At 36.7% G+C, this 144,179-nt stretch overlaps 2 protein-coding genes across 2 annotated transcripts; one reads left to right on the forward strand and one right to left on the reverse strand.

Moving 5' to 3' along the window:
* The first annotated feature begins 12,509 nt into the window (after positions 1 to 12,509).
* Positions 12,510 to 55,062, forward strand: LOC121374917 (helicase with zinc finger domain 2-like). Its single transcript, XM_041502053.1, is given in 16 exon segments — positions 12,510 to 12,613; positions 13,125 to 13,295; positions 17,464 to 17,500; positions 20,413 to 20,537; positions 23,944 to 24,078; positions 27,858 to 27,921; positions 28,792 to 30,653; positions 30,656 to 32,511; positions 33,073 to 33,176; positions 33,887 to 34,033; positions 36,383 to 36,520; positions 37,721 to 38,421; positions 39,329 to 39,547; positions 40,080 to 40,263; positions 43,731 to 43,898; positions 49,249 to 55,062. Coding segments are annotated over 16 exon segments (6,123 nt in total). The 5' UTR covers positions 12,510 to 12,541; the 3' UTR covers positions 49,389 to 55,062.
* Positions 55,063 to 58,562: 3,500 nt separating this feature from the next.
* LOC121374415 lies at positions 58,563 to 118,699 on the reverse strand. Its single transcript, XM_041501516.1, has 39 exons — positions 118,579 to 118,699; positions 117,845 to 117,980; positions 117,442 to 117,561; positions 116,084 to 116,307; positions 114,996 to 115,105; positions 113,455 to 113,703; positions 112,900 to 113,082; positions 111,483 to 112,583; positions 110,728 to 110,900; positions 109,293 to 109,367; positions 107,824 to 108,041; positions 105,389 to 105,560; positions 104,463 to 104,688; positions 103,623 to 103,747; positions 101,419 to 101,639; positions 99,361 to 99,519; positions 98,393 to 98,623; positions 95,340 to 96,880; positions 94,914 to 95,003; positions 93,986 to 94,394; positions 90,177 to 91,156; positions 88,513 to 88,582; positions 87,775 to 87,904; positions 87,051 to 87,172; positions 85,902 to 86,013; positions 85,518 to 85,651; positions 82,106 to 82,265; positions 81,514 to 81,622; positions 80,607 to 80,751; positions 79,650 to 79,742; positions 79,315 to 79,397; positions 78,758 to 78,898; positions 77,840 to 78,059; positions 70,399 to 71,164; positions 69,398 to 69,541; positions 68,512 to 68,631; positions 66,165 to 66,287; positions 65,576 to 65,775; positions 58,563 to 62,813 (listed from the first exon to the last, which is right to left on the reverse strand). The coding sequence occupies exons 1-39, from the start codon at positions 118,660 to 118,662 to the stop codon at positions 62,619 to 62,621; spliced, it is 9,894 nt and encodes a 3,297-aa protein (XP_041357450.1). The 5' UTR covers positions 118,663 to 118,699; the 3' UTR covers positions 58,563 to 62,618.
* Positions 118,700 to 144,179: the final 25,480 nt, after the last annotated feature.

Below are 144,179 nucleotides of genomic sequence, written 5' to 3' on the forward strand. Positions count from 1 at the left end.
AGGGATATTTTTCACCTAGACCCTAGTTTCAACCTGTAAAAATGGATGCTAAGTTTGGTTAATTTACAAACCTGTAACAAATTTGGATACAACAGAGTGAATACCAAACCCCACTGTAGCAATGAAATACCAAACCGGTACCTGAGAACCATATAAATGCACTGTAATACAGATCAGTTCATAAAGATTACAAAACATTAAAAAGTGACAGATCCTACTTTTCAAACACAACCTGTACAACATATTTTTCACTATTGGAGCCATTTTTGATAATTGAATTAAAACATTACTTAGATTCCATTGTTTAGATTATCCATTTCCATATATCTGTTCAAAGTGTGTTTGGTTATCGTGGTGTTTGTAATACCATGAACTGCATTTTTGAAATTTAAAAAAATGCATGTCCCTATGAGAAGTAATGGTTATGGGCTATTTCTCGTTCCAGCCAGTGCACCACGAATGGTATATTTTTCAGTTCAACTTGTTTTTGTGCTTATATCCAATTAAGGTTCAAGAACGCTGTCCTGGGCACACACCTCGGCTATCTGGGCAGTCTTTTCAGGACAGTGGGTTAGTTGTTAGTGAGAGAAAAGAGGGTGTAGTGGCCTTACACCTACCCATTGAGTTGATAAAACATGTTCTGGGTTGGAGCCAGTACTGAGTGGTGAACTCTGTACCTACCAGCCTTATGTCCAATGGAAGGAAATGTTTTATTTAACGATGCACTCAACACATTTTATGATTATATGGCATTGGACATATGGTTACGGACCACACAGATATTGAGGGAGGAAACCCACTGTCGCCACTTTATGGGCTACTCTTTTCGATTAGCAGCAAAGGATCTTTTATATGCACCATCCCACAGACAGAATAACACATACCACAACCTTTGATATACCAGTCGTGGTGCATTGGCTGGAGCAAGAAATAGCCCAATGGGTCCACCAACGGGAATCGATCCTAGACTGACCACGCATCAAGCGAACGCTTTACCACTGGGCTACGTCCCGCCCAAATATGTCTGATGGCTTAACACAATGCCATCGTGGTATGTGCTATTCTGTGTATAAAAGATCCCTTGTAGTGGGTTTCCTCTCTAATTAAGATTATGTGTCAAAATTACCAAATGTTTGACATCCAGTAGACAATAATTAATAAATCAATTAGCTCTAGTGGTGTCGTTAAACTTGTTTTACTCTATTGTATTTCTATGCAAATGTGTTACCAGTTGTAGATTAACCAAACTTAGGGTCCATTTTCACAATTTGAAACTATAGAGACAATGACTTTAAAATATGTTAGTTATAAAAACATAATGTAACCTGATTAAAACATAATAACAGTAATGTGACAGTGTCACGAAACCATTATTCATTTCATGAATTTAGTTTGGATGTGTGGCAGGTTTTGATCAAATCTAGTTCAGTACAGGCCACCTGTATACTTATCTTCATGCATGAATGGATACTATAAATGGATACATGTAAAAATACTGTTGGCTGTTTTAAAGTTACAATCTTATCTCACCATACTATAATGTCATTTACTAAATGCAAACAATACTATTGTTTCAATACACTTGTGTGTTATTACTATCAGTGGTTATCATAAGCTGCCTTAATACAACATACATGTTTATTGCTATCAGTGGCGGATTCAGAAAATCCATTGGGGGGGGGGGGGGGGCAGTGATATGAGGTGGAATGTCAAGGGAACTTTGGGGGAGTTTTGGAGGGGGATAATAAAAAAATATTAAAATTATAACTAACTCGAAATTTAGGGAGGGGGGCCCGGGCCCCTGGGCCCCCCTAGATCTGCCTCTGGCTATATTTGTAATTCAAAACAGTTGGATACGGTGGTGCAATGTCTTGGAGTGTCGTAAATGAAGAATAATAAAAAACATTATGTAACCTACACTACTGAAGAAAGGCTTACAATGGCATCCAAAAAAGTAAATGATTTTAAACGTTTAACTTTATGTGCTTGAGATTTTCACTTTAACATAATTGTAAACCACAGGATTTTAAATCTTGGAACTGTTACATAATTCTACAATTTTGACAATATGCTACAATATGTGGAATCCTGTGACTTGTAATTGCGCATTTTCTTTAAAGAGACTGCCCTGAGGGTGGTTCCATTCACTGTATGTATGAAAAAATATATATTACAAATTAAAATTATCAATGACTGCTACAAACATGAGCACATGACCACACAAACTACATACATTGTTATTTTAAACAAGAAAATGTATCTAATATGTAATTTAAGTTGCCTAACAGACCAAGGACAGTCCCTTTAAGTGCAGTAACAACTAGATAGGTATATCTATTGTGTAAATGTCATAAAATGTTTTTAACTATAACTTCCATACAATGTTTAGCTTTTTAAAATATGAAAGTCTTCAATATTTTTGTCCACAAAGTTCCAATATAAAACATTGTTTGATGAAAACTACAAAATCTGGGGTTTTTTTTATGCCCACAATAACATAATTCAATTTGTAATGCTGAGATTGACATGGTGACTCTAAATTCATCTTAATGTTTGCCATCATCTTTCTCCCTTTCTTGGTCACCATTTTAACACTTTATATTAATTTTCATTTGTTTTCTTTGGCAATAAAATCTCATTAAGAACAAAATTGCCATAGCTGGCTGCAATGTTAGTTTAAGAATAAAAATAAAACATTGTCTTGAAAACTCTTAACAAACATCCCTCTTCCATAACATTTTGTAACATACATGTATATGATACATAGTCAGTTCCCATTTTACAAAAGCAAATGCTTATCTATCAAAGTACAAGCATTTTTTTAGGATTATATCATGCATACTTTTCTAACCTAATTTGGGGGTGCTAAATCCAAAAAAAAAATATGTTGGGCATCTGAGAAATTGTGTTTATGGGGTCAAAATGACAAAAACAAAATGGTAGTATAAAAATACATTGTATCTAAGTATAAGAGTGTCACGAACCATGTGTTTATCTATTTTTGTGCGATCATTTCTTTAGGATTGTATCCGACATACTTTTCTAACCAAATTTAAATATGCTGAATCCAAAAACATGTGTTGGCCATTTTAAAATAATGCTTATATAGTCAAAATTACAAAAACAAAAATACGCTTTTATATTTGGATACAACATACTTTTTGACAATAATAATTTTGAAGACACTAATATTATGACATCCTCCCCCCCCCCCCACATAATTTTTCAGATGGACAACATATTTATTTGTATTCAGCAAACTTATATTAGAATTAAAACCCCCAAAACATCTATGTTTTCAAATGATTTAGATACAAATGTATTTACAGATATTGAAATAAAAGATGAGTGTTTAATTTTTTTTTATGGAGAATGAATTTACTATCTCGGAAAGGGAATTATGTTTTTTTTTAATGTGGGCCTATTTTGAATAGTTAAAAATAAAAAATAAATAATGTATGCCTAAATCTACAGGTTAACAGGTTTTTGGAAGAAGTTATGTCTGTACCTACCATGTACAGGCGCAGATCTAACATTCTAGTGGGCGAGGTGTGTGTGTGTGTGTGTGTGTGTGGTAATATTAATGTAATGAGGATTGATTGGTTAACATAAGTTTGGATTTGTAGGTGATAAAAATATTGATGCCTTGAAGCTAAAATCAGAGGATTGATATTTTTTAAATCTTTATTTTGAATAGGCCTGGAGGGGCTAGGGCAGTGTTCTAGCTAGCAATAAGAAGAGGGGCGCTGCGCCCTGCCCCCGTTTTGTGCCGCCCTGCCGTGTTTGTTGCCGCACCGCCCCTGATTATCGCCGCCCTGGCCTAATTCATTGTCAAACAAAAATAAAAAATCTTGCTTTCCTCTCAAAGCGTGTACAGTGTTGTTACGAGTCTGAATTCCCAACTGAAAAATGTTTGACAATACATTGTTTAGCCACAGTTGTGAAAGCCGACAGCAGTAACGTGGTATGGTGTTTTTTTCTATTGTTAGTCAATATGACTGCAGACGAGCTGACAGGCAGTCTTACAAAGCTTGAATGCGAAGTAATCCTCACACCGTCACGCACATAACCACACACCACCTAGCAAACACCTAGTTGAAAGCAGACCATCATGATAAATTCGACAGAATGTCAAATGTGAAATTTGTTTTGATAAGTAAATTTTTTAAAGTAATTTTTGTCTTTGCAAATACCCAGACCAAGATACATATAGTTTTAACTGATGTCAGTAGTCCTTATCAATGACATATTGATTGCATCTTTATAATATGGCACAGAGTAAACTAGCAACACTGATTATTTGGTCTATGTAGGCATAACTGTGTTTTGTTAAAAGCATGTCTGCAATAGCTATTTAATGAAATCTATCTAGACCTTGACATGCAATAATAGCCGTTTTTAAATGCAGTGAGCAACTTATTACAAATATATCCTTATGTCGATGTTTTAATTTGTTTGTTCTTTTATTTCTTTATTTCTTCTTCTTTTTTTTTAATCATTCTCTTTTTTTCATTTTTTCATTTCTTTTAATTATTTCATTTATTTATTTTAAATTACATTTGGGCATGATATTAAATGGTATAAATACTATATATAATAGAAAAAAGAATATGATTTTTTAGGTGATCCAACCTTTTGTAAAACATTTTAATAGTTAAAGTTTGATTTTATTTAACGACACCACTAGAGCATATTGATTTATCAATAATCAGCTATTGGATGTCAAAAATTTAGTAATTTAGAAATTTAGTCTTAGAGAAAAACCCGCTACTTTGTTCCATTAGTAGCAAGGGATCGTTTATATACACCATCCCACAGACAGGATAGCACATACCACTGCACATACCAGTCATGTTGCACTGGCTGGAACGAGATTTTTAATAGTGTCTATATTTAGTACATTAGTACAATAATATTGCATTATTGATTGTCCCCCTCCCTCCAAAAATGTTTTGTAAATTAAATCCAACATAGATATTCCTACATATATGATATTTATGAATGTAAAATATTCGATCATACCCAGCACTTGCCTCAAAAATATGATTTTTTGCATTAACAATGCCCTACAATTAAATTAGTGCCCTGCCCCATCAAAATCCTAGCTAGAACACTGGGCTAGGGTATGTGTTGCCCCCCCCCCCCCCCCCCCCCATTGAAAGGCAATCTAAATACAAGAACATAGCCCAGCTCATAATTCTCCATTTTATTACTATTTTAGTACAACGAGAGTTGATTATAGACGATGTATATTGTTTTATAACAATTATATATCTACATGTTTATGTTTCGAGGACTTGTTTATATTCAACATCCTAAACTGGATCAGCAAAATTATGAAATCATGCCAGACCTGGCAATAACATGACAAAAATTTGCCTCCATTAGATATCCATTTTTGGAAGACCATTCCTCTAAATATAATATTAAAAACACACCTTTTAGTACCAGAATGTTGAGAGTGGTTGCTTTTCAATACTGTTATTTCATATGTTATGGTATTTTCAAGGGAAATTCAATTATTCTGAAAAAAGGTCGTTACTGAGAATAAACAGAAATGCTTTAGACAATTAATTTGTAAAGTGTATAATCTGATGGTAGACAGCAAAGACAAAGTACGAAATGTTCTACCTGGAAGATTGAAAGATGCAAAATGTGGTGTTCACAGATGAGCCGGCTTGTGTGATGGCATTACCTTACAAAGCAAGCTTACATGTACCACTCCAGACCTTCCATTGGTGGATGGACTGTCACAGATGAATAGCCGGCTTGTGTGATGGCATTACCTTACAAAGCAAGCTTACATGTACCACTCCAGACCTTCCATTGGTGGATGGACTGTCACAGATGAGCCGGCTTGTGTGATGGCATTACCTTACAAAGCAAGCTTACATGTACCACTCCAGACCTTCCATTGGTGGATGGACTGTCACAGATGAGCCGGCTTGTGTGATGGCATTACCTTACAAAGCAAGCTTACATGTACCACTCCAGACCTTCCATTGGTGGATGGACTGTCACAGATGAGCCGGCTTGTGTGATGGCATTACCTTACAAAGCAAGCTTACATGTACCACTCCAGACCTTCCATTGGTGGATGGACTGTCACAGATGAGCCGGCTTGTGTGATGGCATTACCTTACAAAGCAAGCTTACATGTACCACTCCAGACCTTCCATTGGTGGATGGACTCTCACAGATGAGCCGGCTTGTGTGATGGCATTACCTTACAAAGCAAGCTTACATGTACCACTCCAGACCTTCCATTGGTGGATGGACTGTCACAGATGAGCCGGCTTGTGTGATGGCATTACCTTACAAAGCAAGCTTACATGTACCACTCCAGACCTTCCATTGGTGGATGGACTCTCACAGATGAGCCGGCTTGTGTGATGGCATTACCTTACAAAGCAAGCTTACATGTACCACTCCAGACCTTCCATTGGTGGATGGACTCTCACAGATGAGCCGGCTTGTGTGATGGCATTACCTTACAAAGCAAGCTTACATGTACCACTCCAGACCTTCCATTGGTGGATGGACTGTCACAGATGAGCCGGCTTGTGTGATGGCATTACCTTACAAAGCAAGCTTACATGTACCACTCCAGACCTTCCATTGGTGGATGGACTGTCACAGATGAGCCGGCTTGTGTGATGGCATTACCTTACAAAGCAAGCTTACATGTACCACTCCAGACCTTCCATTGGTGGATGGACTCTCACAGATGAGCCGGCTTGTGTGATGGCATTACCTTACAAAGCAAGCTTACATGTACCACTCCAGACCTTCCATTGGTGGATGGACTGTCACAGATGAGCCGGCTTGTGTGATGGCATTACCTTACAAAGCAAGCTTACATGTACCACTCCAGACCTTCCATTGGTGGATGGACTGTCACAGATGAGCCGGCTTGTGTGATGGCATTACCTTACAAAGCAAGCTTACATGTACCACTCCAGACCTTCCATTGGTGGATGGACTGTCACAGATGAGCCGGCTTGTGTGATGGCATTACCTTACAAAGCAAGCTTACATGTACCACTCCAGACCTTCCATTGGTGGATGGACTCTCACAGATGAGCCGGCTTGTGTGATGGCATTACCTTACAAAGCAAGCTTACATGTACCACTCCAGACCTTCCATTGGTGGATGGACTGTCACAGATGAGCCGGCTTGTGTGATGGCATTACCTTACAAAGCAAGCTTACATGTACCACTCCAGACCTTCCATTGGTGGATGGACTGTCACAGATGAGCCGGCTTGTGTGATGGCATTACCTTACAAAGCAAGCTTACATGTACCACTCCAGACCTTCCATTGGTGGATGGACTCTCACAGATGAGCCGGCTTGTGTGATGGCATTACCTTACAAAGCAAGCTTACATGTACCACTCCAGACCTTCCATTGGTGGATGGACTGTCACAGATGAGCCGGCTTGTGTGATGGCATTACCTTACAAAGCAAGCTTACATGTACCACTCCAGACCTTCCATTGGTGGATGGACTGTCACAGATGAGCCGGCTTGTGTGATGGCATTACCTTACAAAGCAAGCTTACATGTACCACTCCAGACCTTCCATTGGTGGATGGACTGTCACAGATGAGCCGGCTTGTGTGATGGCATTACCTTACAAAGCAAGCTTACATGTACCACTCCAGACCTTCCATTGGTGGATGGACTGTCACAGATGAGCCGGCTTGTGTGATGGCATTACCTTACAAAGCAAGCTTACATGTACCACTCCAGACCTTCCATTGGTGGATGGACTCTCACAGATGAGCCGGCTTGTGTGATGGCATTACCTTACAAAGCAAGCTTACATGTACCACTCCAGACCTTCCATTGGTGGATGGACTGTCACAGATGAGCCGGCTTGTGTGATGGCATTACCTTACAAAGCAAGCTTACATGTACCACTCCAGACCTTCCATTGGTGGATGGACTCTCACAGATGAGCCGGCTTGTGTGATGGCATTACCTTACAAAGCAAGCTTACATGTACCACTCCAGACCTTCCATTGGTGGATGGACTGTCACAGATGAGCCGGCTTGTGTGATGGCATTACCTTACAAAGCAAGCTTACATGTACCACTCCAGACCTTCCATTGGTGGATGGACTGTCACAGATGAGCCGGCTTGTGTGATGGCATTACCTTACAAAGCAAGCTTACATGTACCACTCCAGACCTTCCATTGGTGGATGGACTGTCACAGATGAGCCGGCTTGTGTGATGGCATTACCTTACAAAGCAAGCTTACATGTACCACTCCAGACCTTCCATTGGTGGATGGACTCTCACAGATGAGCCGGCTTGTGTGATGGCATTACCTTACAAAGCAAGCTTACATGTACCACTCCAGACCTTCCATTGGTGGATGGACTGTCACAGATGAGCCGGCTTGTGTGATGGCATTACCTTACAAAGCAAGCTTACATGTACCACTCCAGACCTTCCATTGGTGGATGGACTCTCACAGATGAGCCGGCTTGTGTGATGGCATTACCTTACAAAGCAAGCTTACATGTACCACTCCAGACCTTCCATTGGTGGATGGACTGTCACAGATGAGCCGGCTTGTGTGATGGCATTACCTTACAAAGCAAGCTTACATGTACCACTCCAGACCTTCCATTGGTGGATGGACTCTCACAGATGAGCCGGCTTGTGTGATGGCATTACCTTACAAAGCAAGCTTACATGTACCACTCCAGACCTTCCATTGGTGGATGGACTGTCACAGATGAGCCGGCTTGTGTGATGGCATTACCTTACAAAGCAAGCTTACATGTACCACTCCAGACCTTCCATTGGTGGATGGACTCTCACAGATGAGCCGGCTTGTGTGATGGCATTACCTTACAAAGCAAGCTTACATGTACCACTCCAGACCTTCCATTGGTGGATGGACTGTCACAGATGAGCCGGCTTGTGTGATGGCATTACCTTACAAAGCAAGCTTACATGTACCACTCCAGACCTTCCATTGGTGGATGGACTGTCACAGATGAGCCGGCTTGTGTGATGGCATTACCTTACAAAGCAAGCTTACATGTACCACTCCAGACCTTCCATTGGTGGATGGACTGTCACAGATGAGCCGGCTTGTGTGATGGCATTACCTTACAAAGCAAGCTTACATGTACCACTCCAGACCTTCCATTGGTGGATGGACTCTCACAGATGAGCCGGCTTGTGTGATGGCATTACCTTACAAAGCAAGCTTACATGTACCACTCCAGACCTTCCATTGGTGGATGGACTCTCACAGATGAGCCGGCTTGTGTGATGGCATTACCTTACAAAGCAAGCTTACATGTACCACTCCAGACCTTCCATTGGTGGATGGACTCTTATGGATGAATAACCTAACAATGCCATCTGATTTGACTTCCAGTTTGTGTTAATATAGTAGGAAGGCTGCTGCTGTTGTTAAATAACTCTTTTACTAAATACCCATACATGTGAAAAGACTCTAAGCATCATATTTGATGTAATAAATCAAATATATAGTAATGTATTATTAAACAGACTATTGTTTTGGATGATACCTTTCCACCCATTGCAAATACTTATGATATGGTGGCCATCTTGAATATTACCACATATATATGTTGAACTCATTTGTATGGCATGCTGCGATACATTCTTGCATTTATGGCAGCAAATTATGCCCTTGATAAGACTTGGACAGTCGTAGTGCACTGGCTGGAACAAGAAATAACCCAATGGACCCATTGACGGGGATCGATCCCAGACTGACTGTGCATCAAGCGAACGCTTTTCCACTGGGCTACGTCTTGCCCCTTATTAACATATTATAATGCCCTATTTATACCATTCACATATTAGACGTAGTAAAACATTAGCCTAAGTTCATGAAGTACAGTGTTTCGGATCAATGAATCTCCGGACTACTGAACCTTCGGACTATTGAACTTCGGACTATTGAACCCTTGGACTATTGAACTTTTGGACCATTGAAACTTCGGACAATTGAACCTCTGGACTACTGAACCTTTGGACTATTGAACCTTCGGACTATTGAACTTTCAGACCATTGAACCTTCAGACTATAGAGCGGTCCCCAGTGAATGGTTAAGTCGTCTCAAAACGTTTACTATTTATAATGAAGTCCTGGACAGATTTTAATTTGCAGGTATTTTCTTCGTTAATAATAATAAAATGTTACAATTGAGATAAAAATAATTTAGACAAGTGGGTATTACGAGCCACATGGTAAATAGGACAATAGCACAATGAGCGCAATTGAGACTAATTGATTCATGTAGTACTGATCAAAAAGGTTTGTTAAGATGTCATGTTAAAAACTTCCACAGTATTATGATTTGTATTGTTTCAAAAATCAGTGTGCTCTAGTGGTGTCACTAAACAAACCAAACTTTGTATTATTTCAGATTTGGTTACTATAAAGAATCGGTGATGGCATCCACGACATCAGAACAGGTCTGTATATGATATTTTTATCACTTTGACACAAACTATTAAAGAGCTTTTTTGCCCAAAGGGCAGTGTGTCATAGGATTACTTCTCCTGGGTAGATACTTCATTTAGTAAGGTTTATTTTTAAATAGCTAGCATTAGATAAAAACTGTAGTGAGCCAGTTTTCTTATTTATGGCTATATAGTGATAATTCAGTTATATACCAAAATATTGATAATAAGTAAGATGGGATAACTCTGTCGCTGGTTGAATAATGTACCATTTGGGATATTTTCAAATTGTTAGTTCATTTAATACATGTACATTGTAGTTTGACTGTCCATGTAAGTTTTTAACACTGGTTATTTTAAATGCCTTTCTGTTAATAGTTATTTTTTATGATCAAACTGTATGTGCATGGGTCCATTAATGTTTTTATTTTTTTTAACAGATATGTATTATTATGGAACCTTTGAAAAGTTTTCTTGATGATGCTGTGGGGAAAATCAGAACCGGAGACTTTGATGACATTGCCATTGAGGAATATGGGCATTCCCTGTCTTATTATCTCCACCTCTCTGATTATCTGTCAATGAAAACAGAACATCAGTTCATTGTTCACATGGATGAAGTTGTTCGACAGTTGATTCAAGAGGTAATAAATAAGTCAGGAAAAATATTATTTATATATATATAGTTATAGTTATAGTAATGATGTTTTATATATATATAACCGATCTTCACACCTTCAGGAATACTAGTACCCATTCAGTCCCGACATCTGTACTGTGTATCAATTAAGAAAGTATGACTCTGAGCAGTCTACGCTTGACATTTGTAGATTCACTTACTATGACAATACACTGCATGAAGTAGCAATTGAATAATTAAATGAAAAAGAAAACGGTTAATTTAATACATTCCATTTGCATTATTTCTGAAGAAGACGACATGTCAAAAGTTGATTTATAGTCAACTGTGAAATACACATCCGTTGATTAGCAGTACAGACGGTAAAACAAGAAACAACAACAAATGTTTTAAAGACTATATATGTGGCAACCTGTACTCAGCAGCCACCTGTCTTAAGCGGCCACTTTTATCTACTCCCTTGTGTGACCGCTTAAGACAGGTTTGACTGTATATATATATATATATATATAGACCTGCAATAAAATACCATTACTTTAACTTGCTGTGGTTCTTGGGTGTTTGTATATCTAAATATAGTACAGTTTATGATGACATATATTTGTATGGTCATCATAGTTGGGGTTTTGAGAATTTTTTATGAAATAGGGGATAATACCATTTTGTTTAATTGTTAACTAAACGATTTTAACACAAAATCCAAAAATATATATATTTTTTGTGTTAATCTGTTTTTCTGAGCACAATAAAATATTGTTTTTAAAATGCCCACATAAAATGTAGATATTAAAAAATGCATTTCAAGTTATTTATGTGACTTTGGTACAGTCTAGGTCCCAGTCCTGAAGTATATTTAGTATTTACAATATAAATTGTTACAGTTGGAAATCAGTAAAAATAGGTCATGCCTTTGGAACAACCAGTTAGGCCTATGCATTGAGAATATTTTTATGTGTTTACATTTTGTTCTTTGACTTGTTGTTGGTTTGTCTTTTAATGAACTATTAAGTAGTATTTAAATTGGTAATCAAGACCTTTTTGGGGAAAATAATCCTGTCGGGATTAGTGATGTCTGTCTGCATATTTATTTGTCTATGACTTTTTTGTTTCAGAATGAGAGCTATGCCTGTTCAGCCCTCCTGTTAGTATACAAAGGTTGGTGCTAAACTGTATGTTGTATGTTTACTTTAGCAGGGGATAATATTCAAAATCTTGGTCAACCAGAGTCTCAATACATGATTAAAATCTGTTTATGGAGTGCACTACAAAACAATTTTACAGACTGATTTTAAAACTGACAGTACCAATTCATTATGAGATGCTCTGTATTATTTAAATTGTAACAGAAATTAATATACAATATTATGCAATTGTAATTTTATTTTCAGCAATGTCTGAAATGCGAATAGCAACAGCTTTTTCACAAAGAGGCAACATTATGGTCCCACAATGTAATTCTGAATGTCAGAAACTGACATCTTTTCTGTCTTTGAATATCAAACAAAAACAGGTAAATATGGTCAAATAGGTTGTGCAAATTTCATATACATGTAGTTCAGTATCTGTTTAAATATTTCTTGTAATTCCAAAGTTCAGTTTGGGTATATATTTTCTTAATGGAACAGATAAGATACATGTAGCTGTGTTTTTTATTTAAAATATATTCAGTATTCCTGTAAGCTGCCATATAAATATTGCACCAAATGAGTTAAGTTTGCAATATTGAATATACAGATTAATTCATTAATGGTTGAATACTTTAAAAAAATATGTGAGATGTGAAAAATAATTTTAATGGCAAAGGTTAAATCTCCTTTGCAAACAATATTGCTGAAATTAAAAAATATTAAAAGAACTAACATAGCAATTACCAAATCTTGATCAAGAAATGTTGTTCTGTGTAGAAAGGCTAATCATATTTTATGCTTTAATTAGGATTTGAGTTCTCTATTACAGGGCAATATTTTATAAATTGGATAATAATATAATTAACTTGGGGTTGGGGTTTCTTTTCTTTTTAGATGAACATAGGTCAGGTGTTCAAAGACTTAACAATGTTAGCAAGGAAACACATTGATGTGAAACCAGCTTTTTGTTTCATCTTGACCACAGATCTCTGTCATCTGTCACAGTTTAATCCTTCTTCACTCCGAGAACTGCTTCTTCTACAGGCGAGAAGTGCACTAAATGGAGTGAGTTTTTAACTCTGCTATGATGGTCGTCAGCAGAGCTTTTCTAATAACAATTTCTCTGGCATCCATCCGTCCACCTGTCAACTTTTTCTTTGAAGTCTATCTTCTACAATTTCAATTAAATTGTTCTAAAACTTGGTTCAATAATCCTCTGGTGCACTATCAACAAACTTTGGAGATTTAGAATTTGGAGATTTAGAATTTTTATTAAATTTTAAATAGAAAATGTGAGTCTATCTTCTTGTAGAGTTTTAATGGGATAGTTCTGAAACTTGGTACTATGATTCTCTAAACTTAACTCATGGATATTTTAAGGTGGTGTTTACAAATTAATGAATTATCTACTACTGACAAAATTTAAAATTAAATAGCAGAGCTCTGTAGGCTAATAGGCCTGTTATTAGAAAATAACAATAAGAAATCATTCAGCTACTCTTTCCATGTATCTTACTACAATATGTTTAATGATAAATAACTTCTAGTAATTCAGCTTTATTAAAATTATTGTGTTGGAGTGATTAAAAAGGGCAAATTATCACAATGTTTTTGGTGTTGATATTATCAGTGTTATTAATTTTAATAGTGTGATTATATATTAACTTTCCTACAGTTTTTGAATCAACTTGTTTATAATATTAGAGGGGGTGATAAATGCATTGATTTTTTAGATAATGAAATATCAAAACCAAACCACCATCACTGTGTTCAGATTAAAAATACCTTTCCAATTGAGGTATTACATTTGATGATAGCTTTAGTTTTGACCCCTCCTAGAATAGTTTTAGAGGTCAAAGTGCCAAGTCACAATTAGCAAATATGTCACAAACATCACATTTTGTTTCATAAAATATTTAGTTTTGAGCCTATATAATACATTAAGGTACCAAAATACTAATCTTACTATCACTGGCTCCAGGCCTGCAGAAATGAACTTGACAGGACGCCAGAAGGACAAGACCAAAAAAAAAAAGACCCAAAAAAAAGAAAAAGAAGTAGCCCACACTGCGATAATAATTTTATTTGAACCTTTTGGTAATCAAAGAAAAATCCAAATTGTGTCTCCAATGCAAATTAATTGCTATTTCAACTGATAAATTCTTCAAAAATAAGAATAGTTTGGAAATCCTTGTTTCTATAGGGTGTATACTACCAAATCAAATCCCATAGACGACAATAGTAACATATGTGGTTAAAACTCCTACCTGCAATGTATCAATCGATATAAACGCCACAGATATAAATACTACCACCACTCACCCTTAAAGTGAATCAGAAAAAAGTGGGTATCAAGCTGCTCATTTCTGAGATAACGGGTAGCGTCTATGACTATACTAGTTCCGCACACAATTTGAGTATGTTTTTTTTACAGGTACCCCATACATGTTCCAAGCACAAGGCTACTTCACACAGTGGTACTAGATGAAATAAAATTGAATACATTTTTAGTCCAGATGAAACTAATTTTTTTACAAGCAACACACTCACATTTATAACCAATCACAAGACTTGTGGTCTTCACTTCTCTATTAAAAGTTTGGTGCATCTCGAACTTTGACCCAGCCAGAAGTTATTTGGTTTAGTACTACCTATAGCAGTCATTACTGAAATAGAGTGATGAAAATCCATAAATGATAAATGAGCTGTTTGACCCATCAGTTAACTTCTAGTTATATGTACTGACGAATAGAGTTTAAACTTAATCAATATGTTTTTTCTTAAAGCTTTTATGAAATGTGTAATAATTAGTCTTAAAGTTCTAGTCTCTAGAATATTTTACACCAGCTTCGGTGGTGTCGTGGTTAAGCCATCGGACATAAGGCTGGTAGGTACTGGGTTCGCAGCCCCTTGCCAACTCCCACCCAGAGGGAGTTTTAAAGTGTAAGACCACTATACCTACTTCTCTCTCACTAACCTACTGTCCTGAACAGACAACTCAGATAGCTGAGGTGTGTGCCCAGGACAGCATGCTTGAACCTTAATTGGATATAAGCACGAAAATAATTGAAAGTAATGAAATTAATGAATGAAAAATATTTCTAATATTTAAGTATTTAGATAATCATCAACTTTTGTTTTCTTCCTCTTGTGTGCAATTCTTCTATTTCTTTGAGATGTTACTTACAATTCAAACACTCTGAACATGAAATAGATATAGTGTGGTAAGGTTTTACAAGGGAATGTGCCTTGCAAGTTCTCATGTACTGTTTGAAGGAAAGTTGGAAAATGTTGTTGCTTTCTGTATCTTATTTCAGGAAAATACTTCTGTCTCTCAATGTGTATAATATACAAACTTTCATTTTTGAAATATCCTGGAGAGTGAAAAAATCATCTTCTTAAAAAAATTGGTCTTAGAGATGAAAGGCAGGGGGGGGGGGGGGGGGGGAGAATCATTTATTTCCAAAACAAATAAATTAATTTTCTCACAAATTATTATAAAGAAATGGGCTGCATTAGTTTTACAAAAGTAAATATTCTAAAAATATTTCCTTGTAGCTATATCACATATATATTATATTTAAATTCTGATTATATTCAGTTTAAAAAAATAGATTTGAGGTTTGTTTCAACAAAGGGCAGAAATTGAATTGACAGGCAATTGTGCTCATGCCCCTGAAACATGAATGTGTATAAAGTCTGCAGGTATTACAAATAACTTTTTTTAAACCAATTTGTGTTAAAATTGTCAACGACTTGCGACAAAACAGGAAAGGTATATAACATTGTTCTAAAGTCTTCGTTAGAAAAGAGAAGTGATTCTGATTTTGCAGTTATGCTTGAATCATTCTGACTTACAGACTATCATTATATTCAATATTATTCAGATATAAAAAAAATCTTTTGTTTTGTTTAACAACACCACTAGAACACATTTCTCATTAGTAGCAATATATTGTTTATATGCACTTTCCCACAAACAGAATAACACATACCATGGCATTTGTCTATACAAGTCGTGGTAACTCATTAAAGCATATCCAAGTAATAACAAACATTTGTCTATACAAGTCGTGCTAACTCATTAAAGCATATCCAAGTAATAACAAACATTTTATAATAAGATGTTAACACATTTATGACCCATTTTCTAATTACGAATTGTTATAAACTTACATTTGACCTTGGGAGGGGTAAAAAAAAGAAGATGCTAAATGCTTATTTTATAGCTCTTTGGAAAGGTATTCGAAAGCATAACATGATAGGAATGGTTTCATATTGAATTTCAAAAATAATATTTCACCATCCCCCTCTAATTAATAATATGTGCAAGATGTGTACTGATTAAACATCGTGGATGCATATTCCATTTGTAGCCATTATAATTGCAAAATAAATGTATTATTTAGTCTCAAAGTAGCAGTTATGGATAACAGTTTGGGAAATAATAGGGAATTAATTAACTTTCTGACTACTGGATTAATTATTGACAAAAACCATGTTGAGGAGGCACACATTTATAACTTTTACTCAAAGATTTAAACTTAAATATTTTTATAAATACATAAAATAATGTTCATTATGAATCGTTAAGTACAAATGTATTATTTTGGGGGGTTTATTATTTGTATGATATTTTAGATTGGTTAATGTTGATTAAAATTTGGAAACAAATCCAGTATTTATGGCCATTATTACCAATAACTGTTTTACTGAACAGAATTCTTTTTGGAAACAAACTACAATTCATATCCATATATTTCTTGATTTTCGTTGTTGGTAAAATGTTCAAATGTCTTATCAAATTAGCTGTCACAATCAGCCATCAACTCCTGCAAATGACCAGAATGTTCCGCAACTGTTGTAAAGCAAAAATATTCGCCAAAAATCACTTTTTCAACTCAAAATTCCACAGTATGTTTCATGCAAAAACAAAAATCTAAAGTGACCATTATCATGATTAGTCTCAATTAGTGTTGGTCTGTTAGTATTTTGGTCAGTGTCATGTGCAAAATAACAGGAAATATTGTGTGCAGGTACTGTATGCAGTATACAGTATACAGTATACAGTGTGTCGGCTTGTGTGACTGTGGTCAGAAGATTAAATAAAAGCATGCATGTACAAGTATTATCCAATATAAGTTGTTAATCCATAAACAAAAAAAACAAAACTATGTTCCTGTCCATGTAAAATTATTAAATACAGTTATTCCTAATGTTTCTTTTATTGCAGAAATCTTTTGATCTTGCAATGAAGCTTTGTAAACATGGTAAGTGCCATTATTTGTGTTAAAAATAATATATATCATTTATAATGTATTTTATCATAACATCTAAAAGTAGATTTTTGTGCATTTCAAAGTTGTGGTGCCTGAATTAAAGTAATTATTATTGGCAGTTGTAATACTATTTCAACAGTGTATCAAAACATGTTTTTCATATAACAGTATATAAATGCTAAATTTTAAAAATAATAACTTGATATTACTTTAATAGTTTGGTATTATTACATTATTAACTTAATTCCTTCATTGTAACAAGAAAATATGAATACAACCTAAAAATTGTGCGATCATTTCATTCATGCATTACTGAAGCAAGTCTAAGCTTAATTTTACGTAATCTATCTTTCCTTAGTGCATTAACTTTAGGACATAATTTACATGCAAAATGAAATGAATTACTTGAAATTTTAGCAATTTTTTATTCTCAGAGGCATGGAATAGGTATGGAATTAAACATAGCAATTTTAAAATAAGCATTCAAGACATTCTCAAATCCTGTTGAGATACATCATGAAAATGCAGCTCTGTGACAAATATGAAGCACATGACAGAACATTATATCTGTTGGTAATACATTTATAGGGTCTAAATTGAACCAGTAAAAAGTTTGTAGTACATTGAAATTTGAGGGGGTCGCCATCTTGAAATTATGCAAATTAACCATGTTCCCGGCGTCAGATTTTGGGAGACTTTTTTTCTGCAATAACTGATGACCCATGGATAACATTAAAACCAAAAAACCTTTTGTATAAATTTGTTTGGGGTCAAACCGTATATTGACCCGACTATTATACATAAATAGGATATTAAGATACAATTTTGTGGGCATGAATATTTGTGAATTCAAAGTACAGATATACAGAAACTAGGAGAATATATATAGGTTGAAACTTAATTGAAAGAAAGAAAGAAATGTTTTATTTAACGACGCACTCAACACATTTTATTTACGGTTATATTGCATCAGACATATGGTCAAGGACCACACAGATTTTGAGAGGAAACCCACTGTCGCCACATAGGCTACTCTTACAACAGGCAACAAGGGATCTTTTATTTGTGCTTCCCACAGGCAGGATAGCACAAACCATGGCCTTTGTTGAACCAGTTATGGATCACTGGTCGGTGCAAGTGGTTTACACCTACCCATTGAGCCTTGCGGAGCACTCACTCAGGGTTTGGAGTCGGTGAAACTTAATTGAATGCTTATAAATGTTTTTGAATTCTATCCAGTCAACCTTTCTGCTTCAACATTGTACTGATGTTTAAATGATCCCAAGGCAAAAGCTTTTATTGTATAATTTCAATTTGTACTAATATTACAAAATGACAAAACTGTCAACCCCCACCCCAAAAAACAAAAACAATACCAATAAAATGTGAATAAAACAGTGTATTTATTGTAATTCAACATAGAAATTTTTCAGTATGTTTCTACATTTTAAAACCTGATTTGGAAATAAAAATACTATTGACATATTTTTCACCAAGCACAGTCAAAGAATTATATGATTGTTTACTCTTTATTTTGTGAAATAAACTTAAAATTAAATGTTGCAAAAGAAAAGTTAATTAAACAATGGGACCACAATGAATTCATGGATGGTGGCAGGTTATTGATTTCAATTGATTTGTGAGTTAAGGGGAATACTGCAGGATTCTTAACTCAACCTGCCTCACCTGGCACCAAGCTTCATATATGCACAGTGCTTTAGTTTGTAAAACATCAAACTGCTAACTTGACTTTAATTATTGGATTGTTATTTGTTAATAGGGCATGAGGTACCTCATAGGTGTACAGGTTCCTATTTTTGTAGGGGGGCAAGCTGGGTTTTGCCCGAATTAAACAAAAATGCCCGAATCTGGATAAAAACATTTATTCATATTAGCATACTACTAAGCAGCTATATAGGGTTGCAAACAAATAACTATGTATTTTTACATGGATTACAATTGAGTTTGAGGGTAGAATAATTGAAATACATTGTAAAAAAATCTCAGGTTAGCACATTTTGCCTGAATATCTCTGTAATTTTTGCTTGAATTTCAAGTTTTGCTTCAGCCCCCTGTCTCGCATGCTTATGAGGTATCTGTAATAATGCAAGTCTTACAGCTAACTCAAACATGTGTACATACTGCATTAGGTGTCTGTGTTATTAATAATGAAATCAACAGAGGTGATATTCGTGGCAATAAGGGGCTCCTTCATGATTGATATACATGTAGGTCTGATAGTCTGGTTTTCAGAGGTACATTTCACACTAAACAACCACTGGGACTGAATTATTCGTTCACTGTTCGGTTTAGAGGGCTTTCCAGTTTATGGGGGTTTTAAGATGCATAAAGCACGGGACTGTGAAAGACATCTGGTTTTGAGAGAATTCTGTTTTACTTGGGGTCCAGTTTTAGGGGTTTCAATGTATTAGCTTTTCTCATATTGGTATACTAGAGCTTCAAAAGATTACATTTTTTCAACCACATTTCTTGCTTTAAGAGCTTCCTGTACATTATTTTCAAATTACTATATAGTTTACTCATCACCAGTAGACATCTCTACAAGCCACAGATAGAGTAAAACAATTTTAAAGCACGTTTTGTGTAAATATGGTTAATGATAGATAGGCAGGTATTGTAAAGTTAGCACATGCTATATAAATATTCAGGAAAGGAAAACTTATATTTTACTGGGTTCACCAGACATTACGGAGCTCAAATGCAAGATCACTAATTAATATTAAAAAAAGAATATAAAATTAAGTTAAAATATGAGCCTTTACTTTGTAAAAAAAATTCAACAAAATTGCAAACACAACCGTAGCTCTTTAATAGTCCTAAATGTTCTTATGCGAAGCAAAAGAAAAGAAGTGGGCTGTGCAAGGCCACATTTAATGTTTCAGCTGAAGAAAACATATTTGATTATGAAAACAGTGAAGGATTCCTGATTTGGGCAGAAGCTCTAGAACTGACAGGAAATATCATGGCTGCCTTTGAAAAAGCACAACTGGCTAAAACACATTCTCAGGTAATAATGCGTTTGTCTTTTATCATTGAATGTCTGTTTATTAGTGAATTCTACACAATTTACAATACTGTTTTTATTTGCACATATTTTGAGATTAGTTATTTATTTATTTATTTATATATGACTTTAAAAAAATGTGTATAGCTGTTATACATTTAGACATCTTTATGTATTTCTTATTCTATCTAAACATTGGAAACAAACTAGTATATGTCAGGGTTGAAAATTAGCAGTCGCCCGGTCGCACGTGGCGACCTTTATTGGCTAAGGGCGATTAAGAATTTTACAAAGGTAGTCCATTGGGCGACCATTGATTTCAGTGTCTGGCGAGTATGGTACTAGTTAAAAAAAGAAAGACACTTATGTGGAATCAAATGTGACAAAACACACGGCCTCTATGTTGGCACAAACTACAGATCTGGCAGCAGAAGACATAGAACATGTTCAATATTTTGACAGCGCCAACATAATGAATAAAGATAAAAATCATATTAAAACATATTAATGTATTTAAGAACTGACCGCAATAATGTTTTGGTTCATGCAAGTATGAACGGAAAAAACAATGTGCACACTGTATGATCCCGCGTAGCGGGTCATAGAAAAGTGTGCACATCGTTTTTTCGGTTCATACTTGCATGAACCAAAATATAATTGCGGTCAAATCTTATAATTAAATTTATATGCATACTTTAACAATACATAACTGAATTTATTTTGTTTAGCTTTAAATACGCCTGTAGTATTGTTTGTGTAAACTTCATTGATACTTATGTCGCGTAAGAATGCAAACGTTCATTCACTATTATTTGAATCAGGTGATTTTTTGTAAATGACGTCATTTCCTCTAGCTGCTGTGCATTTTTACGGATCATTTAGTTATATTGGAAGGAATTGTCCTATTCATGTTTAGTTTATATTTTATGAAAGCGAATGAAGGGAGCGTGTCTAATATTTATGTTGTCGGTGGAACCATTTAATTTTCGCCAACAGCTGTTGAACATTGCTTACAAGTAAGTTACAGGCGTAAAGTTTCCTACATGATTTCTTTGGCCAGCGACCGAGTCTCATGTCATGATTAGCGAAAAGGTTTTTTTGTTGTGTTGGGTTTTTTTAATCAATGCGTATAGATTCATATGTCTACTCTGCTATAGCATTTTTCCTCAATTTATCGTATACATTTTTTGTAGCTTTCACGTGTATTTTCTTCAAAATATCTAAATGTGATTGCCAGAATAATGCGGCTTGTTGCAAAAAAAATAGTGTGAGTCAGTGGGGGGGAAGGGGGGGGGGGTAGTAGCCGTGGCTTAATTTTTTGGGGTTCATCGAGATATGAACGAAAAAAAGTAAGCACCTCTGGACCAATCAGATTGCTGTAAAGTGTATAGATGCAAAGAAAATTTAATTATTTAGTTTTAAACCCATAACATCTCAAATAACATTTTATAGGGGGTAAAAGTGCAGTGTAAATTAAAACAAAAATTCTTTACAAATTACCATCAAATTGCATAGGTTAGCTCTCTTTTTTATGATAAAAGTTTTAAGGCAATTGATGGAACATCCAAGGTAACCTGAATAACACAACAGTAATACATGATCAGGTCCGTATCTCTGCACAAAGCAGAGTCAAATGGGCATTTGTGTAAAACAGAGGATGATTCCATGGATCTATCTAGAACAGCCACTCCCGAGGAAATAATTTGCTGGGAATTTCACCCGTCTTGCATCACCACAAAGTTTATTCCATCCATCTTGCACCATCTGTTTCTACTGCATTATTTTTTACCCTGTATTGAAAATGAGATTTAATATGTTTAATTTAATGGTACTTCGTAAAAAAATATGTTTATTTATACTGGATTTCTTTTTCTATTTTTCTTTTTAAATTTTTGAGTTGGTATGGGTTTAAAATTTAATAACATGTTCTTTTTTAATTAATTTTTACTTTATTCATTATGAAGTTAAACGTCAATTCATCGGTTGTGTTTAACGCAAACAGTTATTATTCAACAAAAAGCACTGTAATTTTAATTTTAGCTGTGCAGTTAAATTCCAATGTGAAAATTGGAGGGCTAGTTAAATTTGAGAAGGGCCAGTAAGATTTTTCTTCAACTGGCCCTGCTGGCGACCATGGTTTTCATGTTAATTTTCAACCCTGATATGTTACTGCCCGAGTGGATTTGTTTGCTGGCTGTGGGAGAAAACAAAAGACAATTGAACAGCTGAATGGAGTTCCTACCTAATTTGCATAAATACAGAGAGAAATTAAATAATAACTCAATTAAATTAACTCTGAATGTTTTTTATATGCCCATCTATGATGGGTCGTATTATGGTATGGCATTGTCCGTCCGTCTGTTAACTTTTTAATGTCCGGACCATATCTTGCATACAGATGCATACAGAACCATCAAACCTCAAATGTAGGAACAACATGGGATGGCAGTGTGTCGCATACTATTACTAGGTTACTGTGACCTACTTTTCAAAGTCTACTGCACATAACACTAAATCCTTGTCCGGACTATATCTTGCATACAGATTCATACATGACCATCAAACCTCAAATGTAGGAACAACATGGGATGGCAGTGTGTCGCATACTATTACTAGGTTACTGTGACCTACTTTTCAAGGTCTACTGCACATAACACTAAATCCTTGTCCGGACTATATCTTGTATATTGATGCATACAGGACCATCAAGCCTCACATTTAGGAATAACTTGGGATGGCGATGTATCGCATTCTATTACTAGGTCACAGTGACCTACTTTTCACGGTCTACTGCACATAATAGTAAATCTTTATCTTACATACAGATCCATACAGGACCATCAAATCTCACATGTAGGAACAACTTGGGATGTCTACTGCACATAACACTAAATCCTTGTCCGGACTATATCTTGCATATTGATGCATACAGGACCATCAAATCTCATGTGTAGGAATAACTTGGGATGTTGGTGTGTCACATACTATTAATAAGTCACTGTGACCTACTTTTCACAGTCCACTGCACATAACAGTAAATCCTTGTCCGGACCATATCTTGCATACAGATTCATACATGACCATCAAACCTCACATGTAGGAACAACTTGAAATGGTGGTTGGCCCAAAACAAACTGTTCATCCATTCTTTGCAAAAATTTCACATAATTAGAATTGAATCATACCCGTAACATATTCATTAATATAGATATGGTTTTTCCATCAAAGTCCTGATGTGTGTATCATGTACCTCACTGATACCCTTGTTCTATATGTAATTGATTATAACTTTACCTAAAAATAATAATAAAATAATTATTTTGATAAAAGTTATATTGGATTGTCCCATTTGGTTGTACTAAAATTAGTCAATATGTCACACATAGTTAATACTTTGTTTATATCACAGAATGAGGCTGAACGACGGAGATCACAGGCATATTGTGATACACTCCAGGATAAAGTAAAAGGATTGGCATCATCCACAGCATCAAACCAGGTGGATAAGTCTTGGCTGGTAGGAACAAATGCTTTCAGTATCAAGGTACAGTAAACAATAATGCACATTTAACTATTTGCATTGTGAAAGAGGTTTGGCTTGAAGATTCTATAAGAGAAAACAGCAGTATAACCAAAGTGTAGTTGTTCATTTATTGGGTTTAACCCAGCACAGTTGTTAACTCAGTGGGTTTAACCCAGCAGTTGTTAACTCAGTGGGTTTAACCCAGCACAGTTGTTAACTCAGTGGGTTTAACCCAGCACAGTTGTTAACTCAGTGGGTTTAACCCAGCACAGTTGTTAACTCAGTGGGTTTAACCCAGAATAATTGTTAACTCAGTGGGTTTAACCCAGCACAGTTGTTAACTCAGTGGGTTTAACCCAGCACAGTTGTTAGCTCAGTGGGTTTAACCCAGCACAGTTGTTAACTCAGTGGGTTTAACCCAGAACAGTTGTTAACTCAGTGGGTTTAACCCAGCACGGTTGTTAACTCAGTGGGTTTAACCGAGCACAGTTGTTATCTCAGTGGGTTAACCCAGCAGTTGTTAACTCAGTGGGTTTAACCCAGCACAGTTGTTAACTCAGTGGGTTTAACCCAGCAGTTGTTAACTCAGTGGGTTTAACCAAGCAGTTGTTAACTCAGTGGGTTTAACCGAGCACAGTTGTTAACTCAGTGGGTTTAACCCAGTAGTTGTTAACTCAGTGGGTTTAACCCAGCAGTTGTTAACTCAGTGGGTGTAACCCAGCACAGTTGTTAACTCAGTGGGTTTAACCCAGCCCACTGAGTTAACAACTGTGCTGGGTTAAACCCACTGAGCTAACAACTGTGCTGGGTTAAACCCACTGAGCTAACAACTGTGCAGGGTTAAACCCACTGAGCTAACAACTGTGCTGGGTTACACCCACTGAGTTAACAACTGCTGGGTTAAACCCACTGAGTTAACAACTGTGCTGGGTTAAACCCACAGACCTAACAACTGTGCTGAGTTAGTTCATTTATTGGGTTTAACCCAGCACAGTTGTTAACTCAGTGGGTTTAACCCAGCACAGTTGTTAACTCAGTGGGTTTAACCCAGCAGTTGTTAACTCAGTGGGTTTAACCCAGCACAGTTGTTAACTCAGTGGGTTTAACCCAGCACAGTTGTTAACTCAGTGGGTTTAACCCAGCCCACTGAGTTAACAACTGTGCTGGGTTAAACCCACTGAGCTAACAACTGTGCTGGGTTAAACCCACTGAGCTAACAACTGTGCTGGGTTAAACCCACTGAGCTAACAACTGTGCTGGGTTACACCCACTGAGTTAACAACTGCTGGGTTAAACCCACTGAGTTAACAACTGTGCTGGGTTAAACCCACAGACCTAACAACTGTGCTGAGTTAGTTCATTTATTGGGTTTAACCCAGCACAGTTGTTAACTCAATGGGTTTAACCCAGCACAGTTGTTAACTCAGTGGGTTTAACCCAGCAGTTGTTAACTCAGTGGGTTTAACCCAGCACAGTTGTTAACTCAGTGGGTTTAACCAAGCACAGTTGTTAACTCAGTGGGTTTAACCCAGCACAGTTGTTAACTCAGTGGGTTTAACCCAGCACAGTTGTTAGGTCCGTGGGTTTAACCCAGCACAGTTGTTAACTCAGTGGGTTTAACCCATCAGTTGTTAACTCAGTGGGTGTAACCCAGCACAGTTGTTAGCTCAGTGGGTTTAACCCAGCACAGTTGTTAGCTCAGTGGGTTTAACCCAGCACAGTTGTTAGCTCAGTGGGTTTAACCCAGCACAGTTGTTAGCTCAGTGGGTTTAACCGAGCACAGTTGTTAACTCAGTGAGTTTAACCGAGCACAGTTGTTAACTCAGTGGGTTTAACCCAGCACAGTTGTTAACTCAGTGAGTTTAACCCAGCACAGTTGTTAACTCAGTGTGTTTAACCCAGCACAGTTGTTAACTCAGTGGGTTTAACCCAGCACAGTTGTTAGCTTAGTGAGTTTGTTTCAATACGTTTGTTAGAAAGTCACAGACCATGTGACTGGAACATGATTTGATGCGCAGTACTCTGTGGCATATTGACCAATCAGAGGTATTGGAGTCAGATTATTTTTACTCTTAGAACTCTGTATGAAGGCACACACTGGCCTACTTGACAACTTGTTACACATTTATGATGCTGTTTAAAATTATGGTTTTTTAGATTATCTTTATTATGGCATCACACGTTTCGAATAAAATTCTTAGTGATGACAGATTTTGTCAGAGTTTGTATATTTTTTATCAACAACATTGGGACTGTTCTAGATCAATAACGTAACGCTGACTTGACATAGATGTCTGAGCTGTAGTGGATGGTCAAATGATGTGTTACAAAATGTTGAGAGAGGGAGACTGGTTGAGTCATTGTTTAATTAAAAATTTCACATGAATGTCAATGCTCCAACCAACACTATCAACTGAACTAATTGTAGGCCTATGTTTAATGAGTTATTGAAAAAAAACATATTATGAAGGATCTAATTCAGTCGAAAATGCACTCCTGAGATGCTTGGGTTGTAGTTCTAATTGAACCACCTCCTCAGAACCAGTGGGGTTTTCCCATCCCAACTATCCTAGTCATGTTCATTGTACATAATAATGAAATTCAAGACAAGTTAATTCCTAATTTCCTATATATGTTTAGCTACACGTTCATCAGGTATCTATAATTGTGTGCATCAAATTATTCAAATAGTACATATTGTAATTAAAAAATTAAATTATCTGCATCAGTGTATGTCATAATTATATTTCTATAGTACTGCTCATGAAATTTTAAATAACTCTATTCCTGAAAGGGAAAAGAAGTCAGACTACATTAATGAACCTGCAAGCATAAAATTAGAGAAAACATTATTGGTTTATTGGTTAATTTTTGTGACATCCTCTACATTTACATGTACCAATTACTTCATAAATTAATAATGCTTGGTTTTCACTCGCCTTAGCATTTTGATGAGTGCAATTTTTTCACTTGCCAAAGCATTTTGAGGTGTGCAATTTTTCCCTTGCCATGGTTTTTCAAAGACCAAGGACTGGTTTAGAGACGTTAAGTTCTGTACTGGTTTTATAAAAAGGGACCCTGTAAAACATCTGGTTTTGAAGGAATTCTGGTTTACAGAGGGTCTGGTCTTGAGAGGTGTCACTGTATATGATAGTGATGATACTGAAACACACTGGTAATCTTAAATTATTTAATGTCGCACCGTATTAACTGATCCTTAGTTTGACTTCAGTACTCTGCTACAAAAAGATAACCTTTCAGTAGCTGAACCAGTTAAAGTATAAAACACATTTTAATAATGATTTCAATATTAATTAACGAACAAGAACAAAGATATTTTAGAAAGTGATTTTTCCTATTGTAGAATAACATTGACAAATTGGTCAGTAATGCATAGAAGCAGCATAGACAATATTTCAATTTTTTACTTATTAATCATAAATAATAGCTTTCAAACAACTAACAAAATATGACTATACTCATAACTAATTAACTTGGTGATCAAACACAGATATCAAACAACAATCAGTAATCATAAAAAGCAGTACTCAGGATTTCTGGTAATATGTCAATATTTGGATAAAATTTCATTGCCGTTCCATCAACCAATGCCCGTCTCATGGAGAAAACAGGCAGATTAAATAGGTTTTAGAGTTTGGCTTTTTGAGCCCCAAAAAGCTACAATGTCTTATAGTGTTATGTAATGTGATTTAGTGTGAGTAATGTGCATTATCCTTCAATTACTCTGAGTTAAAATAAAAGTAGGATATTATAATTATGTACTTGTTATATTCTTTCAGAGAGAGCAAGAAAAGGCTACGGCTGTTAAAGATTCTCATATTCCCAAAAAGAAACGTTCAAAGCGTAAGTTTAATTTTTAATATATTAGTGGATCCCAAACTTTTCGTAAAATTATATTTTAGGTTTTGTCTATTTGTTTTTCATAACATACAGGGCTTAAGCTTGTGATTACTAAATACAAATTGAATTTGGCAAATAGATTACATAATTAGTTCAACAAATGGTTAATTAAAAAAAAATAACTTGAAGAATAAGCTTTTTAATACAGTTTGTTTAGCTAAACCAAATTGAATTTGATCCGATACACAGAACTAATCAACTATTGCCAACAGTAAGAGAGTATAGTAAATGGTTACAAAAGCTGCTTAATAATGCCAGAAATAACCAATGAACACTCTTCTAAGTAGTCGGCACAAGTCCACACATAAAGCTGAAATGGCACAAATGGCCACAAAAGATGAGCACCTATAGCAATTGAAGAGAAGGACTGGAATGTGGAGGTGGACAGCAAAAAAAGAAGTTTAAAAATATGGGCTGCCAGAAGAAAACAAAATGGAATTCAAAGTAGAAAAAGGAAAGGGACCAGTGAGATTAAATAAAAAATAAAGAAACCAATTTGTATACATAATTCCAAACAATATTCACCAATATGCCATATATGCCAAACGTATACATTTTCCCCCAAACTATTTGAAATATATACAAAGTGTAGGATTGCCTGGTATTTTTTTTTTTTTTTATTAGTTTTCATACTTCAGCACTGATTTAAAGAAAACTCAAACTCTTTTTGGCTTTTTGCTCAATCAGTACTTAGTACATTTTAAAATACTTGCATTATACATTATACATGTTGTAAATGTAGAATATTAAAAATGACTTGTCTAAAATGTAAACTATAAACCACTGTATATATTTCTGTGTTTTTTTTTTCAGCAAAAAGGAAAAGAACTGTTTCCAGCTGCACTACATCTTCAAATTCAAATAACAATAGTAACCATGTAGGACAGATTGCTAATTTAAACACAAGGGCATCAGAACAGAATAACAAGTCTAGTCATTCATCAGACATATCTTCTGTGGATTCCTTGCAAACTCAAAGCCAGGGACCCCAGTTTGATGAGGAAGAACGTCTTGATGTAGCATCATTAGAGTTTCCAGATTATGACAACTGGGATTGTTCGGATGAAGAGGAGATGAGAATGGACAGTGAACTAGACGATCCTGTGTACACAGATGACTCGGAATCTGATGATGATTTCAACATCATGGCTCAGTGTGAAAGTGAAAATCCTGACCAAACATGGTTTGAAGAAAGCAAGGAAATCTTTGAAAATGGAATTAATAATGAAAATAATCCTAGATTTTGTATTGGATCGGGAATGAATTTAAGTGAAAAAGATGTAGCTAAATTTTTTAACAGTCGTAATCAAGATCCTAGGCGAAAACCATTCTACAGAGATTTTATACAAAATGAATATCTTCACCAACTTCTGAAAAGTGAGCCAAATAGATATAAGAGATGCAGAATTGAGATAGAGTCTGCACAAAAAGCCATCTGCAAAATTCTAGGCTCAGCTGGAGTTGAGACTAATATTGAAATTGCTGGAAGATCAAAATGTGGCCAATGTTTCAACAATGATGAAGTTGCAGTAGAAATTCTCTTTCGTCCAAAAAAACCCTACAAGCATAAAAGTTCATCTGTAAAAACAGATTCTAAAACATATGGTGAAGTAGTGGGAGTTTTAAATAGCAATTTCTTCAGGAACAGTAAATACCCTATTCTTGCATGTACAAGTAATGAAATTGATGGTTGGCTAATGCGTCCTCTGTGCAAAAGTATTCCTAAGATACATGTTATCAATACAGTGACCAGAAACAAAACACCAAATTTGACAAGATACAGAACTGACATATATGAACTTGTTGGATCCAAGTTGAAATACAAGGGGAAGTTTGATGCTAATCCTACATTACGAGGACAGTATGTGTTTATTGTTGTTTACTTGGGCTGGGGAAATAAGTATGTTTACCCTCTGGGAGCAGTGCTGGGAGTTCTACAGTGTGGCAAAGATTTCAATAGCAGTCTGAAGATTTTAGAAATGCAGTACAAAGTTCCATCCTTGTTCCCTAATGATACTGTTTCACAAATTAAAACCATTTTGGATCAAGGTGACAAATTTGATGCTACTGGAAGAGAAGATAAAACAAATGATTTGGTGTTCACCATTGACCCTCCACAGTCCAAGGACCTTGATGATGCACTGAGTATCTCTAAACAAAACAATAATTACATTGTTGGTGTACACATCGCTGATGTTGCTTCAGTTGTGAAGAAGGATGATGCTGTTGACAAAGAAGCAAGAAAAAGAGCTGTAAGTTTCTATGTTCAAAACAAACGTACTCACAACATGCTACCAGAACCACTGAGTCAAGACATATGCAGTCTGGTACCAGATATAAAACGTCCTGCGTTGTCAGTTTTTTTAACCTTTAATCCAAATGGAAAACTTGTGAAAACTATTGTGAAAAAGACAGTCATCAAATCTACCAGAAAATTCTCTTATGAAGAAGTTCAAAACATTATTGACAATGAACCAAACACTGAATCTTCACAGCTTAAAAGCAGCATAATTGCCTTAAATAATCTTGCACAAAAGATTCGTGAAGAACGACTGAAAGATGCCAGGTTTAGCGTGCCATTTGAAGATGTTCGTTTTTGTGATATGGAAGAGAAAGGTAACTGTGATGAAGCTCATGCACTTGTTGAGGAATTTATGATTAAAACAAATGCTGCTGTTGCAAAATTTTGAAAGAACGATTTTCAAAATATCTGCCACTTCGTTGCCAAACAGCCCCAGCAACTGAAGATGTATATGCTTGGTTAAAGAAAGAAAGCAGAATTGTTGATGTACTAGTTCATCTACAAGGTAAAAAGGTTCTTCCAAACATGGTAATTTCAGCTTCAGAGGGTATACACAAATGTGCTGCAGAAAGAACCGAGTTCATCCCAATTCAGAGTGACATCTGGAAGTCAATATTGGAAAGTCTGGAAAAGAGCAGATTTAACGAGGCTGAGAAGATGATTTGTACAGACGAGATCCACCCTCTACAGAATGTGGGGTGGATTCACTGGATAAAGCTTCTTGATATAGCAGAATACAGATGTTCTGGTGTGATTAGTGACACTAAGGCAAATCACTTCTCACTTGACATTCAGCCATACATTCACTTTACTTCTCCTATCAGAAGGTATGTGGACCTTGTGTCTCATCGCCTAGTGCATGCCATATTGTCTGGTGATGCTTGTCCATACACAGTTGATGACATACAACAAATATGTGATGATGTCAATGAAGCCACATCACGGCAGAAGGCATTTGATCGCAGTTGTAAAGTGTTGGCAAAGACTGAAAAGATGGGTAAGAGTTCAGTGGTTTTCCATGCCATTGTTGATGTTGTTACCGAAAATGGATTGGAATTGTTATTGCCAGGACTGCGCTCTGTTCCATCCAAATGCAGAGAGATTAGATTTTGTTTGCTTGACTTAAGCAAGAAGCCTGAAATGACAAAGGACACTGAAACTAATAAAGACAATGTCATTTGTCAGTGGAGAAAACGCTTGTATGATACCACAGGATGTCCAAATCAAGCTCTTTTTAACAGACTTCATATTCATCAGCCAGACGAGTGTGTTGTGGTGGATCCGAATCAACATACAGTTCTGGTTCGGTTTCAAGACTGGGCAAATATATTAAATGGAATTTTTACCAAAAATATATCAGCAGTTCAGAAAACAGTGAGACCTCTTCTCCCAACAGGAGCAGCCAACCCACGTTCCTATAGTAGAGTGGTTGACTTCATAACATCTGAAACAGGACAAGGAACTATCAAGAATCACCAGAGCAAATTTAAACGGAGTTTTATACCAGGCCAAGTTGTCAAAGTTCAGCTGGGTGCGTCACCTAACAATGGTCTTTTATTGCCAAAGATTGAACTAGTTCACATTACACAAAATCTGAGTCTTTGTCACACACACTTAGATGATCCTGTGGGCATTTTAAGTAAATATGCTACACGTTCTGTTAAACAGCATTTCCACTCCATTGATGAGTACAAAAAGGCATGGCTGCCTGTAATCGAAATGGAGGCAGCAGTGTCAGCTGCATCTGGTGAGCTAACGCCCATCATTAACAATGTTCACTTTACCCTGAAGCCTGAATCTGTTTCAGACAAAACATTCTACACAGGATCATTTCAACTCCCAGTAAGCTTTTGTGATGAAAGGAATATTGAATTTAGGGGAGTACCTGTTAGACATCTTCCAGAAGATAAAGACATCCACAAGTCAACTTTGAAAGCATGTGATCTGAGGGGACTTGGAAGCAATGACTACTTGTGCATTCGGTGTTTTGTTCCTGGACCACCAGGGAGTGGATGTAGAGATGTGGAAAATGGTATGACATGGATAGGACATGGTCAGATTGTCAGAGCAGTACTTAATGAAAAGCAAACTTATAGGAGTGACTTGGAAAATGACAAAGTGATAGTCACATTTGTACTGAATGACAACAGTACACCCCCACCTGCAAGTCTCACATTAAAAAGAAAGATCAAAGGAACTGCTGAAATCATCTATAAGAAAGAGGTAGATAGGTAAGAAACCAATTAAAACCTTCAGGTAGGTGCATTGTTGATTGGGTAAAAACATTTGCTGAAAACAACACAAAATAAACTAAAATTGTCATTATGGCAGCAGTAATTTCTATTTTATTTTCAATTATTAATAACAAAAATCTGACCTATTGATAAAAACATCTCTATAAGTACATTTGACTGCATTTGGTACTGAAAATGCTATGATACTGAAATGCATCTACAATGAATGTTTATCTCAATGCATAAGAAGGAAAATTTGAATTTAATTAAAATTATATTTCTTCTACACTTGCTTTGGGGTGAACATCTATAGATACATCTATGAGTAACACTGAATATGTTTGTGATATATGAGATATTTAATTTTTGAGAAATTCTTTTTATAAGAGTATAGATTACTTTAAATTCGTGAATTCTTATACACGTTAAAATTGAAACTGGGATGAAAAAACACCATTCTAGGTAATAAATATGTTCAGTATTTTAGTCTGAAACAATAAGTGTGAACCTTATTATAATAGCTGCACAAATATAATGAGAATAATTATTTTTAATCAGACGGACACAGAATGCCATTCAAAGCCTGAAGAAAACAAAGGATTCAGAACCAACAGGCAGTCTGGCTAGAGCTATAGTCTTGGGAGGACAATTACCTTGTTTGTGTAAGTACTACATCACATTCTCTTCTAGTTACTCTTTTTCTCTTTTTAATAATCAGCATAAATAGTTTATGGTAAGTCCAGCATAAACACACTTTAGTTTACATTTGTATTACTGTTGTAGTTATAAACAGGTAGTGAGTGTTAGCTGGAGAAACATTTGCAGCGATCTATGTTTAGGTAAACTTTTAAAGGCATTAACAAACCAACAAAAAAAACACCCAAAAAACAACAAAACAAACCTAGATGTCCAGATACGGTATTCCAAAGTACACTAACATTCATTATATAGATTTTTATGGTACTTTGAAGTTGGGAAAGAGGTGCACATCAATCAACAGCACCCTCCCCCTAGATCCACACCTGTGATAAAATATTTTTAGCACCTATTTAATTTTTACCACCTTGGTAATAAATGCCATTCTTAAATTAATAATTCACTAAGTCTAATATTAAATGATAGCCTGAACTTCAATTTTAACTGATTGTGAAGAAAAACAAAACTGTTATAAAAGTCATAAAGAGAACAATAATCTTACTATTCATTTTGAACTTGGGAATTTCCATGTCCTCGTAAGTTGATCTGTTGAGTTGGTTATAAGCTGTACAATAAGTAAGTAAATATGGCTAGCATTTCATTTTAATGTTTAGAATATTCTGCATGCATTCTCTATTTTATTATGCATTCCACTTTGTTCTCTTTTTTTTCATAGCCAGAGAACGTTTAAAGATAGCAAAAGAGCTGGACAAGGAAGTTACTGGTGATAAGTATTCCCCAATGCCTAAGAATAATACAAAACAGTATGAAGCAATAGAGAATGCTTTGAAAAAAAGCTTTTCTCTTATACAAGGACCACCAGGTAACTGACACTTTAAAAACATATGATTACCTGTGTAACATTTCTTTGACAATCACAAGAGATTATTTTTATAACAACTTCTGTATGAAGAATCAATGAATATGATTCTGTGCCCAAGTCTTACAGCAAAGATCATAGAATTGCATAAAATAAAAGAAGACAGTGTGACACAAAATATCGATTTAAACAATATTTATTTCTGTTTATATTAACAGATGGCAATAGCCACAAAATATCATTTTAAAAGCATGAGGTTTGCAAAAGGATTTTTGAATCTGAATGATTGAAAATCAGAAACATGACAGTGAATGTGTGGATTTCAGTCGATTAAGAATGGTCATAGTCCATGTGGCAGGTGGGAGAAAAAATGTCATTGTGTAATGTAGAACATTTTTAATTAATTATACAGCTGTCCAGTTTCCTTCCATTTTAAAAAATCTTTCAACTGAGAGATTTTTTAACAAATTAAAATATATTTTAATTAACTATGTTTTTAGCTCTAGTTCAAGAGGTTTAATTAACTACTGTAAACCATGAATATAAATCATCATATTATTGCATTGGGACAGGGGCACACTAAAATACTAGGCCTCCCATACCTCCTATATTTCCTATATTTTTTATAGGATCCTATAAAACTCCTATATTGAGATTCATTTCCTATATTTGACTTAATTGCTTTGCCAAAATGCCGATGAATAAAATATGTTGCAGAGTTATATTCGCAGTGAAAGCCTGTCAGAAATTCAGTAGATGCTTTGAATGTGGCAATCAAGATCCTGCTCACCTAATGAGGTGAGGAGGATGTATTACTGATACAAGATGCACCAACTTTCAAAGTATCCTGGATATCGTCATGGACTGCTGGCAAGCTTGGTATATATTTGTTGAAGTAGTAGATGGTATCTTGTGTACATACGCAAGGTAAGAACATACCATTAGTAATGTAAATGTTTTTAGAAATCCGTGTAAAATGCCTATAATCATGATAATCGGTCCAAATTTTCCTATAAAACTCCTATATTTGACCTCAAAATTCCTATAAAAGTCCTATATTTTGGTATGCAAATTCCTATATTTCCTATATTTTAATATGTACAAGTGGCTGGGAGGCCTGATTTAATACATATTTTTATTAATGTGATTGGCAAATGCAACTTTTATAGATCACACTGGAAAACAAAAAATGATGAGATGTCACATAATTTACTTTAGTTTTAGCTCACACCAAATAAATGACAGCAACTGGCATTAGTTTTGACAGTTAAACCAGTGGACATATGTGTTAGTTGTATTTATTGTATGTTCGTCATATGCCGTTTATTGTATGTTCCTGATATGCCGTTGTGTAACGGCCTGAGCATAATAAAGTTCTGTTCTGTTCTGTCGGTAGTAATATTTTTAGCTCTGCTTTGATGTTCATTCCAGTTTGTCCAGTGTCCATTTAGTTTATCAACTTTTTTTCTGAAGAAATTTAACATTGAACATTTTATAGTCTATGTTCTCTTACAAGTTTTGATTGGATTGATCTGAAACATAGTACAATTATTCTCTGGTATAGTGTCCACAAACCACTAGAGAGATATTTTGAAAAATTATAATTTTAATTTTTTTATTACATTATAAAAAGTTATATAAAATTAAAGCATTGAACATTTTAAAGTCTGTCTTCTAGTTCTCATTAGATAATTCTGGAACTCATAACATTGATTATTGGAACAGTCTTTACAAACTTAACAGAAAGATATTTTACACATTTTTAATTAGTGAATTTTTATTGAAATTAAAATTGAATTTTTTTTTCTTCACATTTTTCAAATTCTGTCTTTTTACATTTTTATTTAAGGTTATATCACATCAAACATGTTTAAAGACCACACAGATAATATGAGAAGAAACCTTTTGTCATCATTCAATGAGCTACTATTTCCAGTTGTCAACAACAACTTTTGTGGTCCAACGGGCTCCCCTCCGCCTGTTACTGACCCCGGTCGGGCTGTTGGTGCTCTCTTGCACCCTCTCCCACCCACCCCAACACTTTCCTGTCCTACACAGAGGAGCTGGCTGTGGCCGGCACCTGAGCTTGCTCTGAATGTGCACATTAAACCCTTTGACCTGACCTGACCAATGGGCTGGCCATGGAGGATCATTCCTACATTGATAAGCACTTTACCACTGGGCTATGACCCATCCACCATTTTTAATTAGTGTTCCAAATTAACCTGTGATACATAAGTCTACCACACCAAATACATTCAGGAGGTAGAGTGGCAGCTAATAATTGAGAAGCATCTTTTAGGGTAAGCAGTCCGGAAATTATGCGGACTTCACTTCTTGCATTTATTGCAGGTACAGGCAAGACATACACTGGTATTAAGCTGATCTATCTGTTCAATGAGATCAATGCTAAAGTCCGATCTGAAGGAGGAAAGAAGTGTCAAGTTCTGTTCTGTGGACCTTCAAACAAGTCTGTAGACATGGTTGCAAGTAAGCCTGTTAGTGAATTAAAACTAAGCAGGATATTCAACATGACATTAAAAACTTATCTGTCAAAGATGCACAGCAGGGGCTGACAGCAAAAAAAAAAAAACCCCAAAAAGTAAGAATTTGTAATGTCGGTAATATACATATACCTTCAACTATGGTACATGCTGATAAAACATTACAACCATATACATATAATTTAATTTATTGGTAGAAAAAAGATGATTTTATTGGAAAATCTATAGAAAGAAACCAACAGGTTAAATATCTGATATGAGTTATGGTGTATATGGTTTGCAGTGCTGGAACTTAAGAATTTGTCACTCACTGCAATTTTTTAACAAAAAAATCATGACTGAAAGGTTATTTTGTTGTATTTAGACATATTTCAAATGTACAAATGTCAAATACTGGCAGATAATGTACACCAGATATATAGTTATAATACATCTTGTCATCCTTAAGAAGCTTTGCTGATCGCAGTACTTTTTATCCAGTGGGACAAAAGTGCCATCAGTGATGGTCAAGACCTATGGCAGTTGATATCTCAACAATGGCAGTTGCCATCAGTGATGGTCAAGACCTATGGCAATTGATATCTCAACAATGGCAGTTGCCATCAATGCTGTGTTATGTTTGAGCCCTGTTTATTTGTTACTTATACCAAGCATTCTTGGGGAAACCACGGTTTATGCCAAGTGAAAGCTCAGTACGGTACAATTGTTATATTCTCATAAATATAAATGTTACTCATAAATAAGTTTATTTTGTTTAACGACACCACTAGAGCACATTAATTAATTAACCATTGGCTATTGGATGTCAAACATTTGGTAATTCTGACATGTAGTCATCAGAGGAAACTCATAATTTTTCCTAATGCAACAAGGGATCTTTTATAAGCACGTTCCCACAGACCGGAAAGCACATACCATGGCCTTTGGCCAGTTGTGGTGTACTGATTGGAACGAGAAAAACCCTAATCAGTTGAATGGATCCACCAAGGTGGTTCGATCCTGTGACGTGTGCACCTCAAGCAAGCACTCTACTGACTGAGCTAAATCTCGCCCCATACTCATAAAGAAAGATTGCAATCTAGAAAGGTGCTGGGGGAGGGAGGATTCTTAAGTACATTTTGGTCTATATAGCTAGGGTTGTTTCCTAAAAATATTAACATCCAAAATCATCATGCATTTTTTCCAGGGTATTTGCAGTATCGTCTTTCAACATCATGTCCCAATCTCATACGGATGTATGGAAGCAACATAGTCAGTCAGGATTACCCAGTTCCCAAACGAGATCTAATCTCGAGACGCAGCATGCATGATCTGAAGTCAGACTCAGAACTTCGGGGCATCACTCTTCATCACGTTATCCGTGAAAGAGGTGATTATGCTGATGAGATTAAAAAGTTTGATGTCCTCTTTGCATTAATGTTAAAGGAAAATAAGACAAATGAAGACAAAGCACAAATAAATAAATATATTCAAAATGTTCAGCAGAAGCAGAAGAAATCAGAAGAAAGGCAGATTGATCCTGATAAAGCTATCCACAGCATCACCAAAAAGTATATAAAACTGGTAAGCAGTGCTTATGCTGAAGAACTTGAAAAGTGTGAAGTCATTCTGTGCACATGCTCTGTAGGAGGAAATCCGAAAATTGTAAAGGCCACAAACATCTACCAGTGCATCATTGATGAAGCTGCCATGTGTCCTGAACCCCTGGCAATGGTTCCGATTATCGCCACGGATGCTAAACAGGTTGTGTTGATTGGAGATCACAAACAACTGCGACCAATCATCCAGTGTTCTGAGGCTGCTGAACTGGGAATGGAGCAGTCACTGTTTGAAAGATATTCTTTAAAGGAGTCAATTTTGACTTTTCTAGACACTCAGTACAGAATGGTAAGATTCCTTGATACAATAACTCCTCCATTCCAGTACTCGTATAACGAACCAGAAAGGACCATCATAGTTAGTTTGTTATAGCAGTAATTCATTGTACACATTTGTACAAGTTGGCCATTAATGTATAGGGAGATAAAATGGGACTTTACGATCATTTCGTTCTATGCAGTAGTTCATTCTAAGCATGTTTGTTATAAGTGTACTTTACTGTATATTATGTAGTTCACTTAATCTGATGAAATAAACAAATCAGCATAAATTTTCTATTTCATAATACTGTATGGTACTGAATATTTTTTTAATATATCAATCAATAAATTTTAAGACATGAAAGTTGGTGAAAAGACATAATATATGTAGGTGTTGCCCAATGTAGGCCCCCTACTTAAACGGAGTTGGTAATTGATACTGTCTCCGATCCACCACATTCTTGGCTGTTAATATGGTTTAGGCCTAATAGTATGATTTATCCTGCAACCACCATTTCTTTTGACACAATATGATGAAGGATAAAGCAAAGTCATATCCTGTTACTAGCAGGATGTGGCCTTTGACATCACTCATGTGACATCATACGCATAGCTACATTACAAAATCACTCATTTGGCCTTTAGGTCATCATATAATGTGACTCAAATAACAGAAATAGTACCTTTCCCCTTTAATTTTTATGGTCTGCAGGATAAAGATAATGACTAGTTAATGACATCGGATATCTGTTTTATCCTGTTCAGAGCCTCACAGAATTTCCCATTCTTACCTTCACAGGATAAAGCAGATATCTGACGTCATTAATTAATTATTCTCTATATAAATATATTAAATAATAAGTGTGATTTATTACTGTAAAGGCCACGTTGGCACAAAATATTATTTATAAGTAACCAAAAACATTTCTTTTCAGCATCCAGAAATATGTAAATTCCCATCAACTCAGTTCTATGAAGGTAAACTGAAAACAGGACGGAAATTCCGAGAAGAAGAATTCCCTTTGAGACTTTGGCCGAATAGCAGGATTCCTCATGTATTCTGCCATGTGGAAGGGTTGGAGGAAATGCTCACAGTCAGCACCGAAGAGGGCAATGAAGCATCCAGGTCCAACATGGCTGAAGTTGATAAAGTGGTTTGTAACCATGGATATTTGTTACTCCATTTCGTTTAATGATTGTAAATACATCTGTTAATTCTGGAGTATCACCAGGGGAAACACCCACCCATTCATTTTTATTTGCTTATTAGTACATGTACAACATGTCAATGAATGTAGTTCCATGACCTGATTAATCTTCATTTCATTTGCAAAGTTATCAGATTCTGAAAGTATGTGATCTGAAAATGTTTACATATTGTTATTTTACTGAATAAGTTCAATAACCTACCTATTTTATTAACAACATTTTGTTTGAACTGCTAAATAAATAAACTTGAGTTGAAACAACACACCCTTGAGTGTTATTACATACATACATGTAGAATGTATACCACTAAAAGTTGGGTGCACCTTGAACTCTGGCCCACTTAGATACTATTTGGTGTATGGCTATCTGTAAGAGCATATGTTAATGTCATTGTCATTGCCTTTAATATATCGGCTAAAATGCACACACACACACACACAATATTACAGTACATAATCATATATTTACATTTTACAGGTCCAGGTTTACCGATGGCTTATAGAGAGAGGGCATGTGGGTTCTAAACAAATTGTTGTTTTGTCTCAGTACAACTCACAAGTTTTTGTTTTGAAAAAAAACCTAACAGAATACAAGGTCTCTAGCAGAAATCCAGAACGACACTACATGAAGTTAAATGTCAGTACAATAGTGTCCAGTCAAGGTAATATTTTAATTGTTATCTGTAGCATGTCCGACAAAACCTAAGGATTTCACTATTTGAGCCGTTTTTGATAATTCAGGCTTGGTACTTAAAACGAAATATTAAATTAACCATCGCTTGATTTTTTGCGCCACTCCCCTAGTGGCACCAGCGATTAAACTCTTACAACCCTTTGGCCTCACTCTTCAAGTGACGCTGGTTTAGGAAGTTATAATAACTTCCTAAACAACTAGTAGGCTGCCAGGATTGGACTGAACTGCAGTTGGACATGGTGGGGGGTGGGGGTGATGGGATGCCAGGAGTTAGGGCATTCTTTGGGGCTATATGCGTAGGCGGTTCGGCCTTAGGTTTGGTGTAGGGCCGGCCTCCCCTCCCTCCCGACCCTCACTCGTCATACCAATGTTTAAAATATGACTGGCAGCCCCTTTCCTCTTAACCTCCCATGGGCTTAATGAATATTGTTTAAGAATTATTATTAATTTTAGACCAGCCCATCTAAATTTGCGCCGAAAATATATTATATTAATAATTTATATAGATTAGAAATGTTGATATTTTCCTTTAAGGTCGCAGCCAAAACTTTTTAACCCCAATTTTCCCCTTTTTATACTTTTGGTGTTAATATTCAAAATTTCCCCTATTTGTTAGGTTATCCCTGTCCCGAGTCAGACCCCCGATCCTATCGGAGGCCGGACTCGGGATAGGCGTGTTCGAAACCCTAGTGGTATATGGACACGTTAAACAAGTTACTAAGCTAAGCTAAGGATTTCACTATTTGAGCCGTTTTTGATAATTCAGATCAGATATATATTATATTTTTGTTTTGTTTCGATTATCCATTTCCATACATCCAAATTATTTCTGGTCATCATCCTCAGGTTTCTAATATCTTGAAATGCATTTTCCATATTTTTAAATACTGTAAACTGGATTAATATTATTGTGACATGTTTTTTCCGCAAATATGCACCTTAGCAAATGATGCAAAATTAATATGCACACGTTTTTTCCCCAATTTACAGTATGCACATACCTCTGAGAAGTCACGGTGATGGAGAGGAGCTCTAGTCTACTGTTTAAGGGTTTTCCCCCATTTCAATGTCACAGAATTTTGTTTCACTCTATTGTAACTTCATCCAAATGTATTACAAGTTTGTTGATTAATATTAACCAAACTTAATGTCCTTTAAGACATAAAAAGGAAGAGAATATTTGTAGCATTGTAAACTACAGCTATTTGGTATGAAACCAGGTATGTGGGCAAGAAATTGTTGTAGGTGGTCTAGACTGTGGCAAGTGAAAAATTTATTTTTTAAAAAGGTACGTTTTTTTTCTTACATTTGGTCAAGAGAGTTAGAGGAAACCTGATGTCACCAGGCTGCTCCTACACAGAAAGCAGCATGTAGACAGGCAGTACATACCATAACCATTGATATACCTGCTGTGGGGTACTGGTAGGAGGAAAAACCAGTCCATTTTGATGTTGAAAAAAATATTGCATATACAGAACCATGTACCAGTTGTATTTAGACGTCTGGGTCTGTACCTGTAATGAGTTATCAATATATATTAATGAGATCGTATGTTTAGATACATTTACTTCTATAAACACTGACAATAAATATCAGAAATCCACATTGATTAATAAATACTTTTCCTGTTGTTTATTAGAAAAAATTAAAAGAGTAATTGTGTATCTGCCAGTCTGGCACTGTAAAAACATGTTGTTACCAGATCTGTAGTTTGCGCCAGCACAGACACGGTGTGTTTTGTCACATTTGATTCAGTGCATTTTATTTCTGACTGGTACCATACTCACCAGACCCAGACCCAGATCCGGTGTGTTTTGGGCCTTACTTGCTTATAATATTTTTCCACTTGCCCATCCAAAAGATTTGCTTGTTTAAGTGAATAAATTAATAATACTAGTATAATATATTATGTGTAATTATTATAATAATACATTATATCAGCTTAATATATAAGTATTATATTATATTCTATGTATCTGTATCTTGCAAACATTCTAACACAGGCAGTCCGAGTGCTGTAGAATATACAAATGCATGAAAAGAATATTATTTATTGACAAATGAATTGCCTTGTATCCAACCACTACTTGTTTAACAACTGGGTATAATACCCCTGCTTCTCACGTCTAAGCTATGACTGTGTATAGTGACAAACTACAAAAATATGTGTGTTTGTGTGTGTGGATGTTTGTAGATGGTATTTTTTAAAGTGGTTTTTTTATTACCTTTTTATATTTTATTATTAATTATTTGTTTTTGTAAAATAAAAGTATGAGAGCTGACACTTTTCCAAATACTTTTTTTTTCCTTTCTTTAAATTCATCCCAACTCCCACCAATTTTGTGATTTGTGTTTATTTTATTCAGCCATGTAGTTACTGTTGCTGATTTCAGCTTCTTGCTAAATGTCTGTTGTTGGTTTCAGCTTCTTGGTGCTGGCGACACATTTTTATTACAATCGTTCCATTTACATCATTACACTGGTTTGTGTATATTGTGTAATCAAATTAAATTTCGTTGTATTTAAAATCGAGTGAATGGGAAATTAATATTTTATAAATAATTAAAGCTATTTTATTGAGAATTTTTGTTTTACGGGTAAGTGAGACCTTGCCTACCATTTGCCCGACCGTCAAATTCCTTGTCCTGGGCTTCGCACAATGGCATTTTTAAACCTCTATAAACAAAGGAAGGAAATGTTTTATTTAATGACACACTCAACATATTTTATTTACAGTATCCCACTGTTGCCAATTCATGGGCTACTCTTTTCGATAAGCAGCAAGGGATCTTTTATATGCACCATCCCATAGACAGGATAGTACATACCACGGCGTTTGCTACACCAGTTGTGGAGCACTGGCTGGAATGAGAAATAGCCCAATGGGCCCACCAACAGGAATTGATCCTAGATCGATTGCGCATCAAGCGAGCACTGTGCCAATGAGCTATGTCCCTCCCCTTCCTGTAAACGAGTGCAATAAATAACACAAGACAACAACTGGGCTGATTCAGCCAAACCAAGCAGAAATATGTCTGCTAGACTGGTTTATGCACTTCACGATAAACAAATTGGCCACATCGGGATCCAATCAAATAGTCTGTCAATATTAGCGAAACGTTAGTTGGTTGAACTTGGGGCTGGCATGTGATTTTGTATTTATTGAATACCACCGTTGTATATTATGATTAACAAAAGTTTAATTAAGTAGCACAACTTACTTTGTCTGGAATGTTAGTTGAATTTTGTGGAATTAATAGAACGCTTAACCTTCTGGCTATAGGGACATGACATCATTTTGAGATTTTGTATTACACATATTCAATAAAATATTTGTTTTATTGCAGTCAGAACGGTCTTTATTACTGTAGTAAGATTAAATGGGTATGTAATAAATATTGTTATACCCACTGTGCTTTTTTTTCACTCTGATAGGAAGTGAGTCTGATTATGTGATCTTCAGTACTGTACGATCTCTGCCATCATACAAGATAGAACCGGCTCCAACACTTGGATGGTGCAGACAGAACCTGGGATTCATCACGGACGCCAATCAGATCAACGTGGCTCTGACACGAGCTCGTAAAGGACTCATTATCATTGGTAAGATGACAATTATAACATTTCACTCATTATCATTGGTAAGATGACAGTTATAACATTTTACTCATTATCATTGGTAAGATGTCAGTTATAATATTATACTCATTATCATTAGTAAGATGTCAGTTATAACATTATACTCATTATCATTGGTAAGATGTCAGTTATAACATTATACTCATTATCATTGGTAAGATGTCAGTTATAACATTATACTCATTATCATTGGTAAGATATAACATTATACTCATTATCATTGGTAAGATGTCAGTTATAACATTATACTCATAATCATTGGTAAGATGTTGGTTATAACATTATCATCCGTAAAATAACATTATACTCATTATCATTGGTAAGATATAACATTATACTCATTATCATTGGTAAGATATCAGTTATAATATACTCTTCAAAAAAAGAAACGCAAAAGGGTACAAATGTTTCCTACCGGTTCATGCTTTGTGAATATAAGGTCATTGCATGTCCCAAACACATTCCCACGGTTACATTCGATAAAACGCAGCTACTGTACAATAAAGTTCCAAAATGTGAATATTCGCAAAAACGCAGCCACGTGCAAACCATGTCACCACTGCACGTGCGTTGTCTGCACGTGCAACATGAACACCGACAGTATAAAAGTGCAGGGTGTTCGCTTGCCTGGCCTCTGTATCTGGCCGACAGTTGACAATCCAGGACATGCCACGTCTCAGTGAACCGCAGAGAAACAATGCCATCGGCCGACTAGACGCAGGCGAATCCAGAACGGCCGTTGCCAGGGCATTCCATGTGTCCCCAAGCACCATCTCCAGACTGTGGGACCGTTACCAGCAACATGGATCAACACGTGACCTCCCTAGATCCAGTCGACCACGGGTCACTACCCCCGGGCAGGACCGCTACATCTTCGGGAACGATTGACTACTGCCACCTCCACAGCCGCAGCAATACCAGGTTTGCGCAGGATATCCGACCAGACCGTACGGAACCGCCTATGTGAGGTAGGAATTCGTGCCAGACGTCCAGTTCGAGGTGTCATCTTAACACCACAACACCGTCGACTCCGACTGCAGTGGTGCCAGATTCATCGACAATGGCCTCAACTGCGATGGAGACAGGTGTGGTTCAGTGACGAGTCCCGATTTCTGCTCCGACGTCATGATGGAAGATGTCGCGTGTATAGGCGTCGTGGTGAACGTTATGCGGCAAACTGCGTGCAGGAAGTGGACAGATTCGGCGGGGGTAGTGTCATGGTGTGGGCAGCCATCTCACACACTGGCAGAACTGACCTGGTCCACGTGCAGGGCAACCTGAATGCACAGGGCTACATTGACCAGATCCTCCGGCCACACATCGTTCCAGTTATGGCCAACGCCAACGCAGTGTTCCAACATGACAACGCCAGGCCTCACACAGCACGTCTCACAACGGCTTTCCTACAGAACAACAACATTAATGTCCTTCCTTGGCCATCGACATCACCGGATTTGAACCCAATTGAGCATCTATGGGACGAGTTGGACCGACGCCTCCGACAGCGACAACCACAGCCCCAGACCCTGCCCGAGCTGGCAGCAGCCTTGCAGGCCGAGTGGGCCACCATCCCCCGGGACGTCATCCGTACTCTGGTTGCTTCAATGGGCAGGCGGTGCCAGGCAGTTGTCAACACACGCGGAGGCCACACCCGGTATTGACTCCAGATGACCTTGACCTTGGTGGTGTGTCCTATCACTTACTCACAATGGACTAGAGTGAATTGTGAACAATCCTGCAACATTTGGTAATTATCGGACTCACCATTCAATAATTAAATCAATTCTCCAAATGTTACGACAATGTGGTTTTGCGTTTCTTCTTTTGAAGAGTATATTATACTAATTATTATTGGTAAGATGTCAGTTATAACATACTCATTATCATTGGTAAGATGTCAGTTATAACATTATACTCATTATCATTGGTAAGATGTCTGTTATAACATTATACTCATTATCATTGGTAAGATGTAACATTATACTCATTATCATTGGTAATATGACAGTTATAACATTTTACTCATTATCATTGGTAAGATGTCAGTTATAACATTATACTCATTATCATTGGTAAGATGTCAGTTATAACATTATACTCATTATCATTGGTAAGATGTAACATTATACTCATTATCATTGGTAATATGACAGTTATAACATTATACTCATTATCATTGGTAAGATATAAAATTATACTCATTATCATTGGTAATATGACAGTTATAACATTTTACTCATTATCATTGGTAAGATGTCAGTTATAACATTATACTCATTATCATTGGTAAGATGTCAGTTATAACATTATGCTCATTATCATTGGTAAGATATAACATTATACTCATTATCATTGGTAAGATATAACATTATACTCATTATCATTGGTAAGATGTCAGTTATAACATTATACTCATTATCATTGGTAAGATATAACATTATACTCATTATCATTGGTAAGATGTCAGTTATAACATTATACTCATTATCATTCGTAAGATGTCAGCTATAACATTATCATCTGTAAAATGACATTTATAACATTACATTCATTATTATTGGTAAGATGTCAGTTATAACATAATCATTATCACTGGTAAGATGACAGTTATAACATTATACTCATTATCATCAGTAAGATATCAGTTTTAACATTATACTCATTATCATTGGTAAGATGTCGGTAATAACATCATACTCATGATCATTGGTAAGATGTCGGTTATAACATTATACTCATGATGATCGGTAAGATGTCAGTTATAACATTATACTCATTATTACTGGCAAGATATAACACACTCATTATCATTGGTAAGATGACAGTTATAACATACTCATTATCATTGGTAAATGTCAGTTATAACATTATATTCATTATCATCGGTAAGATGTTAACTATAACATTATACTCATTATCATCGGTAAGATGACAGTTATAACATTATACTCATTATCATTGGTAAGATATAACATTATACTCATTATCATTGGTAAGATGTCAGTTATAACATTATACTCATTATCATTGGTAAGATGTCAGTTATAACATTATCATCTGTAAAATGACATTTATAACATTATATTCATTATTACTGGTAAGATGTCAGTTATAACATTATAATCATTATCACTGGTAAGATGACAGTTATAACATTATACTCATTATCATTGGTAAATGTCAGTTATAACATTAAACTCATTATCATCGGTAAGATGTCAGTTATAACATTATACTCATTATCATCGGTAAGATGACGGCTATAACATTACACTCACTATCATCGGTAAGATGTCAGCTATAACATTACACTCACTATCATCGGTAAGATGTCAGCTATAACATTACACTCACTATCATCGGTAAGATGTCTGCTATAACATTATACTCACTATCATTGGTAAGATGTCTGCTATAACATTATACTCATTATCATTGGTAAAATGTCTGTTATAACATTATACTCATTATCATTGGTAAGATGTCAACTATAACATCATACTCATTATCATTGGTAAGATGTTGGTAAGATGTCTGTTATAACATTATACTCATTATCATTGGTAAGATGTCTGTTATAACATTATACTCATTATCATTGGTAAGATGTCAGTTATAACATTATACTCATTATCATTGGTAAGATGTCAGTTATAACATTACACTCATTATCATTGGTAAGATGTCAGTTATAACATTACACTCATTATCATTGGTAAGATGTCTGTTATAACATTACACTCATTATCATTGGTAAGATGTCTGTTATAACATTACACTCATTATCATTGGTAAGATGTCGGTTAGGGCAATAACCCCAGTATTCGACCACTTAAGAAAGAAAGGATTATAACATATTCATTTTATTGTCATTTGGTAATATTTGTTTTTCTTCGTAAATACTTACTGGCAATGCTATTCACTGAATAGACCCATGTTTTGTTCATGTGGTATACACCGACTAGAGTAAGTTTAAGTGTCGCAAGGAACAGTATGCAGTATTCGACCAGCTGACCCAGTATTCAACCACTTTCTAATTAACTAATAAAACTAAACTTTGAAGTTTATTTTATAGTAAATACAGCATATATCAAACAACTGAATCCAAAAGGTGTTGATTTTAAGAACTGTAACACATATTCATGCATTTACGCAAGCACAATTACTTTCTGGTGAACAGTCTCTTTGGTCCTATCTCAATTTACAAATAATGACATTAGACTGAAAATAAAAGAAAAGATAATTGTGCAAGTCCTGACAAACAGCACCAAAATACATAAAATTAGTAAATTTGTGGTACTGGGGATTTTATTTTGGGAATGTATCTTCAAGCTTTTCTATTGGTCGAATACTGGGGCAACCCTCTCTATCATATGCCATTATTTGATCACGTGGTCACGTGATTGAAATTATAATGACTGAGGTCACATTGCATTTGATTATAAATATTAAGATTAAACACATTTTCAAAGATTTCAAATGGATCAAAAGTATTGTTCACGGTGTAATAGCATGCTATAAAAATGGCCGACGTTCATATTACCACGATAGTCGATGAATATATACTTATGTTCATTCACATGGTTATCGTCTGCTATTGCATTTCCAGAAGAAAGAATGTTCACCCTGTCGCGTATGTTCAAAATACGTTGGGAAAATCTATATTCTATTCAGTTTAAAGGAGTATGGTAATTAAATAAATACACTGGTCGAATATTGGGGTCACTGCCCTATAACATTATACTCATTATCATTGGTAAGATGTCGGTTACAACATAACATTATACTCATTATCATCCGTAAGATGTCAGTTATAACATTATACTCATTATCATCGGTAAGATGACAGTTATAACATTATTCATAAAATGATTCTCCAATATAAATATATAACAATATATACAATGCTTACTTTAAATAATACTTACTGTTCATTACTTATATTTATTAAATAATACAATACTTAATTTAAATAATGTTTACTGTTCATTACTAATACCCTTCAATGTAAATCATTTCTGATGTTCGGAAAGGACTTATCACTAATAAGATGTCAATTACAACATTGAAAACTGACTTGGTTATAAACTCATTGATTTAATTTAAAAACATGACAGTTTATTTTAGGTCTAAACCTTAAACCAAGTCTTTGTAGTTAAGCACAATTATTGCAGCTACAAAAGACACGTACAAAAAAAGTTAGCAACCAAAATATTTAGTAGACATGTATTGTAAAACATTTTTAAACGAAACATTTTCTTAAATAATGTTCTATATTATGGGTTTTATATTGTAATGTTTTGTATATTTGCAGGCAATAAAAATCTGTTGGAAGTTGATGAAGTCTGGAGAAATTTGCTGAGATCATATGAAAGAGAAGGATGTCTCACAGATTCAAGATGTTTCCCAAACATTCCACGACCAAGACCAAGAAATTTTTTGCCAGTAGACTAGTTTGTGTCATAAAGACTTGTTATAATGAACACTGTCTGCTTCAAAGGACAACTGGATGTGAGTTCACATTATTCAAAAGTTCTGCACAAATGGCAATTGAAAGTGACGTCATATTATTCAAAAGTTCTGTGCAAGAGGACAATTGAAAGCGATGTCACATTATTCAAAAGTTTTGTGCAAAAGGACAACTGAAAGTGACATCACAGTATTTTGAGAATGTTAACCCAAATACTAATTGTGCAGAGTAAACTCATTACAAAACTGGCACCATAATAAAATGTGGATAACAGGTATTTACAAACTACCTGGCATGTGCAAAAATAAAGGATATCTATTGGTAATGCAATAGCCACTATTATTGTATTTCATGATGAGTATTTTACTTACAATTTAGTATTTATTTATAAATTGTATTGTTCAATCATTTATTCAGCTGATGTCCAGTTTGTATTGCTAAAAGGCACTAATATTTATTTATTTAATTTTATATTGTAAATCGTTAATAGTTTTTCATTTTTTCTTTTCTTTTCCCCCTTTTTTTGTAACACTTTTTGCTAATCTTCTTAATGTCTTGGGACCAATGAAATTTAGGTTATTGGTATAGCTAAAATACCAATTTGAAAGACACATGTTGTTCAAGTTGCTGAATTTGTTTTAAAAAACAAAATGTTATTGAATATGTTCTCAACATTATTTTATTAGATTATAATCATGAAACTTTAAACACTATAGTCATGGTGTTCTTGTAATAGAAAATGGATCAGTATAAAGCATGAAGAATTTGGTCACATATCAAATGTGTTTGATGCTTTTTTTGTATATGACTCTGCCATCTTGTGTAAAAAAAATTATAATTCAGTATTCCTGTATTTAGTAGTAAATGTATCTCTTTTCATGATTTCCATATTCTTTAACTGACTCTTTATCAGTTGTCATTACAAGAAAAAGTGTACAACAAAATTATGTACCAACTATAATCTCACTGTCCTAACCAAAACTGCAACATTGTTATGTGCCTTAGTCACACACAGTTTGATACTAGATTATTCTGTGCCTGAGTCACACAGGTTTATACTAGATCACAATGTGCCTAAGTCACACAAAGTCCATTTTATACGACCAGTAGATCATACTATGTCTTCAGTGGTACGCTGTTTTATACTAGATTATACTGTGCCTAAGTCATACAATGTCTGTTTTATACGACCGGTAGATCATACTATGTCTTCAGTGGTATGCTGTTTTATACTAGATTATACTGTGCCTAAGTCACACAATGTCTGTTTTATACGACCGGTAGATCATACTATGTCTTCAGTGGTACGCTGTTTTATACTAGATTATACTGTGCCTAAGTCACACAATGTCTGTTTTATACGACCGGTAGATCATACTATGTCTTCAGTGGTATGCTGTTTTATACTAGATTATACTGTGCCTAAGTCACACAATGTCTGTTTTATACGACCGGTAGATCATACTATGTCTTCAGTTGTACGCTGTTTTATACTAGATTATACTGTGCCTAAGTCATACAATGTCTGTTTTATACTGCACCTCAAATCACACAATGTCTATTTTATAAATACTACATCATAATTATTATGCCTTAAATCACACATCGGCTTTAACCTACATGTACTACTAGATTGTAATTATTGTACTTCTCTAATATGAATAGGTGTTTAGCTAACATATTTTACCTTATCCGTGTTAAGACTATAGTCTGTGAAGGAAATAATGAACAAAATTATGTTGTTGTTTTTTCAATTATATTTATGTATAAATTGTGATTGTGGGATAAATATAAATGTATATATATATTATATATCACATCAGGCCCTTGGTAATGGGGGGGTGGGGGCACGTGCCATTATATAAATAAATTATGGCTTTTCCCCCTACTACAAGCTGTGATTCCATCTCTAGACAGTGTGCCCCCGACCCACTCCACTCCAGGGGGCTGCACATATATTTATTTATTTATTTTATAATATGCATTCGTGTTTTTGCTTGTTATGGTTATAGTCCACAAGAAAATGATTGTAAAATCTTTTAATATAATATATATTACATGTATTTATATATTTGAATATATTTGTTTTTAATGCCTGTGACATTTTGTTAAAAACTTTGTTTAATTTTTAAAATTTTATATTCACACAGATGGAAAGAAAGAAATGTTTTATTTAATGACACATTTTATTTACGGTTATATGGCGTCAGTCACACAGATGGTTTAACTTATGTTACCTTGTTTTTGTAATACCCGGTAACTCTTTTGCATGCTACTCATGACTTCTGGTAATTTTTGTACATTGTGAGATGTAGGGCCTCCACGAGTCCAACATATCGGACTCGAGTACTCAAGGGTCAAATTCGACCCGGACCCGAGTACCCGACACTTACACAAATTGATGATGAGACTAAGGAATAAAGTAAAATTATCATTATGCATTTTAAAGCTACCATCCCTGGTTTCAATCATATAAAATCAAGCCCGAAGTTCAAATACAAGCATAACTACACTTTTAATTTACTGAACATGTATGCCAAATCATGCCACTGTATTGCATTCCACACAATCGACTTGTTTTCCATCCATCCATTTCTCATAGCCCTATAATGTAACCAAGAGAAAGCACATGTGAACAGATTCGAGTCTTGCTAGACTCTGCCCGTGCCGGAGTACTCGTGGGGACCCTAGTGAGATGTATATATTATAATATACTCAACAAAATTAATTAAGGAATAGATATTTTTGGCATTTGTAGTGTTTGTGCTTGTACCCAATTACGGTTCAAGCATGCTGTTCTGGGCACACACCTCAGTTATTTGGACTGTCTGTCCAGGACAGAAGGTTAGAGAGAAATCGGTGTAGTGGCCTTCAATCTACCCACTAAGAATTTAAACTTGCTCTGGGTGGGAGCCGGTACCAGGAGGCAAACCGAGTTCCTACTACCAGCCTTATGTCCGATGGCTTAACCACTACACCACTGAGGCCTTTTTTTATACATGGTCAAAAGAAAATATAGCTTTTACTGTTGCAGGGTGTCTTAAACATAATGATTTAAACAACGATTTAAAGCACAAAAAAAGACAAGTATTAGACAACCAATGTGTAATGAGACCTAACCTAATGCTATTTTGGTTGTTTTCATAAATGCATGAAAAATCCACCATGTGTAAAATGTTTGCTTTTTATCATGGATCATATTTTACTGAAACAATGTTCAGAAGTCATCTCTGATTAAGACTTATTGTGTTGAGTATAACAATAGAAAACAACTCTGTGATCATCGTTATACAAGTATACTGCTATTTATATACGACCAAATATGTGATGCTCAACAAATTACTGTGATAAGTGAATCCATTCCAGTTAATATCTTTGTGATTACATGTATTTTTAATATTAACCAATCTTTATTTTTAATTTTATATTTTTTCACATGAATGTCTTTTATGTTGTTATACATGTATGCTATCTTATTTTTATTTATACTTATAAAATAGTTATTTGGAATAAGAAATAATGAATACATTTTTAATTTTTATAATATTTATGAGATGTATTCATTAACACAAATGGCTATTGTGTATAAGTATGTTTTCTTGATTGTAAGGGTTTTATTTACCAAAGGAAAACAATGAACAAGTTTATGATTGTTATTATATACTCAACTTCTTCATTGAAAATGCACCAGTTAGATTTTAATTGTGAAAGGGATATGAAAAAACCCAAACACATTTAACTGATTTTGTATATCTGACTGAATTCTCGTAGGCAACAGGTAACCTAAAACTATTAATTAAGGGTTAAGGTTACTGTGTGTTTTAAAGCAACCTTACACATGATGCCAATAACAACTATATATTTATTTGGTGGTGTGTTTTCAATGGAGATAGATGTTTTATATTGGCGTGTATATGCTGTCTTGTTTTTATGTATCAAAATTATTATTACTACTGTTCATGTCTTCTGGTTTTTTATATACATATATAATAGAAGTAACTACCAGTACTAGCATAACCAAAATTGTTATTAACTAAACATTCTCAGCCATTCAGAATTGAAAAAAAAGAGGAAGATATCTATGGTTTTCAGAATACTAATAAATCCATAATTTGCATTTATTACTAATAGTAATACCAGTATTTACACAGGTACTTTTGAAGATGTGGGATGTGGGGAAAATTGTTATATTTGGATGTTAAATTCTCAAGGCAATTTCTTAACATCTTGAGAACAAAATAGCTGTTAAGATTACAATTGCTGGCCTGTTTTTCAGGGTTTTTTTTTATATACCAGTAGCTGGACGATTGTATAGTTTTCAAGTGGGATGGGGGTATACTCCCTCCAGTTCCCACAGACCTGTATGATCATCAGTTTAATTTTGTTTTCTCAATTTGTTTTTAATACAACATAATAATAATAATAATAATAATGTATGATATTGTATAAAATTAGCAGGTAGAAGAATTAGTTTGTTTTGCACCTATAACTACACAAAGTACCTGTATATTAAAACAATATTTATCTATGCTTGTTTACTCTATAATCTGAGTGGTAGATACATATACAGGGTTTAAGCTGAACATAAAAACTAAGGCTATTTTAAGAACTGTATTTACATTATTTTCAAGTTAGTTTTTTGGCAATTTGTAAAGGAATATATTTGTTAAATTCAACTTTATTCACATTTGGTAAATAACACCTTAAACCCTGCATGTACTTTTCTTCTTCTTTTTTTTATTACTTGGTAAGCAAATTGTTACATGCACATAATAAATGACATTCCAATCATTTTGGAAACAAATTGTAAGAAAATATTCATAGTTGACAATTATAGAATTTTATACAAATAATAAAGAAATACACCGCTTTGTGTTTTTATGGCAAATACTAGAGCTGCAACGAACACACCAAGTGGTGAATACGTATTGAATACAATACTTCTCACGAATATGGGGTCTTGAATAAATATAAATAAATATTCACGAATACCAATAATTACAGTGAATCTAGCAATACTGTACTACTGGTTTGCTGAATGAAGCAACCCACCAGTGAACAAAAGTAAAAAATAGTATTTAAATAGTAGGATGTGGTTATCATTATACTTTGGAATGTTAAACGTTAAACATTAAATAATTAAATGTCAGTTATAAAAACAAAATTATAATAAAAAAATTAACAAGACACAAAAACAAAACAGACATGTAAACACGGTCTAGAAGAAAAAAGGCTCATCTGCTGTGCTGAACACCCTCTATAAAACAGAAAATGATTTTTTGACAAATTTCACTTTCAATAAAATCATCCCCAACCCCCTCTTCCGCGAAAAAAAGCGCATATTGCCGACGTATAAGACACAGCAATGATGAATTGTTTAACATTATTATTACTATCTGCTGTGTATACTATCGGCGTATCGCATGTCACTTTATTTCTTACATTGTTAATAATAATTAACTACATTATATAGAGGATGTACCAGTTTTCGTTATCGAAAACATCACTTGACTGATGTAATTTGGCCATCATATGTTGGTTAATGGATAGTAAACTGCTTGAAATACATCTGTGTTTACATACAGCTTGCAAACTGTTGTCTTTCTAAATTTATATAATAATGATAATAATAAAGATTAAATGACAACAACAAAAAAACCAACAAATATATTTGGTTCTTTGGATACTGAATAATTAATACATATCGTGGATAGCCTGTATTCGGTGTACCAAATATGTGAGTGAATCGTTGCAGCTCTATCAAATAAGATTTTTGTATGAAAATGGTATTTTCATGCCTTTTCAATAGTTGGCAAGTTTGGTTACTCACAGTGGTCCTTGAACACTGAATCTGAAGTAAAATTTACAGTCTTTCTTGTACATATGAAATACTCACGTGCATATTTTAATTATTTCTGTATGGTTAAATCAATCTTAAATATTGTTTTAAATTTATCTGTTACATTTTTCAATGTTAAATAATGTTATAAATGTATCTGTTACATTTATCAATCTTAAATATTGTTATAAATGTATCTGTTACATTTTTAAATCTAATTTTGAATCATGCAATGCTGCTTAATTCATCATTTATGATGTCCCCAAACTACTGAAAATTAATCAAACCAGGTGTGAAAATACTGGACACAAATTTTCATTACTTATTTCACTTAATATTATGTCAACAGAGAACAAGCATTATCATTTCACTTTAAAAAAACAAATACCAGTTTGTATATAAAATAGCTGCCTTCAGATATGGGCTTTATCCTGCTCAAGGGGCTGATCTAACTCAGTCGGTAGAGTGCTTGCCTTAGGTGCTCGTGTTGCAGGATCCAACCCAACTCGGTGGACACATTCTCTGTTATGTTTGTTTCTGTCCCAACCTGTGCCCCATGACTGATATATCAAAGGCTGTGGTATGTGATGTCCTGTCTGCATAAAAAAAGATTCCTTACTGTTAATGAAAAAATGTAGCAGGTTTTCTCTGAAGACTACGTGTAAGAATTACCAGATGTTTGACATCCAATAGCCGATGATTAATAAATTAATGTGTTCAAGTGGTGTTGTTAAACACCACAAAATTTAACTTTTTATCCTTCTCAAGCCAAACAATGACTGTCTTGTGGCATTTGCCACTGTAACTTTCTCAGGACAAAGCCAATATCTTAAGGCTGTAACCAGTTATTAGTCCCCTACCGGTCCAACTGGAGGGGACTATAGGTTTCATCTCCACCCTTCTGTCCGTCTGTCTGTCCCACATATAGTTTTCTGGATGGTTTTTTCACAATGCCTTGAGATATGCAGTTGACATTTTGTGTATAGCTTTATCATGTAGTTACAGATAAAGTTTGACTAATGAAGATTTACCCATTTTTTTACAGAGTTATGGCCCTATAAGTTAGGATATGGAAATTTGTTGGGCCCAGTTGGGTATCTTGTTTTTTCTAAAAACTGGTTACGGTTTTAGTAGTATATGTAGGTCATATCTTAGTTTTATTAGATTAAAAAAATAATTTGAAAATAAAAACTATTTGGCTGCATTGGTTGGTTAAAAAATAAATTCTAAAGGATTGTGCTTGAACAGACTGAAACAAGGGAGTAGGATGAGGTACAGAACAGAAGCCTGTTTAAAAAAAAAAAATATATATATATAAAAGTGTTTTCTTCCTTTTTAAAAATTATAAATGATTATACCACTAATGCATATTGTTTAATGACTACTGGATTGCAAACATTTGGTAATTCTAAGTTTTCAGATAAAGCATTTTTGAATCGGCAGCAAAGCATATTTTATATGTATTTTGGACCCTGGTTTGATTGGAACAAATTTATTTTTTTAAATGCTTTTATATTCATTATAGTTTACTATGTGATAATAGATTTGTATTGTGACACAACTTTTTAATTCTATTTTTGATTTGAGTGTTTTTAATAAAACGTGAAAGGTATACAATTGTTTGATTTGCTTCTTCTTCTTTTTCAAGTTTAACACTAACTTTCAGCTGGTATTGTGTAAACAGCAGTTATTGATCAGTATTAATATTTTTTTTGAAGTGAATAGTAGGTTGTTTTGGGAATTGGTTGAAATTTCATCATCGATTATTAGCACCAACCGATCAACTTTCGATTATACAATTGTGAATTTGTTCAAGATATTATGATCCTATTCCTAAATATGAAGTTTCATAAAAACTGAAAGAGAAAGTAGCTAGAGTGATGACAAAGTATTTCTATTTGGAAATCGTGACCTTGACAGGTGAAACGCGAACTTCTTCAAGATGCCGTAATCGTATTCTTATATATCAAGTTTCAAAAAAATCAGATGAGAAATGAAGTCGTAGTCAGTAGTAACTGACCTTCAGTGCAGAGATAAAGATGTCTCCGAGACCTTTGTCACAGAGAGGCGAAACAGTAACTCGTTCAAGGTATAATTATTCCTATATAACAAGTTTCATGAAAATCGGTGACGTTGTGTCATGAACTTACACCATTTGCATCATCTGAACTGAAGGAACAACTACATTTTCCCACACAACTGATATTGGATTTTATAATCGATCATTAGAACATCGCTAAAACTTTGAGATGCAATCTGAGCAATGCTAATAGCCATAACACACATTATTATGGTCAAATGAAGGCATCATTTACTACATGAAACCAATGAAAACTATCAGTTTCATTTCTCAAATCTGATTCGATGCCCATGGCTTTAAAAACATTTTACCACAAAATTGTGAATTTTCAGTCTTATTACAAAAACATCTCATTAAGCCAAGTTAAAAATTTAAAAGAGTCTTGACTTGTATGTACTGAAATTAAAATATCTATTTTACATTGTGAAATGTTTTAGGGGAGGAAAGGGATGTTTGTCAAGTGTTATGTAGCACTTTCAAAATATATCTTTACATAATAATATTAAATGGAAATTATTTACATTCTGATTGGAAATAAAAAACGACATGACCTTTGGGGAATGGTGCAGATTATTGGAGTCGAGAAACAGACATGATAAAACCTGACTATGTTCATAAGGAAACAATTATATTTTTAATAAAGCTAGCATGTACGCACATGCAAAACAGGGGCCTAATTCACTGAACTATCGCAACTTTGCGATCTCTAAGTGCAATGCTAAATGACTTACAAAGAGGATGCTAAGAGAGCTTTGTGAATTAGGCCCCTGTTCTCTTCTGCTTTATACAGCTGCCTCAAATATAATTATTTTGTTTAGATGAAGAAATATTTGAAATAATTTTCTAGAAATAATAATCAGGGGCCTAATCCACTAAACTCTCGCAACTTTGCATTCTCGCAGTGCAATGCTAAAAGACTTACAAAGAGGATGCTAAGAGACCTTTGTGAATTAGGCTCCAGGCCTCTGAAAATTGCGAGAGCGATAATTTTGTTTGCATAAGTATAGTTTTGTGTAAGCCATTTTTCGTTACACATTGAATTTATGACATCATTTACATGTTCATGATGGGTTACCTAAAAATTAAATGGGTTTCCTGAATTTTTTTTTGTATAACCCATAAATGGTTTATGCAAATGTTCAATTCTCAGAGGCCTACAAAAGATTCTGCTGAACCAAATATTGTTATTGCTATTGTTAACGAACCAGGAGCAACTACTTTATCACAAATAACAGAACCGATATGAAACAGTTTATTAGTACGAACTATGTATATGCCATGAATAATGATATCACAGATAACTCACCTTCTTTATTAACATTTAAAAATAAATACTAAATTATAAAAATACATATAACTATACTCTCCTTTTTTTTTACATTTAAAAATACTAAATTATAAAAGTACATATTTGATTGAAAATGGCAACAATTCAAATATTAAAGCAATCCACTGGCTCACACCATCAGACTTGAACAATGTCAGAGATATTTTCACTTTTTAATAGACATAAAATGTTTTAAAATGAAGTAAAATTACATAAAATAGAGGAATAAAAATTAACCTGTTTTTGGGTGGGGTGAAATGAGATGTGGTATCATAAGATTTAAAATATCAAGTGCAGGTCAATCTCTTGTGTATCTATTATTCAATATCAATCAGGTATGTAAAAAAAAAGAGAGAACAGATTAGACATTGATATCTCCACCTTTGTGCACAATGATGGATGTGAAAGCCAACAATTGATGATCACTGTAACAAAACAAACATTATTTATAATCGGAGATGACAGTTTTCTGATTTATCTTAAATTCTGAATTTTTAATTGTCTGTACATTCATTCCGGGTTTTCCACTGTCTGTTGAAAATGTTCCATACTGTCTTTCCAAAACATACAATATGGTTTTTTTTTAATAAAGGCCAACATTCTAGACCATTGTGCATCTCTAACCCTAAAGCCAAGTTCTGTACCCAACCACCAATATTAACTTTCATCTCTGATAACAAATACAATGCTTTGAATTAAACTGTCAGTTCTGAATTAATAACATACAATAAAAAATATACTTACACAGTTCTTCCAAAAATATATGTCAAAGTTGTAATACATGTAATTGTAAAACATATAACTAAAACTATAAATCAAATAAATACATGCAGTTGTAATACATAGCAAATATATATTTGACTTTAATATTGAAATTATATGGTTAAGAAATCATGAAATGAAGTCTAATCTAGTGAAACCTCTGAAAACCGGACTTTCTGTAATCCAGAATCCCTCGAAGCTGGTTGTTTTTCATGGACTCTAGTTATACAGACTAAATATTCAGTTCCAAAACATTTTAAGGACTGAATATTTAGTACTGCTCAAGTTATTGGCCTTCAGTAAAAATACACATCTTGGCATGACATCAATCAGAAGCAGTGGACCAGATGAGACACACAAACTTCATACAGGATGGATGAAGAGGCATAAAATATTTTATTACCCACATGGTTAAAAATATCTGGGTACATATCAAAGTGAAACATCCGAATTGAATGCCAAATGGGACATAACACTTAGTGACGCACTACAACTACAGGAATGTCAACCAAACGAGTTGAGTGATACAAGTTAAGATCGATTATGGGTAATAAATATGATATTAAACTTGCCACAATTTCGTATCATGTCCCTCATGAAATAATTTTCATTGCCATTCACTAAAGCTTGTGACAACTGAACATTATTTCACTCGGGACATAAACATAATACGAAATGGAAGCTCATTTAATATCCTATAAACATTTAACAAGAGATCAGCACCTATTATTTAAAAGTAAGGCCTAAACAAATGGTGATGGCTCAGAAACAAGTCAAATATATTTGAGAAGAGGCAGAATGTGTTTCATGGATAAACATGTGGGTTGATGAGATAAAGATAGGGTTGATTTAGAAATAAGTAAGCACTTGAGATAACGATTGATAGAATCAACAACTATTTTGCCCAATGGCCATTCAACTCTGCATAATGCAGAGATCTGGCCCAGACCATGTACTAAGGTTTTGTCATTCAGATTTACAAAGTAGAATTAAAAAAAAAAACCAAACTATGTAGGAATAGTAATTTAAAAATAAAAGCTGAACTTTAAAAAGATGAAAACTATATTATTCAGCTTTTACAATCAGATCCAGTCTGTTTTGTGAAAACACTTTTTACAAAAAGTAAAGATAAATTTATATTTGACAAGAGCAATTATTCCTAGGCTGCAAATCACATAAATTGTGTACAACACTCCCTCCTAACAGTTTTGTCAAATACGTCTACCAGTACATGTATTAATCATGATACATAATTTTAAACTGGTCAGTAACAATAACAATAAACAAATGCCACTTTCCAACACAATTTCTATTTTAATTACTATATAAATTACTCATTTAAATCCACTTAATAGATTTGTCAATAATACTCTACAACAAAGAAATGTTAATCATTAAAACATTTACATTAAAAAAGGTTTAACCCATATTTGCACCCAATAATTATTTCATAAAACATTAAGTTTTTCAATGTCACATGTTAGACCCAAGTAAGACACAAGAAGATTAAAATGCCATCATCAACGTGCTCTAGGATTGATATATAAAATGGCCCAAGACTACTTAGCATTTGTCATCAAAAGTGTCTACCTGAATGAAATAAAATGTCTGTAAAGATATTTATCTACATCTATTCTACTAAATGGGCACATTTTCAAGACCACACCAAAGCTTGAACGTAACAATGTGCTACCTGTAGCAATGTTTTTAAAATATTGTCATGGGTGAAACAGTCCATTAACAGCAATTTTGAGCCTGCCTATGGCAGTTTTTTCCTCAGAATAACTTTTGCAGCAAATCAACATCACTGAAAGGTTATTTAACTGTATTTCGACATTTCAAAAGCACTAATGTTAAATACTAGCAGATAAAATACAAAGCTAGCTCTGGCACTCGCCAAATTCGCCAACTGCGAATTTAAAAAACAATTGCCGAATTTTATTTTAATTCGGCAAAATAATTTCATATAATAATTAACATCTTGTTACAAAATAAAACTGGGTTTCTGCTATTTTTTAAGTTTAATGGATAATTTAGAAAAAAATTCTGTGGACCCAGAGGTAGCCCCGATATACACTAGGTATATACAGTTTGCGATTGTTGAGGAGCTTTACTGACGGCAGACATGTTTAACCAGTGGCAGGAAAGTGCCATCGGTGACGCTTCCGACCTACGGTAATTTATATCTCAACGAGCCCTGCCATATTTATACCACATTAAAGTTAATTCATCTTAAACGACATCCATCCAACCAGTATCTTGTTTTTGTCAAGAAGTTTTATATCCCTGGGTGATGTGTTTTGTCAATGTACAACAATATATACTGATGGAAAGAAATAAAGGAGCACACAGATAGCAACAAGAAACAATGACTGCATCAAAAATCAATTAATATTGTCAGAAGTTGACTGGAAACATATAGGCAGCTCATTCAACACTACAGACATTCAATCCCACATTACAACTTGGTATTATTACCCTAGTAGTGAATTAAATTTGGTCTACAATTCGATGTGTTCCCTTATTTCTTTTTATCAGTATATATGGACCAACTTTAACAGAATAAATATTTAATGACACCCCAGCATGAAAAATATATTGGGGTGTCTATCAAAGTCGAGTATACGAATGAATGGCTGAATTAAACAATCATTCCCCAATTTTAGTATTACCTTATCAGGTGTTTCATCTGGGGAGATTCAAGGGGCCCGAAGATAGGCTGCTTCCCAAAAGAAACCAGCAATGAAAATTTCCAATTTCTATGCTAAAAATTTCCAATAAATATATTTAATGTCTATAATATTTATATGTCTGTTGTAACAAATTATTTTAACAGTGGTGTACTGCATCATTACTTGTGCTAATATTTCCAACCCCATCAGACATGGGACCATGGCAAAACATCCTGGATAAATCACTGGGTGGGAACAAACCCATTTTCTTCCTCTTCTTACCCCACAGTTGTCTGCCTTGACACTTCAGCGATCCCGGCCATGTCAGATGGGTAGTCATTACCTTGAAACAAATCTTAGCTATAAAATATATTAGTTCATTAAAAAAAACAAAAAAAAACCCTTTCTGGTGATGATGCTTATGCTTCTATTAGAACAACACTTATATATACTTAAATTATCAAAGTCGAAGGTGCAGGACCAAAGACCTTGTTCAAATGTATCTAATCTTCATCACTCCTTGTTCTAATGTATCTAATCCACATCAGCTATTATCTGGTCAACAGCATCCCAGTCAATAACGCTGAGTACACTGCCGCTGTCAATAGATGCAGCATCAGCAATGTTTGCAATTTCATCAACGTCCACAGATGCGGTGTAGTCATCACCCATTACGTAGTCGAAGTAGTCAGACACACCTTCAGACATCTGGTAGTCCACAGATCCAACCTGGGAAACAAAATGTTTCATTATAGTTCCAGACATACAAGATGGGGGGGGGGGGGGGGGGTCAGAGGGGTTCAGGGGGGTCAACTCTATACTGGAGCAAATCTTTGTATTCGGGCAAAAACAATGAACACTTTGGGGCAAAATGAGCTGATCTAAAAACTTTTCAACATATATTTCCATCATTCTACTCACAATGTTAGATGTCATACATGTAAAATTGCATAGTGATTTGTTTGGAACTCTAGTAATGCAATTATGAATAAACGCCAGATTTTGGCATTTTTGTTTATTTTAGGCAAAAATTGGTCTTTCAATTATATATATGGAATGGAATACTGGATAGTACCAGTGTTTCAGTTATATATATTGAATGGAATACTCACTGGGTAGTACCAGTGTTTCAGTTATGTATGTGGAATGGAATACTCACTGGGTAATACCAGTGTTTCAGTTATACAGATAGAATGGAATACTGGGTAGTACCAGTGTTTCAGTTATATATATGGAATGGAATACTCACTGGGTAGTACCAGTGTTTCAGTTATACAGATAGAATGGAATACTGGGTAGTACCAGTGTTTCAGTTATATATATATGGAATGGAATACTCACTGGGTAGTACCAGTGTTTCAGTTATACAGATAGAATGGAATACTGGGTAGTACCAGTGTTTCAGTTATATATATGGAATGGAATACTGGGTAGTACCAGTGTTTCAGTTATATATATGGAATGGAATACTCATTGGATAGTACCAGTGTTTCAGTTATATATATATAATGGAATACTCACTGGATAGTACCAGTGTTTCAGTTATATATATATAATGGAATACTCACTGGATAGTACCAGTGTTTCAGTTATATACATGTAATGGAATACTGGGTAGTACCAGTGTTTCAGTTGTATATATGGAATGGAATACTCACTGGGTAGTACCAGTGTTTGAGTTATATATATGGAATGGAATACTGGGTAGTACCAGTATTTCAGTTATATATATGGAATGGAATACTGGGTAGTACCAGTGTTTCAGTTGTATGTATGGAATGGAATACTCACTTGGTAGTACCAGTGTTTCAGTTATATATATGGAATGGAATACTGGGTAGTACCAGTGTTTCAGTTATATATATGGAATGGAATACTCACTGGGTAGTACCAGTGTTTCAGTTATATATATGGAATGGAATACGGGTAGTACCAGTGTTTCAGTTATATATATGGAATGGAATACTCACTGGGTAGTACCAGTGTTTCAGTTATATATATGGAATGGAATACTCACTGGGTAGTACCAGTGTTTCAGTTATATATACTCTTCAAAAGAAGAAACGCAAAACCACATTGTCGTAACATTTGGAGAATTGATTTAATTATTGAATGGTGAGTCCGATAATTACCAAATGTTGCAGGATTGTTCACAATTCACTCTAGTCCATTGTGAGTAAGTGATAGGACACACCACCAAGGTCAAGGTCATCTGGAGTCAATACCGGGTGTGGCCTCCGCGTGTGTTGACAACTGCCTGGCACCGCCTGCCCATTGAAGCAACCAGAGTACGGATGACATCCCGGGGGATGGTGGCCCACTCGGCCTGCAAGGCTGCTGCCAGCTCGGGCAGGGTCTGGGGCTGTGGTTGTCGCTGTCGGAGGCGTCGGTCCAACTCGTCCCATAGATGCTCAATTGGGTTCAAATCCGGTGATATCGATGGCCAAGGAAGGACATTAATGTTGTTGTTCTGTAGGAAAGCCGTTGTGAGACGTGCTGTGTGAGGCCTGGCGTTGTCATGTTGGAACACTGCGTTGGCACACTATGACACTACCCCCGCCGAATCTGTCCACTTCCTGCACGCAGTTTGCCGCATAACGTTCACCACGACGCCTATACACGCGACATCTTCCATCATGACGTCGGAGCAGAAATCGGGACTCGTCACTGAACCACACCTGTCTCCATCGCAGTTGAGGCCATTGTCGATGAATCTGGCACCACTGCAGTCGGAGTCGACGGTGTTGTGGTGTTAAGATGACACCTCGAACTGGACGTCTGGCACGAATTCCTACCTCACGTAGGCGGTTCTGTACGGTCTGGTCGCATAACCTGCGCAAACCTGGTATTGCTGCGGCTGTGGAGGTGGCAGTAGTCAATCGTTCCCGAAGGTGGCGTACCCGGATGTAGCGGTCCTGCCCGGGGGTAGTGACCCGTGGTCGACCGGATCTAGGGAGGTCACGTGTTGATCCATGTTGCTGGTAACGGTCCCACAGTCTGGAGATGGTGCTTGGGGACACATGGAATGCCCTGGCAACGGCCGTTCTGGATTCGCCTGCGTCTAGTCGGCCGATGGCATTGTTTCTCTGCGGTTCACTGAGACGTGGCATGTCCTGGATTGTCAACTGTCGGCCAGACACAGAGGCCAGGCAAGCGAACACCCTGCACTTTTATACTGTCGGTGTTCATGTTGCACGTGCAGACAACGCACGTGCAGTGGTGATATGGTTTGCACGTGGCTGCGTTTTTGCGAATATTCACATTTTGGAACTTTATTGTACAGTAGCTGCGTTTTATCGAATGTAACCGTGGGAATGTGTTTGGGATATGCAATGACCTTATATTCACAAAGCATGAACCGGTAGGAAACATAAAATCGGAGTTATAACCCATTTGTACCCTTTTGCGTTTCTTTTTTTGAAGAGTATATATGGAATGGAATACTGGGTAGTACCAGTGTTTCAGTTATACAAATGGAATGGAATACTCACTGGGTAGTACATGGAGCTAGCATCATCACCATATATCAGCTCTTTGACGTAATCATCGACCGTCCAGTCACTGAGTTCCGACTTGACATCCCAGCCCTCGTCAATGTCCTCCTGCATTGTGCGGTAAGGATCACTGTAAGGGCGAGACCGGGTGGTGCCCCGCCCACGAGGCAGCACTGTCTTTCGACCCTGAGATCTTTCTGCAATGTCAAGAAGTAATACATTTTACAAATTATTTTACACATGTGGATTTGTTTAAAAAAAAATAAAAATTACATTTATTACATTCTATTTCTGATAATTCATTGCTTTCTTCAAATGATGACCATGACTTATGCACTCAAAAGGTCACTGCATCCCCACCACCACCGAAAGTGGCCAAAATATGAGTCCCTTCCCATTACAAGTTGTATTAATAACAGCTGTGCCTTACCAGTAGCTGGTGTCTTCCGTCTTCTGACTCATAAACATGGGTACTATGAATTAAACATTTGAAAAAAACCTAACAAGTATTAAAATGAATTAACACTGCAGACCGATAGAAAAAAAACAATATGGAATTTTGTAAGAAGCAATAGCCAAAACTTACCTGTTCGGTATAATTCTTTTGGTGGTTGAAGTGCCCGTAACTGTTCCGAATATGTTTTAGGTTTGTGAATAGGCTTTCTGGCTTTCAACACTGTACGAGGCTGGATAGTAACTGTCTTGCTACCTTTAAAAGTGAAAAGAACAAAGCAATGCTTATTTACCAACAAATGTTTGGAAAGTGATGTACTTTTGATTACTTTCGGTTTTCACTAGAGTTGTTGTCCCTAGCTAATTCTAATCAATATTTCTTGCTGCACATTTGAGAAACTTGTTTCTGTATATTATTTAGCCATGGCCACCAGGCATGGCATTTTATGTCTTGACAGAGAAATATGTGTAATTTTCTAGGTCTAACAATGATAGAGCACATTTACATTCAGGGTGCGTATGCAGCCTTGAAATCCTTGAAAGTGCTGGAATTTAACCTCCTCCCATTCAAGGCCTTAAAAGTGCTGGAATTTAACCTCCTCCCATTCAAGGCCTTAAAAGTGCTGGAATTTTTTCTCTGTGCTTGAAAATCTTTGAAAACTGACACTACCACATGATTTTTTCTTCTTCTATTATTCCAAAGAACTATAAGACAACAACAAACAACCACGATTGGCCCCAAAAGCAGCCAAATTGCAAAGGCAGCAATGTGGCCCTCACAACCTGCCACCCCCTGTATAGATGAACTGTGCCACTCCTCGCATGGGCTATCCACAAATGGAAGTGTTCATGTAGCTGGCAGGGGGTGGAGGGTTTTAAACTTGTTTATATACCTAGGCGGAACATGTGGTATTTTATACATCCTGTGCACATGTGCAAGGCGATTCATTTTAGCATGGATCTAGTGGATCTCTATTTTACGCTCAAAATAATAATTACAAAGACATGGGAAAATGCTGCTTTCAGCGGCTTTGGTAAAAGAGGCCCAAGTTCACCTGCTGGCTTGCGCCTGTTAAAGATCCTTACAAAGCGCACTGCAATGTGCACGTGACTTTGATGGGGAAGTCAGCAGAAAATCAAGACATAATGATGAACAGTAATAGCATTCAGCACGTTTGATTTTATAGATGGCTACCTGATGGTAAATATGTGTGTAGAAATAAAATGTATGTTCTTGAAAATATATACATAAATGGCCTTGAAAAACCTTTTTTACACCCTTAAAAGTCCTGGAAAAAGCCTTAAATTTTATCCTGACAAAGGTGTATGCACCCTGTACATTACTATGTATCGTCATCTAATCATTTCATTTCAACTTATTTTCATGCTTATATCTAATTAAGGTTCAAGCACGCTGTCCTGGGCACACACCTCAGCTATCTGGGCTTTCTGTCCAGGACAGTGGGTTAGTGGTTAGTGAGAGAGAAGAGGGTGTAGTGGCCTTACACCCGTAAGAACTCCCTGTACCTACCAGCCTGTAGTCGGATGGCTTAACCACTGCACAACCGAGGCCAGTCTCGTTTAATCAATAAATTTACTGCTAACATGCATGCATGCTCAGTGGCTGATGTGCATGCTCAGTGTTGTGACATCAATTTGTTAATTACTGTGATGTTCACATAAATAGTAATATAAAGTACAAAACAGTTATTACATAATTACTGTTTGTTTGAAGTGAACATTCCAATGGTTAGTAGGAATGGTTAGTTAAGTCATTTTTGTACCCTCCCGAAACATGTAGTATACACTTATAAAAGCATATCATGCGAACTAAAGTAATCAGACCAGTCTAGTACTAGTATTAGCAGATGAATATGCAGAAAATTATACAGGGGTGTGACTAGACTGTGGTGTGTGAATTTTCTAAGGGGTTCAGGATAGGCTCATGTTGTGCATTGTGTTGTGTTGTGTTGCGTTGCGTTGTGCATGTGTGTGCATGTGCAGTGTGCATGGCATTTGTGTGCGCGTGTGGCATTTGTGTGTGTGCAGTGTACATGTGGGGTGCGTATACAGTGTGCGTGTGTGCAGTGTGCATACGTAGACCCCTGAAAAGTGCGTAGACCCCTGAAAAGTGCGTAGACCTCTGAAAAGTGCAGACGTAACTGGGATACACTATCTATTGTTTGGAAGATTTGTCTATCAATTATGTGTTGCTTATCATGTACATGTGGGTGCACAAAGATAAATCTTAAAAAAAAAAAAATCCAAATACATATTTTACAACTTGTTCAAAAAGTGCTCCATAAACAAAGATGTTGTCATGTCAACGAACTGAGATAGCACAATTTTATTTATAAATTCATCAAAATTATATGGTTATAGGATGGTTTTCGATACATTAACATTTTTAATGAACATAAAAACAATAATCATGTCAAATATTTTCTATGAAAAAAATAAAAGTGCAAAGAAAATTTCACCTTTAAACTTTTTAACAGCTCCAGCATTGAGTTTCTGTAACTGTTCTACATAGGTCTGTGGTTTGTGCGGTGGGCCTTTCGGACGTCGGCTGGCCACAGAACGCACTGAGGGTGTCCGAGCTAAAACACAATACAATTCTTTTGGAAGAGAAAACTAAAGTAAAACAAATTATGATGATGAATGTGACACTTGTAATATATATGTACTAAATATTGATGGGAATATATAATAAATTCAACTACAAACCACTGTGTCTAAATGTCTAATCTAAAACCCAGTGGTAACGATATGTGACAGTGTCTATTTGTGTAATTAGTATTACCTGTACTCAATAAATTAATATTTGTTTATTTCATGTACATTGAGGTTACAACCAGTATTGAATACAATGTTTAAAACTGAAGCATCGATTTGTTTTTGAAAAATTAGGGTTGCTAATAAAAACACTCTTTAAATCTCTTAAATACAAAATAACCCCACTCCATTTTTGTTGCAAGTACACAATGTTAATATTATCAACAGTGAGACATTATTTAGTGTAACCCCGTTGGTGGGCCCATTGGGCTATTTCTCATTCCAGCCAGTGCACCACGACTGGCATATCAAAGGCTGTGGTATGTACTACCCTGTCTGTGGGATGGTGCATATAAAAGATCCCTTGCTGCTAATCAAAAAGAGTAGCCCATGAAGTGGCCACAGCGGGTTTCCTCTCTCAATATCTGTGTGGTCCTTAACCATATGTCTGATGCCATATAACCGTAAATAAAATGTGTTGAGTGTGTTTAGTGTAAAGAACCCGTGATCCAACAGTCTGAATTTTGGAATAGGAAATTAAGTTGTTAATCCTATGACTGAGCTACATTGCCTTCCTTCTATATAACAAACCTGATGCCGAGAGGTGCTGATGAGGGATGATTGGGGTGGAATACTTTTGTCGTGGTTTCATCTCTTGAAGACGTTCTGTGTATGTTTTCACTCTGCGTGGAGACACATTTATCACTTTGGAAGAACTGGGTATGTGCTTGGATCCTGTAACAAAAACCCAGACAGTTTTAACTGACAAAGTACTCCAGTCTCTTTGAAAGAACTGGGTATGTGCTTGGATCTTGTAATAAAAACCCCAGATAGTTTTAACTGACAAAGTATTTTAGTCCCTTTGGAAGAATTGGGTATACATGTGCTTAGATCCTGTAAAAATACACCCAGATAGTTTTAACTGACCAAGTACTTTAGTCCCTTTGGAAGAACTGGGTATGTGCTTAGATCCTGTAAGAAAATGGACAGTTCTGACTGCCAATGGACTTTAATCACTTTGGAAGAATTGGGTATGCTCTTGGATCCTGTCAGAAAATGGATAGTTCTATCTGAATAAGGTCTTAAATCCCTTTGGAAGAACTGGGTATTTGCTTGGATCCTGTAAGAGAACAGATAGTGCTGACTGACAAAGTTTAATACCTGGTGTTTCTTAATGTTCTGATTGTTTAATGTTACCTCATTTTGAAGGTCCATCTCTTCGTCAGTTTACTAGATACCGTACACAGTAATTAGATAAAGTATTTAAAAGCTGATTGCAATGAATAAAAAATATACTGTTCTCTATATGATATCTACCCACCTCACTTTCACATGCTTAATCCACTTCTCTTATTACATTATGAGTTTTATTGTATTAAATACATGTTAACTGCACTGATTAGAGTTATTTCCATCAATGTGTACACGAGATTGGAAGTACCAGAATGTGATAACAACCGCAACTTGGCAAGTATGATGACATTCTTCACTTGGAAGTATTATACTGAACACTGTTAAGTGTTTGAACACTGTAGGCTACAGATCAAATAGTTATACACTATCACTGTGATGTTAAACACTTCATCACTCACCATACAACCTCATCTTTTCTTCCACAGTGGAGTCACGGGCCGTTGTCTGTCTACTCTGGCTGATATTCTGCTCAAAGTCGGTTGGACCTGGCATGGGGATTCGATCAGGTTTCAATTCAGCTACTTTTCTTGTGACCTCAGGCCTTTGCAATCGCACAAGCTGTTTAAACGACTTTGGCTTATAGGGTTTGATGTCTGCCTGTTGTTCAGGTTCTGGACGTGAAACTTGTTTTTGAGGTTCTCGATACGACAGCTGTTCCCGTTCCATCTGTTCCACAGCATAAGCATAATCAAGCAGCTCTGTACTGGATCCCATAGTCAGATCAGCCTCCATGCTGTCCACACGAGCAGGTATGTCTAGTTCTCTTGATGGACTGATGGACCTCTTCAGAATGCCTCGCCGCGGCTTCTGGACATCATCCTTAACAGTTCTTGTCCTATCTACCATCTGTTTGGTCGACACTGTAGGTCCCTTTCTGGCAATAGTTGGTTTTAAGATTTTATGAGCAGCAGCATCAGTGGGTGCTCTTCGAGACTGCACTGGTAACATTTTTACCGATGCTGATCTCTGTGTCAGCTTTGGTGAAGTCTTTGTAAGAGTTTCTTTTCGTGGTGATGGTGGCAGGTCCGGTTTTTCAACAATCAAACTGCCCACCAAAAGTTCGGCTTCCTGCATGCGACGCATCATGTTTTGTCGTTTCTGTTTCTCGCGCATTTCTTCACGATCTTTGCGTGTTTCCAGGAGAGCTTCACTTCCAAGAGTACCCTGAACAAAAATGGTAAAATATTAATATCTACATTAATTTGCAAAAACATACCTACATGGTTTCTGCTTAACATATAGCAAACAATAATTTTATAAGATATGAAGCTAACCCACAGAAAACCTCTGAAATCTATAGTTCACATAGCTGGTTTTGATTACAAATGAAACCAGTATTTGCATCTACCTGCAATAATAATAATCTAGTGCATCACGTTTACATTTTTTTAATGCTGAAAAACTTTCAATATAAAACCTTTCTTTGAAAATTACTGTGTTTGAAGAAAATTTTGGAATTTAATATTTTAAACCATTTATAAAAAGTGGATAACAAATTTATTATGTACAAAAAAACTATGCTGCAGGAATATCCTGTCAATAACATTAAAGAACAACTGTTCTGTTTTGCATTAATCTTCTGATTACGGGATACATTTTGGACAAAAATCATGTTTAGGGGGTACAATTTTATAACTTTTAAACACATTTTCACAAAAAAAAATCATAAATCTATAAAATAATATTCATATGTGAATTTGTAAGTATTATTTTCGTGGATTTTTCAAATTTTTCTGATATATTACATCAGTTAATGTTGATTAAAATTAAGATTTTAAAAATAAAATCACGTTTACTTATTTACATTTGTGACCAGATGTTCAGTATCTATGGCTATTATTACCAATAACTGTTTTTTGCTGACAAGAACACTCGCTGAAATGGAGAAAACTTGAGTGTTTTCTCTTTTATAGATACATTACCTGTCCTCAAACAAGTGCACCTCCCCCCCACGCAAGTGGTCTGGTCCGAACATCCCAACAGCCAATGGGATGGCCTAAATTCTTCTACTGCATACTGCTCTCTAGTTCCGGTCACATGACTGTAACTTCCTTCTTTTTCCCTGAGCACATCGCACGGAGAACAGGAAGCGGGGAGGCCCGGGCGGGATGAATCTTGAGGACAGGTAATGTATCTATAAAAGAGAAAACACTCAAGTTTTCTCCATTTCTATAGACATTACCTGTCCTCAAACAAGTGCAGCATTCAACAGATGGTGGTGGGTGCCGAGATCCGTAGATGCTTGTGAAAACTCCCCAACCGGAAACAGGCTGACTAGTGGAAGAATAAGGCCAACCTTGGTAAGCCCTCATCCTAGGGATGCCCGTCACAGACCAATGCAGGTGATGTTAGTAACAACAACCAGAATGGTGGCATCCGTCAGCAGTGGCAGGTACGGCTCCTAGAACACATGGACCAGGAGACGGAAGCCACATCTCATGCTGGTTCTGACAGGGTGGGAAGACGTAGCCACCAGGGATGCAGGTGTTAGGTAACCCTCACGTATTGAAGTGTTATAGTTTTTCAATAACAAGCGACAACCTAATGAGGTGCATCCGTCAGAACATTGAACAAAACAAGACCCCCGAGTGTTTTCTGTCTAGTACACCAAAGATCTGTTAGTCCAATAACGACAACCAATAACCACATGCAGTGCAGGGTAAAGGTTATCGAGACAAAAGTTCCGGCACCAGTACGTGAACTGTGCAAAAGAACAAAAGTCTAAGCAATCCTCATCTGTCGATTCGATGGACATCTCGGTATGCAGCCCAGAATCAGACAGACATCAACGGCGACGAGGACGGCTTGTATTCAACAGAGTCTGTGCAGCAACAACCGGACCCAGATGATGGAACCCCTCAACGTCTTCTGTGGAGACATCCCTCAGATAATAGTTGGCGAAGATGGAGTCCGTAGCCCAGAACCAACCAGTGATAATGTGCTGAATGGGTGTGTTGCAGTGCAGGGACATCGTGGCAGCCAAGGCACGGATTTCATGCGGATTAGAAGCAGACGGAGCAGGTAAACCCTCCTTCTGATAGGCGGTCAGGATAGAAGACCGGATCCAGGTGGTCACCGTGTTCTTGGTAAGATCCCTCAACCGACTCTGGTTACAGGAAAGGAAAAGTCTTTTGCGATGTTGTCGAAAAGATCTGGTCGTCTCGATGTACTGGTGCAGGGCTCTGACAGGGCACAACGCCAAGTCCTCAACGTCCGCCGGACCAACAATAGAGGAGAGGGCCTGCACAACATACGAACGAGGCGCTTGGTCTGGTAACTGATTCTTTGCAACAAAGTTCATGAGTAACCCCAAGTCGACTGCACGCCGATCTCGGTGAAAAACGTACCAAGTCTACATCAAGAGCATGGAGTTCTGAGACACGGACAGCCGTGGCAAAACCGAGTAAAAACACCGTCTTCCGCGTCAAGTCTTGCAGGGAAGAGGATTCGATCGGCATATAAGGTGCGGTCGATAATGCTCGTAACACCAGATTCAGGTCCCATCTTGGTGGCCGAAACCGGTGTACTTGATCTTCAAGGCGAAACCCTTTGATCATCTTATGGATCTCAGGAATACCCGATAACTTCGTTCCAGTAGTGACATCACGAACAGTAGCGATGACCGAAACGTACCCAGCGATGGTAGACCCCTTCAATCGTAAAGTGGTCCGCAGATACAGCAAAAAAACCCAGCAAGACGAGGTATTTGAATCGTCTGAGGGTTGAGTTCTTTTGCCGGACACACCATCGGTGAAGACAAAGCCATCTGACGTTGTAAGCCGCAGTAGTAGATGATCTGTGCGCTTTCAAAATGGCCGCCGTAGACTGTGAAGAAAAACCTTTCTTCCTCAAACTCCACGCGTGCAGTTGGACAACTGCGGATGTGGATGGTATAGTCTTGACGTGGGATGCAGCAACAGATGATCCCAGTCTGGCAGCGATAAAGGATGTGGATCGGCAAGACGTATTAGATCTGGATACCACATCCTGGATGGCCACATCGGAGCAATGAGTAACAGGCGACAATGGTACAGCTGAAACCTCTGAAGCACCCTTGGAAGGAGGATTGGTGGAGGAAAAGCGTATGCGTCCATCTGTTCCCAGTTTATGGCCAATGCGTCGAGATCCAGAGCTTCGGGATCTGGCACCGGAGACACGTAAACCCTCAGCTGATGGTTGAATCGTGTGGCGAAAGGATCGATGTTTGATGTGCAAAGTCTGTCGCACACCAATCGAAACGCTTCGGGATGGAGCATCCATTCCGTCGGATGTGGAGACAACGGCCGAGACAGTGTGTCGACTAGTACATTGGAAACCCCTGGAATATGGCGAGCCCGAAGTTACAACGGAATCTCGTCAACCAGCTTGTAGAGACGATAAGTCAACTGCAGCAGACTGCTGGAGTGGGTTCCGCCCCGACGGTTGATATAAGCCACTGCGGTGGTACTGTCTGTGGCTACCATGAGAGAGGCGCCTGACGGCATCTCTCGCCAATGAAGGATGACGTAACTGCCAACATCTCCAACAGGCTGATGTGTAGATCGGCTTCATCTGTAAACCACAGCCACCAACAGGGACTGGACTGCAAGGCGACTGGTAACCGGATCAGCAAATCTGCGTTATTATACTGAAAGCATGGATTCAGAAACAGACTGGATACCGCGACCTCTAAGCGTCAAATGTTGCGCCAACGTCAAAATTACTCTTGCAATGATACATCATGAAACAGTAATAGAGTGATTCAGGAATCAAGCGACCCCGTGATACAGGCAAGAGCCAAGACAGCGTAGCAACTCGCTACGCTACATGCCCGATATACCTGGAAGTGAAGCAACGCAAAACAACAACCGGCTAAAATCCACGGTCGTCACACCACCCGGTGCGAAACAGCAGCAGAGACCATCTAGACAGCATCGGTCACGAACTCTGGCGGTAACAACAGTGAACGTCAGTGAGTTGATAAGCCGCAATGATCCCCGTACCACGCGATGGCAACTGGATAACTTCCGGAACCAGCGGAAGTAGCGACTGTCTTGCATCGCCACCGGATATAGAGAACGAGCTGCCGAATGTCGCTGAACCTTCCTCGAACATCGGTGCACGGGATCTCAACACAAGTGACCGGACCAGTAGACTGTCTTCGTCACCAACCCGGAACGCTTGTAACGTCGAACCCCTTCACAGCAAAGAGACATATGTAGACCTCAGGTCTGCCAAGATTACCGGCTTGTGCTGAAAGTCGAGAATGGATCGCTTCAGGCAAGTCGGTTGACGATAGTGTGCAATCGTAGTGCACATTGACGTCACGGAAGATATAAGGTAGACCAACATCAAAGTCGACGGCTGGAACAAGGCATATCCTCTGGCATCCTGCACATGAGGAGTTATGGTCGCCATGTACATGTACGCTGAACTGAAGCCATTGACAGGACGTGCCAATATGTAAGTTCCAGGAAGACGTCTGGTCCCGCCGGAAACAGCGTCATCCAAAGCCGGCGCCACACCGTTGAAGGATAGATCGAAGACGGGAGACAATCAGTCACAGCCATGTGGGTCACTGCGTCCGGATCTTCTATAACGGAAGGTGCCGACGCATCATCTGGAAATCAGTCAGTAACCTGGCACAGGCACTTCGATCCAATGTACTGGCTGCAATCAGAAACACGGACCGTGGACGGTCCCGTCAGGAGCCGGTGTAACCCTAGACGCTGCACCACTTCGATCGATCACGGGACCACTTCGATCGATCACGGGACGAGGGTACCGAACGGTGAGCCGATGACGCAGCAATCTTCCAGTTCGTTACAGGGCTCCGTCTGCTTGCTGGAACAACGATCCGCAAGGGCCGGTTACTGGTAGCCGTGTAAACCGACGGGGGCCTGTGGCAGCCAACGATCAAATGCCAACATCTGCCGGTGGAACCTCCGTGGCGATCATCGAAACCGGACCCTTCTTGGCTGAAACAGGTGGATGGGCCAGCGGTGGTAGCATATCAAATATGACAGCCAGACAATCCCTCAGTGACAGGTGGTCCGCCGCATCCAGATCTTCCAGCACCGCAAGAACCGATACATCATCAGAAAGTCACGTAGCACCCGTGAACAAGCCAGTCGCTCTGGTCATGGCCCGATGGAGATACCGGAAAACCGGACCGTGGGCGGTCCCGCGGATGACCACATCGTCGTTGGATGTGGCAAGGACGGCAACATGTCGTAGACAGCCGCCAAGCAATCCCTCATAGTCATATGGTCCGCCGAGTCGGGTTCTTCAATGACAGATGCCGCAGGCGCTTCATCACCAAGTCTCGTAGAACTCGAGCACTGGTCAATCGATGTACCGTAATGGTTAACCGGACCGTAGATGGTACCGTCTAGCCCTAGGAGGCCTTGGAAGCCACATCAATTGAAGGTTGGCGCTGACGATCTGTGGAACCCGTAGGGAGCCATACAGGTCATGTGGAACGGCTACGGTCCCGGCTCCGATGCGCCGAAGAGGACTTCCCCGCCGAAGATCGGTGAGCCTTGGAATCCGTGGAGCGTCTATCTGAATGAACCGGCTTCTTAGAGGGCTGCGTAGAGACCGCAGGCCTGTCATCCGAAGTCTTAGGTATCGGTGGAGCTGAAGAAGCCGCACCCCCTGAAGAGGGGACTGGAACCGGACCTGACCCCGAACCCGCCGGTTTGGGTAAGGTCGCCATTGACGCCATTGTTTCTTCCAGCATGGTCGGTAGAATTGAACGTAACACTTCCGCCACGGAGTCAGCAATCGAAGGCGAAGATTCCACCTTCTTGGTCCTCGAAGATTCCACCTTCTTGGTCCTCGCTGACACCACCTTCAGGTAAGCCGCGAACTCGACATCAGACAAGCCCGCACAAAGGTCGCATCTAGAAGTGAAGCCACACGAACACGACAACCTGGACATAAGTCGTGTGGGTCGCCGCCGGCACTAACTTCTTGCAGCGTAACACGCTCGAACTAGTCGCCTGAACATTATCAGATATGATAATAGTAATTTTTCAATCTGTGAAAAGAAAGAAAAACCAACCATAACACAAATACAAAGTCGGTAAATAAAGACGCCATTTTGCAAATGGCGTCTTACACGACAACGGGCGATATAACAACATTTCATGTAATTAACACTTGGCAAGTCAAGCGAAATACGCGAAAGACATACGAAAGCTAACGAAAATTCGGGTGAAAAACATTTCACCCAAACACAAAGCCAGTCAACACAGACGCCATTTTGCAAATGGCGTCCAACACGACAACCGGCAATATAAACAACATTTCATGTAATTAAACGCTTGGAAAGTCAAGCGAATACGCGAAAAGAACATACGAAAGCTAATGAAAACGAAGGTGAAAAACATTTCACCCAAACACGAATACAAAACCAAAGGTCTTATAAAAAAGTTGACTCCAACAGAGCCAAGCAAAAGGACGTCCAGACCCTTTAGCGAAGAGAAAAAGAAGGAAGTTACAGTCATGTGACCGGAACTAGAGAGCAGTATGCAGTAGAAGAATTTAGGCCATCCCATTGGCTGTTGGGATGTTCGGACCAGACCACTTGCGTGGGGGGGAGGTGCACTTGTTTGAGGACAGGTAATGTCTATAGAAAACCATTTTTTGAACTAAAAATTCCCAGGTATTTTTCACATGAAAAAAATAAAAATAATAAAGCAGCCATTATCATGATTAGTCTCGATCAGTGTTATTCCCTTATTATTTCCGGTCAGTGCTGTGTGCAAAATGGCAGGAAATATGTGCATGGACTGTATGCGGTATACAGTGTGTCGGCTTTCATCAAGTCAGGCAGTAGTGAGAAGGTTAACTAACCAGCTCTGCCTCTCTGCTAGGTTTGTACGGCTTCACTTCACGTTCACGCAGGTCTGCTCGGTGTTTCTTGTAAGCTTCCTGCCTCTCCTGTCGTTTCTCCTCCATCCACTCACGAATCTCCTCACGCCACTCGGAGTCGTGCTTGTCTGATTTAAGCTCAGTTTGGCTGACAATGTTTTTCAGTTTCTCCATACTCACTCGCAGATTGTCATCTGATGGCCTATAACATACAGAACAATGTAAGTAAACCCAGTTAAACACATGAATTATGTAAATCAATATCTTATTATCATTATATTTTAACTTGATTTTTGTTCTTAATATTCAAATACGGTCCAACCTCACTATTCAGGACAGTATGTCAATGATTAAAAAAAAAAAAAAAAGGAATATATGGTTAAGAACAACACAAATAACGATAGATGAAACCCACTGCTGCCACTCCATGCATTACTATTTTCGATTAGCAGCAAGGAACCATTTATATTCATATATGCCAAGGCCTTTGTTCACTAGTTGTGGAGCACTGACTGGAACGAGAAATGGATGGGCCTTATATCTCCCCATTGAGGCCTTTAAACTCTGGGTTAAAACCTATACCTGGATTAGAACTTTAACAGATATGGATCTGAGGTCGGTCATAGATCTTTTTGTACCTAACTACAGAGTATTAAGTTGTGTGGAGACCACAAACGTATAAATTAATTTTTTAGTTAAACAATGTTTCTTTCTTATGTGACTGAGTTTGCTCGCCAGTTATAGTATGGTTTAGTCTACATTAGTAGATCCATAAAATGCAGTGTAATCTACATTTGTAGATCTTAATTTACATTGTAACCTACAGTAATGTTTAATTCCAGCAAATAACGTCAGTACAAGTGTGAGAAAGTACTAGCCACTATAACTGTTAGTACATACTGTTTCCTGGCTTGCTTAGCGAGCCTGTCTGCCTCCCTTGGGGAAAGTCCAGCCTCCTCCAGGTCAATGCCTCCTTCTGCAATTATCTCCCCTATAATGTCGCTAATTCCACTCAACCCTGATATGCGACTTATCTCAGGACTGAAAAATCAAATGGTTGATAAGTTATCAAAAACATTTTATAAACTTTACATTTCATTCATTCAAATTATAACAACAACATTGATAAAAGTAAAGTGAAGTTTGATTTGTTTAACAATGCCAATAGAGCACAATGATTTATTAATTGTCGGCTATTGAATGTCAAATATTTCGTAATTTTTTGTATGTAGTCTAAAAGAGAAAACCTGCTATATTTTTTCATTAGTAGCAAGGGATCTTTTATATGCACCATCCCAAACAGGATAGCACATACCATGGCCTTTGATATACCAGTTGTGGTGCACTAGATGGTGGATACAATATTTTTATGACATACGCAGATATTCAAATACATTTTTGACACGACACTCCACAAATGGTGACATCAATTTTATATTAAAAAATAAGCTACCAACCTTATTTCTGCAGACTTGGACATTCTTGAAGCAACTTGAGCCCTTATCTTTGGTGATCTTGAAGATACCTTCGGACTTGGAATCTTATAATAAATAATTCAAGTGAGACAAAATTAAAATATATATACACTAACAGATTAAACACTAATAGACTAAAAGCTTAATCTGTTATCAACAAAAACAATTATAAGACCTTTAAATTATTAACCTAGCAATAATGAAAACACCAAACAAAATATTAACTTCAAGTTAGAAGAAAGATAGAATTTCCCATAGGAATCGGTGGTTATAGTTAATATGAAGGTGTTTGAGTATTAAACAAGTGTATCTTATACCACATCTTGAGCTTCTATGTCCTCATCTTGCATTTCTGTGCTCCGAACTTGTGGATCTATGGCTTCTCCAATTCTCTCAATGGTATTCACAAGCTGTGAAAGACAAAACAATTTAGTGTGTAGGGACTAGTACCATTTTGTATTATTACTACTTTAAAAAAAGTTAAACCATATTGTAAACTTCTTCAAGAAAACTGCCTAAAATATATTTTACTAACTTCTAACATTGAAAAGGTATTAATTTTCCCATCGCCTTGACAAATAAACATCTTTTCTAGCAACGTAACAAAGGTAGAACCAAGTAACTATGGGTCTTGGTCTCAACATGGTTAACATCATCTACTGAAGATCCAGTTAAATTTTAATTGGTGACCACAATAATTACATATCAAAAACATCAATATTAACATACAGGCAAAACAAAAACATTATTATAGTCCATCAAATAGGTTTCCATGAAAAACATATTGTGAACTTTTAGCTTGGTTATTAACTAAAAACTAATTAACTAAAATATAGAAGCCATTTGCAGTGAACAAGTGAAGCTATGTGCTGCCTATTTTAAAGTCATTGACCCTTGTTTCAAATGAAAATGGACATTAAGTTTGATTAATCTACAAACCTGTAACACATATAAAGTTACAATAGAGTGAAACAAGAGGTTATGACATTGAAACGGGGAAATACCCTAAAATAGACTAGAGCTAGTCTCCATAACCATTACTTCTCAGAGGTATGTGCATATTTAAAAATACGAAAAATGCATTTTGTAGTACTAGAAACACCAGGATGACCAGAAACACTTGGGATGTACGGAAATGGATAATCTAAACAATAAAATGTAAGTAATGTCCGATTTCAATTATCAAAAATGGCTCTAGTAGTGAAAAATATGCCATAGTATTTAAAAAATAGTCTGTCACTTCAAAAGCAGGCAAGTCTGAAATGTAAATATACCAGCTTAGTGTTTTGGAAATCTGATTCAATGTTCTGTGACATTCTGTCGATGGCCTCCATTTGATGATTCATTTCACAGAGACGTTTGATCATCGCCATTTTCGATTCCCGACATACTTCACGTGGCATAACGGCAACAGAAACCCTAGATGAAAACAAAACAAAACAAAAATCTTAATTTGTCAATATAAACAAATTTTATTGTTTATGATGCTTTAATACTATTAATGTTAAACATAGAATTTCTCTTAACTAATATGAAGTGCATAGACCTTCTTCAATCTTTTTGACTGTTATGAGTTTTATAACACAACTGAAAATTGGAAAACAAAAAATTTGGATTGTTGTTTCTTTTCATGAATACTTAACCGGACATCAAACTATTCCAACAGCCAATGGGATGGTTCATAATCTTCTTGAAAAGAAAGAGAGACCCATTTTGCTATGCATAAATCAGTTTCCACAAACTTCTATTCAAAATCTTTTAACTCAATTTTGACTTTGTAAGTAAAACATTTCTCAGCAAATATTTGAAATAATCAATAGTTTGTCCGAGGTTTAAGTTTTGTTAATGACACCACTGGAGCACATTGATTTATTAATTATTGGCTATTGGATGTCAAACATTTGGTTATTTTGACACATAATAATAATAAAATCTTTATTTACAGAAGTTAGCTCAATTAGTTCTACACTATTCTCCCCTGAGGTCTTCTTACTATTCTTAGTCTTAGCGAGGAAACCCACAACATTTTTTCATTAGTAGCAAGGGATCCTTTATATGCACCATCCCACAAACAGGAGAGCACATCCCACAACATTTGATATGCCAGTCGTGGTACATTGGCCGTAACAAGATACAATGCAGTATCACATCACCCCAATGAAACAAGCAGTGTCAATTTACCCAGTCTCCCGTCCGCGTGCGTGTGTTTCAAACATCCTCACTGTCACTGAATCGTATGTCGGACGTCTCCTCGGCTCCAGCTCGGTTCTCAGGCTCTCTTCAAAGACATCTTTGTAAAAATTACAAGATGATGAGTAAATACGAGTCAAAATATTTTTAGGATTTTGTTTCTTCAAAAAGAAGCCAAACATCAAATTAAAAGAAAGAAAAATCAGCCAATATCTTTATCCTCATCATGAATAAATGTGCGAAAAGTCTATGTGGGTATGTGTTTGTTTGTTTGTTTAAACTTAAAGGATTTGCTTTACATGAAATTCATGTATTAGGATGGGTATTTTGTCAGATGCTTTGCAACACTTACATGCTTATTGGGAATATAAAATAAAATAGATTTAAACCGTACAGCTCAGTTCATAATTTTATTATAAAGTTAACCTTTAAAACACTCACAAGAATTACATTTCTCAGGTTTATCATAAGATAAAAAAATGTTTCAATAATACATAGTTTTTTTTTAAAGACTTTAATATTAATTCCGTACAATTAATATTTACTTATATAAATTATGTTGACAAAATACGCCACTGCTTACCCATGTCTTCTCTAGCTTTTCTAGCCTGAGAAAGTGTAAGTGATGTTCCTTTCAGTGTAGCATCAGCTTGGATGGTATCTTCACTTGGTTTTTCTGCAATATCTTTCAGTACAGTTGATGCACGAATGTCAACAACATTAAGATACGACCTTCCACGACCCTGGATTGCAAAAAAAATATAAAGATCCTATTAAAATCTGTTATACTGAACATGATTCTATTAACACAATGACTTCAGTGTGAGAATATATTTTGTTTATGAAGGAAAGAAGGAAATGGTTTATTTAACGATGCACTCAACACATTTTATTTACGGTTATATGGCGTCAGAATATTTTGTTTATGATGCAACAAATCTGTAACAAACATAAGGAACAACTGAGAACAAAGAACCTACAACTTTAAGTATAAATAACGTATATTGCTGTGTATTAGCCGACTTTTTAATACTAAAATTATCAAGTCAAAGGCTGGGGTCGGCTTATCTAAGGAGTCAACATTTTATTGGAAATGTAAAGTTAGAATAGTGACGTCACGGCTCGACTCGATCTATTGTCATTATTGTGCTCTGCATTTCCGCTTTCATAAAGGTTTAATATTGCATTTTAACACAAGCTATTACAAATAAAAGATATTAAAATTGTATATATATGTTCATCTTTAATAAATGTTGGTGTTTAAAAGTTATTTAGTAATATTTATCTGTTTAAACAACAATAAATGGTGACCGATCAAAACAATTTCGGAAAACTTCGCAGGTCAAGTGTCATTACAAAACTGCTTACTAAACCGGTGAACACGTTAATTGTTCCAGCTTCATTTGTTTTGTTTGTCGGCTTGGGATTAATCGACACGGGTGGTTGGGTATGGTAGGGTATAGCCGACTAGTAATGAAAAGACCGATTAGCACAATCAACAATGCAAACAGTCACTGTGTTTTTAACGTGTGGCTGCAATCAAGAATGTAAGAGAATAAAACAAATGACTGAAAGGTAAGTGCTTAATACTAACTGCAATAACAACAGTAATAAATTTGAAAGTCGTTTCATGTTAAAGGGTCGCATGCTATCAAAATATAATCAAAAGATTAAAAATGAGTTCACATAAAAAAAAGCATTAAAACCCCAGCCGTCAAATAAATATTTACTACGACCAACAAATTGCATACGAGTACAACATGAGTTCCAAGAGAAAACGATGTGCATACGATGCTAGCTTCAAATTACGTGTAATTGAGTTTGCTGAAAATTCGAATAATTGTGCAGCAGCAAGACAGTTTGATGTTAATGAGCGACAAGTTCGTAATTGGAGAAAGGAGAAAACCGTTCTTGCCGATATGCCAAAAACAAAGAAGGCCAGACGACATTCGGTGTCCCCAAACTTAGCACTAGAGGAACTGTTGGAGCCCTGGGTTTCGGAGCAACGTCAGGCTGGCCACATCGTGACACGAGTTATGATTCGTCAACGCGCGTTATACCTTTGCAAGATGAGGAAAGATTTGGGAATAGAATCAACATTCAAGGCGACTGCAAACTGGTGTTCAGGTTTTATGGAAAGGAACAATCTTGTTCTACGCCAGCGTACCCACATCGCACAAAAACTACCTGACGAAGTAGATAAGAAAATCCTGTCATTTCAACAGTTTGTTTTGAAGGAAAGAAAACGATTCGAGTTTCCAGTTGCACAGATTGGCAATATGGACGAAACACCGATGAATTTCGACATGCCAGGAAACCGAACGATCGACACGAAGGGCACACACTCGGTACAAGTGAAAACCTGTGGAGCAGAGAAACAACACTTCACGGTAGTACTGGCCTGTATGGCGGATGGGACAAAATTAAAGCCCATGGTGATCTTTAAGAGAAAGACATTTCCAAAGGATAAATTTCCAAAGGGCATTATTATTGCGGTACAGGAAAAAGGGTGGATGAACGAGTCACTGGTGTTACAGTGGTTAGATGACGTGTGGATGGCCCGGTCCGGAGGTGCACGAGGCTGTCAGTCATTCCTGGTGTGGGATATGTTCCGTGCACACCTGTGCGAAGCCGTGAAAAAGAAATTGAAGGCGTTGAAAGTGAGGCAATGTGTCATTCCTGGAGGCTGTACATCCTTGTTACAGCCACTTGACGTTAGCCTGAACAAGCCATTCAAAGCAAACGTGAGGAAGGAGTGGAATGACTGGATGGTTAACGGCGAGCAGAGTTACACCAAAAACGGAAGCAGACGGCGAGCACATTTACCGGTTGTGGTTCAGTGGGTAAAAGATGCGTTGGAAAAGATCCCTAGCGACATGATCGTCAGGAGCTTTCTAAAGACAGGAATCGCCAACAGCATGGACGGCACCGAAGATGACAGTTTATTCAACGACATGTGCGCAGACACCACCGTACGATCACTCCCAGAAGCAGAAGTGATCGAGAATGTTCGAGAAAATCAGCTGAATGATTTTTACGACGACACTGCAGACCAGGCTGTGTGGGACATTATCGAGGCCGATGATTCTGACAACGAGTTCAGCGGATTCACTGCTGACGATCTTCCCGAGTGAATGAACAGTGAATAAACCGTGTGGATTGTGCTACTTTGTAACATTAAATGAATTAGAAATGGACATAAAGTTTTAAAATGTAACCTATAAATGTTTACTGACATAAAGTATGTAAAAATAAATCCCTGGTTGTTGTTATTACTACTACTATTATTATTATTATTTCTGTTTAGGTATATTTCGCTATCTTGGTACTTATATTTTACAAGAAATAAATTAACCGGACACCGTTTCTATAAATAGAAATCGGCTACTGCTTCCGGATACGTTTGCTGTGACAAATGACGTTTGAAAGCAGATGTACTTTGTCATTTTGTAGACCACACAGACATCTGACTTGGTTAGTTTTATATAGGGGGGTCGGCTTATATACAAGGTCTATAATTTTACAGCCGATTTGGAGGGTGAAACTAGGGGGGTGGCTAATGCATGGAGTCGGCTAATACACAGCGATATACGGTAGAAATAAAATGATCTATAAAACCAGTTTATTGTATATTAACAACAATGCCAATGGTGTCCTTCATGCTTGTGCATACAATATAAATAGCATATTCAATTACTATTTTGTATTGTTTGTTATGGTTAAATATAATACATATGCACTTAGTATGTACATAGTACTGTTATATGCTTAAGCAAATGCAACTTTTAATTATTAATATATTTATTAGTGTAATTCTCGATTCAGAATATTTTGGAATTTGAGCTTCGAATTTCCAGCTAGAATGTATTTATAACATGATGACAGAAAAAACCAAATCCTGGATATACTGAATCCCTCTATAAACTGGATAACGGTTGAGGTCACAAGGTGATCAGATCATAAAGTTTAATTTAGCCAAATGAACGCTATTTAACCTTTTCCTTGACCTCCATTCCCTGTTCTTCTGGCTGGTCTCCAAACTTGAGTCCCAAGAAGATGTCTGGTGGGAGGACCCCCCCTTGGCGTGTCCGGTTGTACTCTATCAGCGCTTCCTGAATCGGGTCTGTACCTGCAGACATTAAAAAAGAAAGGAAAGGAATATTTTTTTAATGGCACCCAAACATGTGTTTAACACTACAGTCATTCAGTGTTATGATTATTTTGACACTTGGTTCGACAGAAAGAGAGGAAACCTTTTGCTGCCACATAAGTTACTCCAACCAATAATGCAGCGGGGGGATGTTTTATATACATTTTCCAAAGGATGGACTGTTATAAACCATTAATTTTGTAGAGTTTCACAAACTATCAAGTCTTACCTGTATCTTTAGTAATAGAGGTGGCAGCCTCTGCTGTCCTCACAACTTCCATAGCTGGGTCCGTTGCCATACTACTGTCAATCAGCTCTTGTGTCATCGTGGAAAAGTCCACCTGTACAAGATACAGAATATATAAAGTGTGTAACTGAGGCTAAATCTTCAACAATTCAATTACTTATAAATAAAGTGAGAAATTTATTTCATTGTTATAAATGAATGGCAATATCTAAACAAACAGAAAGTGCATTCAAGATTCATTAACAAAAAAACATAAATAATTATCAGTCTTTACATTCTCCTAAATGTTTCTTTTTTGTGCTTGTTATGAACAATTGTTAGTCTGAGATACCATCTATACACAAGTTCGTTTCTGGTTTCATCATCGTTATTAACAAGAATAAAGTGACTTCTAAAATGCTTCCTAAAGGGAATATTTGACCGTTTGTGCATCTAGATGACCATTCAAAAGTTATTTCTATGCATGTTCAGGGTACAAATGTTGACGATATTCGTTATAATACAACATGTTATAATAACTGCCATTTTGTTTTGTAATTTCAGCTTATCAATCTGCTCTATCTAGTCAGTGTTCAAGATTAAAAATTTTGGGCAGTATCCCAGTTGGATACTAACATTTAAAAATCTGGTATCCCACCTGAGAATTTAGTATTATATGGTATCCCGGTGGGATAGTGGGTTCTTGAAGTCTGGTATACAAAATTAAAGTCTGGTATCCCCGGGATATCGGGATACCGTCAATCTCGAACACTGATCTAGTCATCCCCATATATAATTCCTTGAACTTTTCTTATACTGTGGTTGTTTTCTACAAGGTACAAATGAAAATACTAATGCAATTTCCAATATCTAACATCAGTGTCATAATACCATAATGATGCATGGTATTGTGGTCTATTAGAGTGCGCCGTGCGGCCCAATACCTCTGACTTCAGCACTCGAGGTTTCTGTTAAGGTTACCTCGCCCTTAGTCCATATCAGACTCTAGCCTCTACCCACTGACCAGTCCAGCTTGGGTGTCCCTAACAGAAGCCAAAGCTCCTACTGGCATAGCTCTCTGGGTCACTGAGACATACAAGCCCCCTCACCATGTCAAGGAATGAACTATGAAGGGGATAACATCAGTGATACCTTCTTCCGTCTTCTTTTCTGCTGCTGTTTCAGCTTCATAGCCAGCTGGTACTGGAACTTGGCGTCGGTGTCATCATTAATCCCCAGTTCTTTACCCAACTCTAAGTAGGCTTCAAATGCTCCTACACAAAACAGAAGAACAGCATTGCAAATGTCTTGGACCTCTATGCTACGTTACAGCATGTGTGCTCATGATGTGCCTGTTCTATAACAGGCCTGCCTGCCCATTACATGCATATTAATATAACTTGTTTTAATTTTACTGTATTTGGTTATTTTGATTAGTATGGGCTGAGATTCAAGGAACAATTGTATATTTCTATCTACAGATAATTTATAATGCATTATGAAGTGCTGTGTAAATTCAGGTATATTTTAGTAAGCGATTGATGTTGGTTTGAAACAGGTGTCAAAATGGAAATAATTTAGTGATTTTCAGAAATTTGAAGCTTTCTTGTTTTTTAATTATTGAAAAATTTGTGATTTGGAAGAAACTTTGATAATTTTATCATTTCATGAATACATAACCTGATCTCTCACCAAGTGCACCCTCCACCCATGAGCACCCCTACCTCATTAACTGGATAAAACTAGCTTGATTAGCCAAATAAAATTTGTTTTGGTCAATCTATACAAAATGTTTCAACTGGGTAACACAGTAACTGACAGGACAAATCACGAAGGAGACAACCTGTCCAGGTGATTATAATGTGGCTGTTCTTACCAGGTCTCATTGCGTATCCATCATTTAGTTTTTCATTTGCTGTTTCAGCTGATTCTTCATACTCATTTTCTTCTTGTTCTTTTTCGGTTTCATACTCCTGACTTTCTTCTTCTTCGTGTACTGAACTTATCTGAACAAAATGGCACATCAAAATATCTTAAGTTGGTACTGATATTTGCTTAAACTAGAGAAAAAGGAAATGAAAATGACAAATAAAAGATACACTTTTTTTAAACCGACGGTCACAACTTACTCCCAGTATTTTTAACTTTCCAGTAGTAAAACGGTTGATATTTCTATATTATAGGTTAATTACAAAGGAAAGGAAAGGAAATGTTTTATTTAACAACGTACTCAACACATTTTATTTACAGTTATATGGCATCGGACATATGGTTAAGGACCACAGATATTGAGGGAGGAAACCCGCTGTCGCCACTTCATGGGCTACTCTTTTCGATTAGCAGCAAGGAATCTTTTATATGCACCACCCCATAGACAGGATAGCACCTACCACGGCCTTTGATGTACCAGTTGTGGTGCACGGGCTGGAGCGAGAAATAGGTTATTTATAACTAAAAAAATGCTTGAAGCACTGATTTTAAATAGCACATGAGAAATGATAAATGGTTAAAATGTTGATGTGAAACACTACTGTGTGAAAGTCAGTAGAGGCAAATTAGTAGAGTCAGGATGAGTGATCTATGCGTCATCCAAACTCTGTATACTGAAGTTTACCTGAGGACTTTGAGGCGTCTGTGATCGTGTTGGAGACATTCTTTGTGTTCTTCTCGGAGATTGAGATCGACTGAAAATATTATATATAACATGGTTACTTGTTAATATAGTAACTGTTATGAATATATATCAAATACAAATGGGTTTATAAATGTAGAAGTGTTGGTATAAAGTGCTCCTACTGGCAGTAGCTAGTGGGAATTTCCCTATTAGCTCAGTTGGTAGAGCACTGGACCCTTGCACTGAGAGTCCGTGGTTCGAATCTCCTCAGTGGAGGTTGATTTTTCTGTTACATTTGGAGCCGACGTAGGGACTGTGTGTGTTCTTGACACAAGAATACAATTATAACCCAGTCAGGACCCAACAGTTCAACTGCCCATGGCCCACAGCTCCGGGACGTAGCTTCACTTGAGGGGGAAGTATGTAGTAGTGTTGGTATAAAGTGCTCCTACTGGCAGTAGCTAGTGGGAATTTCCCTATTAGCTCAGTTGGTAGAGCACTGGACTCTCGCACTGAGAGTCCATGGTTCGAATCCCCTCAGTGGAGGTTGATTTTTCTGTTACATAAAGTAATAAAATGCTCCTATTTGACTAACTACTAGGCTAACTTTGACCAAGTATGACTGAGTATCAGTTGGACTGAGGAAAACAAAGATGTCTGTATTCTCCCATCGCCCATCCCTAGCCATGCAAGACAGACCTATTCCATGACGTAAATTACACTCTCGGTGATCGAAATTTCAACCCTGAGACCCAGCAAGCCTCATCCTGGGTAGAAATTTCCACTACCTCGGGTGTACTTTTTCCATCCCACTTGACCGCATATGATGGAGTCTATTAATATAGTATTGGGAATCTGATGAAATTTTGTGACTAATCATCACTTTTGATCAATGCTTGATGAACTTAATCAGAACATCATCACTGGAATAAACAGTTATAACCAATAGGTTTTTAGTCTTGATGCAATAAAGTGTCAATGCAATAAAATAAATACTGCATATTGATATTAATACAAGCGTAAACAGTGAATTGTAACTTACAGATGAAATAAAATTAGAAAATTTGTTTCCAATTTTCATTATTAATTTAGGTTATGACTCAGGGTTGCATAGCATTGTTGTTGTGCTAGTACAATAAGTTGAATAAGACTATAAATAATGTTAGACGAGACACAAATTTCTAGTTCAATCAACCAACAGAAAGGTGCTAGAAAAACTGTCTATCACACGTTCCCTAAACGGTAATCTGCCCTTATCATTGGTTAGTTGGTCTTGTCATTTAGGAGGTAGATGGCCATTGCTACCTGTTCATTGTATCGTTCCCTAATCAAAGGTAGTATGTGACGTCACGTAATATGCAACACTGCATGCATACCTTCTAGTGAATATATAACAACTTTGAGCAGTCTTAACATCACGGTACAAAAATAAAATGCAGTGAATTTTATACTAATTATAGTAAAATTGTAAGTATGATTGAACAAGAAAATATTTTTGGCACGAGCCCTTTTGCAGATGGTTTTTTTTACACTCATCTCAAAAAGATCAATCCTTGAAGCTCACTAAAGCTCACTAAAGCTTGCTCCAAAGATTGATTTTCATGAGACTTGTGTCAGAAAAACAATCTACAAAAGGACTTGTGCCAAAAACTATTAGTCAATACCTTCTTTTTTCCTCATAATCTTCCCTGACTTTCTGGGTCTTGAGATCCACCCTCAGAAGTTGTTCCCCGAACCGCTGAGCATCCAGTTCGGTGTGATCATGTACAAGATGTTTGTGAAAATCTTGTAAATGCTTTTGCTTTTCCATCTCTTGCTTGTGAATTTCTTCTTCATGAGCCAAAACAGCACTAGGATCAACAAAGCGTCCAAACGAGGGTTGAATAACATTCATAAACTGTGTATCTGGTCTTGAAATTCTTAACAGTGGGATCCCAAATGGCCCAGATGGTATTGGATGTGATGGCATAGGAACTAGCGGCACATCACCAGCCGGACGTTGATGAGTAAGCACAGACTCTTGTGGTGCTGGAAATAGCGGGAAATGTTCTTCTGCTGGATTGTGGAAACTGTGGAACAGATTGCTGTGTGGGTATCCTCCATCCAGTCTCAACAGAGGCATCTTAGTGAAGCTAGACCCATAAGCTGGAGGCATGCTGTCCTCTGACCAAGCCTGAAGTGGAACTCTTGGTAAATGCAGATCCTCACTGCTGGTGTCTTTCTCTGCTGGAATTCGTAGAAACTTTGGAATGCGATCAGGTTCATACAGAGGAATGTCTCTCTCCTGGCTAAATGCAGGATAAACATTTGGATATCTTTCACTTCCTCTCAAAGCTGAGATATCAAGTGGTAATGATGAAAGATTTTCCTTGTTTTGAAGATATGCATTTCTGCCCCTGTGAGATAAATCCTGAAGTGACTGGAATTGGTGAGGTTCATCAACTCTCTGTTGAAGATTTTTCAATTCTTTCAGGATTCCTCTAACCTGGCTGCCTCTCCCTGCACCTCTCGATCTAGATGAGTGTAACTCTTCCACGTGTAAAGTTTTGTCCCCGTCCTTTATTCCTGTCCGACTTCCTATTGATGTCTCTTGGTCTGGATCATCAATGGCTCCCATCATTGCCATCAGACTTTTATGCTGAACCTGAAATAATAAAAACTCAATTTTTATATCAGAAATACATAACTCCAAGTAACTACAATATTTATATTATTCGAAGTTACGGGACAGCAGCTATTGCAAAAAGCTTGACACAAATCAAATAAAATGTTTGATGAATATTAGAATATTACAAAATTTAAATAAAATCATTCTGTCAAATTTCAGACCAATAAAACACAGTTTAATTAGTTATACACACAACACACCATGACATAAAAATTACGAATAAAAACCAATTCATGTGAAGTAGACTCAAATATATGCATATTCATAACTGGGGTTGGGGGACGTACTTCTTTTGGGGAAGCTGTGCCCATTCCACATATGGTCCAAAACATTTACTTTTTTGTTGTACTATACAGGGCATAAAATTTGGCACAAACAATTTTGTTGTTTGTTTGTCGGTTATGCAAAACCAATATCAACATAAACGATGGATCATTCATGCAAAAGCTGTATTCATTCGTTATAAAATGTATTAAAAAAAATCACTGTTTTTGGAAGAAAATAAGCTGTTTGGAAATTAAAGAGACTGTCGTGAGTTTCAACCATAGCAAGAGTTCCGTCTCCCCCTTCCCCAACAAAATAATCATGTATCCTGCTTTTTTCTTGATTTTTTAAAAAGTATCTTACCTTAAACATGTTTTAAATGTAAAATACTACACGCATAAAATCATTCAGGATTTCCTATGACTTAATTATTTCAAATTTCGTTTAGCGGGTGGAAGAAGGTACACAATTTGGCACGAACGATTTTATCGTTCGTCTGTAGGTTATGCAAAACCAATTGAATATCAACATAGACGAATCATTTGTGCAAAAGCTGTAATCACTCATCAGAAAATTCAAACAAACGTGTGTCAATGTTTTGAAAAACTGCGTGCACTGGGAAATCTCTGACCTTAATGTACGTCATATATGCTTGATGGTAATGTTCTAACCAGCTTTTTCTCCATCATTCAACGTGTCCAGTTATTTCCTTCATGACACCGTCTACTTTCATTATAAAATGCTATCTGCGTTAGCACACCATCGACAATTTTTACAATTTACAAAAGTTTGCTGAAATTCTCAGTTCTGACATCACGATATTCAGTGTTTGAAGTACGTCACAGAACCTTTATGGGTAGTTTCTTAAAATATTATATTATATACTGCTACCGTTAGATTGATTTAGTTTAAAACCCATTTTGCCTGTCACAAGCATATGTACCTTGTATTACGAACATGCACCGCGGTGCACAAGATCTCGTGCCAAAGTATATTTTCGTATTTATGATAGGAGAAAAGCTACGAAAATCGATCATCTTAGATTCTAGTTAAAATATTGTTGCCCATTAACCTTTTCTTTTGTATCTGAACTACCGAAGAAAATCGTTTGTGTAAACACTAAAACCACACAAACGACATATTGGTTGTCTGAAAAATTCAAATTTTATGCCCTAACTGTATATACAGTCAAACTTCGTTAACTCGAAGTTGAAGGGGACGACGAAATAGTTCGAGTTTCAGGGAGTTCGAGTGTTCGAAATTCGTACAGCAGACCTCAAAGTGAAACTGCATTGCAGTATTATCATTTCGTTGATATCGGATGTTAGCACATTTCTTCTGTGTATATGATAAAACTAAGTCAATATTAACAGAAACGAGATAAATCCGATCAATTTGACGTACATCTCTATGTACTTTTATTGTATTAATTGACAGTAAAGTAAAAAAAAAAACCCGAAAACTGAAAGCACATACTTACATATAACCGGAAGTAAGCGATAAATTAAAGTTGATATATTTTTCAAATGTCAAAACAAGGCGGAACGTAACGTTGTAATAAATTAAAATACTGAATGTCGATTAGCACTAAGTACGTTTGTTTACCAAATAAAAAATACACAATATAAATAGCAAAATTATTGTAAATCACAAAAATCATTTTAAAAACCCTCACTAACATAGCGAGACATAACATAACAAATCAAAACGCTGTATGCCAAATAGCACTAGGTTATGTACTTTTTTTTTTTAACATATAAAACATTCACAACAGTACAAAATAATGTATAGCCCTCAAATCACAAAGTACAAAGAGCAGAACTATCGTTTAAGAGAAAAAACAAACAGCGTTAATTGTTATTACAACAGTTCTTTGAAGATTACAAGACTATCCGTACTTTGTGTAATGAGGCCCGCTGCCGTGTACAAACACCGACAACCCCATGCAGGCATGTAGGATCATTTCATTCCGCATAGTCGGCGATCTATTATTCTGTAATTACCGCGTGTATCATCGATAGACGAGACCAGTCGGCTTGGGTGACAATTAATTTTTCTTTAAAGTAAAAGGCTCAGTCACTCCACAAACTTCGAGTTTTGGAAGTGCAATATCCCTTATTTTTTTATGGTGGGACTACAAAATTACTTTGAGATAAGAGTTTTTCGAATGTTCGAAGTTTGAGTGTTCGAAGTCTGTTATTACTAGTTTGTATAGCAGTTCGGCCGGGACCGCCGTTTCACTTCGAGAGATCGACGTTTACGAAAGATCGAAGTTTGAGTTATCGAAGGTCGACTGTATATTTAATTTTTAAAATGTGTTTGTGCCTCCCACCCCTACTTCACATATTGTTGCTATGGCCCAAACAATATCTAAGAATAATACTGAATCATTCTGTGCATCTGAGATCTGTCTTCACAGTTAAATACACAATGATATGATGGGACAAGTGTATACAAGTAGCAAACAGATGAACAAGCTTAATGCTATATGCCCCTTGGACCTGTATGTGGTAGTTGAAATGGTCTAAGATAGATGCATACCTCCATTATTCTTCTCATCTCAGTCCTCACTATGTTCTGAAGCTGATGAGCTAAGTCACCCGTACCAGACACTTGTTGTGCTGTGGTCAGCTGTGATCGACCTCGGTGCGGACTTGATGGACTGCGTCCTGTGTGAGGACTTGGAGATCTACTTGGAGAGTGGCGAGGACTTGATGGATTGCGCCCTGTGTGAGGACTTGGAGATCGACTCTGAGAGCGATGTGCACTCAAAGAAGCTTGATGATTCAAGCTTCCTTTCAGTGATGACGATTTTCTAAGTTTATCTACTGGAGACCTGCTAGAAAACAGTCTGGAGCCGTGTCGTCTGTCAGGAGATTCTCCATGTTGTAAAAGTGTACGTCTTAACATGGACTGAGAGATACTTTCCTGTCTGTTGGGGCTTCCAGTTCTGTAAACACAATAAATGAAAACTTATGAATAACTTACGACAATATTTAGTACAAACTGTATAGATTTGCATAAAAACTGACAATTATTGTTGATTTTGTATCACATTTATTCTGTGGGTTTTTTTTTATATATTTATTAATTTCTACTTTTTTAGCGAACTCTGCTACTAGAATGTATGTGAATTAAGTATATGCCATATTTCTTAGTGAGAAATTAGTACAAATTATTTTATCAATATATTTAATACTGGAACTTAACTCAATGTAGTGGAGTGGATCATGGTTTTGTCAATGTAAAATAATACAATCTGACATAATCAAACAAGTAAATAACTGGCAATATTTTAATAGCATTACAATATGTAATTTTTACAGCCAATAATAAAGAAGTAAAAATTAATGCACACATAAAACAAATTATAATTAAAAAAAAGATAAAAAGATTTAAAAATAAAATAATAAAAATTAAAAAAAAAAAAAAAAAACTAATATTCTTTTTAAAACCTGTATTTATTTACCTTTTTAAGGATTGGTAGGTAGCACGAAGCTCTGCATTTAAATCTTCAGTGTCCAAAGAACTCACTTCAAGAGAACTACTATCTTCAGGCCTAAAACAAATACAGTGTGCATGTAAGGCCATAAAACAACTTCAATGTGTGGATTTCACATATTAAGTATATCATCCACTTTTTGTATTGTTCACAGAAAAAAAAAATTTAGTCACATTAAGGGAAATTATATACCAAAAAAAAAAAAAAAAAAAAAAAAAAAAAAAACCAAAAAACTTATGTTAAAAATATTCATACATATATATAACTTTTGCATAAAACCCAGACTTTACAAATTAACTGTAATGCACTAAAAATGAAAACATATGGTCTCAGAAAACACAAAGACTTTAATACATGTGATTTATGCATTAAATTAAATTATTTTTTATTTACCCATTCAGCAGCTGTTTATAAGCTGTCTGCACACTTTGTTCTTCGAGTAAATCGGATCTGTTCAGCACTGAACCACTGTCTGGACTGCCACCTTTGCTACTCTGTTGAGGAGAAAGGCTCCTTGACCTCTGCAGGGATGATCTCAATGGCGTCTGCCTTTGTTTGGAAATGGATGACCGAGATCTCAATGAATCATTTGGACTGCCAGTTTTTGTGCGGTCAATGTGTTTAATTCTTTTCTTCTGCAATCTGTTGTCCAGTGGGTTCGGATGTGGCGGACAGACTGGCATCAACCTGTTTGGGTTGTACTTGTGTTCTAACAGCCACACAGACAGGAGAATCAGTTGAGCGGGAATGGAGATCTTAATCCTTGGCCTGAACTCAAACTTCTGCTCTCTGGATCCCATTCCCAGAGAGTGAAGTTTTTTATTCCAAGCCTCCAGCCACTCGAGACGTTTTGCCAAGGGCATGTACTTCCTTCCAAAGTTGACGTTCAAACTCCACCCATGGTGTTCCGGATGTTCTGGTTGTTTGTACAGAGCCTCTTCAGAGTGAGAGAACCGTGCTGCAAGCTCGCTCAAATTCTGCTGACTGCCCTTCACTCGATTTCTCTCACTGACACTGACATAATCCACCAGGTCATCAGAGCTATTCTCACCGGCGATATTTGTAACACTTCTACTACGAAACAATCCCTCGGCTTTCATCAGGTCCTCTTTGGAATGATCTGCAAACAGATGTCTCGGACATTCTTTGCGGAGGTTCTGGATGTCCTCTCTCCTTTGTACATTGTGTGTCCTGTCCTGGGATGATTTCAGCACAACAAGTGAATGCTTCTTCTCCGCACTGCCAGAAGATTTTTCTGCAAATGCAGACAACTGAAGTGAAGAAATCTCATCAACCCAAGGAGCCAACAGTGGATAATTTTTAACACTTAGTTGCTGTGGTTCATTTTCAAGCAAACGTGCAAAACATACTGAAGCAAAGGTGTCGAGAAACTCAAAATAAAAAAGTCTTGTCTCAAATGGTCTGGAACCGATGTTCAGTTTGCTCTGAGAATGATTATCACTTGGATCGAAGACAAATTCACTGTAACTGCCAAAACATTTGCTTTTCTTCTTCAAAACTTTGCCCATAATTTGACTCTGTTTGTGAAAATACACAGACAGTGATTTCCCTCTCGGAGAAGCATCGAAGAATGTGACCGATTTACGTCCATCATTAGCATCATCTTCGGCACATTCTTTAGCCGATTTGCCGTCATCCTCAGGTTTGACAATAACCATCTGCCAGTCAAAGAGAATCTTATCCAGTTTCTCCTGAACCTCTGCATCCAGGTTTTCCATGTCGTAAAAAAATTCAGCAAGGATGTCTGCAACATCTTCCCGCTGAGGCAACTCCATAAGAAGTGACAAGACGATCTTGTATATGCTCCCTTCATCTGGCAGGAATCGGCTGAAGGCCAGAAGGTTGACGGCCCACTGCAGGTTGGTGAAGCATTCCTTCATCCACTTCTCATGCTCAGTCCGCTCCCAGTCAGTCTGTAATAATACACATATATATTACCCATATGGTTAAAATATCTTGGTTCCTATCAAAGTGTTACGCCACACTAGAAAGTCAAGTTGGATGTAAACTTCGACATCACATGATGACGTCATTGATTGACAACTACAGTCTGACTTGAAAGTCAACCAAATGTTTTGAGAAATGAAAATTATTTCACTTGACACATAAACATGATAAACTAGGATGTAAAGTGGAACGTAAACTTCGACATCACACGATGACCTCATTGACTGAGCACTACAATCTTACTCGAATGTCAACCAAATTTTGTGAAAAATGAAAATGATTTCAATGTGATACCCTTTAAAAACAAGAATTTCACTGAATTAAATGTCTCGCCTACCAAAAACTACTTTGATGCACTGTGATGAAGACTTATAGGTGCAACTATAAACCAAGTTTTATCAGTTAAAACTGGCCTCGGTGGTGTAGTGGTTATGCCATCGGACTTCTGGCTGGTAGGTACTGGGTTAGTATCCCACCTGAGGCAATGGGGGATTTTTCATGCCAGTACTGGCTCCAATCCAGAGTGAGTGCATCGCTAGGCTCAATGGGTAGGTGTAAGGCCACATACACAGTTTCACCCACTTCACTGGTGCGCTTATGGGTGTGTCTCCAGAGTATATGACCCCACATGGGGGATGATTACCCGGCATGCACTGCAGATTCCGTGTACCCCGGGCTCGGGTGATACCGAGATAGCTCAACTGACAGCTAGCGAGGAGCACTGACCTGTCAAGTAGTCCTATACCAAAATGAAATACTGTGGCTTCAACAGTCATCTTATCATCATCCATGTTTGTAATGTCCAAAATACAAACAAAAATTCTTTGTCTCTGTGTTAAATGTTTGTGGCGGGTTTTTTTTTAATAATTTTATTTACTGTGTGAGAAACTGATGCAATCGCAAAACCTTTATGCAAAAATTGATGCCATTTATGCCACTGCCATCGGGAAAGTAATACCTATATCTCGCCTTTTTACTTTGTAAAGGCGAGACAATTAAAGCTAAAAGGACTATACCACATAATTTTTCAGCATTTCAGATCAAATCTAATCAACTTTGTTATATTATTTTATCTAAAAAAAAACTGAAATCAGATCAAATATTTAAAATTACATTGATTTCTTGTTTATATAATTGTTTGTATTCTATTCTTTGTGCTGAGTTTCTGGGAGGACTAGAATCTGGATTTCAGAAAAATATAGAGGCTTTTCATCACTGTATCACAAAGACAAGTATGCACTTATACATGAACGCATGCATACACACATCTCTTGGTACATGCAAAATACATGTGTTACTACAATAAAACTTCTGATGACAATATTACTTGACACAATTTTTACCTTCTTAATTATGCCATCCGTTGGTAAAATTTACCCCCCCCCCCCCCCCACCTTCCTGTAAACAAATATCTTTGAACTGATGCTAGTGTTAATGAATTCAGGTGCACATTCTCGGTTTTACAAAACTCAGCTAACCTTTGTATAATCTTGATAACTGATCTTTTCAAGGTACTTCTCCCTATTCCGGAGGTTTTGAGACAGCATGTCACGTGAATGTATCATCCACATGATGGTGCAGAAATCTCGGAAACCTTGCAATACAGTCTGCACTGATTTGGAGTTGTCATGTAACGACAGTGGTGTTTGCACTGACAAGAACTGTTCTAGCATCTCGGGTAACTCACAACACGGGCCTTCTGTATTTGCCTGTAAGGAAAACAAACAAGAATTGTTGTCAGTTCATAACACACAATCTAACATGTCTGTATGAAATGTTGCATATTTAATGACTAGAACCACTTTTTTCTGCCCAAAGCCATTCATTAACTATTTAGTTAGCTAGAGCCTGCCATAATTCAAGAAAATTAATATTTGTTTAACAACACCTCGGCACATTTTAATCTACAACTAACAGCTGGTTATTATGACATTTAGTCAATACAGCACAAACCTGCAGCCATATAGGCTATTCCTAACAATAAAGTAACAAGAGACTTTCTACATTCACTTTCCCACACATAGCATCGACTTTCCTACACAAAGCACAGCACATACCACGGCCTTTGGTATACTAATCATGGGGCACTGCTTGGGAAAAACCAACAATGGGACTGCAGCTGAGGGGATTTGATGCTACAACCCAAACAGCCAAGACAAGCGCTGTACCAACCAAGTGAAATCTCAGCCCATCTGATGATTCATGAGCTGAAAGGCAATTGCCCCATAACCAAGACATGTTATTACCACAATGTTTGACGGGTCTTGGTGGTGTGGTGGGTACCGTCTCCCACCCAGAGCAAGTTTAACGACTGAATAGTCACAACACCGACTTCTCTCTCACTAACCACTAACAACTAACCCTCTGTCCTGGAAAGACAACCCATATTGGATATAAGCCCCAAAAATAAGTATAAACAAACAAACAAGCACAATGACAATGTTACCTTAAAGCTACACGCCTTCTCCTGGATGTTGTTCAGTGCGTTCACATACCAGCTAATCACCGACAGTGACAGATGGCTGGCTTTAAGAACAGCCAGAATCAACTGAATGATGGAGGCAGCTCTTCTTCTTAGCATTATCTCCCTTTTCTCTGCCGCAGACTGTGGATTATTCTGTTTTAAACAAATAATAAAATAAGAGGTGAATAAATAATAAATCAGATCAAAGTTTCACAAAAAGAAATCACATAACTAAGATGTGGACTTACAACCGTCCTGATGGCATAGTGGTTAAGACATTAGCCTAAAAGGCTTGTAGGTAAGGGGTTTGTATACCAGTAACGGCTCTAGCCCATCTGAGTTTAACAGTTCAATAGGGAAGGAAGGAAATGTTTTATTTAACAATGCACTCAACACATTTTATTTATGGTTATATGGCATCAGACATACGTTTAAGGACCACACAGATATAGAGAGAGGAAACCCGCTGTCGCCACTTCATGAGCTACTCTTTCCTATTAGCAGCAAGGGATCTTTTACATGCACCATCCCACAGACAGGATAGTACATACCACAGCCTTTGTTACACCAGTCGTGGCAGCTCATCAGGGAGACAATGAGGCCATTACACCGACTTCTCTCTCATTAACAACTAACCATTAATCTCTGTCCTCTACAGACAGTTACGGTGTGTGCCCAGGACAGTGTGCTTGAACTTGAACTGGAACTTAATACACACATGACGATCATGTTAAAATGTATATTTAACAGAACATATTAATACCTGGTCTGTGGACAGTAGAGTGGTGGTGCTGGCAGGTAGAAGTCTAGAGGAACATCATGTTAAAATGTATATTTAACAGAACATATTAATACCTGGTATGTGGGCTGTGGATAGTAGAGTGGTGGTGCTGGCAGGTAGAAGTCTTGAGGAACATCATGTTAAAATGTATATTTAACAGAACATATTAATACCTGGTCTGTAGGCTGTGGATGGTGGTGCTGGCAGGTAGAAGTCTTGGTTAAAATGGTGCTGGACAGTGGTGGTGTGGCAGGTAAGTCTTGAGGAACATCATGTTAAAATGTATATTTAACAGAACATATTAATACCTGGTCTGTGGACAGTAGAGTGGTGGTGCTGGCAGGTAGAAGTCTTGAGGAACATCATGTTAAAATGTATATTTAACAGAACATATTAATACCTGGTCTGTGGACAGTAGAGTGGTGGTGCTGGCAGGTAGAAGTCTTGAGGAACATCATGTTAAAATGTATATTTAACAGAACATATTAATACCTGGTCTGTGGACAGTAGAGTGGTGGTGCTGGCAGGTAGAAGTCTTGAGGAACATCATGTTAAAATGTATATTTAACAGAACATATTAATACCTGGTCTGTGGGCTGTGGACAGTAGAGTGGTGGTGCTGGCAGGTAGAAGTCTTGTGGAACATCATGTTAAAATGTTTAACAGAACATATTAATACCTGGTATGTGGGCTGTGGACAGTAGAGCTGTGGTGCTGGCAGGTAGAAGTCTTGAGGAACATCATGTTAAAATGTATATTTAACAGAACATATTAATACCTGGTATGTGGGCTGTGGACAGTAGAGTGGTGGTGCTGGCAGGTAGAAGTCTTGAGGAACATCATGTTAAAATGTATATTTAACAGAACATATTAATACCTGGTCTGTGGACAGTAGAGTGGTGGTGCTGGCAGGTAGAAGTCTTGAGGAACATCATGTTAAAATGTATATTTAACAGAACATATTAATACCTGGTCTGTGGACAGTAGAGTGGTGGTGCTGGCAGGTAGAAGTCTTGTGGAACATCATGTTAAAATGTATATTTAACAGAACATATTAATACCTGGTATGTGGGCTGTGGACAGTAGAGTGGTGGTGCTGGCAGGTAGAAGTCTTGAGGAACATCATGTTAAAATGTATATTTAACAGAACATATTAATACCTGGTCTGTGGGCTGTGGACAGTAGAGCGGTGGTGCTGGCAGGTAGAAGTCTTGAGGAACATCATGTTAAAATGTATATTTAACAGAACATATTAATACCTGGTCTGTGGGCTGTGGACAGTAGAGCGGTGGTGCTGGCAGGTAGAAGTCTTGAGGAACAATGGTCTGGAAGTTTGAAACCAGCGTTCTGAGACTGTCTACCAACTCAGTGAACAGCCAGGGTACGATGTCCACCCTGCTGACAACGGCTGTTGTCATGATGTCCTCCAGAGTCTGGGTCAACTGATGTAGGTCCGTTGTGTTATCAACTATGATCGTGTCTGGAGTAGAATAAAGGAGTAAACATCAGGATTCCAAAACATGACCATTTGAATTTTTACATGTACTGTCTGCTAACGGTGTAAGAATAATAACATTACTCAGTTGGAAACAAAACATTACTAGCAACTTGACAAATACTGTAAAATGAGTATTATTTGTGTGTTTGTAATTTTCACATTTTTCGTGTTTTTAATTTAACTTCGAAAATTACACTTATGCGAATAGGCCTAATTGCTGAAGAAAAAAAAAAGAAGAAGAAGAAGACAAATGCAACACTACATTTACTCACAATACTTGTATCACCAATATGGTCAAACAATAAACACAAGACACAGCCAAATTTGTTTTGTTCCAAAATAGAATTTAGACAACATACTATTCACTCAGTCCTGCTTGCTATTTTTAACTGGCCAATCAAAATAAGGGACACTAACTGTTTTGTGAAAGTTCTGATAAATGTCAACCACAAGATGATGCCTTTTTTCAGTATTAGTGTATAGGAACAAAACTATTAAAACATTTTTAACAAATAGCACAAGTGTTTATCTTTATTTCTTCACACTTGCTGGAGTATTGATTGATCTACATCTTGGATTACATTCATTATTAGTATGTGCTATGCAGTCACCCGTGGATAGGCCTAAAAGACGTGTCTTAGCAACACTCTTTTTATCAGCCGATTCGCTCAGAATGAGATACTATTAAGTGTTAGACTACTAATACTCTAGTCTGTACCAAAATAGAATACTCTAGTCTGTACCAAAATAGAATACTCTAGTCTGTACCAAAATAGAATTCTCTAGTATGTACTCTAGTACTCTACTCAAAATAGAATACTCTAGTCTGTACCAAAATAGAATTCTCTAGTATGTACTCTAGTACTCTACTCAAAATAGAATACTCTAGTATGTACCAAAATAGAATTCTCTAGTATGTACCAAAATAGAATTCTCTAGTATGTACTCTAGTACTCTACTCCAAATAGAATACTCTAGTACTCTACTCAAAATAGAATACTCTAGTATGTACCAAAATAGAATTCTCTAGTATGAACTCTAGTACTCTACTCAAAATAGAATACTCTAGTATGTACCAAAATAGAATTCTCTAGTATGTACTCTAGTACTCTACTTAAAATAGAATACTCTAGCATGTACCAAAATAGAATTCTCTAGTATGTACCAAAATAGAATTCTCTAGTATGTACTCTAGTACTCTACTCCAAATAGAATACTCTAGTACTCTACTCCAAATAGAATACTCTAGTATGTACCAAAATAGAATACTCTAGTCTGTACCAAAATAGAATACTCTAGTATGTACTCTAGTACTCTACTCCAAATAGAATACTCTAGTACTCTACTCAAAATAGAATACTCTAGTATGTACCAAAATAGAATTCTTTAGTATGTACTCTAGTACTCTACTCAAAATAGAATACTCTATATATATGTTTACTTCCAAAAAGCTGTCAAAGAGATTGTGCTGGAGGTGTTCCCCACTCTCTTAACATGGAACAGCCTAGAAAATCCATTGTTTAATAGAAGAAAGTTTAAAGTTTGTTTTGTTTAACGACACTACTAGACCACATTGATTTATAAATAATCAGCTATTGGATGTCAGCTATTTGGTAATTGTGACATATAGTGCTAGAGAGGAAACCTGCTAATTTTTCATTAGTAGCTAGGGATCCTTTATATGCACCATACCAGACAGGATAGCACATACCACAGCCGTTGATATACCAGCTGTGGTGCACTGGCTGGAACGAGAAATAGCACAATGGGCACACTGACAGGGATTGATCCTGAGTTTAGCAGATGAATAAAATGGATTAACTTTTTACTGCGGGAAACTATGTAACAGTTGGGCCTGCTGGGTGTTGCTGGGGAGGACTCCTGGTATAAAAGGCAAAACTTAAATTAAATCTGCGTGTTTACAATAACTTATGTTGCATGTAGAATATAAATCCATGTAATTACCTTGTGTTAAAGTCTTTGAGTCAAATTGAGCATCTTTGTTGCCATGATTAATCAAGAGCTTTAACTTTCTCTGTAGAATGTTGCTTGGCGACAAGAATTCAGGAAGCAGCAGTGGTTTTCTTGGTCTAGAAAGATAAATAAATATATACTTTTTATTGTGAATATTGTTTCTGATTCTTACGACTAGTGTCATTTGTTTTTAAAGGCATACAATTTCCAAAAGCTTGGGTGTATGACTGACTGATTAAACATGTTAAAGCAAACATGAAAACAAAAACGGACAAAACTACAACCATTAACCCATTTGGTATTTATTTGATCAGGCTTTCTGCCAGAAAATAATTTGAGGGTACATAATAAAAACAAAACAGACAAAACTACACCCATTAAACCATGTGGTGTTTATTTGATCAGGCTTTCTGCCAGAAAATAATTTGAGGGTACATAATAAAAACAAAACAGACCATAAGGGCCCCTATTAGGTGCTTATGGGTTTGGAATGTTCTGAAATTGGATACTGCATTTTATGCACTTAGCCAAATACTAAACAGCAATTCTGTTACTGTAATCTATCTAAAGATTATAAAAATATATCCATTAATTCCTAAAGAAAGAGTCTGAACTACTCTTTTACAGAAAGGAGTCAAAAGCTGGTGGGCCTGTGGACACTATACTGATGCAGAGTTGCCCAGAATATGCATTGTCTTCTACCATTTGAAGATTCCTGCCCTCGCTGTCTCCCATTCCTGGCATCTTCCAAGGCCTATTGTCCCTTTGATAATACCAGTTAGGGGAGTACTGGTAGACATGTCGTTTCAGCAGAAAGTTATTTCAACTTACTTGTTGTAAACCGTGGGGGCAATAGCTCTGTGATGTGTACAAGCTACTGCCATGAGGAAAGATGCTTTCCAGTCTCCCAAGGTGTCTGCAAACCACGTGGCTTCACACACCAGGCCACTGAGCAACAGATACTCCAGAGTGCGCTGGACGTTCCAGACAGCACTCAGGTTGTTCTGTCGGATCAGTCTGCTGATGTCCTCATGGTACTGGAGAATAATCCGCTTGTCTACAAAACAAGACATAGATAAAATATAAAAATTGGTCTTCATTTTGGGGGAATTTACTGATATGTAACAGTCACAATTTGTATACATTTGTGTAATACTGAGAATAGATTTATACTAATTTGTTATTGTTAACAAAATTAATAATAGTTGTTATCATTAAAAACAATACAACCAACATAGTTTGATGCATAAATAATTTCTTTTGTCTTTATCATAGCTCAGGGCTTCTAGATTATGGTAGCCCCACTTCCATGGCTAGTGATATTTAGTGTTGGGCTAGTAAATACCCACTAGCCCAACGGCTAGTGGGAAAAAAAACCTTGTCAAATGCTGCAGTTACATATTTTGTAAAAATTAATACCCCCTCTTTCCACCCACAATCTAAGGATTTTAAAGCTCTATATCCCTTTTTAGGTGACATTTGATTATTACTATTAGTAAAATTGTATTTATTTAAAGTAGGACTAGTGAATTTTTAATAATGGCTAGTACATTTTTAAAATCACCGATCCCATGGCTAGTGGATTTTTATAAAATTCTAGAAGCCCTGTAGCTCATCATACATTATAACATAACTTTCTGCGTTTTAATGAAAGATAAATTCAGTAATTTTGTGTAACTCTATTAAATAGTATCATAGCTGAATGTTTGTAATTATATTAAAATAACACACATATTGTTCCATCGAAAAATACTCACTGACTATGGCTGTGTCCCAGTGAATGGCTGGGAGAGGTTGAGGATTGTGCGGTGGGAAAACGTAAACGGCCTTGTTACTGAAATAGGCTGCCATAAACCTGGCCATTGTCTGAACAACTTGCCGAATGCTCCTATCTTGGATGCAGGGAACCATGTCTGGACTTTCAAATGCCTATTGATAAAACAAAAGATATTTTCTAAGATCATTTATTTATTTACTTTCACTCAGTATAAAGCTATGAATGGAATGCAAGTACAATAATTTGATTTTGTTTAATATTAAGAATTTATTTTTAAATAAAATAAAATCCTCTTTACACAAAGCAGTTTGAAAACACAATGATTTGTTTCGCCTTTAGAACACACTTTATAATTAAAACTCATAATCACAGGTGAACTAATATCATTATTAGTGTATTTATATGTTTACAGAAGAAACTTTAGATTGCACCTAAGTCACATTGATAAATACTGTTCCCAAAATAAGTATTGCCAAATAAGCATGCCCAAATTAACCTTCTGAATGCTAAAGGCTAGATATCTCACCAACATCATACAACTCCACATGCTGCATACCACATTATAAACATGCCCCAATTAACCTTCTGAATGCTAAAGGCAAGATATCTCACCAACATCATACAACTCCACATGCTGCATACCACATTATAAACATGCCCAAATTAACCTTCTGAATGCTAAAGGCAAGATATCTCACCAACATCATACAACTCCACATGCTGCATACCACATTATAAACATGCACCAATTAACCTTCTGAATGCTAAAGGCTAGATATCTCACCAACATCATACAACTCCACATGCTGCATACCACATTATAAACATGCCCAAATTAACCTTCTGAATGCTAAAGGCAAGATATCTCACCAACATCATACAACTCCACATGCTGCATACCACATTATAAACATGCCCCAATTAACCTTCTGAATGCTAAAGGCTAGATATCTCACCAACATCATACAACTCCACATGCTGCATACCACATTATAAACATTCACCAATTAACCTTCTGAATGCTAAAGGCTAGATATCTCACCAACATCATACAACTCCACATGCTGCATACCACATTATAAACATGCACCAATTAACCTTCTGAATGCTAAAGGCTAGATATCTCACCAACATCATACAACTCCACATGCTGCATACCACATTATAAACATTCACCAATTAACCTTCTGAATGCTAAAGGCTAGATATCTCATCAATATCATACAACTCCACATGCTGCATACCACATTATAAACATTCACCAATTAACCTTCTGAATGCTAAAGGCTAGATATCTCACCAACATCATACAACTCCACATGCTGCATACCACATTATAAACATGCCCAAATTAACCTTCTGAATGCTAAAGGCTAGATATCTCACCAACATCATACAACTCCACATGCTGCATACCACATTATAAACATGCCCAAATTAACCTTCTGAATGCTAAAGGCTAGATATCTCACCAACATCATACAACTCCACATGCTGCATACCACATTATAAACATGCACCAATTAACCTTCTGAATGCTAAAGGCAAGATATCTCACCAACATCATACAACTCCACATGCTGCATACCACATTATAAACATGCCCAAATTAACCTTCTGAATGCTAAAGGCTAGATATCTCACCAACATCATACAACTCCACATGCTGCATACCACATTATAAACATGCCCAAATTAACCTTCTGAATGCTAAAGGCAAGATATCTCACCAACATCATACAACTCCACATGCTGCATACCACATTATAAACATGCCCAAATTAACCTTCTGAATGCTAAAGGCAAGATATCTCACCAACATCATACAACTCCACATGCTGCATACCACATTATAAACATTCACCAATTCATATTATCTGCCATTTTTTAGCACTGCAAGGTCAAATATACTACCACATCAACAGGAAGTTAATATGCTTATTAAACTGGAAGATTTATTTTTGTTTTTTTTCTGTCAGAAATAACTGGGAATACAGTTAACCTCAATGGCAGAATGTCTCAGCCATTTTGAGGAATATTAAGAGATTGTGACAATAATTTTGACCATAAATTTCCCTGTTTTACCAACGATTATGCTGAATATCCGATTACAAATGTCTGAAAATATGCTTTACTTTATTTTATAAATAATTTGAAAAGTATTTCTCCATATCTACAACCCTTCAGCAGATGGGGATCTAGTCACATCACAATACCCTCGATTGTTATTACATTATTGCACTTAAAAATCACTTCACAGAATAAGCACAAACTTTAGTCAAGACTCAAATCTCTAATGACATCACATTCATGCAATTCATATAGCATTGCCATAACACTGAAGTCTGAGACTTTTAGTGTTGAGTCTAGACTAAAGGTTTTATAAGCACAGGACCTGATCTGAGCATGACCTACCAGTGGTTTCAGCGTGTCAGTAACAAGAGTCATCAGTGGAAGTCGTGACTCCAGGGACGTGATCAGAGACAGATGATCTACATCAACACTGGCTGGAACGTTGGCTCTCAGAATGAGGTGGTCGACAAAGTCCACAGCAGTGAGGAGTTCTCCCTGAATAAGGTGTGTGTACAGTAGAGAGTGCATCAGCTTTGCAGCCTTTGGATGATTCTCTTCAGCTGAGAGTATACAAAACATCAAAATAATTTAGACAAAGAAATGATAAATTAAAAAAATAAATTAAACTTCAGTAAATATAAGATCGGTAGTTTTATATAAAAACATAATTATTAATTGTTAGAATAATTTGGCATACTAGTCCAGATTGGAATGTTCTGAATGAAACTAAAAATTATGTATCACCAAGCAGTAAAATGACCGATGATTATAAATGTCCATAAAACAATATACTGTATATCGCTGTGTATTAGCCGACTTCTTAAGCTTCTAAATACCACCAAGAGAAGAGGCGTCGGACTATGTCTAAGAAAATACAACAAAATATTGGCGGATACGGAAATACGATCCTAACGAAAACTTGTTGGTCAAACTAGGCTTCAAAACCTTACCACTGCATTATTTAACCAGTATTTTTAACAGTCAATATTAAGTCCCATACCAGTGTCCATTTGACTGTTTGATACACACAATAAAAGTTATATTTTATTTTAGAAATTAAATTAATTTATTTTTATTGTGTCGACAATTTACTGCAAAAGCCACTGACAAGTAGTACCAGTATTTTTGGCGCTAAATGTGCCTCGTGATCGGATATTTTGTCCCCAATTGCAGATTTATATGGTCAGAACTGATGATTTTTACTTGTCATTGTTGATTCTGCATTCCTAATAAATTATTAGAAACTACGTTTTATTAGAGATATCACTACTTATAAAAATGGCAGAATAGGTTGTGTTCATCATTGCAATTATCTATCATGGGTGTTAAATAATATTTACACTGCTGTATAAAAGCTAAACTACATTTTTCAGCTAGTAATATCCATGAGATCGATTCAGTTGAGAAATAAAAGAACAGAACAAAGTTATCCCACATTAGGGGATTTTTTATAAACCTTTATTCTTTTTTAGCTATCTTAGAATCTTTATTAAAATAGTTTTTGTACATTGTACTTTGATCGGTTCACCACAAAAATTCCCACAATTGACTGTTGCACGAGACCGACATTATCTCGATCAGATATATCTATATTTTTGCCCATTTCGACTACGTAAAAGTTGAGTCGGTTATTACATCATACCAACGTTTTTGTACCAGATATTGAGGGGCAAACTAAGGGGTTCGGCTTATGTACGGTATATTTTTTATTAAAATTGTTAGCACTACTCACTGGCACAAACAGATAGAGCTCCTTCTTTAAGGACAACTCACAACAATTCTGCAACAAATCGACTGCAATAAAACCAAACCTGCAAATTCCTTCAGCTGCTCTTTCCAAGCATTGAGAGCCTGGGTATGATGTCCATCAACACTGTGTTTATCTCCTACAAAAAAAATTTTTAATAAAAGTTTAACAAATATATTTTTCATTAATCTCATCCAAAATACAATTACTTTCCTTACAATATATAATAGATGAACCCATTATATCGATGAGAAACTGCAGAACATAGTTTGAATAGACCTTTGGGAATTGAGATTTTGTGTAAATCATTTATGGGTAACACCAAATAAATTACAATCCCATTTCATTTTGTGTAACTCATTATGGACATGTAAATGGTCCCCCTAAATTTACTGTGATAACAAATACAACAAACATTTGTTATGAGTTATTTTAAAATGTATCTAATGAGTGAAATAGAGTTGGACATTTCTTTTCTTTTTTTTCTTTCTTTTTTTTTAAAACATAGGGGCTGGACGTAGCCCAGTGGTAAAGCACTCGCTTGATGCGCAGTCTGTCTAAGATCGATCCCGTCGGTGGGCCCATTGGGCCATTTCTCGTTCCAGCCACAACTGGTGTAACAAAGGTTGTGGTATGTACTATCCTGTCTGTGGGATGGTGCATATAAAAGATCCCTTGCTGCTAATCAAAAAAGAGTAGCCCATGAAGTGGCGACAGCGTGTTTCCTCTCTCAATATATGTGTGGTCTTTAACCATATGTCTGACACCATATAACCGCAAATAAAATGTGTTTAATGTGTCGTTAAATAAAACAAGTGGTATCTAACGGTGAGTGGTATCTTACATATCATAAAACCCCAGGTCCAACTAAAATGAACTTCCAGTGCTTATGCTTGCAGTTATCTTACACGTCACAGAACAATGAATTTCAATTTAACCTACACATCACAGAACAATTCATTTCTAGTATACATTGGATAGTATGGCTGTGGAGATGAGTTATCACCTAGGAGTAGCCAATTGTATTTCTTTAAATCGATAACACACGTTTATTTTCACGTGATATAAATAATGCATATGTTCTCACCAATGGGTGTGTAAGAAATCGAGAATACAACATTAGTGGTCATTAAATATCATTTATCCTGCAACCAACAGTTCTAATGACAGATTATGATGATGATGGATAAAGCAGTCATATCAAAGCTACATTACTAAATCACTCATTTGACCTCTAGGTCATCATACAATATAGCTGAAATAACAGAAATAATAGCTTTTCCCCTTAATTTTTATGATCTGCAGGATAAAGATAATAGCTAGTTAATGATGCTGTATATCGGTTTTATCCTGTTCAGGCTGAATGAGAAATTTCCCATTCTTACCTTCACAGGATAAAGCTGATATCTGATGTCATTAACTAGTTATTCTCTATTTATCTTACAATGAGTTTGTCTCAAAATGTATCAAACAAGCAAAAGACTTAATAATCCATCCACCTGGGTTAACTTTGTCTGAGACATGCTGTGGTATGGGGGTCTCGCTGAGCTGCAGGGTCTCTTGTATCGCACACATCAGATTCTGGGAACGGCGGTATTCTTCCTCGGTTTTACACTGGCTTGACTGGAACGCGATCAAGTTCTCGTACAGTGACGACCATATTGCCGCAAGCCTAAATTCATTAAAAAATATCAGTATCAATACAATCAATCAAAAGTCATACAGCAGATGAAAATGATGCTGGACAAAACTCCAGAAAATATGAAGTTACAATGAGTTTTTCATTGAAGAACAATGAAAGAAAATCATCTGTATCTAAATGCACATTTACATAAAACAATAAACTCATCTGGCCCTGTGCTTATAAAACATTTTCCAGGCTTTAATGCAGCTTTGTCTAAGACTATAAAATAATATAAGTAAATCTGAAATATTAAAGCAATCAGTGTCATAATACCACTGGTTCTTTTATTCAGTATATTCTCATTATCGTATACTGTTTATCAGTACCTACTAGAAATGCTTGACACAGAAATATCTAATGTAATTTTTTAATTCTTGTATTCAGAAAAATAAAAGAAAGCTTGTTTTTGGTGATAGATCATAATAATAATAATATACTTTCTCTCGAAGAGCCATGGATACTTTAAGGTTGCCATTATTCTATGGCAAAATTTACATCCAAAACTGTTACGTTATCTTGAAATTTCCATATCTGTAAAAAGCAAATTAAAGTAATTGGCTAGTTTCTTACCGTTTTGAAATAAGTTGACTGCTGAGCAGGGCAACAGATTTGCTGTGATCAACTTGTGGAGTCTGAGCAACTGCAGGCTCAAATTGATCTTGTGGATACAAATGCCTCTGTGGTGAATCTAGTTTTGATGAGACTGATTTAGGAAACCAGACATAATTCTGATTTAGTTTTCTCTCTGTGAATTTCAGAATATCAAAGCAGCCATTTAGTGTATTTAACCTGGGCTCCAGCTGGGCCAGTCCTGGACTGTTCATGATGAGGTGCACGATGCTGTTAGCTAGTTGCAGAGCGACGGGAATCAGATGTTGTTGGAATATGTCAAACTGCAGCACCTCCAGCATCTTTCTGTAGACAGTCACCACCTGAAACAGACCCGGATTCTTAACCCTGGTCGTAGTCTGCACAAGACTGTTCACTTCAGAACAATCCAATATCAGTGTGAACATTTTAACAATGTTGCTGATGGTCTGTTTTGCCATTTTATCGAGACCTTCAGTCCAAGGTTCACTACACGAAGCTGAAAGTTTCCAAGATGTAAAGAGGGAAAGTTTTGCATGCTTCAGATGTTCCATGATGGCCTCCTGTTCCTGCATGCTGAGAAATGAAGCATCGCAGGTTGCAAGTATCATCTCTGGTTCGCCAAACATGATCTTCCCCGAGCTGAGATTCTGTATCTGAGGAAACCCAGCATTACTTTCAAGGGCAAAACTGACCTCACTGTCCTGAGTTTCATTCATCAAGGCATCTGGCTCCTCAAACATATACCGAGACTTACTCGGAAGATGTCCGTCTTTTCCAGAGTCTTTCTTTCTAGCTGCAGAATGGTGATTTGTTCTGTCTGAAGGAACATTGTATGCATTGGCCAGAGACATGTTTAAACTGTTGCTCTCCCTGATGTGGTTTAGATGTTTTGTCGAGTCGATAACAAGGTCCCGCATGAAGGTCAGGCAGTTAATATCGTGTGGCAACTGAACCACGGTGACTGTGTATCCGTCAGAGAAGAGAAAGACTGGCAATGAAGGATGGGCAGACACAGATACCATCTGTCTGAAGGGATCTTCAACAGACTCCTGTGGTTCAATATCAGCGTGTTGATCTTGTCTTTAAATAGAAAAAACAAATCTTGTATTCTACTGCTGTGAATAATATACACTATCAGTGATAGTAAGGTTTAAGCTAGAACCAATTAATTGTTAAATATGTCCAATTTGGTCAGACAATCAGTAATCAAATTTAAGTTTCAATTAACCAAACAGCCAGAATGGCTTTGATGTGTTGTATGTGTGTGTGTTGTATGTGTGTGTGTGCGTGTGTGTACGTGCATGTGTGTTAGTGTGTGTGTGTGCATGCATGTGTTTGTGTGTGCATGCGTATATTCATCTGTGCATTCGTCTGTGAATACAAGTTCTTATCTTACTGTATTAAAATGATGGGATGCAGTGGCAGAAAGCGAGAGGGTCCCATATCGATATTATAGCCAGATGTGTGAATCGCGAGAGGTTCTCCCAGTCTGGACAGCAGACAGACAGATCCGTTGTTCAGGATACAAGCCAGAAACAGGCTGTCATAGGTCCACGACATATCACACACCCAGTACCATCTGAAAACAGCAACATCATGTACTTGTAATAAACACCCAGTACTGTCTGAAAACAACAACATCATTCATTGTACATGTAATAAACATCCAGTACTGTCTGAAAATAACAACATCATTCATTGTACATGTAATAAACATCCAGTACTGTCTGAAAATAACAAAATCATTCATTGTACATGTAGTAAACATCCAGTACTGCCTGAATACAATAACATCAAGGGACTCTCTCTCAAAGAAAATCTATAGCTGTCATGCAGACAAATTCATGGTACATAAAACAAAATTTAAATGATATCATAAAATGTTGGGGGGAATAACTCTTGACGAAGTATGGAAATTTGACTATCAATTTAATACATAAATGACACCCACCTTCCGGACTTGTTTCCAGGATTGGCGACTCCACAGCCCCTCATGTCCGACACATGAAACGTCTCCGTGAGTGGCGAGAGGAACAGCATGCATGTGTTCACAGGTCGTCTCTGATTGGCTGCTACAGCGAGCACCTGACCATCCTGAGAGTAGGACACAACATATGAACCCTTCGCTCTAATTGGCTCACAGTCAGCATTAATAGTCTGCATGGGATACTGATTACTAGACCACTGGACAGTGAGGACACTGGAAAAAATAAACAAACCAGCTAGAATACATTTTCAGCAGTAATAATAATAACATTAGTGTACATTGATAAGATTTGTGGGGTGGGATGTAGCCCAGTTGTTAGGACCACATGATGTGCAGTAGGTTTGTGATCGATCCACACTGATGGGCCTATTGGGCCATTTCTCATTCCAGCCAGTGTATCACGACTGGTATATCAAATGTCATTTTATGTGCAATCCTTTCTGTGGGACAGTGCATATAAAAGATAAATTGCTACTAATGAAAAAATGTTGCGGGTTTCCTCTTTAAGACTATATATCAAAATTACCAAATGTTTGACAGCCAATAGCCATTGATTAATATTAATAATAAATCAATGTACTCTAGTGTTGTTAAACAAAATAAAATTTAACTTTTGATAACATTTTAACTGCTGATTCGCAAGACATTTGGCAGTCTATGACATTAACTTTATGAGCAACTGTAACGTCTACAAATACAACGCCTAAGTAATCATAATTAAGATCTTTACTGTCAAAGGCAATGTAATGTACTTAGTAATATCTTATTCTTCCTTAAATCCAGAATAACCACCAATACTATTAAATTCTTGCAGTCCTAACAGTAAAAGAAAATTAGTGATTACGAAACTGTAAAAATTAAATCAATTAATTATTATCCCTAACCTACATTTAGCTCAGAACAAAACAGTTTTGGAACAACAAAATCAAAATGATAATTAAAAGGACTTCTTAACTATTTACCTGTTCTGGTCATTAAAAATAAACAGTAGATCTTATCATGTTAATGGATTTAGATTGCATCAAAGTCAAGACGAATAAATGTTGTGCCTAAAATAATCACACCTAAATTAGGTACAAACATCCTGATCTCAAAATATTTAACCTAAAAACCACTAAAATGATACGTTTAATTACATTAAAATAACTTTAAATATATTTCTGAATATTGACAACTCTCCAGCAGCTGTTAATGACAGTGCTGAACTAAAACGACCATGCTGTGCTCAGAAAAACTAAAGTCCCCATTGTTCCCTAAGTAGTGAGATCTAAAGACCTGCATCTTGGTGAGTGGGTGGGAGGTCAGGCTGAGGGTCAGAACAGAAAGAAATGATGTACCACTTTTGAATAAGCATGAGAATTCATTAAATTTCTGAAATAGCATTTCATGAATGATTTCACTCTGCCAATCACAATCTGATTTTTTTTCGCAAAATGTTTGACTTTACAATATAACCTGCAGTGGAAAAGGAAAATACCCCTCCCCAGTTCCAATGTAAAACAAACCTGTCGTTATTGATGTGTTGAAGCTCAGAGAAGCGCAGGTGTAGTGTGCTCACACAGAATTTGTTGTTGTCGTTGAAGACCACAGAACACTGACAGCAATCTCCAAGCACCTAACACAAAAAAGATGCTTATTACAATATCTGCAGGGTATTATTCTTTACAGAACAGAATATCAATATCTGCAGTGTTATACCTACAGAACACTGACAGCAATCCCCGAGAACCTAACACACCTAAAAAGATGCTTATTACAATCATAGGTGTCAAAAGATGCTGATAGTTTGGAGGCCCAAACAGGTAGTTATAAAATATATGGTCGTACACACACATACACACAACTGTGAAACAATTTAGAATGTTTATAATAATGAACAATGGTCATATTAAAACAGTTTCAAATAATATGGAAATTATGAGCTACATTCTTGTCAGTTGTTGCAGTGGGTGGAAATTAAAAAAAATTAGATCCCCTTTCAATGGGTGGGTGGGGGGGGCAATGCATTCTCTGGCCCCTCCAGGTTCAGAGTTGGGGGGGGGGGGGGCAGTGTACATCTGCTACTAGCAGTTACACATACTGTATGTTTACACGTGTTTGGCATCTATTTCACACAGAAAAATACATTATTGTAGGATCATTTTAAGGACAAAAGAAAGTGAAATGTGTGTACTTCTAATTACATTTACTGTACTGTTAACAGCAATAAGAACTGTGGTTGAGTCATAAAATTATTATGTTTATGTGCAAAACCAGGCTTATGATGTTTTGTGAAATTGGGCCCAGAATTACAATAGTTGCAAAAACAACACCGTCAAGACTTGGTGTCTTCGATAGTATAAGATGTAGAGACTCGCATAAAGTGACCGACTACTGTCTAAATTAATTTTGTTTTATTGTTATATCAATCACCAAACTATATTTCATAACATTCCTTCACTAATTTATTCTAATAGATATTAAACTAAACAAGGCAAATACACAAGGCATTAACATCCAACTGGCAAGTTACCACCTTTCATAATTGAAATTATTATCGTTGCTTTTACTAAACAAAATGAATGAAAAGGGTTATGGGAATAACATGACAAACCTGACTTGAATAGAACAAAGCACTCAAAGTTGCTTCCGAACAGTCAGAAGAAGGAATTGGAATTTTGTCAGGAACATTTATTTGCATCCATCTTCCATAAAGAGCAGAATCTCTGGGGTTATTGATACTTTCTTGAGCATCCATCTGCCACAGGTAGAAGAGACTGTTGTTCAAGATAACGAGAATCTTTAAGCAGTCATCAGAGACAAACAGTCTGCTGTTGCCTGGAGAGAAAAAATCAGGACATGAACTAAATGTTGGTACTTCCAAACTCGAAATCAATGAAACACATGATACACATACTGACGGACAGAAATAAAGGATCACACAAATAATAACAGCCAAAACCCTAAATCCATAGTGTCAGAAGCTGACCGTATTAATGTCAGTCAGTTCAACATGTTTGACATTCAATTCCACATTAAAATACATAAAATACAGACATTATTATGTTAGTACCCGTAGTAAATTAAATTTGGTCTACATTGTTCCCTTATTTCTTTCTATTATTATAATATTATACTATAGTGTTTGAGATATATTCCAATTAAGTCAACTCCAGTTGCTGCTCATACCAAAGACAATACAAAGATCTAGATGGGTAATTTCTGTAGTTGCAATGTTTGACAGTATAAAGAACTGTTCCTGTGCTTATGAAATTTTTTAAAATTGAGTCTCTAATAACATCTTGAGCTTTGATGTCATGGCAACAGTAAATATTTGAATCTAAACTCTAAAGTTATACAGGCACAAGACCCAGGTGAATATTTTTTATAGGTGTAATGTTTAACAGTATAAATACCTGGAAGAATGTTTTCAGTAGGTATAATGTTTAACAGTATAAATACCTGGACGAATGTTTTCAGTAGGTGCAATGTTTAACAGTATAAATACCTCAAATGTTTTCAGTAGGTATAATGTTTAACAGTATAAATACCTGGACAATTGTTTTCAGTAGGTGCAATGTTTAACAGTATAAATACCTCAAATGTTTTCAGTAGGTATAATGTTTAACAGTATAAATACCTGGACAATTGTTTTCAGTAGGTGCAATGTTTAACAGTATAAATACCTGGACAAATGTTTTCAGTAGGTGCAATATTTAAGTGTTTACCAGTATAAATACCTGGACCAATGTTTTCTGTAGGTGCAATGTTTAAACAGTATAAATACCTTGATGAATGTTTTCAGTAGGTGCAATGTTTAGCAATATAATATAAATACCTGGACGAATGTTTTCTGTAGATACAATGTTTAACAGCATAAATACCTGGACAAATGTTTTCTGTAGGTACAATGTTTAACAGCATAAATACCTGGACAAATGTTTCAGTTGTTGAAAAGAAAAGTATAAATACCTGGACGAATGTTTTCAGTGGGTGCAATGTTTGACAACCCAGTCACCATCTTGAGAAAGTCCTGATCTTTGTGCCACAAGAAAACATTTCCCGATTCAAGCAAGCCAACTACAAACAACCCTGAAAATAAAATTAAAATATACAGGTTTCCAAACATGTTCATTTAATTCAGATGCAATGCTCAAATTATTGTTCATTATCATATTAGTAAATGCACTCTTTCATTGGGCTGATAATATTTTGTGAACAAAATTATTTTTCTAAGCTTTTATTTTTACAAAATAAGATACACACAAAAATTAAAAATTAAAAATTAAACATTAAACAGTACTGATAAAAATGATTCAGCATGACATCACTATTAATGGACTTTACAAAACCCAATATTATGCAATTATCTAACCATTTTTTGTGCAAGAGTTGTAGGCTGTACTTTTCACCAATGGAGACAGTCTAGAAATTTTACGCTTGGTCTGACCAGATGAAACATACAGCACACTAATTCGCCCAGCATCCAGTAGAAATAGATTTTCTGGTTCCTATAATGAAAGTTGACAAAGTATCACAAATTATCTTTAACTTTTTTAGGGCAAAATATTTCAAGCAAACCATTGTTGAGTTTGCATTTTAGTTGTAAAACAATTTTAAATTCACGCAAACTGCCAATTAAGTAGACTTTCCCATCTAAAATCACAAAACTGACCAATTATGTAGTCCCAAAGAAAAGAAAAGAAAAGAATCACTTGGGTATCGTGAGTGGTCATTTTTGCTCCAACATACCCTACCAATAGGCCTAATAATATGCATTTTTTCACATTTAAACATTTTATTAATTAAATATAACATTATACTTGATATTAAGCAATAATGTGCATTATAATTTTATATATCGTTGAATATGCATACCAGTCTAAAAGCCTTATGCGAGCATTCCTTTAACTCTAAAATTACGCATTTTTCATTTCTTAAAGTGTCAGTATGTGTTGGTGGTCCGGGTATGTATATTTCCAACACATAAGGCTCATGTTTGAGTTTACTATCACTTTAATGGCATACAAGCATGAAAATCAAGTTACAATGTCCCAATATAACAGAGCTATCATTAGAGAGAGATATGTGTAGCTAAACCCAACATACCTTCCCAACCCACACAATCCTTGGCCATGGCCTCTTTCCTTTGATACTGGTTGTGGCCCGTACTTCCAGCTCCAAAGTCTTCATTATGAAGGGAACCTATATCATCTCCACAGATATTCTGCAAGGTATAACACAAAAGGTATTTAAAGAAAAGAAAATGTCTTGGAAATACTAATTAAAACAACATACAAACTGTGAAATAGTTTTTCACAATTATGAAGTCACATGTTAGACAGTTACAAATAATTCAATATATTTCTGCATTACATTATTAGTATTCTTGTGGACAACAAATGTGAATGAAATGTATTTGTTTGATCATATTTTGATTATAACATTATGTTAATCTGATGTAAATAATATTTAAAAGACAGTTCCTGTTTCCATTTACTCAATATTGTACACCACAGCAAATTACTTTCTTGGCAATAATGTGGCAACAACAATACATACTATATTTACAACCTAATACAAATAGCTTAAAGTTAATCTTAATAACAAAAGGTAAACAAAATAATTTCCTTTGGCACCGTCATCTATTCAAAGATCTTTAGCGAAAGTTTATTTTGAACATATAGACAAGTTTGCTAATTTTTTACTTAATGATCTTGGGCCGAGTCTACTCAGCTAGAGACTATATCAAAATCAAAGTAACTGTTTAGCCATTTTAAATCAAATGTTGACCAAATATATTTGATGGAATGAACTGAAATTGAATACATACATTTGTTCCAAGATTAGTTAAACTGCATAAATTTATATGACAAACCAGAGTTATAGTAGTTTGGTTAGAAACTGCGGTAGTAAATCCCAATAATCTTGTATGGATTTTTAAAGGGTTTTCTGTTATTATAAACATAATGTAATATTAAAAAGCTTTGATGCAAACTGCCAATCTCATCTTGTATTATTTTAAATGTGAATTTGTTTTTTAATTATCAACTAATTATTATCTTCCATTAGTTTCCATGACTCAATTCAAAATTACATGACTCCCCAGGTCTGGAAAATGTTAGCTGCAAATTCTATGACTTGTGATATTTCCACCACATGTATGAATCATATATATACTCTTCAAAAGAAGAAACGCAAAACCACATTGTCGTAACATTTTGAGAATTGATTTAATTATTGAATGGTGAGTCCGATAATTACCAAATGTTGCAGGATTGTTCACAATTCACTCTAGTCCATTGTGAGTAAGTGATAGGACACACCACCAAGGTCAAGGTCATCTGGAGTCAATACCGGGTGTGGCCTCCGCGTGTGTTGACAACTGCCTGGCACCGCCTGCCCATTGAAGCAACAGAGTACGGATGACGTCCCGGGGGATGGTGGCCCACTCGGCCTGCAAGGCTGCTGCCAGCTCGGGCAGGGTCTGGGGCTGTGGTTGTCGCTGTCGGAGGCGTCGGTCCAACTCGTCCCATAGATGCTCAATTGGGTTCAAATCCGGTGATATCGATGGCCAAGGAAGGACATTAATGTTGTTGTTCTGTAGGAAAGCCGTTGTGAGACGTGCTGTGTGAGGCCTGGCGTTGTCATGTTGGAACACTGCGTTGGCGTTGGCCATAACTGGAACGATGTGTGGCCGGAGGATCTGGTCAATGTAGCCCTGTGCATTCAGGTTGCCCTGCACGTGGACCAGGTCAGTTCTGCCTGTGTGTGAGATGACTGCCCACACCATGACACTACCCCCGCCGAATCTGTCCACTTCCTGCACGCAGTTTGCCGCATAACGTTCACCACGACGCCTATACACGCGACATCTTCCATCATGACGTCGGAGCAGAAATCGGGACTCGTCACTGAACCACACCTGTCTCCATCGCAGTTGAGGCCATTGTCGATGAATCTGGCACCACTGCAGTCGGAGTCGACGGTGTTGTGGTGTTAAGATGACACCTCGAACTGGACGTCTGGCACGAATTCCTACCTCACGTAGGCGGTTCCGTACGGTCTGGTCGGATATCCTGCACAAACCTGGTATTGCTGCGGCTGTGGAGGTGGCAGTAGTCAATCGTTCCCGAAGGTGGCGTACCCGGATGTAGCGGTCCTGCCCGGGGGTAGTGACCCGTGGTCGACCGGATCTAGGGAGGTCACGTGTTGATCCATGTTGCTGGTAATGGTCCCACAGTCTGGAGATGGTGCTTGGGGACACATGGAATGCCCTGGCAACGGCCGTTCTGGATTCGCCTGCATCTAGTCGGCCGATGGCATTGTTTCTCTGCGGTTCACTGAGACGTGGCATGTCCTGGATTGTCAACTGTCGGCCAGATACAGAGGCCAGGCAAGCGAACACCCTGCACTTTTATACTGTCAGTGTTCATGTTGCACGTGCAGACAACGCACGTGCAGTGGTGACATGGTTTGCACGTGGCTGCGTTTTTGCGAATATTCACATTTTGGAACTTTATTGTACAGTAGCTGCGTTTTATCGAATGTAACCGTGGGAATGTGTTTGGGACATGCAATGACCTTATATTCACAAAGCATGAACCGGTAGGAAACATAAAATCGGAGTTATAACCCATTTGTACCCTTTTGCGTTTCTTTTTTTGAAGAGTATATATCGTAACTAGTGCATATTATACCAGTGACATTAGTGGACAGCAGGTAGCAATTGTTGGTGGCTACTGCTACCAGGGTTTTAGATCTCACTAATTTGGGCACAACAGGTTTTTTTTGTCTGTTCTGAGCTCACTGAGGACTATTTAGTGCAGTAATGTTAATAACAGGTAGTAAAAAGTTGCACATATTCAGAAATGCATTTAAGTTCTTTTAATCTAATTAAAGCTTAACATTTTGAGGTGAAATGTTTTGAGGTTACCATGTTTGTACTTAATTTGGGCACACTATTTATAGCCTCTAGACTAAGCTACCACCACTTTCTGCTTTAGATGCATAATTGTTAGCAAGAGAAGTAAATATAGCTGCTTACTTTTCTTAGCCTCCTGCTTCCAGATAATTAACAGCCTGATGCACACCTGTATATTATGGGCAGGACTGCATTAATAACAATCATCATAATATGTTATAACTGGAGTGTCTTTCAGACCTGCTGTTGGGTCATAGCTAGAGATTACTCTATGTAACAGATGTCCATTTTTAACAATTGTTGTCTTAAATATACACATTTCCTAAATCTGATGCTATATACAGACTTTTGAATTGATCCTTTTAAAGATTAATCATAGCATTAAACATGTTAATGCTACAAGAAACCAAACACCTCTCTCCCAAACTACTTAACTCTGTTTTGGATAGTAGTAATAGTATCAGGTTTTTTCTTGTTGCATTTGTACAAGTTGGAAACATGCAAGTTTAATGTTATAAGTGAACTCCAAGATAATAAAAACTACTAAATGTCTATACCACAAGATTGATGAAACTATGTGTATTTTAGACACAGAACTTAACAACTCTTTTCTTTTCTCATCTAATATTTTGAAAATTATTGATTGTTTTTAACACTAACAGCGCTCTCTAGCCCTGTCAGTATCACCCAACATATTCATATTTAAACAGGCTAGGGCTACAGTAACAGGACACTCTGGCTAATGTTGCCACTACTGCCTTAGCTAAGTTTTTATTATAATGAAGTATTCATCTGATATCAAGAAAATGGAATGTTAAATCATAAATGTGTTTTATGGCATGAGTTTTACCTATACCCTCTTTCAATGGTTAAGGTTCGTTTTAGGGTTAGGGTTATTCTTTAGAGCTTTGATATAGAGGGGTACAGGTCGAACTCTTTCCTGTTTTATAGCTGTTAGTATTAACAGTCATTATTAGAAGGATAATTTTAACAGGATTCGGCAATAGGTGATCCACGGTTTTACATAATAAACTAACAATATGCTGCAAAATGGGAGCGCTTCTTAGTCATGTTAGAATTAAATGTTTATAAGCACCAGAACAAACAGCATGCTAAGTACTATAAGGTATTTAAATATGAATAAATAATTCAATGAATACTCTTCCAAATAACGTAAGCATCTATTTGTTTACATGTCAAATCTTGTTTCATCATGCCGCCATACAAAAATTTACCGTAGACTGGTCTAATTCGCATGTAATATAAAGGATATTTGATTTATAAGCAGCGTAATAAACAATATGACCAGTGTTGTTTTTAGAAATGACACAGTGGTCTCATAGAATAGTTTACTTTTGCAACTCAGTTTGTGTGAAATAATAGTTTGTTTTGTTTAACAACACCCCGGAGTACATTAATTAATTAATGGGTGTCAAACATTTGGTAATTCTGACTCGTAGTCATCAGAGGAAACCCGCTACATTTTTTCTAATGCAGGATGGGATCTTTTACATGCACTTTCCCACAGACAGGAAAGCACATACCACGGCCTTTGTCTAGTTGTGGTGCACTGGTTGGAACGAGAAAAAACCCAATCAGCTGAATGGATTCACTGAGGTTGTTTGATTCTGCGACGCAATCTCCTCGAGCGAGAACTCAACCGATCAGTTTGTGTGAAGAACTTAATGATTTAGCATTATAATACCTTCTCAGTACCAATATTGTGACATTTAAATAACTGATCTATGTCTGTGTGTATGGTGGAGGGCAGGGTTAAGATGCCAATTATTATATGCAGTTTCCCACAGAGTGGCTAGCATTTACCACGACTTTTGATGTAGGCTACTAGTCTTTTAACAGAAACAACATTATATACTTGTATTTTAATTAGTTTGTACTGGGCGTCATTTTGCACAGTTTAGAAAAATAGCTTGTATTGAGCACATATTAAGAAGGGTTCTAATCCACGTGCATTTCTTAATCGGTTGTAAATAAAGATGTCTACATTCAGAATAATATATACAGCTTTAATTCGTACAAAAGATTTAATTTTCATTCTATTAAAATACATGATCTAACTACAAGACCGTAACTGTAGTTAACATTATGATGTATTATTTGCACAATCGCAATAATATCCGATTAGATTTGCAAGTGTTTTTGCTATGGGGCCATTCAAATATGGAGTAACACTCTCAAGATGGGGTGGGTAAACGTGGGGATTAATTCTAGATCGACAGCGCATCATGCGAGCGCTTTACCACTGAGCTGCGTCCCGCCTTATAAAGTTTAAAATGTACATATCTGAGTAAAGTTTATTCTTAAAAGAAATCCTTCTTCTAAATTCTCTACAAGGTACTGATTACATTATCATTTCTTAAATACTTCTTGAACCTTTGATCCCACGGCATGTATGGTGATGTTATTATTTTACAAGTAGGCCTACAGCATTACCAGCGCGAGATCCCTATCACAGTAGACGAACTGTCAGTATTAATCAAATGTTAGTTTTGTGTTTTAGGGGAACGGTCTTCAACATAATCGGGCGGGACGTAGCCCAGTGGTAAAGCGCTCACCCGATGCGCGCTCGGTCTAAGATCGATCCTCGTCGGTCTCGTTCCAGCCACTGCCCCACGACTGGTATATCAGCGGCTGTAGTCATGGGCGTACATTGGGGGGGGGGGGGGTTTCGATGGGTTCGACCGAACCCCCCCTGAAATCGCTTTTTTTATAATTTAATATATCTGACATTGATATCTGACATTATTATATTTACTCAACATAGAAATATATGCTCAATATCTCTGCAATCTATTTTGGAACCCCCCTTTTCAAAACTCAACATAGAAATATATGCCCAATATCTCTGCAATCTATTTTGGAACCCCCCCCCCCCCTTTTCAAAATCCTATGTACGCCCATGGTAGTATGTGTTATACTATCTGTGCGATGGGGCATATCAAATATCTCTTTCTGCTAATGGAAAATATAGTGTGTTACCTCTGTCAGACTATACGTCAAAATTACCAAATGATTGACATATAAAAGCCGATGATTAAAAAATCAGTGTGCTCTAGTGGTGTCGTTAAACAAAACAAACAAATCAACATGTGAACAGAAAGCAGTGTGGTTTATTTTAGGTATTTTTGTTTATTTGTTTTATTTGCTACCGAAAAGCAACAAGGTATATTTTATGTTCACTTTTTTATACACAGGACTGGACAGTACATACCACGGTCGTTGATGTCCCAGGTGTATCCCAGTGAGATTGCCCCTGCGCGTGCTGTAACCTCACCGTGGTGCAGGGGTGTAACATTCTCTTTGAGAATGGCCAATACAGCACAAATCCCCTTGTTTTCTCTGGGATACAATTAAAATTTTGAATAAAAGTCAGTATCTATCTGTGATATTTGTATTTTTGCACAGTTCTTTACACTGTTTTTTTTATTTAAATCTTGAATTTTTATATTGATGTTGATCATCACTTTATTTGTTTGCATTACCATAGTTTGACACCCAATAGCCGATGTATGTTTTGTGCTGGGGTGTCGTTAAACATTCATTAATTAATTCATTCATTCATTCCCAGTGGGCGCTCTACTTTCCTTATTTCTGATTAGAATGAATGTTTTATTTAACAACGCAAGTACGTTTACAGTTATATAGCATAGGACATATAATTAAGGACCACACAGAAAATGAGAGGAAAATCCGCTGCCGCCACGAAATTAACTACTCTTTCCGATTAGCAGCAAGGGATCTTTTATATGCACCATGCCAAATACAGGATAGTACGTACCACTGGCTAGTTGTTATTAGGTCGTGAGACAGAAATTGGTGTCATGGCCTTATTCTCTACTGATAGGTTAAAAACTACTGGATAGGAACCAGAATCAGGGCGCGAACCCAGTACCCACCAGATTTATATCTGATGGCTCGACCGCAACACCAACAAGACTCGGTGGTTTAATGTAATTCTAGGTTATACAACTGCAGAACTAGTACAAGTAGTTACAAATTAAAGTTGAATTTGGCAAATATATTTTATAGCATACTGGTCAGATAGCTGGTTCAAAAAGTATTATGGTAATGAGGAAAGATTCTAGTAAGGGCCGTAAAGATACTTGTCCGTGAAATGGTGTGCAACATCTGGTTTTGGACACAGGTGCCGATTGAGTCATTTCATTAGGAGATTACGGTATTACGTTAAACCATGCTAGATATCGTAAGAATGTCTCCCTGATAAGTTAACGGTCGGACAAGCACGTTTGCATAGGAATGTAGAACATTGCATGTGCATTTCATTATAGGAGCTAAGACAGATTGTTATGACAAAATGCTCAATAATAAATAAGTGCATATGAATTGTTGCTTTAAAGGCAAATATTCCATAACATAGGGCCTATAGCCGTTGGTGAAATATGCACTGTAATAAACATATGCCATTGGAATACATCCATATCCACCAAACAAACCTTTCTAGAATATGTGTTATCTCTGTATGAAATAAATTTTTCTGGCATGTAATTATTTTTCAAAGACTCGTTTACCAAACAGGCACTGTTCGTGATCGTTATTTTTGGCACAAATAGAATGTGTATCAAATTTGTATATTATCGTTTGTATTTGATGTATAAGTATGTCACTGTCTGTATGTTGATAAGTTATAGCTGAGTGGTGACACCCGTCTGGTTGGTATGCAAAGGTCATGAGCTCCATTCCTCTCAATGGACTTTGTTGGTTATAAACATATATATATTATTATTATTAGCGAAATATAGTCACAGGGCCACGTCTAGCATTTGTTATTTTAGTTATTTAATCACAGCAAAACTTAAAATTCTAACAAATAAATGCCTATTGTTTGAATGGGATGTTGTTCTGATTTATTTGGTGTAGAAAAAGGCATTTATGAGTTTCAATACCATTAAAAAAAATGAAATGAAATTTTGCAACAAAGATTAATCATTAATAGCATCATTTGTTTTGTGTTTTATAGGTGGGTGGGTTTGTATTTTTTCTGGGGAGTTTTAGGGGGAGGGGGTAGTTACGTTTTATGTTGGTTTTTGTTTTTTGTTTTAAAGAGATGGCCATTGCAAATAGATATTTGTTATATTTTAAGAATGTAGGTTGTTTCTAAGGGTTTATTTATGTAACCAAGGCAATACTCGTTTATATTCCTTATTCCTTACAGAGCTGCGGGACGCAGAATAAGTATACTTTTAATATCGCAAGCATATCCCAGCAAAACAAGATAGATTCGCAATTAGCAGGTGTAATTATTCCCCGGGCAATAAATGAAGCAGGAATCAGCATCGCCGGTTGATACGGACAATATGTTGCCGGTCTTCTAGATAATTTTAATGCTCCATTGGTGATAATGTCCACTCGCGAGCCCTCGTTGCCTCCCATTATCCTGACGTTTATCGTACATTTATTTGACATATGCCTGGGTCATTTTAAAGTGAGCGTACCGACCCTGTGAAAGCATTAACCACAGGCCGTTTAAAACTTCAACATTCTGTAAGCTTCGGGGGCAAATACAGGAACTTTTTTCTTCTTTTATTCTTTCTTTTTTTTTGGGGGGGGGGGGGGAGACTAAGGACGCATGGATCATCTCGTGAATAGGGCAACCCAATGAAAAAAATAACAAAAAAACTTGAATATATTTAGGGGGCGGGGCAAGTTCCCTGGTACCCCCTTACACCCGCCTCTATGAGCTCTAACAAGACTATATTTAGCTAGATTTAATCAAATGAAAACTGCAAATGGAAAATAGCTCTAACTGTTTAAAACTAAACATATTCTAAGGCAACGAATTAAATACTGTAATTAGTAGCTTGAAAACTCTCTAACATCCGTAGTCAAAAGCTAGCTCTTGAAAATTGAAACTGGCAGGCATACAAAACCATATACTCCTCTTGACTATTACCGGCCTCGGTGGCGTCGTGGTAGGCCATCGGTCTACAAGCTGGTAGGTACTGGGTTCGGATCCCAGTCGAGGCATGGAATTTTTAATCCAGATACCGACTCCAAACCCTGAGTGAGTGCTCCGCAAGGCTCAATGGGTAGGTGTAAACCACTTGCACCGACCAGTGATCCATAACTGGTTCAACAAAAGTCATGGTTTGTGCTATCCTGCCTATGGGAAGCGCAAATAAAAGATCCCTTGTTGCTAATCGGAAGAGTAGCCCATGTAGTGGCGACAACGGGTTTCCTCTCAAAATCTGTGTGGTCCTTAACCATATGTCTGACGCCAAATAACCGTAAATAAAATGTGTTGAGTGCGTTGTTAAATAAAACATTTCTTTCTTTTCCACTTGACCAGCGTCTCTGTGATGAATTTAATATCAATGTAAGAAATATAAGTATCAACGGTCAAAGTTATTTCATTTTATCTCCAACTACAACCCTTCATTTTTAAATATGACACCCAAAAAGCAGTTTATTTTTATTATGAAAAATCAGGACCCAGCCAACATAGGTGTTATTTGCAAGTTGGTTTTCCAATATAATGAATAGACTGTAGTAGTGACATACATGTATTATGTATATATGTATGTAAAAATATAGTCATTAATTGTTTGTTGATATTGCAACTTTTTTTAAATGTTATTTTGTGTACTCTGTTCCCATGTGGAATGTTTAAATGCAATAAATTTTATCTTATCTTATCTTAATGTGAATAGTAAAATCTAGCATTAATGTGAACAGTTAAAAACTAACCCACATTAACAGCAAAAATAACAACTAGCAAAATGATTAACAGCTAGCTCTAACAATTAACAATAAACAGCTAACAACGAACTTTAACCACTAATTGCTATACATTATTTTGTATTCTTTGAAGGATTTTAATATGTTGCGACGTAATTATAACTAATATTTACTAATATTTTGACCTTTCTTTTGCTTTTTTTTTTGGTTTGCTTTGTTTCTTTCAAGGGGCGGGATTTATCTCAGTCGGTTGAGTGCTCGCCTGAGGTACTTGCGTCGCAGGATCAAACCACCTCGGTGGATTCATTCAACAGATTGGGTTTTTTTCTCGTTCCAACCAGTGCACCACAACTGGACAAAGGCCTTGGTATATGCTTTCCTGTCTGTGGGAAAATGCATGTAAAAGATCCCTTGCTGCATTAGGAAAATGTAGCGGGTTTCCTCTGATGACTACGTGTCACAATTAATTACTAAATGGTTGACATCCAATAGCCGATGATTAATTAATCAATATGCTCCAGTAGTTAAACAAAACAAACTTCTTTGTTTCTGTTAGGATTTCACTGCAATTAATGGTCAGAGAATGTATATAATCTTTTCCATGCTCCCATTCACATTTACACTACAATTTGTGTATTTTGAAAACCTTTTTTTATCAATGTCAAAATACCTGTTACTACTAGTACCTGTCATCCAATACAATATACATTTACATGTCAAACGATGGATTTATGGCTTTGTATTGCGCTGTTCTTTGCTCGTGTCCATTCCCATTCACATCACATCACATCACATCACATCACATATCATATCATATCATATCATATCATATCATATCATATCATATCATATCATATAGCATATAATATCTTAATCATATATAATATACTACTATCTACAAGTTCTGTCTTAACCTAAACAAATGACTTGTATCGAGTTGAAGACGAAATTCTAAGTGTTTGAACTGAAAAGAAGACAACACTCCGTTTAAATGAATTGTGAAGTGTGCAGATTTCCCTCTTCCATCTTATTTTGACACATGCTTCCAAGTTTGCCCATCTGCATGCAGTAAACCGGAGCTAGCACTCGGACACCTCAAGGGGCTTTGGCTATTTTCATGTAGTAAATCAAGGTAAATATGTCTCTGACTCTCCGGCCATCGCAAACGACTTTCGTTTGATGCAGCTCTTGCTTTCCCGAACAACTGTAAATAAGTTAACCTTCACGAATTGGATATGAAAATCCGTGGCAACCCCCCACTTATTTCAAACGGCGATTTACTTATCTCTGAGATTGTTGTCTCTTATATATCAGTTAACTAGAAAGCTTGTGAAGATAACCGTAATTTGACCTCAGAGAACTTTCCGTGTAGGCGTGCTGATCGGACAGAGAAGATGTTCAATATATTTAGGTTTTATTTGTTCATTAATTCAGTAATTGGTATCCTCAGCTTTATATTCGTGTACTCAGCTTATCTGCTTTAATAGAAAAGCATAACCTGCCGCAAGGTTTGTTTGTATTTTGTTTTTTGTTTTTATTTCTTTTTATTTTAAAACTTTATTTATGTCTTCTGCTTTTCTTCTTCTTCTTCTGTTTTTTAAACTAGAGAACAGTAATCGGTTTTCTGTGATTCTGTGGCGCAATACATATAGTAAAGTCCTGACTTTTCTTTCACTAATCACCAATCGCTAACATTGCTTGACCAGAATAGCATGCTTAAACCTTAAGTTGATATAAGCAAAACAATAAATTAAATCCAAGGTAAACCAATTAAAAGAAGCATTTTGAGAGTACCGCTGAAGCAATATATGTCCTCTACCGGGTTTACCAAGGGCCATAACTAATCGAAAAGAAAGGTAAATCGCCATGAAAGTCAAATTTGGTCTGTAACAGTACATGATACAGCTATATACAAAATTTTAGCTCAATATCTTGAGGCATTGAGGAAAAAAGTCCGCAAAACAGACGGACAGACAGACAGGACAGTGATGAAACCTATAGTTCCCTCCGGTTGGACTGGTAGGAGACTAATAAAATTCAAAATGGTTTGAGTACCATTTTCATTTTGTAGTTATTATTGTGCTTTTATCAAATTAAGGTTCAAGCACGTTGTTCTGGACACACACCTCATGCAGCTACCTTAACCGTCTATCCAGGACAGTAGGGCTAGTTGTCAATGGTTAGTGAGAGAGAAGTCGGTATGGCCTTACACCAGGCGAACCCAGTACCTACCAGTCTTAAGTCCGGTGATTTAATCACTGCACCATGCGCCAAATAACAAGTTCAAGTGTTTTAACGTGCACATTCAGAACAAGCTGTTGTAGCGCACGCCTGTCTTGTCCGCAGGTTCTGGCCACTACCAGCTCATCCGTTCAGGACAAGAAAGACTAAGTAACAATTCATTTTCATTTCAACTTATTTCCGTGCTTATATCCAATTAAGGTTCAAGCACGCTGTCCTGGGCACACACTTCAGCTACATGGCTGTCTGTCCAGGACATTGGTTTAGTTGTTAGTTGTTAGTGGTTAGTGAGAGAAATGACGGTGTAGTGGTCTTACACCTACCCAATGGTCGTTAAAACTCGCTCTGGGTGGGAGAAGGTACCAGGCTGCGAACCCAGTACCTACCAGCCTTATGTCCAGTGGCTTAACCACAATACCACCGAGGCCGGTATTGGGTAACAAAATAACATGTCTTTTAATATTACAATTCATGCTACTTCCTTTTCATTTCGCCGCACGTTCAATTACACACCTATTTGATAATGCTTACAACAGCCGGAGTTTAATGTGTACCTTACAACACGGCTTTTCACAGGTAACTGCTAATTAAGTGACCCGCGGGAAAAGTATCACCAGTTGGTGTTTGTACGTGAGATGACTCCGACATCAAAGGGAAGAATAAACTGAAGAAAATAGATAAACAAACATCACCACAAAGAAACAGATAAGAAAAGACAGACGAAATAAGAATTTCGGTTCCGTTTGAAAGAGGTAAGAATGTGATAAGTGATAAAATGTAAATCTTTGCCTTTCTGTAGAGGTCTTGGGGTGGGGTGACGTTGGATTATTGTTTTTATGATTTAGTAATAATACAATGACATTATAAAGAGTATGAAAAAGGAAATGAAAATATGGCTATTTAGTGTCTAACATATGGTTATTTCAACACTTGGTGAAAACAGTGTGTGTGTGTGTGTGCGCGCGCGCGCGTATGTGTATGTACGTGTGCGCGCGAGTGTATGTGTGTGCGTGTGAGTATGTGTACGTACAAGAGAAACAGAAAGAGACAGAGTCAGAGAGGGAGGGAGCAAGGGAGGGAGACAGTCTTCTACGTATTAGTTTTCCATAGGTAGTACAGTACATGCCACGGCATTTAGTCTACCAGTCGTGGGACACCTGCTGGGACGAGAGAGAAACCCATATAACGAAGGCAATCATTCCCGCGACCCATTGCAACTCTCTATACCCACTCAGCTACACCCCCGTAAAAAGGCAACGGATTTTGGTAAACACTTTACACACACACACACACACACACACACACACACACACACACACGCGCGCGGACAAACGGACACACACATACACGATTCACTCGGTTAACTACTATACTACCCGCGTCTAGTAAAACAAACTATACCGGTATTGATAATAGCCTTTGAGTTTAAGGATGGTAGATGATAGATACGAATCATAGTTGTGACAGTATTGACGACGTAGTGATTTAGCCTTTGAGTTTAAGGCTGGTAGATGATGAGTACGAATGTCAGTTGTGACAGTATTGATGACGTAGTGATTTAGCCTGTGAGTTTAAGGCTTGTACATGATGGATACGAATCACAGTTGTGAATTTTGATGACGTAGTGATTTAGCCTTTGAGTTTAAGGCTGGTAGATGATGGAAACGAATCCCATTTGTGACTATTGATGACGTAGTGATTTAGCCTTTGAGTTTAAGGATGGTAGATGCTCGGTACGAATCATAGTTGTGACAGTATTGATGACGTAGTGATTTAGCCTTTGAGTTTAAGGCTGGTAGATGATGGATACGAATCCCATTTGTGACTATTGATGACGTAGTGATTTAGCCTTTGAGTTTAAGGCTGGTAGATGATGTGTACGAATCCCATTTGTGACTATTGATGACATCGTGATTTAGCCTGTGAGTTTAAGGCTGGTAGATCATGGATACGAATTTCCATTTGTGACAGTATTGATGACGTAGTGATTTAGCCTGTGAGTTTAAGGCAGGTAGATGATGGAAACGAATCCCATTTGTGACTATTGATGACGTAGTGATTTAGCCTGTGAGTTTAAGGCTGGTAGATGATGGGTACGAATCCCATTTGTGACTATTTATGATGTAGTGATTAAGCCTGTGAGTTTACGGCTGGTAGATGATGGATACGAATCCCATTTGTGACAGTATTGATGACGTAGTGATTTAGCCTGTGAGTTTAAGGCTGGTAGATGATGGGTACGAATCCCATTTGTGACTATTGATGACGTAGTGATTTAGCCTGTGAGTTTACGGCTGGTAGATGATGGATACGAATCCCATTTGTGACAGCATTAATGACGTAGTGATTTAGCCTGTGAGTTTACGGCTGGTAGATGATGGATACGAATCCCATTTGTGACAGCATTAATGACGTAGTGATTTAGCCTGTGAGTTTATGGCTGGTAAATGATGGGTACGAATCCCATTTGTGACTATTGATGACGTAGTGATTTAGCCTGTGAGTTTACGGCTGGTAGATGATGGATACGAATCCCATTTGTGACAGTATTGATGACGTAGTGATTTAGCCTGTGAGTTTAAGGCTGGTAGATGATGGAAACGAATCCCATTTGTGACTATTGATGACGTAGTGATTTAGCCTGTGAGTTTAAGGCTGGTAGATGATGGAAGCGAATCCCATTTGTGACTGTTGATGACGTAGTGATTTAGCCTGTGAGTTTAAGGCTGGTAGATGATGGATACAAATCCCATTTGTGACAGTATTGATGACGTTGTGATTTAGCCTGTTAGTTTAAGGCTGGTAGATGATGGGTACGAATCCCGTTTGTGTCTATTGATGACGTATTGATTTAGCCTGTGAGTTTAAGGATGGTAGATGCTTGGTACGAATCACAGTTGTGACAGTATTGATGACGTAGTGATTTAGCCTGTGAGTTTAAGGATGGTAGATGCTCGGTACGAATCACAGTTGTGGCAGTATTAATGACGTAGTGATTTAGCCTTTGAGTTTAAGGATGGTAGATGCTCGGTACGAATCACAGTTGTGAAAGTATTGATGACGTAGTGATTTAGCCTATGAGTTGAATGAAGGGTGGTAGATGCTCGGTACGAATCACAGTTGTGACAGTATTGATGACGTAGTGATTTAGCCTGTGAGTTTAAGGCTGGTAGATGATGGAAACGAATCCCATTTGTGACTATTGATGACGTAGTGATTTAGCCTTTGAGTTTAAGGATGGTAGATGCTCGGTACGAATCACAGTTGTGACAGTATTGATGACGTAGTGATTTAGCCTGTGAGTTTAAGGCTGGTAGATGATGGAAACGAATCCCATTTGTGACTGTTGATGACGTAGTGATTTAGCCTGTGAGTTTAAGACTGGTAGATGCAGGGTACGAATCCTAATTGTGACTCCAGCTCAATGTGAGAGTTGAGCACAATGTAGAGATCTGAAATATGAACATGTGTCATTAACTATTGACTAATAACTTTTGTCCTGGACAGATAATACAGAATACTCAGTTTTGTGATGGCTATCAAGGACAGAGTTCTTGCACTTTCATTGGCTATTAACTCGAAAATTGGGGAAAGAAGACTATTCTAATGCAATACATTTGTAACAGCTATTCTTATTGAATCTCTCTTACCGGGCGCAGGTTCTAAAATCAAAATGCACACTCAACTCGTATAATTATATATTTACAAAAAAATTAATAATCTAAAGGTAAATAAGTTTTAAAAGTTATATTCAGTTTCTTTTTGATACAGAGTTGTTGACAACTATTGGTAAACCAAGACGAAACAATTGCAGTTATGCATTTAGCCTTTGTACACTGGATATCATTTATCTAAGCTGTCCCAGCATTTGCATGTATCCTTGTATCAAAAATGATATTAAAATGACACAATTTAATGGTCATATATCAAGAAGCCTTTTTTTATTATATACGTTTACCATTATTCCGTATAATTCATCGGTTCCCTTTTGACCTAAATCGACATGTTACTGCAAAGATGAGAAAATGGATCACCAGTTCAACTCAGATAGGATCCATTTTATTGTTTGGCATATACTAAAAACATAACACTAATATTCATCCTTCAAGTGTTTAAACTGTAGTGTTCAAAAACCAATCGTTGATGCAGAGTGAGGTTATGTTGTAATATGAGGAACTGGGGCATCTTCAGGAGGGCGAACGATCGAGATCATTCGCTAGACTGGTTTTTGCGTCTAACGTTTAAATAATGTAATATAATAGAAGACGACGGTACCAGTGGAACATTTTGCAAGTGCTCTGCCTCCTGAACATGCAATTGGTATACTAATTACCAGATCAAAACTGATCATAAAATAACAATTCGTCCACCATGATGTCTGTACACAAGTCAGTATGGTTGTGCTGTAAAACAATCTAGTCTCTTCTTTAAGGTTTTAAAGACAATAAATGACCCTTTCTGATCAGTTATTGTTAACTTGCCTACATTTTCTAAGCAGGTTTCAGGCAACCCAGCAGACTTGGTCTTGGTACTGGTAGGATACGGCTTTTTTGGTAAACAATTTCTGAATCAATTCAATAGAAGTACATGTAGTTGTTCTGAGGTTCCTTCGAATCTGAGCGTATTTGCAATCATAATCTTCAGTCAGATCATAACTTAACCGACACATAGAGACTGCAAATGACTGGACTTCATGGATAATTAAATCGTGACAATTAAATTAGTCCGTGAATCACGAAAGAACTAATAATAAGTTTATGGGAATCTTCATCCTTACATTGTGTTCTGAAGCAAAATGACTGCGCTTGTTATACATAATAGCCGTAACATTTTACCGTTTTATTAAATTAATATACCTACACGCCATAATGTACATTAGATATTATACCCAAAAGCCTTAACCTCAATATTCTTTCAAAGGAGATCCAAGTTGCATAATTGACCAAATTATTTATTAAATTTTTGTTTGAAATATAAAGATTATATCTTGAACAACATGCCTATAAAAACTGACAGGCTACACACGAACTGCTAACAATATCGGGTGTTCCTTTTTGTTTTTACTAACCTAGCTCAGTAAGTGAATAATTTATTCCTAATGACGAACAAGCATGCACGTACTGTGAAGGCTTGAAGACTGTTGGTATCAGAACTTAAAGACGTGCATCTAAATATCTGACAAGCGGATGACAGGTTTGAAGTAAGCGATGAAACGCCAAGCGTATAGTTCTGTGGCCACTGAAGGAATCACTCGCAGAAACTGATGAGGTCACCTCGACCTACCCATGTTGTGCTGTGTTTATCAACTGGTGTTAAGTATAAAGAATCCAGTTACTGTTACGCTAAATGTATGGTGCATTCTGTCCCTCTTGCTTGAAAGGATTTATGAGATGGGTTCCGATAAGATGTGATTGTAGTGCCTCGAACACGAACATTCGTTAATGCACTGACGAAAATAAATAGAGGAAAAGAAAACAGCTGCGTGGACGAGAACCGTAGAATGAGAACTGCGCGTGCATGTGTATATGTGGAAACTATATGTAGACACGTATCTAGATAACAGAGTGTTGAAGACTTAGATAAAACTGTTCTAGATATCGTCGTCTAATCAAGAAACCTTCAAACAACGAAAGGTATTGATTGTCAAAGCCAGATATTCGAACTGTTATCATCATTTAAATAACATGGAAAATATTAAATTTAGACATTGGAAAGCAGCATGGGGTTTTTTCTCCAGTTATGTCACAGAAATGTGCAAAATTGAGGAAGACGTATCCCAAGTCGTGGTTCCAAAATGATTTATGTTTATACCTACAAAAAGAAAAACACTAATAAGAAATAAACTTTGAGGAATGGTAAAAAGCACGTTAAAACTCTATTCCTACCCTGATTGTGATCCTGGTTCTCATTTTGACCCTGACCCTGATCTTAATAATAAATGTTTAACAACACACCAGCACAAAACATTACATTGGCCGTTGTGTGACACAGATAATTTACTGTGTAAAGGCCTGCGAAAAATACAAATATCACAGTTAATTTGTTTTCCCACCTCAGATGATACGGCGCATAGTAAATGTACACACTGATGTGGACGATCCTTGTGAAGAATAAATGTATGTATGACCGATGCGAGCACGACACAAGACTACTGTAGAAAGAACATTCTCCTTTCACTTTACCATAACACCACGTAAAGTATAATTCGAAATATATTAGTATTAGTTAATTAATAAATATTAAAAGTTGGGAAAAAAGTTTTAGAAAATAAATTAAAATAAAATAGAATCTGATTATCCAATTACAATATTTAAAAGTGGTTTTTTTATGCCTTAGTAACGATACAAAATAAGCATTTCAAAGCAGATTAAAGAGTATAGAACAATTCTTCAATATAGATTAATTCCAGTATTATAGTATTCTTGAAAATGTATTGTTATATTGTGATAAAATGCACGTTTAAATGTTTTATAAACTACTATTATTGTGGTTGAAGAAGAAAAAGACTATGAAAAATAAATATGAAAAATATTCAGAAGTTTGCTTTTAAATAATATATATTAAAATTGAATTTTAAAAAGATTAACATAAAAACTGTTTTATGGTTACATGTTAAAGTTCGACACTAAAAATTATTTTTTAAAAGCCCCACCAAAACAAACAAACAAAGAAGCAAACAAACAAAACAAAAACAACAACTACAACTACAAAACAACAACAACAAACAGCAACAAACGCAAATGAAAAAAGAAAAACAAACTACCAATCTGAACCAACTAACAAAAAGCCTTGCACAAGCCACCAATGTTTTATTTTAGAGTCAAATATTGCACCTTGGCATCAGTACAACACGATAATTTCACAGTTGTACTCAAACTGGGTAGCATATATTTCATACCTGCCACGGATAAAGCCGGTTTGTTTTAGGGCCAGTATGTTAATTGACTGGAACAAATAACAAATATTTGTTAATCCATCATATCAGATATAATTTAGTTAGAGAGAAGTTGCTAATTGGACAAAACTATATTATGTCCTGCAAACAACATTCATTAAATCTCTTAAATGCTATGTGAGTAGTAAGGTGTGATAATTGTATTGGTGTATTGTCTGGGTGTGTTGATACGCTGCTTATATTACTTTTATTAGAACCTGTTAACATTATCGGCAATGGGAAGTGATTTATTAAAAAAAAACATTTAGGTCTATTCAGGAAGCTAAGGTGTGTGTTAGCTTTCTGAATAGCATTAAATGTCGGGGTTTTTTTAATAAATCACTTCCCATTGCCGATAATGTTAACATTTTCTAATAAAAGTAATATAAGCAGCGTATCAACACACCCAGACGATACACCAATAAAATTATTTTTCCAATTAGCAATTTGTCTCTAACTCTAATTTTAATTTTGGATATAAGCACGAAACTAAGTATAAATGAATGGATGAATGAATGAATGAATGAATGAATGAATGAATGAATTAATTAATTAATAGCAACCCAACAAATTATTCCGTTGTAAGGTGTCGATATTGTGGCATGTTTTTAAACTTAATGATTTAAACAAAAACGTAAAGTGAACAAAATGACAAGTATCGTTAGTACGAATCAACGTTATCGAATCCTAGCACTTTTGTAGAGTTCATAAATGCACGAAAACCAACTGTGTGCAGGATTTTGGGGTTATTACATTTTACTAAAATGTTGTCTTCAAGCGCTCGCTCGATGCGCGGTCGGTCTGGGATCGATCCTCGTCGGTGGGCCCATTGGTATGTACTGCCCTGTCTGTGGGATGGTGCATATAAAAGAACCCTTGCTGCTAATCGAAAAGAGTAGCCAATAAAATGGCGATAGCGGGTTTCCTCTCTCAATATTTGTGTGGTCTGACGCCATATAACCGTAAATAAAATGTTTTGAGTGCGTCGTTAAACAAAACATGTCTTTCTTTCTCAATCAAAACTTGCTAAAATAGTTTGATACTACCGAAGAATTACCAAAATGCGACTGGTCTTTTTATTAAATTTGTCGAGTATGATATATAAAATAATGACAAATCAAATACAAAGAAAAAAGAAGTTTGTTTTGTTTAACGACACCACTAAAGCACATTGATTTATTAATAATCGGCTAGTGGATGTCAAACATTTGGTAACTTGACATAATGTATAGTCTTAGAGAGGAAAACCGCTACATTTTTTGCATAAGTAGCAAGGAATTTTTTTTATGCACCATCCCACACAAGGAATTGCATATACCACGGCCTTTGGTATACCAGTAATGGTGCATTAGCGGGAACGAAAAATAGCCTCCGACGGGGATTGATCCTAGGCCGATCGCGTATCGGCCGAGCGCTTTACAAGTGAATAACGTTCCTCGCAAATCAGGTTGAGACAAATTAGTATATTAAATAAAAACATAAAATATTGCGTGTAGTAATACTAGTATACTGAGCAGCAATAATGGAATATATTGCAATAGCACTGTCAGGGCCCTACCTAACTGAAGAAAAGGGAGCGGCAGTTGCGCCTACACTAGAAAGTAAGAAAATGTGTCATTTTTATTTTAAAAGTGTCATTTTTGTGTAGCTGGAGAAGACACTAAAACAAAAACAAAAATACCCACCCCCACGCCAGTTATTTAAAATAATTTAGGTACTGTCCTGACACTTGGTATAGGCCTGCCTACTTTGCACTTCTGGGATCGGACATTTCAGAACGCTACTGATTCACGTTTAGTGGCACAACACATTTGCATGAACTCTTGTTCGTTTAAAATTAGCATAGTTTATGGCGGAACAGTGCATTAAACGGCTCGCTTGCATAACTGTACGCGGCGACACCCGCCGAGCGCCGTGCTTTCATTAAGACCGTAAAACGACTTTAACAGCCGGGACGTAGCTGGCCAAGCCGGTAGTTTATTAACATAACGCTCTGTCATCAAGGTAAACTGATCAGGAATCAAAGCAGCCAATAACTGGAAATGTCATCGCTACGCTGGCACGTCGGTGGATTCCGGCAAACTGCATTGTTTGCTCGTACCTGTCATAAACGGTTTATGACACCTGCAATTCGCTGTGGGAGTTCCCATCCCACCCTGTTCAATAGCGGCACGGCACGTGACCCAGGCGACCAATCGGCGCGGCGTATCCGCTTCGGAGCTTTATTTATCACACAGCACGTGGGGGATAAATATAACCGGAGCCGAGCATAAACATTGCTCGTTTTTCTTGGCGAATACCGCGGAACTACGATCGTGGAAACATCGAACTGGAGAATCTATCTATACTAACATTTACCTTGCAGATGGAGCTGTATATTCTCATACGGTAGGTGGCTGTCCTGCAATATATGTGATGATTAACTGCATTTACATCTGCGTCAGTGCGATTTAATTAAACAACGTACACAAGTAACAATGTTGTATGCATGGGTATATTGGTAAGATATTGTTTCAGAAACTTTAAAAATTGAAGTGAAATATATATTAATGTAACTGAACATTCATTAATCAACTTAGTTTATTGTTAGTTTATTACAAAAATATAACCAATAAAAACCAAGCTTGATTAGTTAATTTTGATACGGACAGTTATGGGTATGTGATTCCAAAAATTTGACTTCGATTAACAAGACTTTTATATGAGCAATTATAAAAAAAAAAAAAAAAACCCAACCAAACAAACAAACAAACAAATCAAGGACAGCATCAATCCAATACTATTACAGTAACCTATAAATTGTGTTACATTAACCCAATAAGTAATTAGACTATTAATATATGTAAATACAAAACTGTGATGTAAAACATTTTATAATATTTTCTTTTACAGGTTACTTGTGTTTCTACTTGGGATTTTCCATTCTATAGACTGCAGAGGTGAGTTACACGTATTCTAAGAAAGACAACCGTTACACAGAGTGCTGGACGAGCGAAACTACCTACTAGTATATTAATCATCACACAAGCCCGACTCCCGCTGCTTTCTGTGTAATGATGCTAATGAATTCTGACTAGTAACGTACTGTGCTGCAGCTCTGTTTAGTAATCATTCCGATGAATATACTAAACTATTCCTCGTGCCTTGATGGGTTATTTATTTATTTATTTATTTAACTTGGAATGGGGAGATAGCTAAACTTTTCAGTAGAGTTATTAAAGGTGCAAAATACTGGAATTACCATCGGCTTACTATGAACTAAAGGACTAATCTGGTCGGATTACGTGTCCAACACGTTTATGAACCACTGCAACTTTAGATAGTACTCTGTGTAACGTCCGTAACAAATACCCTTATAACGTTTAGATAGTACTCTGTGTAACGTCCGTAACGAATACCCTTATAACGTTTAGATAGTACTCTGTGTAACGTCCGTAACGACCACCCCTTATAACGTTTAGATAGTACCCTGTGTAACGTCCGTAACGAATACCCTTATAACGTTTAGATAGTACTCTGTGTAACGACCACCCCTTATAACGTTTAGATACTACTCCGTGTAACGACCGTAACGACCACCCCTTATAACGTTTAGATAGTACTCTGTATAACGTCGTAACGAATACCCTTATAACGTTTAGATAGTACTCTGTGTAACGTCCGTAACGATTACGTACGCTAACTATGCCATTTGCCTGTCTTTAACATGTAACATGGCTAACACATGCAACATCTGTAACTGTTGATCAGCATCTGTTTCTTCGGTTGTGTCATACATGATGGTTAAGAGCATTTTAAGGCCAGTTAGAGAAGGGTTAAATGACCTATGCCTCAGGCTCACATAAAATTTAGATATTTGAAGAATTGATTTTCACTACTTTTTGAACAAAAAATTTCAGCATTCTCAAAATGTGTGATTATTAAAAAACGCAATGGAAAATGTCTTTAAAACTTTACGGAACGTAATGAAATTTGGATGATTATAAAATGTGTGAAATCGGTAACTGCCACATATTTTACAGAATGTTTGAGAGAACCTGATCTTCATTTAAGTTTGGGAACGTACCGAACTTTCTTCTGATGGTGGTGCTAATAGTAGTAATACTAGCAATATACCGACGATTCACAAGCAATTGGCAGTACGCACGCGATTCCATTAAAGCTAATGCTTGTTGGCCTTTAGTCTGCATATTATAATAACAATAAATTACGCTAAATTGGCATTTTTGTTGATAAACTTTTATAGTTGGTGAAAATTATACCATAGGCATTGAATTTAAATGTTTGATATTCTCTGTCATTATTAACCAAAACTCAGATCAATCAGTTTGAGACTCTCGATAATGCACTTCAGTGTGTACGTACTAATAAGTGTGATAATTAGTACCAAAACAAAGGTTACTTCTGTATAATATCTCTAATGCACACCCTCGGTTCGTTTGAAGAGGCCCCGTCCACCTCATCGTCCAGATACAGAGCTATCTCTGTTAGTACGTCCATGCGAAACGTGGTCAGCTGTAAATAACGCAAAACTTTCTTATCAAAGCTTTTATCGGTTGTCAGTCCCACGTAGCATCATCTCTGGTGATGGATGGGCTTTAGTATTGGGGAAATTTCTCCAACGCGGGTAATTCGACAGTATCGTCTGCTGAACACTCCTCTACGTTTTCGAAGCAACCATCCAGCTTAGCATTTCTGAAAAGTCAGGCCGATAAGCCCAATCAGTTAATAAGATATTTGAATGTTTGATTTTTGCCAAATGATGACGTTGATAGATAAGTAACAAAAACTTTCGGCAGCGATGAAAGCGTCCCGGGAAAGCGTTACTCGTAATGAATTGTTTATTTTCACCGCCATTGCTTTGCTACTATCGTTACAACTTTTTGCTATACGCAACATGATGCAACAGGTACAGATAATTACCGAAACCATTGTGCTTTCTTAACAAATTGACCACGTACCCCATATCGGCGCCCCAGGGGTGACCCTTGTTTGACCAGAGAATTGTTAGCACCTCCACCGAGTCTGGAGAGAGAATATCGTGGGGATGCATGCATGATAGGAAATGGCCTCTTCTTATCAGAGTTCGAATGCTGAGGAGGTCATGGTAATTATGAAAAGACGGATTAGGTGGTACATTAAACAAACAACGTCCGGGTCAAAATACACCGTGAAAAGGGTACGAAAGGGGATATGTCTCATTAAACGGTGTGCGTACACCATTGCTGTTTTAAAACCTTGCCTTGTATAATTTGATTTATCGTAAATGGGTCAGCTCAGGCCAGGTAGAAGAACACACGATGTATATGTTTGACCACAAACAACGAGCGTTTGAAAGTTTTTCTCTGTGAATTTTAATCTGGCCCAAGGAATCTATCTTCTGACAGCTATCACTGTTAATACACATTCAACATGTCAAATGGCATTCCGGCGCAAATGGAGATTTAATTAAATACACATCGCCGTTTAGTGTGTATTTCGAGCCTGGTCAGTGCTAACAGACAACTCACATTAGGATCGGTTTTATTGGGAGCTTCTTTTACCTGGGACGGAGACTAGCTCAGTTAGTAGAGCGCTCCAATGAAGTCCTGGGGTCGTAGGATCGAACGGCATCTGTGGACATCATTATCTGAATATTTTTTGTTTCGGCCAAATCTAGTGCCCCATGACTAATATTTCAAAGGCCGTGGTATGTGCAGTTCTGTGTGAGAAAGTGTATATAAAAGATCCCTTGCTGCTAACGAAAACATGTAACGAGTTTCCTCTCAAAATTACCAAATGTTTGAGATCCAGTTTATGAGTAATAAATCAACATGCTCTAGCGGTGTCGTTAAATGAAAACAAGTTGTAGTGGCTTCTTCTTCCAACAGTTCCACCAACTCGTTTCATGATTTTGTCTATCCTGTTCTTACCAATCACTGTGTTTGGCGGGGTTACTGCGCTTATTTGACTGAAATGTTGAGTTCCCAGTGCACGGCCGTACTGGACCACTTTAATAGTCATAACCATTACCATAGTCACTCTTCTCAATTTACATGCTTATATCAAACTGATGTTCAGGCACGTCCGTCCAGGGCGCATCTTTTTATATCACCAGTGGCTGGGTCCGGAAACAGTTTTAATTTACAGAAGAGAACAGAACTTTATTCACTCAGAACACCAAACGGTGTTACATTGAGGTGTTTACAAAACATATATATATATATATATATATATATATATATATATATATATATATATATGTATATATATGTATATATATATATATATGTGTATATATGTATATATATATATATGACATGTATATATATGTATATATATATATATATATATATATATATATATATATATATATATATATATGTATATATATGTATATATATATATACACACATATATACACACACAATACAAGTGCTTCCTTTTTTCCACCTGGCGAAACTTTAAAGAGTCTTTTACTGGGTCCTAATTAACAATATATACATGTATATTTTGGGGGTTAGACTCCTACGTGTGTGCGTAAACATTTCTTGAATAAAAATTAAATAAGAGAAACGCGTCAGTGATTATGGTTACAAAATATATAAAAAGTAACTACAGTTCACGTCAATGTTTTTGGAGATTCGTGCTAACTTGCGAAAAACACCCACCTGCATACAAGACAGGTTTATATAAAATTTCCTTTCCCTCCTTCGGGTTCAAGACAATAACCTTTACAATATTTAAGTCAAATACTTCTCGTTGCTAGTAGGCAATAACTGCTATTTTGGAGTCAAAATTCCATGGGCATGAAGTAAGTTATTTTTCATGCATGTATGTATGGTTTATTTGGTTTATTTTAGCCATGAAATGATTTTTCATGCATGAGTGCTTTTTTGTATAGTGCTAAAGTAA

This window comes from Gigantopelta aegis, chromosome 6 (assembly GCF_016097555.1).
Source record: "Gigantopelta aegis isolate Gae_Host chromosome 6, Gae_host_genome, whole genome shotgun sequence".
NCBI classification, from domain to species: domain Eukaryota; kingdom Metazoa; phylum Mollusca; class Gastropoda; order Neomphalida; family Peltospiridae; genus Gigantopelta; species Gigantopelta aegis.

Bases quoted from the DNA above. Each gene is read 5' to 3' on its own strand.
- LOC121374415 (XM_041501516.1), bottom strand. From the start codon at position 118,662: ATGAAGACTTTGGAGCTGGAAGTACGGGCCACAACCAGTATCAAAGGA. The intron at 117,562-117,844 runs GTTAGATAATTG...TTTTATTTTCAG, and splicing joins CAACTCTTGCACAAAAAATG to GGTTGTTTGTAGTTGGCTTG. The intron at 116,308-117,441 runs GTATTTATACTT...TTTTCTCTCCAG, and splicing joins CACTGAAAACATTCGTCCAG to GCAACAGCAGACTGTTTGTC.